This window comes from Parasteatoda tepidariorum, chromosome 11, assembly GCF_982258835.1.
Source record: "Parasteatoda tepidariorum strain Cologne lab strain chromosome 11, Ptep-v5.0, whole genome shotgun sequence".
NCBI lineage: Eukaryota > Metazoa > Arthropoda > Arachnida > Araneae > Theridiidae > Parasteatoda > Parasteatoda tepidariorum.
The window spans coordinates 28,130,271-28,274,062 of NC_141765.1; the positions used below are offsets into that span (position 1 = coordinate 28,130,271).

General features: G+C 28.8%; 3 protein-coding genes and 1 long non-coding RNA gene across 8 annotated transcripts; 2 read left to right on the forward strand and 2 right to left on the reverse strand.

Annotated features, from left to right (window-relative positions):
• Positions 1-7,369: 7,369 nt before the first annotated feature.
• On the forward strand, positions 7,370-12,538 carry LOC147801270 (uncharacterized). Its single transcript, XM_087154467.1, has one exon. It carries the CDS (start codon positions 7,370-7,372, stop codon positions 12,536-12,538), a length of 5,169 nt encoding a protein of 1,722 aa, XP_087010593.1.
• A 5,057-nt stretch (positions 12,539-17,595) lies between these two features.
• LOC107447341 (toll-like receptor Tollo) lies at positions 17,596-52,761 on the reverse strand. Of its 4 annotated transcripts, none has more exons than XM_016062218.4 (3): positions 52,679-52,761; positions 23,134-23,416; positions 17,596-21,345 (listed from the first exon to the last, which is right to left on the reverse strand). In XM_016062218.4, exon 3 carries the CDS (start codon positions 21,309-21,311, stop codon positions 17,811-17,813), a length of 3,501 nt encoding a protein of 1,166 aa, XP_015917704.1. In that variant the 5' UTR covers positions 21,312-21,345; positions 23,134-23,416; positions 52,679-52,761; the 3' UTR covers positions 17,596-17,810. The 4 variants fall into 4 exon arrangements, with proteins under 4 accessions (XP_015917704.1, XP_042894994.1, XP_015917705.1 ...); XM_043039060.3 differs by having other exon boundaries at positions 52,430-52,705; XM_016062219.4 differs by lacking the exon at positions 52,679-52,761 and adding an exon at positions 24,187-24,278.
• A 2,315-nt stretch (positions 52,762-55,076) lies between these two features.
• On the forward strand, positions 55,077-115,166 carry LOC139427069 (uncharacterized). 2 transcript variants are annotated; one of them, XR_011638232.2, is made up of 4 exons: positions 55,077-55,176; positions 55,413-55,529; positions 82,656-82,806; positions 114,826-115,166. It is a non-coding gene; the product is annotated as an uncharacterized LOC139427069 (long non-coding RNA). The 2 variants fall into 2 exon arrangements; XR_011638231.1 differs by lacking the exon at positions 114,826-115,166 and adding an exon at positions 90,064-90,184.
• Positions 70,808-118,584, reverse strand: LOC107447347 (uncharacterized). Its single transcript, XM_016062228.4, has 6 exons — positions 118,424-118,584; positions 99,398-99,469; positions 90,158-90,361; positions 87,466-87,603; positions 82,623-82,798; positions 70,808-72,655 (listed from the first exon to the last, which is right to left on the reverse strand). The coding sequence occupies exons 1-6, from the start codon at positions 118,532-118,534 to the stop codon at positions 72,475-72,477; spliced, it is 882 nt and encodes a 293-aa protein (XP_015917714.1). The 5' UTR covers positions 118,535-118,584; the 3' UTR covers positions 70,808-72,474.
• Positions 118,585-143,792: the final 25,208 nt, after the last annotated feature.

The following is a 143,792-nucleotide window of genomic DNA, read 5'->3' on the forward strand; positions in this document are numbered from 1 at the left end:
CTTTTATTACTGTATAATGTAATCCTAGTATTTGTAATCCTAGTAACTACTAATTCATTGTGCAATTTATATAAATGTTTGTAATAAATAATGGAAAATTATATTTTTATTTATTTAGAAGCTACGGGTTAGTTTCAAAGGAGGACGGGTACATTGTTGGACAAGCCGTCCTCGGGGACGGGTAAAATTTCTGAGGTTTTTCGAGCCCTGTTATAAACAAAATATAAATAAAGTCGAAGCTTTGACTATATAAATAAAGTTCATTTTCAATTGCAAGAATGCATTAATCAAATGTATTATAACTAACTATTTTGAATGGACTACCAATTATTATGAAAATATTTTATCTAAAGAAAGAAATTTTTGCACACTTCAATTAATAATAGTTTTAAAATTAGATATTAAGTCAGATAATAAAAATTTGCAAGACCGGATGTGATTGCTCAATCCAGCAACTTTTAACGACCCGCTCTTCTGGTAGGCATTTTTTTAAATAAAGAAAAACACGTTTTTTTTCTTCTTTATTTCAGGTAACACATTTTAAAATAAATAAAAGCTTGCATTATAATTGCGACCAACTACAGTCAAAAGAAAATTCTCTAAAAAGAGAGAGAGAGTCGTTAAAGGCCGTTGAATTGTAAATTAACAAGCCAGAGCGGCAGTTTGTCTAGTTCTAAATTAGTTTTTCTTTTCTATTGTGTGTGATTGCACTAGCGGAAAATCAATATCAAATCAATAAAATCAAGCTAAATTATAGTTTTTGCTGAAATGAAAGCGAAAAAAAAAAACAGTTATAAACGTTACTGAAGGTTATAAGGAAGGTATATTACTTTATTGTTGAATTTAGTTATTTTATTTTGAATTGAAAAGCTCAATGGGAAACAGTAGTGCATTTTTTTTTCTTCAAATGAATATCTTTTTCATTATTCATTCAACTTAACGTTATAAGCATGATTATAAAAGAATTTTAAATTTTGCAATTTTTTTCACGAGCATTTTATTTAAGTATTTTCTCAAATATAACCTAAGCATTAAAATAATAGATTATTGATTAGATATATTATAATTTCAGGTTTCAAAAATCATAACTCGTTACTTATTTTATTTTACAACCGTCGTTGAATAGCCGATCCAATTTTGAGTTTACGACTACCAATGTTCTACTCCGTAACCTTGTAATTTTGAACCTGATTCAGAAGACAAGTGAACTCCTGGATCAATTGTGGTGAGAAATTTGCCGTTGTGGATGACTTTTTTTGATGGAACTAACCCGCATTTGCGTTATGTGAAAAGGAAAACCACGAAAACCTCTCATGGTCAGTCTGATGACAAGGGGACTATAACTCATGATCCGTCTATCACTGAGGATATTTTACGTCAGCACTATGGTTGGTGAGAGCCGAGTGCGGAATTCGTATCAACCAGCCATCGCTGAGATTGGAAGGTGAACGCTCTATAAATGGTTACTTATGACTTAATTCTCGGAACTCTTGGAACCCTTCTACGGAACCCTAGGATTTCCCGGGACAACTTTTGGGAATCTCTGGCTTATAGTAGCTGTTCTTAATTTTTTTTTACGGCTACAGAACCTTAAATGATCGAGTATCTTTTGACGGAACGCCAAGTTAAACAAAATTAGTAGCTGTGAATATACTAAAGAAATTATGCTTAAAATGTCACAATATGCTTAAAATGTCATAGTTGAATATACAGCACTGGAGTGGCATCTACGCTAGTTATGAATTTGTTTTCGTGAATGCATAAGCTAAAAACGAATAAAGTCTGCTGAATTATAGTTTTTGAAAAAGAACTATTATAAACGTTGAGACTGGTTATCAGAGAAACATAATTCTTTAAATTAAGATTTGATTATTTTATATTTGAAGTGAAAAGTTCGATAAGAAATAAAAAAAAAAAATTTAATTTTTTATAAATGCAATATTGTTATTGGAAGAAATATTTTTTAAAAGAATTTTGCTAATTTTCTATTGTTTACCTAAATGATTTCATAAAAATAACCAAAATGTCAAATAAATGATGACACCTTTTGGGAACCGCTGGCTTATATCAGCTGTTCTTAATTTTTTAAACGAAAATATGCTTAAAATGTTACAATATACCTAAAATGTCGAAGTTGAATACACAATACTTGAGTGGCATCTAGACTAGTTCTGAATTTGTTTTTCGTATATGCATAAGCTGAAAACGAAAAAGGTATGTTGAATTAAAGTTTTCGAAAAAGAACTATTTATTTTATATATGAATTATTTTATATATGAATTGAAAAGTTCGATGGAAAGTAAGAATAAAATTTTTTATAAATGCATATTTCATAATTTATTCAATACATTGTCATTGGATGAAATATTTTTTAAAAAGAATTTTACTTATTCTTTATTGTTTACCTAAATGATTTAATAAAAATAACCAAAATGTCAAATAAATGATGGTTTGTTGTTTCGATATAAACATAATAATTGCTGGTTAAACTCTCGGAACCCCTGTGATGTGAACCTCCCACGGAACCCTATTTTGGAACCACTGGCTAATAGAACTGCCTTTTTGATTGGAATGCTAAACGGAAAACATTTTCCGCTGCAGATTTTCACAGTGAGGAGAAAAGCATTTGAATTTGCGGAAATACTCGCATTAAGAAAATGGGTATTTTCTTTCTTTGCGGGAACTCCCCTCTCCCCTTATGAAAGGAAACGTGTTGGACAGGTGGTTTTTGTTCAGTCGATTCATTGGTTCATATAACTGCGGAGCAGCAGCATCAATAAAAGCAGGTGGTCATCAAGCAAGGAGGACCGAGTTATATATATATATATATATATTTTTTTTCTCCACCTCAGGAATTTTTTCTCACCTCGCAACTTCTCCTTTCAAATGAATGCTTTTCTATCTTTCTTCTTAAATCTTATTGGCCTGCCTCTACAATATATATAAAAAAATCAAAAACAATAATTTTACAGTAAATTTCTTTGTTGAACTTAGGTTGAAAAATTTGCTTGCCTTCTGCATAGATAACAATTATAGATGAATTCTGAATAGATTTTAAATGAATAGAAAACTGTTAAAGTAAAAAGAAATAAAATTAAAATTGTGTAGTATATCTGAAAAACAGTGTTTAGCATAGATTTTCGTTCATTATACTATTACTATCCGTTTTTTAATAACGGCAAAAATGTAAATAAAATAAAAAAATTCTTTTTTTGTTTTTAGATTGACTCTAAAATAATTTTTAACATGCCATCGAGCAAAAATCGTACGTCAGATGACCTGAAATAAAAACACGCTATAAAATCAACTTGGGGAAATTAAAGGAAAGAATGCGAAATAAAAATTTTGCAACAATTTTTTTTATAGGAAATTTTTTTTCTTCTTTTCGTGGATTCACATTGTCACTATTTCCAATGCAACCAGCATCAATACAGTAAAACTTGAAATTAAAAACAAATATTGGGGTGATTTTTTAAAAAAAATTTAAAGCGAATACTGAAGAGTGTAAGTTATAGTTTGCAACGCAGCTTTGGTTTTAGGCTACTGAGATTTGCTTAGTATAGGATGTAACAAAGGTGTTATACGTAGCATGCACGGATCTTCCAGCTTCAACTAGGAACCTATATAATAATCCATCAATAATTTATATACCATTAACCAATTTCCATTTTTTATGCGATGACATCAGATCAAATTTTCGCTTATCGTTGCGTCAGATATTAAGGATAGAACAGAGTTACCTAAATCGTACAACTTTTCCCATTTAATTTTAATCAGTCACTGATCACAGTCATTTGAAATATTTTAATATTAAAATACAGTCATTCAGCTACTTTATTATTTTTTGTGATAATATTTGCGCAATAAGTACTGAAAATTAATTGTTTTCGCATGGTTACGTAATGGTATGGTAAGTGGTACGACTTAGGAGACCGATTGCCTTACGTACCATCTTCTACCTAAATCGTACTAGTACTATCCTCAAAATTAATTAGTATTTATGATTAAGTGAATAAATAGACGATGTACAACCCAAAACAGTTGTTTAATAGCATAATAAGAAATGTGATCAATAAAATGAAATCTATAAAATGTTAAGGGAACGTAATGTTACATGCTACTAGGTTCAAGTGTGACTTCCATATGTGCTGCTTTTTAAGACAGCATCTTTTTGAGATCTATAAATAATTTCCTTAACAAACAAACACATTTTATTTAAATTTCGTAATTTTCTGCAAAAAACGAAATTGTCTTGGTCATTACGAGGCTACAAAGCCAATACTAATAGCAACATATACTAATTTGAAATTGGCGTTTTCGAATATAAGTATAAACGATTTTCTTTTTTTAGTTTTTAGAGCTGGGAAAATTGGTTTGGTTGAAGTCTACTAACCAATAATTACTAGATCTCTACATGACTTATCAGAGATCCTCAATATTTCAGATAAATAAAGAAAATTTTCACGAATCATCTTCAATTTTAACTCCTTAAAAGGTAAAATCAAGAAAGAGATTAATCCTTTTGCAGACGTTAAGGTGACAAGGGACTTTCAAAGAAGCAAAAATTTGTGAAAAAAATCGATATTTTACATTTTATATTTCTGAAATCTTGGCATTTAACTGAACATTTAAAAAAAAAATTTCTGGAATAAGAGCAAAATTGATGAAGTTATGACCATTTCAGTTTTGACCACACCCCTTTGTTTACCTTTTTTTGAATGCAGGTAACTGTTAAAATTAGTTTAGTTTAAAATTAATTTTAAATTAGTTAAATATTTTGTTAATTTTTTTAAAGAAATTTAAAGTATATAATTATTAAACTATTTCATTCGACAATATTTATAGGTATTTATATTAAAAACAAGAAATATTTGTTCAGAAGTAAAATTTGCAATGAAAAAGTAGTAAATGTCATTTTTCTCAAAATGTCTTTTTTGACAAATTTACAAATTTCAAACTGTTCCAGCGTAATGAATTTTCATTCTATTGACCTGAGAATTTAATGCTATATATTGATGAATATTATTAACATTTTGTTGGAAATGTTTTTTGAATTAAGTGAATAGAATTTTTTTTATACATAATATTTATAGAGGTATGATGATTTTTTCCTAAAAATGTAGGTTTTTTACAGTTTTTTTAATGTTATTTGTTTCTATAATAAAAAATAAAAAAAGTACTCCCAACAATTTTTTCAATATTACCTAATATGTAATATTTTAAAAGAATTTTGTCATTTTGACAAAATTTCAGACGCGTGGAGTAATATAAAAAAACATAAAAAATTCAAAAATTTTAATTTCTTAAATTTTGAAATATTTCTTTGAAATTTTGTATAAAAGTTGTTTTTAACAATATAAATGTATTCTGAAAATTTCAAGCAAATCCCTTCATAATTTCAAAAAAAAAAATTTGAAAGCCCCTTGTCGCCTTAAGCAAATTTAAGAATTTATTTCTTTGTTATTTGTGAAATTTGGAGAAATAGTGAGACTGCATTTTTTTAATTTCGACTCCCCCTCAAAATTTAGATACCAGCGACACTCATGCTAATCACTTAGATATTTTTCATCATTTTTTTTCTTTCTAATTTATCTTAAATATTTATGTTTTTAATAAAAACAAAATGAGCGCCATAGAGAAATTAAAATTAATCGGTGCCCAATTTCGCTTTCTCAGAAATGAATAATAATAACGATAAAAATGACGCACGAAAAAGTGATCAGCAAGTACTAATATACATAAATAAAATGCTTATTGTAAGTAAATTGGACATTTTTAAATCAAAGTAATTTATAAAATACGATTTTTAAATAATAGAGCCACTGCTTTTAAATAACTAAATTTTTTGTAGGACTTTTCGCTTTCCTGCACATTTATTATTTGTTTAAAGAAAATCCATCCATTTTACCACTAATGCAACTCTTAACAGAAAAATGCAATCTTGCAAAAAAAAATAAAATAAATAAATAAATAAAAAAAAATAGAGTGCTGTAAATTAATTTTGATTATCCTTATTAATTATTTGTATCGTTTTTTTTTTTTTAGTTTCATAATTAGAATAAGATTATCGGCCATACTAAGGGAGTATAAATTTTAAATTTTTTCTTCAATAGAAAAAATAAATGAGAATCAAAGAAGCACTCAATAAAGAAAATATTTAAATATTTAGGCTGAGCCGCGATGGCTCAGGGGATAGAGCATTCGCCTTCCAATGAGGTGAACCGGGTTCGAATCCCACGATGGCTGGTAGATACAAATCCGCATCCAGCTTGCACCGACCACAGTGCTGACATGAAATATCCTCAGTGGTAGACGGATCATGGGTTAGAGTTCCTTCGCCGTCAAGCTAACCGTGGGATGTTCTCGTAGTTTTCCTCTCCATGTAATGCAAATGCGGGTTAGTTCCATCAAAAAGTCCTCCACGAAGGCCAATTTCTCCCAATACTTGATCCAGGAGTTCCCTAGTCTTCTGGATGGGGTTCAAAATTACAAGGAATTGAATATTAGTAGTTGTAAACCCAAAAATTGGGTCGGCTGTTCAACAATGGTTATAAATTAAAATAAAATATTCAGTCTAAAGTTACACCTGTGTAAGTGACACACATATTTTCTTTTTTAAATATAAGCCTATGCATAATAAAATCTGAAGCAAAATTATTATAATTTTTGACACATAATTTTGACAAATGACTGCATTTACTAACTTCAAAGTAACTAACAACTAAATGTTGTATTCATTGGTAGTTAAATGTAATTGGTGTTTTTCTACGGAGGAAAGGTGAAAAAAAGTTAGCGAAATTCAGACCAGAAGCAAAGCTTTAACTTAATAGTACCAACAAAAGATTTTGCGCATTTAAACAAAATATAGTTCGTAATGGAAAACTATGAAGTACTTAAAAAAATCTTAAGTGAGAGCTAAAAGTAAAAAACTACAAGCATCACAAAAGAAACTCTGTCACCGGTTTTTGACTTATCCTAGGACACTGGAAATCCCATTTGTAATTTTTGTTACTGTTAATTCCCATTAAACATATAGATGGCGCTGTAAGCGTAAATTGAATTTAATTGTAGAACTGAGTGCTGGAAGCAGCAGTGTATGTGTATGTGTATGTGTAATGTGTAACGGGCTCACGAGCGAGTCCGTAATGCTGGTACAAAATAAATGAGTAAAAAATAAATACAGTCCAATTATTGTGTGTGAGCTATTGATCTGACCAAACTGGTCAAGTGGTCCTCCGAGAACGGAGGTGAGTTAAAACCTATGGATTAAAATACGAATTTCATCACTTAAAAGGTATGTACCAGTTTTGAAATTTGATTGAGATAAATTGTGCATTGACTTTATATTGACTATATATAAATATAAACTATGTTTAAAGGAGCGAAAAAAGAGGATTTAAGGCAAATTGCCATTGAGTTAGGTGAAAATGTTACTGAGACTATGACTATTATTGAGCTAACGAACTTAATAAAAAACAACGAAACATTTGTTAAAGAGCCAGAACTTGTTACTGACATAGCAAATACTATAATTAATGATAGAAAAGCAGAAAAGGAATCGTTGTTACAGTTAGAAAAATTTAAGTTTGAGAGAACAAAAGCAGAATTAGAACTAGCTAAACTGCGAAACGAAAACAAATTTGAGAACTCCGAAAGTACTGAATCGCTGGATTCACTCGTCAAAAGTGTCCGGACTCTAACAGTTAAAGTTCCTAGTAGACCTGAAGGTTGGAGTTATTTTTTCTCATCCTTAGAAAGGGCATTTAACTCTAAAAGTGTACCCGAGAAATACAAGGCAGAAATTCTGTTAAATTTATTAGGAGAAAAGGCCACAAACGTGATTACTTATATAAAAGATAACGAGTTAAATGATTATTCTAAAGTAAAATCAATCGTAATAAGAGAATTTGAGCCCACCCCTCAATCGTGTTTAGAACATTTCAAAAATACATTCCGACAACCAAACGAAACACACGTACAATACGCGTCTCGATTGATAACAAATTATGATTATTATTTGAAATTAAGGAAGGTGTCGGATTTCGAAACATTAAAAGAGTTAATCGTATCCGACAAAATCTATCAAACACTTGACAAAGATACCGCATACCATATAAGTATGAAACAGGGAGACGATTGGTTCAAACCCTCTCAATTATCGAAAGAGATCGATCTATACTACACATCGCGTGGGAAAAAATTAGTCAATAGTTTAGAAAACGTAAAAAATCCCCACTCAAAAAATGCTTCGCGAGTATTCTTGTCAGATGCTAAAATTTCTAAATGTGTTTTATCGTGTAGTGAAAATCATCCATTATATAACTGCCCTGCTTATAAAAACTTATCCATAAATGATCGAGTAGAAGTTGTTAAAACTAATAAATTATGCTTTAATTGCTTAGGAAATAACCACAGAGTATCAAATTGCAAATCTAAGTATTCTTGCCAGAATTGTAAAAGGCGTCATCACGTGACTTTGCATTTCTCTCCTGAGAAAAAACCGTATGAGGCATCGGCGACTGCTAGTCGAAGCGTGCTTTCCCCCACCGCTGCTGAATTTATTACCAATCCTTCTAGAAGTGCGGAAGTTAATCAAAACAAAAACGAAGAATATTTTGCGGCTGCGAGTTTCGATTCGAATTCAATACAATCAAAATGTGTTTTGCTTAGTACGATTATTTGTTACATAAAAGATAATGTAAACAATTTAATTCCTTGCCGGGGTTTGCTTGATGTGGGTGCGAATTCGAATTTTATCAGCAAAAGATTATCTGATAGACTTAATTTAAGGAAAGAAAAAATAAATGCCTCAGTGTCAGGATTAAATGAATTGTCATTAGAAATAAAATCACGAGTGAGTACTACCATTACAAATGAGGAGGGAAATTTTAATTTAGATTTAAACTTTTTAGTTGTTCCAAGAATAATGGATTTTACCCCATCTAAACCAATTCAATGCAGTTTCCCAGAATTAAGAGATGTGAAATTGGCGGATTTAAGTTTTAACATGCCAGGTCCTATTGATATACTTATAGGCGCGGAACATTTTTATGAAATTATGAGGATAGGGCAAATACAACCCCCTAATACAAAATTAATTTTACAAAATACGGTATTCGGTTACGTTGTAAGTGGGAGCATACCAACAAAAAATTATGATAGGGTTCACTGCGGATTAATAAAGGATAACACGGAATTAGAAAAGTCCATTAGTAGATTTTGGGAGCTAGAGTCCATTGGCATTAATGACGAGAATGAAAACATTGACGAAAACGAAGCCCTTAAGAACTTTAATGACACTGTGAGCTTTAAAAACAAGCGGTACGAGGTAACCTTACCTTGGAAGAGGAACTGGCAGGAGTTAAATGATAATTTCAACATTGCAAAGAAGAGACTTGACTCCCTGATTAAAAGAATGAATCGTGATAATTCACTATACTTAGAATATTGCGAAACTTTAAAAATTTATTTGAGAGAAGGAATAATTGAGAGAGTATTGGATCATTCAAAACCAAATGATAAGCCTGTGTTTTACCTGCCCCATTTGATTGTCAATAAAAAGGAGAGGTTAACCACCAAAATGAGAATAGTGTTCGATGCTAGTGCACATGGAATCGGACAATTATCTCTGAATGATTGTTTGTTTCAAGGGGTTAATCTGAATCCAAATATCTTTTATCTTCTGATCCATTTTCGTTTAAATAGAATTGCATTTCTGGCTGATATCGAGAAAGCATTCCTCCAGATATCCTTGAGTGATAGAGACAGAGACGCTGTGAGATTTCTTTTTGGAAAGGATCTAAAACATATAGAGATCTACAGATTCAAGCGAGTAATATTTGGAGTGAATTCTAGTCCATTTTTGTTGGCAGCTACCATTAAAAAGCATATAGAAAAATATCGTGAAGAGTTTCCATCCACAGTACAAGTACTTGATGACTGTTTATACGTTGACGATTTGATAGCTGGAGAGGACAGTGAAGAAGCAGCCTTTGAAATTTCTAAAAGAGCGAAACAAATCATGGGAGATGCTGGAATGAACCTAAGAAAGTGGATTTCGAATGATGAAAATCTTATGAAGAAATTAAATGAAGAAGGATTTGATCTACTACACCCAGAGGACCTCGAAGGAAGTCTGCATCGAGTCCTAGGCCTTTCTTGGAATCCACTAAGTGACTTTATCACCGTGGAGATAGATAGCTTGCTTGAATTTCTTCAACAGGATAAAAATACCAAACGATTTTTGCTAATGGCTGCAGGAAGAATATTTGACCCTTTAGGTCTTCTCACTCCCTTCACCATCAGATTTAAATGTTTATTTCAAGAGATCTGGCAGAGGAAAATCACCTGGGATGAAGAGTTGCCACCCGACATTGCTAAAACGTGGAAGAAGTGGTGTACAGAAGTTTCTCAACTAAAAGATCTTAAAATTCCTAGACATGTGATGAGTCCTACAGGTGATGAGAATTTATGTGTCGAAATCCACACATTTTCAGACGCTAGTATCAAGGCCTATGGAGCCGCCGTGTACATAAAAATACGAGTCAAAGATCAAATCATTACCAATCTTGTGTCTTCTAAAACCAGAGTTGCACCCTTGAAGAAGATTACACTACCGAGGATGGAACTCATGGGTGCTGTGCTAGCAGCAAGATTAGCTAAAGAGGTGAAGAAAGTAATCGACCGAAAACATCAATCAACAAGCTTTTTCTGGACTGATGCTAAAATCGTACTCTACTGGATTCAGAGTTCAACCAAACGATGGAAACCTTTTGTGGCGAACCGTGTAAAAGAGATTCAAGCCTTGACAGCCCAGACGTCATGGCACCACTGTCCTAGTAGAGACAATCCCGCTGACATGTTAAGCAGAGGTGTGACTGTTGACGTTCTTCTTGGCAGTGCGAAATGGTGGTCTGGTCCTGACTTCCTTAAAGAGAACATTCCTGTCGCTTATGAGGAGCAAACTGTTCATGAAGAAGAGTACCAAGTTGAACTTAAAAAGAACTGTGATTCCCATTTAGTGACATTAATTTCTATAGATAATGCTTCCCTTTTTGAGAAAATTCTTACCTTATCTAACAATTATACTAAAATTATTCATGTATTGAGTTTTCTTTTCAGATTCATTTACAATTGTAAAAATCCAGATACAAGAAAAATTGGTCCCTTGTTAGTAAGTGAATTAAATGCAGCTGAAATTTGGTTGTTAAAATGTTTACAACGAAGTGAGTTCCCTGAGGAAATCAAAAGCTTGAAAAAAGGTAAGCCTGTTCCGAGGAACAGTAAGTTGTCTTCATTGTGTGTTTTTCTAGATGAAAATAAGCTGATGAGAGTTGGTGGTAGATTATCTCTGTCTGACTTGCCTGTTAATTCTAAGTTCCCCATCATTTTACCGGGTAAGAATTCTTTAACCACCATAATTTTGAGATATTGTCATTTAAAATATTTGCACTTGGGACCACAAGCATTATTATATCAAGTTCGACAAAAGTTCTGGCCTCTTAACGGTAGAAATAATTGTAGGAAAATTGTACATAGTTGTATCACATGTTTTAAAAACAAACCTGTTATGAGTAATCAAATAATGGCTGATCTACCAAAAGAGCGTACAAGACCTAATTATCCATTTAACATCACGGGAATTGATTTTTGTGGCCCATTTTCTATTAAGTTCAAAAACCAGAGAAAAGGGGTCACAAATAAGGTTTATGTTGCTGTTTATATTTGCTTGTGTACCAAGGCAATACACTTAGATTTTGTAACTGATTTAACGTCTCAATCGTTCATTGCCAGTCTAAAACGTTTTTTAGGGAGACGGGGCAAGTGTTCAAAAATTATGACCGATAATGCAAAAACATTTATCGGTGCTAACATTGAGATTAAGAAGTTAAGGAAATTGATAAATTGCCCAGATGAGACGTTAGCCAGTTATTTTACTAATGAAGGGATTGATTGGAAATTCATCCCACCAAGGTCACCAAACTTCGGGGGAATTTGGGAGGCTGGTGTGAAGTCGTTTAAGTTCCACCTAAAAAGAGTAATTGGCAATCAAAATTTAACTTTAGAAGAATTCTTGACAATTTTGACTGAAATCGAAGGTGTTTTGAACTCCAGACCTCTCACTCCACTATCACCGGAGTTTGATGAATTTGAAACTCTATCACCTGGTCATTTCTTGATAGGTAGGCCCATCACCTCACTCGCTGAACCCCAACTAATCGATATAACTGAGAATAGGCTTTCTAACTGGCAAAAGATTAATAAGTATAGTCAGAGAATATGGAAGTTGTGGAAAAGGGATTACCTTAATAATTTACAGGAACGTAATAAATGGAAATTTGAAAAGAATAATGTAGAAATAGGAACCCTGTGTTTGATAGAGGAAGAGAATTTACCATCTACGCAATGGTTAGTAGGACGAATTGTTGAGGTGATGCCTGGCCGTGACACAAAAATAAGAGTAGTGAAGTTAAGTTTACCTAATGGCAAACAACTTCAAAGAAATATTCGTGACATTTGTATTCTTCCTATAGAGTAATTGTGCAAATGAAAAATTAGCTTTAGTTTATATCTCAATGTCTGCTTTATGTCACAATGTTAATTGTATGATTCATATATATATATTTTTCTTCTGTATAACATTATATTGCTAATTGTGTAAAATTTATTGAAATTTGCAATTTCAATCGTGGGGAGTGTTAATTCCCATTAAACATATAGATGGCGCTGTAAGCGTAAATTGAATTTAATTGTAGAACTGAGTGCTGGAAGCAGCAGTGTATGTGTATGTGTATGTGTAATGTGTAACGGGCTCACGAGCGAGTCCGTAATGCTGGTACAAAATAAATGAGTAAAAAATAAATACAGTCCAATTATTGTGTGTGAGCTATTGATCTGACCAAACTGGTCAGTTACTTTTAACATTAAAAAAAAAAAAAGATACTTTAATTTATCATAATCTCAAAATTTAATATTGCAGGGAGTTGGGAAAATTCGAGAATATACTGAAACGAAACAATTTCTAAAATCGAATATTTTCGTTTACTATACATTTTTCTCGATACGATTTTATGAAGCACATACCATAGTATAAGCATAATACGCTCTACAGGGCCCGATTTAAGAAATCCAGGGGCTGTATTCATAGAATTGTCAGGAACCCCAATGATTATAATCTTGAATCAAACGTACAGTGCGCAATATAAAAAAAGAATAATCCTGAATAACTTTTGATGTAATGATTGGATCTATGGATATAGATTGGATCAGGTTCTAGATCTTCAGGTATCTCAACCTCAATGGTTCGATGGAGTGACTCCAAATATGCTAATTAATTAGTGTAGACGATTTCTTAACTTGCGAATTCAGACACAAAAGTGTACTTTCTCTGAATAAACATAACTTTTCTTGACGGACTCGGATTTCTGACCCCTAAAATAGTGGGGGTAGCAGCAATCTGGGAAATATGGTCCCAATAGTTTGGCCAGAAGAGCGGTTCAAAGTTTGGACCACTTAATATTAATTTTACTTTTTTCTTATTTCATTATATCTCGAGAACTTTTTAAGCGTATTGAAAAATTTCTACACACAGTTATAAAATTTGTTTATTTAAAGATAATTCCAAACAAAATATAACTGTTAGTATATATTTATTATTATTTTATTTAATAATAGTCGAAAAACTTTTAAATTGTAAGGTATACAACTTTTTGTATCATTTTAAAGAATGCAAGTTTAAATGGCAAAATATGAAATAAAGTGGTCGAATAGTTTCTGAGAAATCGCATTTTGGAAAAGGTCGTATTTTTAAAATTCGATTTCTCAGGAACTATTCGACCGATTTAGCTGAAATTTTGCATTTTGCCATGTAAAAATACATTCTTTGAAATTATGTAAAAAATTGTATATGTTACAATTCAGCATTTTCTTGATAGATAATAATAATAAATATTCGCTAAAAGTTATTTTCTGCACGGAATAATCTTTGTCTAAACAAATTTTATAAATGGGTCCAAAACTTTTCAATTCGCTTAAAAATTTCTCGCGATATGGCGAAATACGCAAAAAATAAATGTAACATTAAGGGGTCCAAACTTTGAACTTCTCTTCTGACTGAACTATTGGGACCATATTTCCCAGATTGCGGTCACTCTCTATATTTTGTGTGTCATAAATCTGAATCAGTCAAAAACGAGGTATTTTGTTCAGAGAAAGTACATTTTTGTGTCTTATTTCATAACTTTAAATATCGTCTGCACTAATTAATTAGCATATTTCAGGTCACCCCCTCGACCCATTTTAAATTGAGTCCTAGATCCGGTCATTAGATCATCAGGGTAGTTAGTTTACTTATTTTTTTTTTGCGCACTGTACAGATTGTGCATGAAATACGTTTCAATAATTCATAACATAGAAGAATCAAGCTTATATTATATAAGCTTATTTAAATTTTCGTTTATTCATAATTCTAGCCATCTGAACGTTGAGCCCCTGGGCAAAATTGTACTGAAGTTTCACCACTTTTTCAGTGAATAATATGCAAAATTCAGTTTTGCATACATTGCATCTTTGCAAAGATGATAATCTAAATTATGTATAGAGATCAATTTGAAATAATAGTGTTTTAAGGGTAGTTTCGAAATATATTTGTGTACAATATATTAGGAGGACTGGAAAGTAATCCCGTTTTGACGCATTAAATATTTCTTAGTTTTAAAAACCAATTCCTTTTCTTCGATCCATAACGATTCATTTTTGATCTAGCGTTGAAAGGTTGTTGCTAACGAGGGAGAATACATTATTGATTAAAAATAAAAGTTTGATAACAAATATCAAATGCACCGAAAGATTTTCCGGTCCTCCTAATATATATAAAAAATAGGCTAGAAAATATGTATTTCAAAATTTTGACAATGAAATACAATGTTGTATGGCATAATAAATTACTGGAAATATAATTTTAAAATAAATGGTATCTACAATTTTATGCAGGTAAAGATAACTAAACTACTACATTTAAAATTTTATTAAAGTACTTTCAATAAGTATGACATAAGTTCTAAGATACACTAAAAAAATTACCAAAAAACTCATGTACATAAATTAACATGTGATAAACGTAATAAAATGGGCATTGTACTTAATAATGAAAGAAAAGCTCGATAATTAATGCATCTAACACTGTAACAAATTTATTTTAGAACCTGAAAACATTCAACATATGCTATTACTGATTCCGTAACTTAATTACGTATCAGAAATAAATAATTTAACAAAGATAAAAGAAACATGCAAAAAAGTTACATTATGAATAAATTCTTACACTAAGAAAAAATTTTAACGGTTTGAAAAACGTATCTTAAATATGCTAATTAATTAACCCAGATGGTTAAGATGATTCAAGTTAAAGATTTAAAAAAGGCACTGAAAATTCATACATTTCTTATTATTTTTAAATAAAATGATAAAAATGTATCTTAGAAATAGGATAAAAAGAGTTTTATAGTTATAAATAATATTTTGATTTACATAAATAGTCACCTAACCCCCCAAAAAATGGTCTACTATACAACCATTCTTTCGGCCTAAATATTGGGATTATGATTTCCAAACTGTGATGGATTCCCCTCATATTTCCAGGGACAAAAACTTAGATCATTCAGAGAAATAAAGTTTTCAAGAGAAAATTTTTTGTGTCTGATTTCAAAACTGAAAATATCATCTGCACTAATAAATTAGCAAAAAAAAAAAAAAAAAAAAAAAAAAAAAAAAAAAAAGAAGACGTCAATTGTCTTTTTAGAACAACTAAGATTTTAGAATTTCCAAATAATAGATAAGAAGTTATTCATGATGTATTTTTTGTGCACTGCACATGCTTATACATATCATACATTGATCGATTGTTATTTAGTTGGATAAAATATGAGTTTTAAAGAGTCTGTTAACAAAAAAGACATAAACCCATTTTCATTATTTTAAAATGCTAGGAACTCCTACTTGATTTATTACAACAGTGCATTATTTTTTATTACATTTATCACTTAAGTTATTTGAAGATAAATACTGAAGTCCATTACAAATCCTGCCATTTTAAAACCTTTAACAATAAAATAGAGCTACTTTCTCTTTGAGTAAACACCTCACGTATCACAACTAAGAAATATAATTTGCAACTTAACCAATGAAAATATTTTATATTAATTAAATATTTTTTTACATACAAATAATAATAACTATTAATATTTTAAAGGAGAAATTCACAAATCTGAAAATCACAAAAGCACAACATTAATTGTGTTATTCCATAGTACAAGTTTTTTTTTGTTTTTTTTGTTTGACTAGAAATGAGAATATAGCAACACTTTTTGACTTTCAAAAGTGTTTCCTGCAATATATGAAGTACATTTACACATTTAATTTTCCAATGGATCTTAAAAATATTATTATGTAATAAAATCACTGATTTTTATAAATACATTGTGCAAAAGTGAGAAGTTTATTTCTCACTTTTTATGTAATAATAGGCAACAGTTTTAATTACCTGAATAGTATCAAATGTATCTAATTTCACATGGAATTTTCTTAAAATGAAATCATAAAAAATGTACAGTTCTGATTTTTCAAGTTTAGCATTCATTAAGAATTTTTTTTTTCATTTTTTAACTTACTTTTATCTAAAAGTTACTTACTAGTCTTTAACATAGAAATACATAAATAACTTCATTCGACAATTTAAGTAACAATTTATTGGTAAAAAATATTCTTATTTCTAAATATATAAGTGAATATCATAAAAATATTTACAACTAAAAATTCTTTATCAAATAAATCTAATCAATAAATCACATATTAAAACATAAATGTAAAAAAAGTAAACAGCTTAAAAACATAAAAAAAGATCATATATTTACACTGGCATGTAAAACTTATCATTCATCTTTACAAGGTAAAAAATATTTGTACAAGCTTTAGTCCTTATTAATGTAGTATGCATTAATAAAAATAAAAGTGAGTTAAAATTAGATTTTTTATCTAATGATGGAATTTTTATGAATTAAAATGTAATCTTAATGTTTTAAAGTACGAATTTTATGTTTATTACATAGAGCCACCAATTTATAGGTAGCAAAAATTAAATAGCAAATTTAAAACGTGTCTTTCAAATAAGATTAAACTTGATCTTAAGTTATTTGAAGCAGTTTGTTCATGTATGCTGTATACTAATGACATTTAGGAATCAATTTCATAATCTAGTTTGTGAACTAAAAAAAAATGTGTTTGGAAATTTCACTAAGGTCTAAGTATAAAATAAAATAAAACAAAGTAAAAAATGCAGGTTTTTGTAAATGAACATGAAAATTAGAATGCAATTGAAAAAAAAAAAAAGAGTTTTCAAATTTAAAGAGAAAGTTAATTTTGCTTAAGTAAAAAGTGTTTTGATGAACATGATACATGAACAACTTATTGAACCTTTTAAAACAAGCACAGCTCAAAAAGCATGTTAGCAAACTGATAGTCAGTAACATAGTTTAATTTTTATTTTCTTTAATGGAATAAAAATAGTTAATTATAATTGTTATCCAAAAAGAAAACTAGTTTTCTTTCTTTTTCTATACAACATAGTTTATACAATCCTTGAATGGGCACTGGTGAACACAATGAAAATTATGATCTTCCAAAATGTGAAGCATTTCATGCTACTAGAGTAGAGGGAAAGCTGTTTTCATATTAGTGAATTTTTTAAGTTTCTCACACCAGTGTATATAATGAAAGAAATTTCACATGTGGATGGAAATGTTTTTTTAACATAGCTACCTTAACACAGTTCTTGGATTGACATTAGGCATAATAAACTTTACTTTTTGCCAAAATCTTTTATCACCCCAATGTATAATGTGTGCATTGCTAAGACATTGTTTAGCATCAGAATCAAGAGACTTGAATGAAATTTTACCTACAACAACAATGAGAAGTTTATGTTTGTGGTTGCACTGGGATTCACGATAAGCCGTTTTTAATTCGAAACGACAACGTTCGTTTCGTAGAAAGTGTTCTGACAGGACGATAATAGTCCGTTGACTGCATTCAATGGCTTCTGTAACAGCTTCTGCAACATATTCTGAAAGAGGGAGGTCACGATATCGCAGGCAAAGTCTATAGGACGGTTCACCACATTCCAATTCAGGAGTTAAAAACTGTAAAACAAAAGTCTCATCTTTATTACAATAAGACACAAAGGCGTCGAATAGCTTTTCAGATTCAGCAGTATAAGTATTTCGCTTGAAGAGACGAATTCCATATTTCGTGTACAACCAAACTTTGATATTATGCCTACATAAACATATTAATATCATGATGATTAACAGTAAACTGATAATGGGAATGGCAATATAATATAAGTGGAAGGTTAATTCAAAATAATTTCTATAATTCGGTTGTGAACAGGATGACATGTTAAATGCAGTTAAGTACAGTCCAGCTGTTTCATTATATCGACATTGTATTGATTCGACATCTCGTACAAAAGAAGCACCATGTAGCCATTCGTGAAACAACTCCAAGTAATCACAATTGCAAATCCAAGGATTATGGCTTAATCGGACACTCGTTAATCGAGAGTTCCAATTCAAATTCCATACTTGAAATTCTTTGATAAAATTATGATTTAAATGTAATATCGATAACATTTTTAAATTTTGAAAAGTTATATTAGCAACAAATGTAATTTTGTTGCCTGATAAGTATAATTCTTCTAAGTGTATTAAACTTTCAAATTCATAACCATAAAGAGCAGGCAAGTGATTATTTTCGATGTTCAAGATCCGAAGATTTACAAGTCCATTAAACGTTCGATTATCTATTGTGTGAACATTACTATTGTTCAAAAACAATGTTCTCATATTTTTACGACCTATGAAAGCATGACTAGATAAACGACTTATATCATTACCATCCAGATATAAGTCAGTAACATCCATTGGTACAACTGAAGGTATAGATGCATAACCTTGTGAGCTGCAATCTACAATATTAGTATTCCAAGTTTGGTCTGAAAAGCAAGTGCATTCATCAGGACATACCATTTCACAATCACAAGCATCAAATTCACAGCAATGGCACAGAGCAAAACAATGGCTTCCATATTTGCAGAGAAAATCTGACGATTTTGACTTAGATAAATGTATGTATGAATGAGGTCGAGTAAATGATAGTTTGCATACTACCTCATTAAAATCAATTATCCGAGGGAAATTATTACTACCATCTGGCTTGTTTATATGATGAAGCCATTCCATATTGCAATCACAGAAAAATGGGTTTCCTGAAATAGCAAATTGCGGCAATGGTTTCTTAAGAGTATTTTGGTTAAGACGAAAAGTATTAATATCTAAGTTTTGAATTTTATTGTTAGATATATCTACATACGTCAGATTGCTTTTAGCAATAAAGGTAAAAGGATGTATATTACTAATTCGATTATTATTAATTCTTATAACTTTAATTTTGTTGGGAAAGGAAGCCCCATTAACATCAACTAAATAATTATATGAAACATCTATTTGAACTAATTGAAGAGTATTTTCTAATTCATAATAATTTCCTAAAATCTCAATTTCATTACTATGAAGGTCTAATTTTTCTAGTTGAACAGGTATAACAGCATAATCAAACCACTGAACTTTATTCCTTGATACATTTACATGCTTAAGTACCTTTAAGTTCATGAATAATCCATTTATATCAGTCAAGAAATTATCACTTAAATCAACTTTTATTAATGATTCAATATCATCAAAAACACCATGCTGTAAATTATAGATCTGATTTTTTGATAAATCTAACTCTTTTAGAATAGGCAGGAGTTTGAAATTTTTAGAAGTTAAATTACCTATTTTGTTTTGAGAGAGATTAATGTAACGAAGTTGCTTTAATAATAACAAAGAAGAATTATACAGATCAGATATATCATTATTTTCTAAATTAAGGCTTTTCAGAAATTGTAATGCAGCTAATGAATCTGGTATAAAACTTAAATTGTTACTTTGAAGAGACAATTTTTCTAAGGTACTACAGTTCTTAAAAGTATCTGGATGAATCATTAAAATATTATTAAAAGCAAGATTTAAATCACTTAAAACATATAAACCATTTAGAGTAAAGGCATCTAAATATTCTAAATGATTGTGAGAAAGATCGATCGTATGAAGATTATATAAAGATGAAAATGAATTATCTTCAATAAAACTGATTTTGTTATGCGAAAGAAAGAGCATCTGGAGTGAATACTGGGATAATAATAAAGTGCTGTTTATGAATGTTAATTCATTGTTCCTGAGATCTAATAGAACCAAACGAATTAGATCAATAAATGGTTGATGAATTAGATTACTTGAAAGATGATTTGAGCTTAAATTTAAAACAAGCAGTTGCTGTAGGCCACTAAAAAAACCAGATGGAATACTGTAGATAGCATTATCTTGCAAATATATTTCTCTTAAATCAGGGGAATCTTGAAATAATACAGCTGGAATCTTTTTTAACATGTTGTTGGACAAATCAATTATTTGCAGAAACTCAAAATTTGTGAACAAAAATGCATCCACATCTTCAATGTTGTTGTGTGCTAAATTTAAAAGACGCAACTTTCTTAGTTTTTGGAGGTTTTTTGGAGTTATTCTGTTAATTTTGTTAAATGACAGATCCAATTCAGATAAACTACCGGCACAGTTTCTACTTCCTTCATAATCAGAAACATTATCTTTTGACAAGATTGTAGATAGATCATTATGAGTCAAATTTAAAATTTTAAGAGAATTAAGTTCGCATAATAATGCATCAGAAAAATTTTGAAGGTTGTTATAAGCTAAATTAAGAACAGCTAATTGTTGCATTTCATCCAGGCTATTATCATCCATATTAAGCGAAAATATTTTCCAATAGTTATTAGTGGTTTGAATAGACAAATTTCTTAAATTTTCCAATCCTATAAATGCTTCCTTTGACAAATATTTTAACTTGCATTGATAAATATTTAAAGACTTCAAATATCGCAGATGAACAAATGACAGTGGTGCAAGGTGGCTTTCGAAGTACATGGGATCACAAATAATTGTTAAAGAAGAAGTAGATTGACTTTGAATTAAGGAGAAATTAGTTGCAAGAACACCAGAAGCAACAATCCTTTCAAGATGGCAAGTCAAGGATACATCATTATCATTTAAGGCAGTCCACTCACAATCTTCTGGAGCTGTGTAACTAATAATTCTTTTAATAGTGTAGAGGAAAAAAAGCACCATCACCCAGTTGGCCATTTCTTTAGGAAGATGTCCAAAGTGAACTTGACTTCTAGTTTAAAAGAAATAGAAATTACACTAAATTTATAAAGAAAAGTTTCAAAATGAGAATTTAAATCACACACTAAAAAGAAATTTAAAAAAAACATATATTTATAATTTTTATACAAATGAACCATTAAAAATGATTAAAGGTTGACTATGCAATGAATGTTATATTACCTAAATGACAATAAGTATATTTTTTAAAACTGAATGATGTAATTACACGTTCTTTAAAAAAGCAAATTTAAAAATTTCCATTCTAAATTTAAGACTTGTGTATAAGTACAACATAAACTGAAAAGAATATAATATGATTAACTTTTGATACAATGATCGGTTTGACATAAACTGAGGGGTAGTTTTAATAGATTTAAATATAAACCTTAACAATTGGGACCATATTTTTTTAATTGCTCCCTTCCTATATTTGAGGGTCAAAAATCTGAAACTGTCAAAAATATTTGATATTTAAATATTTTAATATTTGAATAATAATATTTGAATTTTAATATTTTAATATTAAAAATATTTAAATATTTGAATCCAATTCTCCCTTACTTAGCATATTTGAGGTCAATTCCCAAATCACAGAAATTGCATCATAGTATGAGAAAATCTGGTCGTTAACATCCAAAAAACCTGAGCTGTTCTTATTTCTTTTTGTTTCAAATTCGCACACTAGATCTTAAGTCATTAGATTTAAATGTGTCACTATGTCATTGAAAGCAATAAAGGACGTCGAAAATTCAAAGCAATTAAAAAGTTTTGAAGAAAATCTAAGTTAATTTATATGAACTTAATACCTGGATTTAAACTACAATATGAGATTGTAATGTCAAAAGAAAGAAGGGATGATAATTTAAATTGTTTTTATTTTAAATAAGGGTATTTCATAATCACCACTCTTTAAAATACATTTTTAAAATCTTTGTCAGAAATGAAGTAAAAAAAGCATATACAAAAGGTATCGCTAACCAATATTTAATCGTGGAATAAACAAAACTGCTATCAAAATCTGGCGAATTACTAGGAAAGAAGGCGAGAGAGAAAGAAACATCAAAATCAGTTTAATTACCAAATGAAATTGTAGGTGTTTTTAATAACTACCTTTCAGACTCTTCTCTGTTTCCTCTGGCAACCAAACAGGCTTTGATATTTCTGTTGCCGCCTTCCACTTAAGTTATTTATCGAATTTCGATAGCACTTCATTGTTTCTTGCTTGAATATGAATTTGCAACACCTAAAGTGTTTTAATATTTTTTCTATTCTAAAATTATACATTAAGGTCTGTGATAACATCCAGTAAAATGATAATAAATAAAAATGCAAGACCTTGATTAATACAAAAGTATAAGACTCGTTCTTAAGTTTTGTTCACTTAAAAGTATAAGACTTGAAAAAAAAAAAGATTTAAAAAACTTAAATAACATAGACTTATTTAAAACTTAGTTTTTATCTTTAAGAGAATGATTAATGAATTTTGAAAACGTGTCTGATTTCAAAATTTGCACCATAAAATTTAAAATTACAGTTGAGAATATTTAAAAAAATAAGTTTTTTTTTAAAACTCTTCTAAGTTTTTTTTTTTTAGTTATTGCACACAAAATTAAAAAAAAAAGTTATAAAATATTAAAAAAAAAAAAAAATTTTTTTTTTTAAAATATGAACAAAAATGGTACGTTTTAATATCCCCCTTTGAATTTATTTCACCATGTTTATAACAAAAACAAACAGTTGAAAAGAACTTGATTAATTTTTAAATGAATAAAAAAAAATATTTAAATATCATACTTACTATAATATACATATTTTGACAATGACTTGGTCATCACATCTGGTTACAAGTTTTACATTTTTGAAGCATTGAATAATGCAATAAGTAACAGCATTATTAAATTACATTCATTCAGGGAAAAATGATTATTGGTATACTTTCAAACTTATAAGACTTCTTGATATATGATGCCATCATCATTATGAATAACTTGGAACATTCATACAAGCATGGCTTAAAGATATTCTCAACTGAATGTAGATACATATTTTTTTGTCCATATAATATTACTTGAACTTCATTGCTAAAAAGTAAAAAAAAAATAAATAAATATCAAAGGAAGTATGAACAAACATGTTTCACTTAATCACTTCACAAATCTACAACAAATTAAATTATAGTCATATATTCTCCGAAAAATCGGTTAAAAGTTCAGCTATAATATCAGTAACTATCTTAAACCGCAATATCGTGCAAATTTATTGCAACCGTAACAAAGTGTTAAACAGAACCATATTTCCCTTCAAGTTGAACCATATCATCATATAATCAAGTTAAAGATGGTTTAATTTGCACGATAATATGGTTCACAGAATTAACCCATTTTCAACCAATTGTAAGCGCACCATTTCAATAAATATTTTTTCTTATTAACATTGTGACATACCATATATTTCACTAACTTTATTTTTCTACTGTTTTCAAGGTTTCTGAGGACATCTATAAATTATTAATTAATTCAATTGGAGTTAACATTTTCTGTTGAAAGATTTTCAATCTACGCTTGTTTTTCATTTATTTATTTATTAAAAAAAAAAGGGTATTGGCACATTTGACTCTTTGAAAATGTATAATTATTCCATTTGAGATTATGATGGATTAAAGTTTCAAGTTCTGTAAATAAAATAAAAATAAAAGAAATGTCATATAAAAATTAGTGTTCAACTAAATGATTTGGGTAATGGTGCATAAATGTACCACTTTATTTCTTCAATAAAATATTACTTTTCATGCGTGAAACATTTTTTGTGTCTTAATGAAAATAATATAAGCATAGTTTAATAAAAATAGTACCATATTTTATAAAATTATGCTTGGCCAAAAATGGATTAAGGTAGCCGCGAAACTGTACGATATTGTAGTTCAATGCATTCCAAAATTTCTAAAAGCAAAAAAAGGACTAATTTTTTTTCTGGAATACAATAATGTAATAAAGTCAAAAATACACAAAAAAGTAAAAATACAGATAGCTGTTTCGGTGCTATAAGCAAGTACCATCATTAGTGTTGAGATACAGAAAGTGCACTTATATGTCTTTGCATTGAGAAAAGTACTTATTTATAATACTGAAACAGCTGCTGACATTTAGTTATGAAAACCACTATTATTTAATTCAATACATTTTATTAGACGGAATCATGATGAAACATGCCTTAATACATGAATATTCAAACCAATTTGTTAACTATTATAATTGAAATAGATTGAATGTGACTGTAAAATGTAATAAAGCTTATAACAAGTATGTATTTAATAAATTAACTACATACTTATTTGCCAAGCATACTTCTGACCTAACTAAAACCTTATGATGGAGGTAAATGGGACTTAATAAATTTAAAAGATTTCAGTTTTTATAAAAATATACATCATGCAACGTAAGCGGAGAAGCACTGTATTCAATGAACGAAAATTTATTCATTTACTATTTAATCCAGCAACTGACTTGGTGAGATCATATATCTTCTGGACAAATAAACGAAACTCTTTTAATTTTCAAGTATAAATGAAGAACTTGGGGCAATAAGTCACACTTTTTTCCAAGTGACATTTTTACACGTAGCTGTTTCTTGGTATTGTTTCCTAACAGATATTTTTCAAGTTGATTCTAGATAACAGCACAGTACATAAAAACATTTTATTGCATTCATGGTAATATGGTGTGTGTGCTTTTTATTTTATTTTCAAAACCAAAAATGCTCTCACGAACAATTTGAAAATGCGTCTTTTCATTATAATGCCTCTAACTCTTCACATTAACGAGCACTCAAATTTAGTACTTGTTCATTTTTTGAGCATAAATTAGTTTTTACATTCTACCTGTGAGCACCACGACAATGAGAACGAACGAATAATGAGGGGATAATGAAAATTGCTGAATTAGTCGCGAACATTAAGATGAAAATACTTGATACATGTGAAGGGCTTTTTTTTTAGTACTTTACTGTATATACTTGAATATACATTTATTCAACTTATGTTACGATCGGCAAGTGGCAAAAAATAATACCCCGAATAAACTTAAATTTCACAGATTTCAGAAGCTATTATCTTTTAGAAAATAAAGTTTAAAGGTATCAAAAAAATGTTAAAATGTGCATTTCCCTTAAGCAGTTTATTTATTTGCTGATTTTCCATTCGGAAATAAATATTGATTTAAAAAAGTTTTTCGTATCGTTTTAAATCTTACTTTTAAACGGCCTATAATATTTTTATTTTTTTTCAACCCTTTATAAATAAGGTATAAAATAAACATATAAATAAAATATTTTTTTATGAATTTATTTGATGATAAAAGGGTTTGGCTTATTTAAGTTGTTTCGATGCATTTCTAATTTAATCTTTGAAAATCTGGGAGAACTTCTGAAAACAAATAGGAAAAAATAAGGGAATAAAATTTTCTTTATTTATAGATTGACGAATTTGAAATTCAGGAAGAAATCTTCTTTAAAAGTCTGTGAAAATTTGCGTATGATCATTCTGTTAAAAAATAATTTATAAAATGATTTTGTAAAAACAATTTATAGATCAGAAATGTAACAAATTGCAAGTCCGGATTTAATGAGATCCTGTGTGTAACGAATAAATTTTTTAAAAATGGTTGGCTGAATGCAAAAACGTCTACATGAAACTCTGCTGCTACGACATTATATGAAAGAATTTTTCATAAACTTCTTGAAAACTATTTTATTGAAGTTGTCAGAAGAGAAAAAAAAACATATCTGACGGGTTCGTGTTCATTCTACACACCTGGAAAGCTTTCTTTATTTTTATTTTTTAAATAGATTTTTTATGCGGATCTTTCAAAAAAAAAATTTATGTAGATATGCAATAAAGAGAAGAATGTGAGGCATGTGTTACGATGAATAACTAAACCAGTTATGTGGGAATTTAGCTACGTTACGAATTAATAAGAAATTGTAATCATTGCATGTTATGCAAACCATGGAATACTTGCGTTTGTTGCTCACGTGTCTGCCTTTATACACTAATCCAATTGTTTGTGAATCGTATGTTCGATTTGCTCCTCATAGCATCGTGTTTTCTTTAGTATTGCATTTATTTTATCGCACATATCTTTATAATGAAAAAAATTGTTCATTGAAAAACTGCCGAAAAAAAGAACAAAGTTAAACCATTTTATTTTATTTTATGACTGGCTTAGAACAGCCGACCCACTACTATCAATGTTCAACTCGGTAGACTTGTAATTTCGAACCCAACCCAGAAGGAACTCCTGGATCAAGCATTGGGACAAAGTAGAGGACTTTTTTATGGAACTAACCCGCATTTGCGTAACATGGAGCGGAAAAACACGAAAACCTTCATCTTTGAGTTATACACCTTTAACAACTAAATAGTGCTAAGTCTTTAAATTACTTATGAAATAATATTTACTTTTTGCGGTTTTCGCAATATCTCTGGAATTAACAAAGCGAATTTGCTCACATTAACAAAACTTTTATGTTTCATGTAAAAATATTTTCTAACATTTATTTATTATTTTTTTTTCTTTAGTTACAAGGAATATGAGTTTTTAAATTAGATTATTAACAACGTAAATTTATAAGACAAATTAATAATAATAATAAAATAAAATATGGGACGAATAATTTCTATCAAATAAAAATTTAAAAACAAGATTTTATGTAACAAAAAATAAGGTTTTAAAATTGAATTTTGTTTGAAAATCAGTCACGATTTATTTGATAAATTTGGACATACAAAATAATGTAGTTCAAAATAATCAGTTCCGCAGTGAACTGATCGTTAAGACATTGTTCCCAGCAGATCACCGAAGTCAAGCATCACTGGCTGCGGTCAGTGAGCGGGTGGGTGACCACTTGGATCAGTCTGAGTAGGGACAGAGGGTGTGCGGCATTGGTCCTCGTTAAACTGTTCTACCGTAAAGTGCTCGACTTCGCGTGCAGGTCGTCGGGCTACCGAAGCGGGGGTGCCATCCCCTCTGCGGAGGATCAAAATTGTGATGGCATGTCTTCGGATCATCCTCAGGGATGTTTCCCAGACCGTCGCCAATAGCCCATTGTGCAGCTCTAGTGCGACGTAAATGAACAAATCAATCAATCAAAATAATCAAAACAATTTCATTCAAAACATATCGATAATTGATGTGGATAAATTACTAACACCCTCAGAAACAGATATTTTATTCGAAGATAGCTCAATTGTCCGTTTCAGAAATTTCCGCATGGAAAAAAATGGAAAACTGAACCGATGCCCAGAGTTAAAAGGCACTAAGAAGTCAATTTGAAGGAATGGGGTTCAATTCTCAGTGGCGGTTCCAGTCCACCCAGCTTCCGATCATTGGGCATCAACCTCACTGGGCAGTAAGGGCAACTTATACGCAATTATGATACAGTACGTTACTTTCATTTACGTCGCACTAGAGTTGCACAATGGGTTATTGCGTGACGGTCTGAGAAACATAGGAAGATCCGGAGACAACATATATACGTCAAATTCCGTTTTACAGGGAGGACACATTAACATATCATCTATCCGCAGATCATAACTTTGACCTGAATTAGAGCACTATCAATCTCCGATCCAGTACCCCCAGAGATATTGATTAGTTATTGAAACTTGGAGGACTTTGCGACCCCGACATATTTAGAGTGTACCAGACACCATTTCGTTTTCGGTCGGCTGGGATCGAACTCACGACCCTTCGGAATATGAACCCAACTAGCCGGGCTATCCCTGCCTGCACAGTGATGACCACAACGTCTTAATAACAAAAGGTTACGAAATTGGGGAGTCTTAACCTCCATAACGGGTTAGTAATAAGGCTTTTTTTAAATGGAAAATTATTAAGAATATTTAAACACCGCAATTGAGGGAAGCGGATTGGTGGTTTAAAAACAATACAGTTCTGAAAAAAAAAAGACTTTCTGTCTTTGTAGGCTACTGTAAAATATTCTCGTGACAATGAAATGAAATGACCACAGATCTTTATATTATTCAAATGGTTGCAGACGTAAATATAACTTAATGAATGACATTTACTCAACGAATGCTAATTCTTGTCGGGAAGGAATTAGAATTTTGATCACGAGTACTAGAATTACTCTTACCACACTGAAAACGTAAAAAGGTAATGTAACAATGCTTGTGATTTGTCCACTTGATATTAATGTCTATGCGTTGTGGAATGAAACGAAATGAGAAACCGAAAATGTCTTACTTTGAATATCAAACAGAAGCCTAAAATCCAAAAAAGAATATTTGTACGGGGAGAGAATATTCTAGATGAATTCAGTAAATAATTATTCAATGAGTGAACAGGAAATTTCGCTAATGAGAGTTTATCGTGCTTTTGTCATAAGAAACATAAAAGAAATTTTGAAAATAAATGTTATTATTTTCTTACAAGAACTAAGGTTGCAGTTAAAACAATAAAATTACACCGACCATTTATATTACAACAGGATCACTATTATCTGCAGAATTTGGACTGAACCTATTGCGGATAATCAAAATATTTGGATGATAGAGGTAACATAGTATTTTAATCTATTTTCATCAAAACTCTGAAAACAGAGTTTTTCTTAAATGTTTATTAATAGTACTATAAGACCCGATGGCTCAGGGAATAGAGGGCTCGCCTCTCAATGAGGTAACCCGGGTTCGAATTCCAGCGATGGCTGGTCGATATCAATTCCGCCCAGGCACGCACTGACCACAGTGTTGACGAAAAATATCCGAAGTGGCAGACGGCTTCCCGTCAGGCTGACCGTGGGAGTTTTTGTGGGTTTTTCTTCATCTAACGCAAATGCAGGTGAGTTCTACGAAAAAAATCATCCACGAAGGCAAATTTCTCTCAATACTTGATCCGGAAGTTCCCTTGTTTTCTGGAGTGGGTTCAAAATTACAAAGCGACAGAAGTAAAGATAAGTAATCGTAAACTCAAAATTGGGTCGGTTGTTCAACGATATAAATAAAATAAAATAATAGTACTATAGATAGTATTTAATTTTATTATTATTCAATAAATATCAACTTTTTTTAGTAGGTATATAAGTTGTCCAAGTAGTATCCATAGTAAATAGGTATTTTATTTCAAAATTCACTTGGACTAATGCCCTAGATGGTACTCCTTTTTTGAATAAGCCATTTGTACAAAAGGTTTTCTCGCTATTCTATTCGCAAATAATTAAAGAAAAAAACTTAAGAAGAGCCGATTTTGGTTAGGAGAGGTGTTCGGATGATAAGAGGTTTCACTATATTTAAAAAAATAAAATGCTAAGCAGAAGTTTATCTCTTTGTAATGAGGCGAAGGAGTATTGATATTAGTAACGATATTAATCTTAATATAAACTTTTTCACATCATTTCTCAAAACATATTTTGAACTAGCTCTTAATTAAGAGAACAGTTTGCTTGTTGAACAATTAAGGCCCTTTTATACTTTATTTGTATTATTCCTATTCGTTTTGGTTACGTGGGAAAAATTATAACAGACATTAAGTCGGCTAAGTTTTGCTCATTGTTGGCATTTTTCAAGATTTGGCACGTCTTAATCAAAATGTCAGTATGAAACTAAAGATGATTGATGAATCATACATATTTGAAGAGCTAGGGGCAAGATAAGCTACTCTTTTTCCAAAGGTGACATTTTTTACATAAAACTGACCTTTTTAGTTGTTTCCAGAAAGACAAGTTACAAAGCTCCCGGAATTTTTCCTAGGTAACAAACAACACAACACAATTCAGAAACATCATATTACCAGTATGGAAATCATAGTGTTACTCACCTAACACGCTCTATCCGACAATTTTAAAAAGTGGCTTATTATTATATTGCCCCTAGCCCTTCATTTGTATACTAAGGTTTTGGGTTTAGTCCAACAGAAATATTTTATTGTCATCTTGAAATTCTATGACGTACCTGTACCCTTAATTTTCTGTTCCCTATTTTTGATCATCTAAGATATAAAAGAAATGATTTCACGGGAGGGAACTTATCTGCACTAATTAGCATTAATCGATATTTTAGGTGGAATTATCGAATCCAGAAACGCTAAAAAAATCTGATCATTGCATCAAAATTTATCTAGCTTACACTGTAAAAAATTTTGGATCAAATTACGGTATTAAGTACTGGAACTTTGAGTGCATCATTCGTAAAATCCATTTTTACAGGAAAACATTATACCGTAATTTTTAAAGTAATATCTATTTAATTATAGTGATTCAGTGACGGTAATTACTATAAAAATTACGGTACATCATATTTTTTGTTCCGTGATATGTTCCGATAAAAAGTACCGGCACCCTAAGTGCCGCTACTTATCGTAATTTGATCCGAAATTTCTTACAGTGTAGTTCGATTTTTGGAAAGAGGAATCGACATATGATTTTTCGTAACGACAGTACGTTACTAGTACGTACTTACCACTACGTACTTATTTTCTTATGACAATACAAAAATTTAATGAAGTGCCCCCTTCAAACGATTCCACATTCAACGATATTTTTTTTCAACGAAGAAAATTTAGACTTTTGTTTCGAACAACGATATAAATGTTTACTGTACTCTTTTAACGAGTAATTTTTTCACATTTTTTCTCAAATTTAAGGAGGCAAATGATTTTAGAAGCATAAAATTATATCATAATAACAAAAAACGAACGACGAAAATATAATGAAACTAAATTTTATAAACCTAAAGAGTCAGCGTTAGATAAATATACTTTCACTTCTCCAGTAAAGATAATTTGCAAGTTTTTATTATTTTCTTTATAAGTATACACGTTTATTTAAAAAAAAAAACATCTGGTATTAATCTTCTATTCCCCGAGATTCTCGTTTAACACGGGCGCTGCAGTATATAAAAAAATATAGCATTAAATAACCCTCAAACACCTATTCCTTTTTCGCATCTTTCATTTTTTGTAAGTTAATAAAAAATGGCTAATAAATACAAAAAACTTAATAAAACCACCTTGTAGCAATTCGATTTTAAAATGGCTTAACCTTTCGTTATACCCTTTATTCTGTCAAAAATAAAAGAAAGGGTTTTATTTATTTCACAGTTGAATGACGTAACTAAAGCGTGAAACAACACAGATTTCCATCTAAAAACAAATTGAAAGAAAAAGCAAGTATAGATCACAATCTTTACTCTCGAAACTCATCAATCGTTAAGAGCAGAGGAGATTGCGCAATGCAGTGAAATATAAATGTTGACAGATATAGAGATGCGATTATTTTGGGATCCTTTTTCCGAGTTTGAAGGGAAATTTCAACAAATATGTCAGGTTGAATCAAAAGAAGAAATGAGTTCCGAGAGGCCATGTTCTCGCTTAAATGCGACGGTTTTTTTTTTTAGTTAGGGGATAGAAAAAAAATGTGACATATACTTTAAGTGACTAGGTTGATAAACGTCATTTAAAAGTTTAGAAAGGTTCAGCAGGTGACAGTTGTTACCGAATTTAAATAAATCTTTCAATAACCTGTGTGACATTTGATGGAATCCAACGTTTTTTACTCCTTAATAATTTGCTCCACAACTTAAAATACCAGACATTGACATTTGATAGAATCTAACGTTTTTTACTCCTAAATAATTTGTTCCACAACTTAAAATAACAGACATTCTTACAAATACATTCAGAAAAAGTTTAAAAATTTTCAATAGAAATCTTTTAGAAAAAATAAGCCAGTTAGCTTATTTTTTCTAAAAATAATTCTAATTCTGCTTAAAATACCAGACATTGACATTTGATAGAATCTAACGATTTTTGCTCCTAAATAATTTGTTCCACAATTTAAAATACTAGACATTCTTACAAATACAATCAGAAAAAGTTTAAAAATTTTCGATAGAAATCTTTTAGAAAAAATAAGCCAGTTAGAGAATAAATTTTTTTTTACTAAAAAAAATTTAATATCCTGCTTTTGCAAAATGCATTCCCAGAAAGATCTCAAATAAATTTGTTCCAGAGCCCAAACATAATCGAACGTTGTAAACATTATTATTCCATTTAAAAATTCTTACAGTAAAAAAGTTGTTTTATAACATCGTTTGAAAATAGTACAGACAGACAAATGAAATTCCTTGAAATTTTACACAGTTAATGTTTAAAATGGTGACGAGGTTCAAAGTTTTGTCGAAATATTATAGTTTTATAATGTAAGTGAGAGATCATAGAGTGATGACACTGACTAAATAAAGCGATTCTTTGTTTGAATGTACGTTACAGTAAGGGGTTGAACGAATGTCATTGATCGAACCGATTTGTTAAGTTCTATACATCGATATTTTATCTATCGCTCCAGCCTAAATGTTACGGAAAATCCGTAAAATGTTTCGATTTAGGGAAAGACAGAAATCCCAGTTTACATTTGGTTTATTAAATAGATCGCACGATTCCCACAATGAGCAAAGGGAAAAATGTCTTACTTTTAATTAATGCATACTTGAGCCAAAAGTAGATTTAAAAAACAGGATATGGATTTAAAAGTGTGAGAAGTGTTTCGATTAGAACAATAAATTAGGAAAAGGATTTACTGAAAAGAAATAACATAAAAAGATTAATTGAACCATGTATATATATATATATATATATATATATATATATATATATATATATATATATATATATATATATATATATATATATATATATATATATATATATATATATGTTACGGTGAAACACCGAAATCTGGAGAATGTCGACAGTCACCGGTGAATGTCCGAAATATTTGTTATATCCAATTTTATATTAATTTATTCGTTAATATTATTATATTTATTTGATATATTTATATTTAGTCTATATTTTAATACTTATTGACGATAGATTAGAAGAAACATCAGTGTTTGGAGTATCGGGCAAATATATACAAAGGCACTTGACCTTAAAAAAACATCAGTGTAGGGTATACCGGGCAGTGGCACTTAACCTTAAAAAACATCAATATAGGGTATACCGGGCAAATGTATACCGGGCAGTGGCACTTAACCTTAAAAAAACCTCAGTGTAGGGTTAAAATATCGAATAAATGTAATTATATCCACGAATAAATTCATATCAAATCGAATGTAATATATATATATATATATATATACTTTTTATAACAAAAATTTATTTGGTGACTCCTCTTCGCTGACTCCGAGCAGATCATAATACCAAATTTAAAAACAACTTTGTTTTTAGCTTAGTCTAAACCAGTATGATATGAAAAAACAGTTCTTGACATCAAATCGTTTTTCCTGATCCTTTCTGGACTGAGATTCTTATGCACTTGTATTCTAAAAGCTATTCAATCAGTGGTATCTGAAATCTCTTAATCAATAATACAGCCATCACTCCTTTTTCAGTTTTGTTCAAAACTTATAGAGTGAGTCATAAGCAATTACTCATCCAAGAGTTTCCCTTAAAATTGATTGTTTTCTCCCGCAACTAGGTTTGTGAATTCTTTTTTTTTAGCCCAGTCTCTACTGATGTTTCTACTCCACCCAAAAGGAGCTTTATTTTCTTCTTGATTTTCTTTTTCGACAGTTCCAAGAACATAAATTAGGCGAGCAATAAACTTTTGAAAGGAAATGGAAAAGAAATGGACACGAAAGAATTTTTTTTTTTTTAATATTGTAAAAGATATTTTCGGGAATTTTTTTTCGGATCTAAAATCAACCCCATGAAATAGTTCTTTTCAGACTTCAGGGACAAATTAAGATACAAAGAATACGTAACGCAAAATTAGGGAGAATATTTCTTCTCAGTCGAAAATATAATGGAATCAAAAAAAGGAAGAAAAGAAATATAAAACATAATAATAGAAATGAAAGGACGGCGTATGAGAAAAAAACATACACTTAGTTTTAGTGTTTTTTTGTTTTTCTTTTCTTTTTCTTTAAAGAGTGCTTAAGACGAAGAATTTTATTTCTATTTTGTTTAATTTTTCAAAAGATACATCTAAACACTTTATCTAAAAATGAAATGAAAAAAACTGCTACAAAAATGAATTTCCTTCATACAGACCAGAGTAAGAAGACTCCGCTTTACCTTTGAAAGTTTTAAATTTACACGGAGAAAAGAAATTGTGGCGAAATTACCGTACTGTATGGTAATGACGTTTCTTGTAAAAAAAATATATAATTCTGGTAATAAAAACCTAAATATACGGCATTTAAAGCATTTGGAAAAATTTCCGTTTATATGGTAACAGTTTACCGGAAATTTTGGTTACAAAATTACAGTTCTTATTACTATACATTTAGTAAAAAGATACAAAACTTAGAAGTTAATTTAACCGATTACATTTACCAAATTTTATCATTTAATATAAAACTATATTTTACCAAACGAATTACAAATTGTACGAAAATCATTACCAAAACGCTTCGTTAAAAAATACCGAGCTTTTTGGTGTTTCCACAGAACTAGAAACGCAGTAAATTTTACCATACTCTGGTAGTAATGACCACACTTTTTATCTCAGTGTAAGACTAAAATATGTTTCCTTAAAAGGGAAAAAACTTTATTATCTATTATTTAAAGACAAAAAACCAATGTAAAAAAATCATAAATATATTCAAATAGTCCCGATACGCTTCTGGTGCATCACCCTCAGTGCAAAAGATGTACCAGTACTGAAGATTTGCACTGAAGATGATGTGACAGTGTAGCATTGAAACTGGTATGCTGTTTTAACTATATAAACACATTTCTGATTTTTACTATATGATTCGCTCTTAATAGTAGTTAAAAAAAATTTTAAATTGTTTCTTTTTCCTTGAATTCGAGCAAAATAACAGAAAATTAATTTACAATAAACACGTAGAGAATTTTAAGGTTTGAATAACTTTTTAGATGCATCTTTTTTATTTCATCATTTTTAACCTAGTTGAGAGACACTGCATGAAAATATCTTTTTTTAAAAATAAACGTTTTTAAAAAGTAAGCGAAGATTCAATAAACAGCAAGTTGTCTAAAAGAATCAACATAGTTTTTCATGTATTTAGACAGGAAACATCTTTCAAATCAATTAATTCCTCATTCTGCAGGAAGTGTTTTACATTAAATTTTCATTCTGTCATTTTGAACTATTCACTGTCAGATCAAAAGTGAAGAGAAGCAATTAAGCATTGAAACAATATTATTAGATGTGACACATATGTCACAAAGTAATATTGATAGAGAAAAGTAACCAAATGTCAATAACATAATGGTGACAAAATGTTTCGGTAAATATATTGATAAGCAAATAATCAAGTGAGTAATTACGGTTATTACTTACGATATATCTTACATCGATAGACCATGACGACTCTTCATACGATGATAAACAAATGAAAAGATAAATATATATTCAAAAACAGAGTAGTGTGATGTTTATTTTCACAATAGATAGGAAATTATAAATTACCATAAGCAAATTCTTTAGTTTCTAAGAATCTATGACGTTGAACTATGCATATTTGGAATAAAACAATGAGAAAGAAAATACATAAAAAATTCATAGTGCGTGACATACAAGTTCCTTAGAGTCTTTGAATAGGGGTAAAGGTCCTGTTTAAATGTTTGCACAGGACACTGGGATATTTATATCTTTCAGTTATATTCTGAAATATATTCTCACAAGCAAAAGATAAAAATATGAGAGAGAAATATACTATCCGTCACTGTTATCAGTTTTATTATTTTTTTTCCTTCAAGATTTTAAGGAAATTTCATGATCTTGACATGCAAATAAAAAGAATCTGAAATCAAGTTTTCTTTTTAAATTGGAAACTTGTGTCATTATCATTATTTTTTCAAAAAAATAATACTTTGTTAGAAATAATTAATTGAAAATGTTTTAAAATCTCGAGTAAAAATACACTCTCAGATACCTTGAATATTATATCATGCTAATTTGCTTCAACCGTAATAAGGTGTTAAATCAAACTATGTTTATATTAAGGTTAAATATTACTATAGTGTAATCAAGTTTTGGATAGTTTAATTTGCACGATACTATGGTTTAACTTAGCAACTTAATATTGTGCAAATTTACTGTAATCTTAATAAAGTGTCAATTTGAACCTAATTTCCGTTAAAGGTAGGAGAAATCATGTTTTTGATAGTTTTATTTTCACGGAAACATGGTTGAAATATTGCCACCATATTACAGATGCAGAAAATTTGTGCGATATAAGGTTGAAAACGCACTAAAATTTTTAACAGTGCAGTAAATAGATTTTGAAAAGTTCAAGTCAACAAAGCGGGGTTTTTTTTTTTTTTTTTTTAAATTGGCAGGCATAGTTTTCCAACATCGGCAATCACTTAACTATAATATATTTTAAACTATTTTTAGTATCAGTAGCGGCAATATTAATTTTTGATAAAACGAAGAAATTTGATAAAATGCATGAAAATGATAAATTGAATAATCAGTTCGCACATTTCGCAAAATCCCAAAGTATTTTCGTAAATACCGGAAAATCATCTTTTATTCATTTGCAGAACTGCAGCTTTTACCTTCAATTAATATAGGTCAACCAACTTTAATTACTTCAATTGCATTATATGTTCATAAACAATTAAGTATTTTTTAATTAATTAAAAAAGAAAGGTAAATTTGCGCTGTACGTGTAATAGTAGTTTATTTCGGGTTTACATAAATTCACTATAGATCATGTCTGTTTTAAAGGTGTGGCCTATTTGAGATACCTAATTGAAGAGAGCGTTGATTAGAAAGTTAAGCCTAATTGAAGGGGAACTTAAGTGTATGACCATGGATAGACGAATGATTGAGTGTACGTAATTTAGAAAGTTGTATACAGGGGTGGCGCTGGGTTTTTCCGGACAGGAGAGCTGAAATTCCCCTAAGAGGAGGCATAACACGAATCAAGTTTTACGTACACTTTTTATAATTTTTTGAATGAATTTATTTTATTTCTCTATAAAAGCATGCAAATTGTTAATTGCAAATTAGAAATTATGTCTAACACAAGAGAACGTATAGCCAGACTAGAGGGCATGCTACGTTACCCTACCAATATCTTAACTTTTGCTTTAATTATCTGTGCTATAAAGCACTTTTGAATTTCTGTACAGCGAAGCATTTAAATTTATTAATGCATTTTAGTAGAAAATAAAAAAAAAATAGTGAATAATTGATTCAGTGAAAACACCTTATTTTTGGATTCGAAAGTTTTTAAAATAAGTATATACCTACCTAATCGTCATATATTTTTTTTTTTTTTAAATATAATAGAAAATGGAGCTCTATTTTAATTTTTAAAATAATAATAATAAATACACTGTAATTTAAAAAAAAACTGTATATATTTTATTCATGAGTAGACCTGTTTTTTCTTTTATTTTAAATAATGCTATTACTATTTTTAGCGTAAAGAAAAGCAATCATTACTATTGATTGATGTTCTCATCACATCAGAAACAATCATTATTTCTAAAAAAAACTGAATTACATCTGATTTTAAAATGTTAACAGTTTATTCCTGATAAGATATGTGGATTTTGATTTTTTTCACTCTAGCAAATATTTATTGAGACGTTTTCTTGACAAATAGTTAATGAGCTCATTTTTGCAATGTTATCAACTACATCGAAAAAATAAAATCTGACCACCAAACTATTTGGAACGCAAACCTAAATAAAAATTAAAAGCCTAAAATTTCCGCTAACATTCCTTTTACTAAACCTCAACTCCTAAAAGATAGTAGTGCTAAAAAGATATTTTTTTAGTGCATTTCTCAAATGTGGGTAACATATCTAACAACAATTAATTTTAAATTTAATTTACAGTAAAAATTTTAAAGTAAAATTTTAAATCTGAATGAATTAACATAAATTAGCGCCTATCAAAAGGGCCAATTTTGGACATTCATGGCGTAAACTAAGCCAATTTAACGCACGAGATGCATCAGAGTCATAAATACGTATCACAAGCCGAAATCATCAGTATGAGTAAGACAAATATATTTTCCTTGGATAACAATTAAAATATTATTGGGGGGAAAAACGAACAAGGATTAGATTTAGTTTGCTTTACCCTGATAAGAATAAAGTTAAAATACGCCAAAAGTTAAAGATAAATCACTCATTTCCAAATCATGGTATTTGCAAATTACCTCCATTTGGAACAAATTTACGACCTTCTCCGAAATCCAAGTGAAAGGAGAATTTATATTACCATAGTATGTATTCACGTGAACTTTCCTCACCATGGCATGAACTGATAAAGTGCTAAAATATTTAATAGTTTAGGTCGAGTATTGAGACTTTTGCACCCGAAGGAAAACAGGTCCACATTTCTCTTGTAAAAGAAGATAATCACAATAACGATTCGCGGTTATTACTGACACGCAGAAGATGTTATTAGGTGCAATTACGTGCTAATAGTTGGATATTTTGAAAGTTCAATCGACGCCATCTTAAAAGGCTTTTAGTAAATCGTTTCACAGCTATTTCTCTTCAGTTCTAATTTAAGAAACACCGACGAAATGTTAAAACTATGTTAAAAAAACTTCTTATATATAAAATAAAACAGATACGCAAAGTGAAATATTCTAATATTTATTGTTAAGTTCAATTTCATTTATTTATTTATTTTTTTTCTTTGAAAATGAAATGAGTTAACAGATACACAATAATTAAACAGATACGCAACGTGAAATATTACAATAATTATTGTTAAGTTCAATTTCATTTATTTATTTTTCTTTGAAAATGAAATGAGTTAAGACAGCGGTTCCCAAATAGTGCTCCGCGGAAACCTAGGGAACTGAGGAAGGGTTCGAAAGTTTAAATTTTTTAAATCAAAAATAATTTGGGAAATTTGTAATTATATTTATATCAAAACAATAAACCATAATTTCTTTGATAGTTAGGTTATTTTCATGAAATCATTTAAGTCATCATTAAGAAATGGCGAAATTTATTAAAAATTGCATCATTTTTTCTCTTCGAACTTTTCAAAATAAGATGACCAAATTCAAGAATAACGAATTATGTTTCTCTGATAACTATTCTCAACGTTTATAAGCGTTCTCTTTCGAAAACCATAATTCAGCTTATTTTATTAATTTTCAGCAAATATATGCACCAAAAACAAATTCAGAACTAGATTAGATGCCCCTCCAGAAAACTATTTCAACTATTTGACATAAAACCTATTATTTTAAAAGTTTCATTAATAAAACGATTATTGAAAAAAATATCATTCTTCACATTTTATTTTATTTCATAACCGTCGTTGAATAGTCGACCCAATTTTTGGGTTTTACGACTGCTAATGCTCAACTCCGTAGCCTTGTAATTTTAAACCCAATCCAGAAGACAAGGTAACACCTGGATCGAGTATTGGGAGAAACATAAGAACTAAGAAAACTTCAAAAACGTATATCCCGAAGGTATATCATTCAAGTTGGTCGAACTCATAATTCGAACTAACCTTCACTGATTAATTTCAAATTTGAATCGGATATTTAAAACTATATTCTTTACGTTAGTGCGTAGGATTATTTTACTTTATTGCATAAATGTTTTGTTATAAATAATTTTCTGGACGTTCTTGGAGGAAATTTTGAGTTTGTTTTTTAAAAAAAACGTGCTATTTGTTAAAAAGTAAAAGCTTTATCAAAGAAAACTCTACAGTCGCCATTTTGTCTTGTTTGTTTGCTTTTTTACAGTTTATAGTCATATAATAAAGAACTATTTCAGAATTTCGATTTATTCATTGTTACGCCACCCCCTCAAAAAAACCCAAATTGCCTTTATTTATTTTTTTTCTACTAGAGTAGCTTACTAATTCCTTAATTAATTAAATTACATCTGATTTTGTTTACGGAAGCTAAAACTACAACAAATAAAAGTGTTACGAAAAGTGATGAATAAAATAAATCATTGCTAATAAATATTCGAAGTACAAAAAATATTTTTCAGCAACAAAATAGAAAGAAAAAAGAGATTTGATTCATAAAAAATAAAAGAAAACATAGTAAAATGTTTAAAAAATTGATTCAAGAATTAATTTACTTTATTTGGTAAGTATTGAAATTTATTACACAGAGAAAAAAAAAACTATGGTCAAAACTACCAGAATATGGTAAAATTTACCATATTCTGGTAGTATTTAGTAATTTTTATCCATGTAAGTTAAAGTAAGTTAAGTAGTTTTTTTTCATATACTATATTTAAAAAAAGAAAAATTTATTTCGTCTTTTAAAAAATGACAATTTCATTTACAAATTTGGAAAATGTAAATATTTTAAACATCTATATTTAGTTTATTGAAGTATAATATCAGAATATCACGCAATAATGTGAGTACATAATACCTTACTATAGATCAATTCATTTGTTTAAAGATTTCGAAAGTCCACTTTCAAAAATTAAATGATTTTGAAGTTATTTTGTTTTCTGATTTTGTTGAAAAGATGGTTTAAGAGCAGTTTTATATATTGGATCGTTTTCAGAAAGCCTCTTTGATTATAAAAATAAAAGTTCACCATACCAACAATTCTATTTTAAAGCCATTTCAATAAAATAAAAAAAAATTTGAAATTGAGTAGGAAGCTATTCTAGAAATTAGATTATAAAACAACAGAAATCAATACATTGATTGATTACAATGGTTCAAAATAAAAATGAATTAAAACTAAACATTAGATAAAAATGAAATAAAAAAAAATACTAATAATACTTAGTTTGATAACGATTCCATAAAACATGAAGTAGTCTCATACAAATTTATTTTAACTTCATAGGATGTATTAAAAATATTTTTTCTTTCAAAATAAAATAATGCAAACGTGTTACAGGACTTTTCAACATAAATGAAATTTAAGTTTTGTTTAATATTATTTTATACAATTTAAAAAAAATAGGTCGGAAATAAACATTACATTTTTGTGTGTTAATTCAATATTCAAAAATTTTAATTATATAGAATACATTCAAAATATTTGACATTTTTTAAATGGTAAAATAATGTCAATGTTAAAGGATTTTTAAACATAAATTAAAATAAAGCTTCCTTCATTATGCCATAAGAGTATTAAAAAAAGAGGTTAGAAATTTTTTTTTTTTTGTACGTTAATCCAATAGTATACAAATTTCTCTTAGGCATTAAAAATATACGAAAAAGAACTGTATGCTAATTTATTATTTTGGGTTTAAAGTGCATAAAAAAAGGCCCACCATAAATATGTTTTGAACTAATGATAGGATCTTCACTTTCTAGGACTCAATCTTAATGGTGACCTCATAATGTTAATTAATTAAAGCAGATAATTTTTTAAGTTACGAAATCAGACACAAAAACGCGGATTACATCATTTTTAAAAATACATTTTTAAATGGCAAAACATAAAATTTGAGGGTAATCAGTCGAATAGTTTCTGAGAAATCGAATTTTAAAAACACGACTTTTCCTAATTTCGTTTACTCAGAAACTATTCGACAGATTTCGCTCAAATTTTGTACTTTGCCATTTAAAATTGCATTCTTTAAAATGATGTAAAAAATGTATACATCACAATTCAAAAAGCTTTTCAATTATTATTAAATGAAATAATAAAAAAATAATAAATATTTACTAAAAGTTACTTTTGGCATGAAATTATTTTTGGATCAACGAATTTTATAATTGTGAGCAAAAATTTTTCGATTCGCTTAAAAAGTTCTCCAGATACGGCGAAATACACAAAAAGAAATTTAACATTAAGGGGCCCAAACTGTGGGCTGCTCTTTTGACCAAAGGATTATATTTCCTAGATTGCGACTACCCCCTATATTTTAGGAGTCAGAAATCTGAATCCGTCTTAAAAAAGTATACTTATTCAGAGAAAGTAAGTACATTAGATTAAAAGTTATTCAGGGTGGTCCTTTTTTTCTTTTGTGTACGGTACAACTGAAGCAAAACATAATATATCCTGTTTTATTTTTAACAATAACAAGTTGTATGAAATGTTTAGGAATATAGAGTACTCCAAAAGATTACTAAATAAAAACTAGCCAAGCCATTCTCTTTTAATACTTGTTTACATGGCATGTTATTCATCTCTTCAATTCCGGTTTATTATTTTAAAAGTACGATGAAAACGTAACAAGTCATAACTATTTCATTCTTTATATCAACAAGTTGGGTAAATTGTTTAATAATGCAAGGATGGTCAAAAAGTTATCAGATTGCCTCTGTAGCCTTGGTTATCTCTTACGACATGAAAAGCGTTAAAAGTTATGCTACATTGTTTCTTTTGAAAAATTCAATTTTTCATTGGAATAAGACACTTCATTTGGATAAATAGAAATAACCCACAGAATGAGAATTTAATTCATTCATTTCTATAGCATGACTCATGATTATGACGCAATAAAGCTCTTAAATTTCAATAAAAAACAGGTTGTCCTTGTGGGAGTGAAGAAAACGCGCTGATGATGTATAATTGAATCTACATCTAGTTGCCATTAAATATGCTTTGACCGGATTTTTTTTTATATAAAACTGTTTTATAACGTTAATATTACAAAAATCTAATACAATAATATACTAGAACTTCGCAATTTGTTACAAAAGTTAAAAGTTTACATTACTAAAAAAGAAAAACAAATTTTTTTAACAATAAAAAAATTTTTTCCTCACTCAAAAAGTTAACGAATTATTTTTAAATAAAATTTGATTTTTTCAATTATTAGTCTTACGCGTAAAATAATAGTCTCTCAGCGCCTAATATACTGCACAATAATTGATACTATTTCATCACTTAAAAAATAATATTTAAACATTTTCTGTTTGTATGCCTTCGCAAATTTTTCACAATACTAATTAATAAAGGCCTTATAATATTATCTTTTCCATTAAATGATTAGCTAAAATTAGTGGACTGCAAACTTTCTATACGTTAAATTGTTCTTATCAAGATACAATATCTGAGATAACAAACTTAGATCTAAATGTAAATGTTTTTAGTACTGCTTCAAAAATATGATGTGAGTTAAAAATTATGAAGTCTTTTTCTACGGTGTCAGCAAAATTACATAGGTCATTGCTTAAATAACACATAAAGTTGTATATAAGTTCTCAAGAGTGTCTGAACTTTTTTGTTAACTCACCAGGTATACACACGAAACTAGAAATTTATTCTTTAGCTGTTATTTTAACCTTTGAAAGGATGTCAGCGCAAACGGGGGAAAAAATCTTTTTTTTTTCTTTGTGTGTTATAGGCAATTTGGTTGGATATTTTGGTACACGTGCGAACATTTTTCTTAATGCGTTTTCAAGAAAAAAACAAATGCTGCAGTTTATCTTAACAATGAAAGAGAAAAAGACAACACAAATAAAACCATAAAACATGGCGAATTTTCTTACAATAATTTGACCCCATTCGAAAAAGACCCCACTTCAAATATTTTAAATAAAGATTAATTCATCGCATTTTTAACTTTGAACATACAATTTTTAAGTTAAATCAGATTCTGAATATTTGAAGAGAAGGTTTTTTTATGGCAATAAAACAAAATTCTTCAGTTTAAGTGTCAAATCTTTACAAACAAATATATCCTGCCAAAAAATTCAAACGAGGAAAATTTACTCAAGGTGTGACATTCAGAATAAGTTCCTGCATTATGTTGGTATTCAAATTTGTGTGTTTAATCACATACAAATTAAAATGTTTACATAAACTAGAAAGTAGTGTTTTTAAAGGAGTAGACGCGGGTCTCTTGAGCAAATCTCAATTTTACAATATTGTTCGAGTTAGGCTTACCAGCATACTGCGAAAACTAAAAACTTGTATAAGTTTCTAAAAGGGTTTTAGAATATCTACCGCTTTAGCTTTTCATTTTTAAAAGAAAAAAAAAATCTTATCTACTCGAAAAGTTTTGCAAGCGATATCTCTTCGAAGAATTTTAGATTGGAAAAATTAGGCAGTGAGTTTTCGAATATGGTTTTAGATACTGAACAAAAAATTTCAGCAAATTTTTAAAGCTTTTTTTTATTATTAACTATTCTATACTAAATCTGAATTCTAAATTGATTAAGCATTTAGAATAATTAGCTTTTAAGTTTAATAGTTAGTCTAATACTTTTATTTCAATTAAAAAAAAGAGAGAAAATATGTTTTCTGGGAAATAAAACAAAATGTAGGATTCGAGCTAAAATTAGGAGGAAAGAGAGAAAAAAGAAGAGCATTATTAAAATACGCGAAACATTGATTTCTTCCCCAGATTAAGGTCTTAACAAACTCTACTTGCACGCAAACATCACATTTTCTGTAAGCTTTAAAGATAAGCTTTAAGATGGTTCTATTATTTTCTACACTCGGTAATTTTCTTTTAAAATTGCAGGATTTTCTGCCAAATTGTGAACTTCAGCTCAATTAAAAGAAATACGTTGTTTCTCATTTGTGCTACTTAGGACGTTAAACTTAAAACAGAAAACAAAAAGTTAATTTTAATGGCTAATTTTAAAAGCTAATTAATTCACACTTTGTCACGTTTAATAAATAAGTTTTTAATTTGTTAAATTATTAATTCATACAACGAAATCTCATATACTTAAATTTAAGAAATATATTTTCTCATACAGGCTTTAGAATCATTCTAATTTAGCAACATTTAATATTTTTCTCAAGAATAAGTTATTAAAAATATGAATTATTTTTAATTTTTTTACATTAGATTACGTTTAAAGCCGTTATTTATCATGAATAAAAAAAGCTAATAATAAGGCAAGAAATAATAAGTCAAGAAATAATAAGCCAAGAAAAAATAAACAACTAAATCTGTAAATAAGCCGATAAAAATGTTTTAATGGGATAAGTGCTAGAAAAAAAACCTTCCGTTTTATTGATTTTGGTATTTTACTTCAAAATCTTTTTATATTGATAGAAAATGAGAAAAAGAGGACTGCCGGCGATCACTTGGTTAATTCTTGATCATCCGCTTGTTAGTAATAAAACTGATAAAATATATTAATAAAATATGTAACATGTAAAGAAATCTTATTTTCTTTCATACAGGTTTGAAAATACAAAAAAATTAATGCAAATGATAAGGAGTAAAATACTTAATATATTGCGAAGAAAATACTTAAAAAAAATTTAACACCTCTTAAAATCGGTGCTGCAATTTTGCTTTTCTTTTTCCTGTTAATGCTTTCTTATAATTGCAGATTAATCTACGCATTTGAAGCTAATGTTAAATTCTTACGAAAATTTTCATTTTTCAAATTACTTGCATGGGGTACCCGTTTACACATCAGTTTTTTTATAATTCTTGATCATCCTTTTTTATTTTAAAAAGTCGAAGTAACAAAGCCTAACATTTGAAGAAAACTATTTACGTACAGTGCACACATACAAAAAAAAAAAAAAAAAAAACACCCTAAATAACTTTTGATTTAATGATCGGATCATCATGTTCTAGGACCCAATATTAATGGCTCGAGGAGGTCACATCAAATATACTAATTAATAAGGGCAGACGATATTTTAAGTAATGAAAACAGACACAAAAACGTACTTCCTCTGAATAAACATACAATTTTTTTCGAAGGATTCGGATTTCCGATCCCCAATATATAGGGGTAGCCGCAATCAGGGAAATATGGTCCCAATAGTTTGGGTCAGGAGAGCGCTCCAAAGTTTACTTTTTTCGTATTTCACATATAATGAAAATTTCTCGAATGTAAAAATTTCTCGAGATATACAGAGAAAATTTTAAGCGAATTGAAAATTTTTTGCACACAATAATAAAATTCGCTTATCCAAAGGTAATTCCAGGCAAAAAAGACTTTTTTTAGTAAATATTTATTATTTTATGGTCGAAACAATTTCGAATTGAAGGTACAGAATTTTTTGCATTATTTTAAAGAGCATAATTTTACATAGCAAAATACAAAATTTGAGCAAAATAGGATGAATGGTTCCTGAGAAATCGAATTTTAAATATCTGACTTTTTTGAAATTTAATTTCTCAGGAACTATTCAACCGATTTTGTTCAAATGTTCTATTTATCATGTAAAGTTACATTCTTTTAAATGATGCATAAATTTGCATACCTTACAATTCACAATTTTTTCGACCTTTATTAAATAAAATAATAAATATTTACTGAAATTTTCTTTCCGTATGGAATTATTTTTTGGATAAACGAATTTCTTAATTGTGTGCAAATTTATTTTAAAAATTAGCTTAAAATTTTTTTGAGATATAGCGAAAGACGCAAAAAGTAAAATTAACATTAAGGGGTTCAAACTTTGAAGCGCTCTTCTGACCGAACTATTGGGATCATATTTCCAGATTGCGGCTACCCCCTATATGTTTAGGGGGTCAAAAATCCGAATCAGTGGAGAAAAAAAAGTAAGTTTATTCAGAGAAAGTACGTTTATGTGTCTGATTTCGTAACTTAAAATACCGTCTGCACTTATTAATCAGCATATTTGAGGTCACCCCCTCGAGCCAATAAGATTGAGTCATAGAGCGTGAAGTTCGATCATTAAATCAAAAGTTATTCAGGGTGGTCCTTTTTTTCTGCGCACTGTACTCTATTTACTATTGCCGAATAAAATAATAAAATAAAGATACTGCACATGAGTTAGAATGATTTGTTAGCTATTAAAAAAAGTTTCTAGGGAACTTCACTTAAATATTTATATTAGTGTAACAGTTTTTTTTTTTTAATTTTAAAAAAAAAAATTTTCTTCTTATTTATTTTACGATGTTTAATAACTACGGATAATTCTCTTGAATTTCATTTAACATTTTTGTTGAATTTTTTCTTTATTTGTATTAGAAACCCATTTACAACTTCATTTTTTAGGGTAATAATTGATTAATACTCTGTGTTTTAATAATTTCGAAGGTTCCGTTTTTCAGATGTAATTTTTTTTTCAAATATAGAGTTACCCAACATAACTCAGTAGTTAATGCCAGCATACTTAACATAGAAAGTTTAATAATTATAATAAGAATAACTTTAAAATTTAAGCTGGCAACAATTCTTAAAAAAAGAAAGAAAAAACAATTTCATGAAGAAAAAAATTTGAAGAAGTACCTCATTCATGCCTATTTGGACTAGCCTATTTAGGGATGATTCTAAAAATACACTGTAAGTTCCTTAATAATTATTTATTGGACAGAAATTATTTTTAAATATTCATTTCTCTATAATTTTATCGAAGGCACTAGGCATAAACGCTCAATTGTAAATGCAACCTCTTTTTTTTTTTTAAGTCTGACTAGAAATTTTTTTTACTATACTTTTTTTATTCCAAGACAAAAGTTTTAAGCTTGTTGATTTATAAATAAGTTTAAATTCTGTAGATATCCTAAGCACATTTTCATACACTGTATGAAAAAAATTACGGTTGAAAGTACTGGCACTCAAGAAACCGGTATGGGAAAAAAAGTCTGATATACCATAATTTTTACAGTAATAATTACCGTATAATCGAGTGATTTTCGGGTGATCGTAATTCGAGTGATTTTACGGTAATTATTACTGTAAAAATTATGGTATAACATTTACGGTAAAATTGATTCTACGGATGATGCACCCAAACTGCCGGTACTTTATACTCTAATTTCATTCGGAATTTCTTTACAGTGTAGTACTTATATAAATTTATATAATATCAAATAGTTTTAGATTTTGATGGTTTTTTAACTGTGTAAAAATATTGTAATACAGCAATTTTTCATCGATCCCAACATAATTTCTCAACCTTCTCAAATAAAACAAAAGCTTTTATACAAGATATTTCAAAATATTTTCCTAGTTGACTTCACGACATTTAATGATAACACAAAATAATATTGGAAAACTGCGATCAAATACTTTTTATATTAGATTAGGATTTTTCACAGAAGAATGGGAAAAAATAGTTCATTTCCACGTTTCTGAAATTATTAGAGAATGAATTAGATGATAGAAAGTTTTAATGTTTTGTCTATTTATGGTGAAAAAATATTTTCTTATAAAATATTTCCTTCGACTAGCCGAACATTCCACCAACTAAAAAAGAGAAGCAAATGTTAAGAACGACAAAAAGCCATTAACTTTAAAGAAAAAAATAGCACTATCTAATAAAAATTTGAAGTATAGAGTAATAGAAACTTTATTTCAATAAAAGTGGATTTTTATTACCCAGACTTCTCATTTTCTTGACAGTTATTTAATTTGATTAGTTGTGTATTTCGCTTCAAAATCGACGAAATGTTTTATTACCCCATTTCAAAGCAAAAGTCGCAAATTATTTTTGAATCTTCTAATGAGTTAGAGTGATAAATATTTTCTTAAAATAGATTTCCATTTATATTTTAAGCTTTAATTTACTTATTTTTTTTTAGTAAAAATGTGATATATTTCTGTCATTCAAATTTAGAAAGTGTTATAAAATAATGAAAATCGCTATATATTATTTAGCTTTACTGCTAATGGAAAGCCTGATTGTTTAACTAGTTTTCTCTATTTTAATTACTTTTTATCATTTTCCACAACAGAGCAAGCTATGTATCCCTAGATTTTTATTGCCTGTTGAATTTTCTCCCCTCTTTTAACTTTTGTTAACAATGCTCTAACACTTAATAAGTTTTTGAAATAAGACTTCTACAATAGAAAAAAGTTCTGGTAAAATTACCGCACTGTCTGGCAATGAAACTTCTGATTAAAAAAAAAGCATACTTTGGTTAATAAAAGCAAAATATACAGTATTTAAACCATTCATTTGGTAATTTTTCCGTTCATATGGTAACGGTTTACCGAAAATTTTGGTTTCAATATTATAGTTCTTATTACCGCAGGTTTAGTAAAAAACACAGAACTGAAAAATAAATTTAACCGAATAAATGTTTTTTTAACTATGTTCTGAAATATGATAAAACTACAAAATTTTACCTCGTTTACCAAATCTTATCACGAATTATAAAACCATACTTTATTGTTAATTTTACCGAAGTAATTACCAAAGCGCTTTTTTAAAAATTATCGAAATTTTAAAAAGGCTACGAATTTGAGCGTTATCAACTACACCCTGACTAAGTAAGCTTTCTCAATTTATACTTTGGCTGGTAATCAAAACACATAATTTGAGAACTCGGGAAGGTTTTATTGATTCTCACTAGGCAATTTTCAACTACAGGATATGATTAGAATGAAAATCGTTGATATTCGGGGCGTTTTGAGCACAAGGGAATTAAACAACATTAACAAAGTGTGAGAAAATAGGCATCAACATTTTATGGAATACTTATTACGAGTTTTGCATTTAATGGGAGATTACCATTCCAACACCATAAAAATAGTTACATATAAATTAATTGTCTAGAAATTTCACAGTTCCTGAAAACAAAGTATTAAGCAAAAAATATCTATAAGTTTACTTTAACTCACATATTTTGCCGACTACATCTTAGGTTGTATTAAGTTCATTTATTGGGAGATTAATTTGCATTTAATGGGAGATTACTATTTCAACACCATAAAAATAGTTACATATGAATTAATTGTTGATTAGAAGTTTCAAAGTTACCATTTCAACACCATAAAAATATTTACATATGAATTATCGATTAGAAGTTTCACTGTTCTTGAAAACAAAATATTAAGCAAAAAATATCCAAAAGTAGACTTTTCCTCACATATACTGAACACCATATTTAACAGACTACATCTTAGATTGTTATTAATAGCAGAAGAGAAGGTGCAATAATAAAGGAATAATATCCTTATTTAAAATCAGAAGGGTCAGAAAATGAAAAGAAAATTAAGGTGAATAGTATTAAAAGGAGGATAAAAAAGAAATAAATAATGCACAATCTTCAAGAAGAAATAAGTAATGCACATCTTCAAGAAGAAAAAAATTTTGGTAAAATTACCGTACTGTATGGTAATGATTATTCTGCTTAAAACAAAAAATAAAAACATAATTTTGGTTTTATAAACCAAAATATAGTATTTAAACAATTCATTTGATATTTTTCTACGCATAATATTTTGTTTTCATCAAAAATTCTATTTCTCAAAATTATAGTTCGCATTACCACACAGTTGGTAAAAAATATTCATTAAAATACTCTCTCATTAAAATGTATAGATTCAAAACTAACTTTAACATTTGCGTTTACAACAAGAAAAGTGAAATATTATACTTTCAGACAAAATTTGGGACCGTTAAAAAAAAAAAAGAAAAAAAAAAAAACTTTTCAAAACCTTAACCGACCTTTACAAAATCGCGAAATCGGATCTTTCCCATTTTTTTTTCTTTTTCATTTTGAAAATGGACACTTCACTCAACTCTTCTTTTGAAAAATGCATACGACGACTCCTTTCTTTCATAATTTTACGATGACGCCTTTTTTTCATAATTTCAAAACAAAAACTCCGTGTAAGACAAAGCTTTTGTGTTTTTTTTCTTCACAAAACCAGGACACACACATATTTACACACATTCGCAATCAAAACAAATTTACACACATTTGCTAAAATAGGGCTAGATAGAATCAAAGAATTTACATAGGAGGAATACAAAAAATTTGTATATGGTAGAATGAATCCCATTTTACAATATTAGATTAAGTAAATTATGAGTAGATTTTTTTCACAAAAACAGGATCTTTCAAAAAAAAATAAATAAATAAGTAATTCAAAAACTTAATTAAATAAAAATTTCAAATGTTTTGGTCACTTCGATTAATTAATTTAATATTGATAAAATTGCGAGTCGCTCATTTCTTTTTCGAAATTTGTTGGAATACAAATACATGGTTAATTTTAACTTTTAACATTCTAAATAAATGAATAAAAATTATTCGATTAAGTACACATTTTCCTTCCAAACAACAATTTTTTAAATAGGTATAAAGAACTTAATGATTAGCATATGCTAAAAATAAATAGAATAAAACAATAATTTATTCAAATAATTAATCTGATAAATAATTATAAAAGCAGTGGTAATGTTTAAAAAGAATAAGCTTCCAATTCAAACTATACTGATAATACGAAATAAAACATTATTCGAGACATGTTTTAAAATGTCTCGATATGTTAAAACATTTTCGCAAGTTTTGTCTAGCATTATTAAACTAGAAAAGAGTTTTCTTGGTCACTAAAATAATATAACTTGAAACAGGAAATACATTAAAAAAAACTTCTTTAAAACAAAATATTAAGCATGATTAGCACTAATCTAATAAAAATTAAGCCCGAGTTGTAAAAATCTAGCCCGGATTTCGTTATTATTCACTTCAATCAGAAAAAACACGTCACAAAGAAAATGTTCGCCTCAGTCGCCAAAATTTTAAAAGAGAATCCCATTCTACATAAAAATAAATAAAAACCGATAGCGACCTTTATTTACAATTCAAACATAGATTAATCAAAAGTTTCAGAATGTTTACTTTTGAAAAATTCTTCTGTTTATATATGAATTTTCAAAGTAAATATTAATTCAATTCATTCATTAGATCAGAAAAAATTGAAAAATGATTCTGTATAAATTTAAATGCCTATTATTATTTAAACTTAGTCATTGAAAATATATTAAATATTTGATAAGTCAACATAAAAATTTACAAAAAATTTTAATGTAGGTGCTACAATATTTTATAATAATTTAAATGTAAGTTTTATTTTTTACTCTAAATGCTTTTTCAATAAAGTTTGAAAAAGAGCAATAACTTAGTATTATATATGTATTGATAAAAAATTATTTTTTTCTGATTGCTGGGAAATTAATTTTTCGAATAACAATTAAATTTTTATCTAAATTAAATACTTCATCATCTTTTATGTTCAACAGAAATCAAAACGGTACAAAATTGACATTCTTAGTTACTGTCAAAATCAATAACTACGAATATCAATTTTAATAAAGGTCCCTATTGTATCTTCTTAGATGTGTGGCGGAATGCGTGAGATGGAGTAACTATGACAAACTCAATAGAATGTCTAACGTTCTTATAAATAACTCACACCATAATAAATAACAAGATCGATCCGACATTCGGAACTAGGATCGGGATCTTTTTACTACAAATTTCACGCAATCTTACTTTTGAAATAGCGATGAAAGAGAAACAATCCTTATGTTTTTCTTTTAAGTTTCCATCGGAGAATGTAAGATGCAATCTCTTTTTTTATTTCCCAGCCTGCAGCTTTGACCATCAAACATTCGAAAAGCCTTCAATAAATTTGTTTTAAACACACTCATATTTTAAAGTTTGACTGAAAAGTCAAATATCATAAAGGTTCAATGATTTATTGTTGGGAAAAAAAATGACAAGAAAAATAATGTGACTCACCGCTTTCAGACGATTCTTCAACATTTTTTGGAATATGCCAATGTTTGATAACTGGGACGCCGTCTGCAGAGATTTGAGAAAGCGCCATCTATTGACGTCGCCGGTACAAATTAAGAAATTACGAAAATTAGGAAAGAGACACTTTAAAATCGCTTTCCCCGTAATTTCATAAACCGAAAAATTAATTGAAAAGTTCAGTTTAATGAGCAAGGGCTTTATAAAATACTCCAATTTTAATGATTCTAGCATCATTATAACTCCGATAAAAAAGTAATTTCAACATAAAGTTACCTTTTACCGAGCGAAATACTTTCTTTTTTTTTTTTTTAAAGAAGCAAAAGAAAATATAAAAGTAAAACAATTTTTAGCGACCAAATTTCAAGAATTTAATTGCATCGTCAAGAGTATCTTTGTAGATTGATTTAATGAAGAGAATATTAAACTTTCCTCCCAATTTTATTAGTAATCAGAGTTGTTGAAACTAGAAATTTTGGAACTAAACTTAATTTATGAAAATTAATTTAATTTGCAAGATAATATATAGTTTTCAACAAAATCGTGCAAAACCTTTATTTGTTTAAAATAAATTTGTTTCGAGTTTAATGAAAATTAATTGTGGCTTTTTTATTTATGTATTTTTTTAGTGAATTTTTGAAATTATTTTTTACTAGAAATACAAAATGTTTTGACTATTTTTACTATTTTTAAGTTTATGTCAATGAAGTGATAGGAAACAGGTTCTCCCATTTGGTTCGAACTGTCGTGAGCAAAAATAGACTTCTTTCAAATCTTTATTTTTTACGTTAGTTATCGAACTGCAATACACTGATCATATTGAAATTTCGCACACTTTCGTAAAAAATCGTTTCGTTTCGATTATTTTATACAGAATTTCTTTATTTATTTTTTCTAAAATTACAATTTATTTTATAAGGCAACACATGGGCCTTATTTTACTGAAAATTGTACATTTTTGCATTCTAATCTGCCAAAATTTTAAAGAAGAAAACAAATAAAAATAATTTTTGAATTTTATTGAGAGAGAGATTTTACGTCGTATAATGCAGAAGAAAAAAAAAACAAAGTGAATGTGGTGCTAAACTGCCAGTAAGAGCATATTAAATACTTTTTTGTTTTAAGAACTGTAATAACAGAGAGTTAAGCACACATATTCATTATTATAAGAAATCGTTTGATGAAATATAAATTTAAAAAAGATATCGTTTTCTATTAACAGACAAAATTAAATTGTATCACATTGAAAAATATCTGTTATACTTAATTTAAATCGCATGCAACAAGTCTGAACTTAATCTGAAACTTGAGGTAAGGAATCATTAGTGATTTTTTAAACTCATTTTCTAATATGAATTCCAAAAAGAGTTAATTAATCCATTTATAGAATATAGTTTTTTAAAAATTACAAAATAAATAAATAAATAATGTAATGGAAAAACTTACAAGGAGCCACACAGTAAATTATTCTTTTTGTCGAGAAAAAAAAATAAACAAGAAATTATGAAGAAAATTAATCGATGCAATATAATTTTTTTTTCGAAACACAAAGAAGAAATACAGGTAACTATTTTAAAAAATAACTATATTTTTAATTGCTCATGCTCATCCAAAGAATCATCTTGTATTTTAAATTATTGTACAAAAAAATTAAAAATAAGGATCATTTAGTTTCGATTTTGTATTAATTTTTCTATTCTAATAAACAAGTTCAGCATGGAAATAAGCAAATGAATATTTAAGCTTCTTTTAATATTTTAAACATTTTTTTATACATAATTAGGTGATAAAAATCGATAACTTTAAAAAAAAAGTAAAATATATTTTTCATACTATTTGCTCATGATTTTTCAAGCTAATCTATTGATATCTATACTATTCATTTATAATGATAATATTTATAATATTCATAGATATTTATAATATTCCTTCAAGATGTCTAGAATATTTATTTATCAAATTTTTTTTGCTATTAAATAAACATTACTTTAAAATGAAGTTATTACTTTTTATCGTTATAAATTAAAGATCTATGCATTTTTACTTGGCGCAATTACAGGGAACACTTTACATTCACAAAACATGATTAAAGAAATAAAATGAAATATGAAATATTAAAGTAACGCTGTTGGACTTCTTCTTTTTTAAACTTGCCTTTAAATAAACAGACGACATCTGAACATGCACTTGAAATATAATTCGAAAATTTAATTGCTCGACACCCGACACGATGATATCCATTGAAGAGTTTGGGGTTCACACTATAAAATTATGTTCAACCAGTTCAATATTTATTATGTTATATCAGCTTTATATCTATTATTGAAGTTTAATGGTCGTAAATAAGTGTGTGATGTAAAACCCAGATTTTATGAGATGACTTATAATGAAAAACAGTATTTGTTTCTGTATTTACTGTGGCAAAAATTTGATAAAAAGTGTAAATTCATTGAACGTCCAAGCATGAAATGGAGTAGAAATCTGTATGTAATTTGATTAAAATCTGTATGTAATTTGATTATAATTTGTATGTAATTATGCGGTATGTAATTTGAGGCTAGATTTAAAGTTTTGGCTTCGCCACTGATGTCTTTTGTTGAAAATGAAACTCCTACATTTTTCATAAACTTATCAGTGGCAATAAAATTTACATTGCAAATCCACTTCATGAATTTTCAAATGGTTATTTCAAAGTCAATAATTGTTTCTGTATTTCCAGCAAGGAAAAAAAAAGTACAAGATGAGATCTTTCTACCATATTTGACAATGGCGTCCACCCTGTAATATACGACATGCTCTACAACGTTCCAAACGTGAACTGTATTACGTAATATGGGTAAGTTAATTAGACGTTGCTGTAAACTAAATTCGAGAAAATACGAAAACCGTAAAGACCCAAAGAAACTAGAATTTCCTAATACGCGGAATTGAGACACAAAATTTTTTTTCCAATTATTTTAAAAAATAAAATTTATATCATGATTGATTCTAGGTTCGAAAATTGAACCTCTGGTATCACTCGAATCAAAAATATGTATTCTAAACGAATTACAAAATCTAATGTCTTATGAGACTTTTTTTTTTTTTTTTTTAATTTTGCATGCCAATTAAGGAGGGCTTTTCTTTTTATCATTATAAGCAAAGTTAAAAGTGGAAAAAAATGCCAAATAGATGTATAATAGAGTTTCTATAGCACTTGCATTTGTTGAGTTAATATAGGTTAATATTTTGGGCAGTTGCAGGTTAAAAAGGGAAGATTTAATTTTGCATGTAAATTATGTGAAAATATAATAAATTTTTTTAATTATTTTCTTTATACAATATTTGTCTAAAGTTTGAACTAAGAAGTTCTTTTGTCTTGCATCGTCAGTGTTTTTTTATTTAAAAGCAAAAACCATGGTACTAAAAAGCCATTAAAAAAAGTCTTAATCCCACCATCAAATGTTTCATACAGTGTGCTTTAAACAAAATAATTTTTTAAATCATGCTCTATAAGTATATTTAGGAGTATATTAGTATTTTTTAAATGAAATGACGCGTGTTTTTCCTTTTATTAAGCAAGTTATGAATTAAATGAATTCTGACAAACAAAAAATGCAACAAAAATTATTAAATGCCCGGTTTACGATATTTTTCACATAATGCATGCATCTTAGGGCCAAGATTAGTTTTCTTTTACTATTTTTTCTTTTAAATGTTATAAAATTATTTTTAGGTATTTTTTGAAAATATGATCCACATTCTTTCGATAAAACCAATTTCAAACGTATCAATTAAGAAATTTATATATCTCCCATATAACATTTTCTATCAAAAGCGTAATATAGCATGTTTTGGAAAAAAATGTTTTTTTTTAAAAAATTTTCTCTGAGTATTTTTAGTCAGGTATGGGTGCTTTTTTTCACGTCCATTGCTTCTTCAATTTTCTTATTTTTTTTTAAAGTTTTTCTCAAAATTTGTAAATGGTGATTTCGATAGCAAATTTGGTTTTTGTTTTGGACATTTTTTTAAAAAATTTACCATAAAAATTTCGTTTCAGGTACAGGTTTGGGAACATTTGGAAAACAGGTTGTCCATTCTTCCATAAGTGAATTCCACAGTGCAAAACTTTATTAAAAAAATTATAAACTGTCCACCATGTGACATTTTCCACTTAAGATTTAATATAGCGTAGTTTGGACAAAAGAATTTTTTTTAAATGTTCTATAAATATTTATAGGCATATATAACCAAGTTTCTAGAAAGTATACATCCACTCTTTCCTATAAGGCCGATTTGAAACTAATCACGCTGTGAATTTTTTTTCAATTCATAAATTATCCCTCACACGTTATTTTTCTCAGGATGCTTCATTTTTGATGCGTTCTCCACATAAAAAATTGCCGAGGTAGTAGAATGTCTGAACGCGTGATTGTGCTGTTTAGAGTTCACGGTTCGTGTTTGGGGTCTTTCAAAGCGTTTTTTTTTTCAATATAAGTGTTATATTATTTTGGACTAAGAAGTGAGATATTTTTTCTGCTTAGCAAAGTATGATACTATACAATAAAAACTCATTTTCGGTTATGCACTCAAAATGCAGAGAAAACATGGAAAAATTACAGAACAATGAAAAAAGGGAAAAATAAAAATAAATATAATGATAAAATAGAAATAAATAAATACACAAGTGGGCGACCTTTGTGCTAAAATACAAACTAGGGTAAACAACGTTTAGGAGCACAAAAATATTTATAAATGCAGACAGCTGTTTCGGATGCTCAAAGTTGCTCCTGTGCACTGATGAAGGTTGCCCTTTGAGCATCCGAGACAGCTGTCCGCATTTAAAAATATTTTTGTGCTCCTAAACGTTGTTTACCTTAGTTTGTAATAATAGAAAGAATAAAAAAAAATCCGGAAAAAAATTTACGAAAGAAGGAAAAAAATGTATAAAAATCCGGAAAATAAAAGATATAATCTTTTCATCAGCTCACGCGATTATATCCGCCAAAAGGAGTGTATTGATAGACTTTGCTTTGGCTATGTTGTAACAATATTAGTAAGCACTCCTTTTTGCGGATATAATCGTGAGAGCTGATGAGAAGATTATATCTTTCATTTTCCAGATTTTTATAATTTTTTTTCCTTTTTCCGGATTTTTTGTATTCTTTCTATTATTTTTATTAATATTTTTCTTTTCCCTTTTTTCATTGCTCTGTAATTTTTCCATGTTTTCTCTACATTTTGAACTTATTTTGTGAGTTCTATTTACTAGCAGCTTATGCGCAGTAATTAAAACTTATTGCTTTTCTTAATTTTCTTCGTTTTGTTCTTTTTGTATTTATTTATTATATTATATGTTATATATATATATATATTATTATGTTATATATATATATATATATATATATATATATATATATATATATATATATATATATATATATATATATATATATATATATATATATATATATATATATATATATATATATATATATATATATATATATATATATATATATATATATATATATATATATATATATACTAGCTGACCCGGCAAACGATGTTTTGCCATATGAATTATTTCTAGAGTTTGAAAATATATCTTATTTATTGTAAATATGTGCGTTTGTGGTATCTGAGTGGAAGAGGCATGGAGCGCTGTGAACGATGACGGAATGTGAAAGTAACAACACACCAAATAATATATTTTTTTAATTTATTGCAACTTTTTCTTACAAATTATATATACAACGAATTCTGAAAATATTAGTCAACAATATTAATCTCTTAGTGCAATGGAGTGTACAATATTTTTTGTCATTCCATCTTTAGCTAACACAAATAAACTGGATGGTTTGCCCACTCGAGAGTATGCCACGTATCTGTGCGAAAAACATGGTGTGTTCAAGTCTAAGATGCAAACAGACATTGTTTGGCCTTATCATTGCGAATGCCAATCTAATGGGGAACTGAATGCGTTTAAATTGAATTGGCACATCTGTGGGGGCATAATAGGCATAATAGGGATTGGCACATAATAGGGATTCGTGGAAGTAATATACTTTCATCCCGGAATTTGTCATTTAAAATAATGACTTCGATGACGTTGTTCATTAATTTTTTAATGACTAATCACGTGCCGTTGCACAGCCAAGGTGGGTTCAAATTACGAAGCAAAATAACCGGAGATCCAACTTTGAGTACTAAATTATGCGGTGATATGCCAGGTAAATCCAATGAGTTTAAAAACTCTGTTGGAAAATTTGCAGCTTCAATGGGATCGCAAACTGCATTAACGGATTTGCATGTCACCAAGTTACCTGGCAATAACTTTTGCATCTACAGACTCAATTCGTTGACGTCCACATTTTTTGCTGCTAAAATCACCCTTTCTGCCAGCCACTCATGATGAATGCATTGCGTGTGTACATCGGGAAATATTAGGCTAATGAGAGCATCTTGTGAATCAATGATTGTGCAGAAATCGTCCGGTAATTTAAGCATCCAGTCTCATCCTTAGTAACCTTTCCATCACCGATATCTAACAATTGTTTTGAGAATGTTTCAGCAGATGGATCTTGAAGCATTTGGACGCGCATATTTACTTTTAGTAGAACTTTTTCAACGCTACGCCAAAGTGGAGGTGATCTCAAGAAAGCATTGATCTCATCAGCGTACTTTAAAAGCGGAATGACGAAGTGTTTGTCTGAAATCACCTGAAAGGAGTAACAGAGTGCCGCCAAATAATTTGTCATTATTTTTTTATATCTTTCAATGTCCTGTTCAACGCCTCAAGCGATTTTAGTGTTCCATAGTGCAATCATCCCAGATGATAATTTTACTGTGTTTTAACACTGTGGCCATAGAAGAAATATTTTTTATGTTGCACACTGCATCTGGGTTGTTTTGAATATTTAGTGGCAGCTTAAATACTGAATGAGCTGTTCTGCCTCCGTCCAATAACATTGCCGCAATGCCAGATGATGCAACGGCCAACGCGATGCCATTATTTGATCGTATTTCACCGAGAATTAGCGACGTAATTAATGTTTTGCCAGTTCCACCTGGTGCATCAGGAAAAAATTTCACATTGTCCTGCTGAAACTGCGAGCATAATGCGGTCATAAATGCTCCTTTGTTTCTCATTCATTAGTGGAACATTGCGAGTAGCAATCACTGCCATTTTTATCGTATTGTATTAAAGTTCACGATTCATGTCAGTGTTTAATAAATCAGATGCACTTCGATTTGGCGAAAGCATACCGAAATGACTGAGAGGCAATTTGGCAATAATAATGCAAAGATCCTCAATAACAATCGGTGCTTCATTGTACATAGCATCGCTGAATACTATCGTTAGATCGTTGCAACGTGCGCGATATTGATACCGTATATCATCAGTCATCGAATCTTTGTGATATTCTCATAACGTTTCTATACGGGCCGGGAAACATGTAGCTAATACTATAGCAAATAGTAGACGATTTTGCTTTGCAGTACAGTTCAATGCTGCTTCAGCAAGCATACATTCCCACTGATTGTCGTCTTCCAGCAAGCCGAGTGCAAAGCATGCATCTTCATACGTTGGATGCTGATTTCCATCGACTTTACATATATCTTGAAATGACAATGAGCCGGTGTAATTAACCAACAACAGTCGAAAATAAAAGTACTGTCTGCCTTGGATTGACTGTAAATATTCTCCCCAAGGCGTTTGATTTGAATAAACCGGGACATGCATCAACCGGTGTGCCTTGCTTGTGGGGTGTCCATTTTTTTGAACCCATGTGAAATAGGGTGGTACTTCTGAGTAGAGTAATGTCCGTGCAAAGACGCCAAAAGCATCCGTACGATTACCCAATTCAAAAAATTTGGCGAGTGTAGTTTTTGGTGGATTTATAGCTCGGTCAATCGCTGTCTCGTTCGTGAAATATACACTCTGACCGTTTTTAAGATGGACGGCTAAATGAATAACGGTTGGATCCCGTTCATTAATTGGGAAACCAAAGATACGCCAAACAGCTTCATTGGAGCTGATTTACCGGCCTATTTGGTACAGCGTTATTTCGTCGTTTTTATTCACTGGAAGAGCAGTCACATTGGTATTTTCAACTCGAAGTACTGCTATATCATTGCCTTTATTCACCTACTTGCAAATATATTTGATGCTCTTCTTTTAAGGGCATGCATAAGTATTAGAGTTTAATATGACTTGTTGCAACGTGCGTGAATATTATATTTGATTTATTATGTTTCTATGTCTAGTTTGGATCCGAATACGATTAAATAAAGATATATTTAAAATATACGTTAAATCTGTCCAAAAAATGAAAAAAAATTAAATACAAACCATTCTCGAATCCTTCTGAAGGTACACAGAAAATTTCATTTAAATCAGTCCAGCCGTTTAGGAGGAGTTCAGTGACATACACACGAACAGACGAAATATATATATATATATATATATATATATATATATATATATATATATATATATATATATATATATATATATATATATATACTGTCCAATACAATTAAAGTGATTACTAAGCGTGACGAGTAACAGGTGACGTTTGTAGACAAGTTGAGCATTCGTAGACTTTTTGATGGCATATAGTAATTATAGAAAGCAACCGCAACTATTGTTTCAGTAACCTTATAGTTATTCTTCATTCAGTTGCGTTTTGATAATTTAAAAACTAGCTAAAAGCAACCTTTGTATTCATATATATATTTTTATCTCAATTAATTTAATTTATACTTTATTTTACCTTATTTAAATATCTGTTAATACCATCTATTTGCATAGTAAAATTTTTATTACTTAATAGTTGAAGAATTATTTTTCTCCTAAAATATATAAGTTTATGCTTTATGAAGAAATGTAAGTTACGCAAGTTAAAAGTAGCTCTAGAAATAATTTGATGCTATCATCCGTAGAAGAATCACAAGGGATCTGAAAATTATAATTTTATATGTTAATAGTTATAATAATGGTTTATATGTTCATAAAGGATATTTCTGTTCACATTTGTGGATGAACTTTATTTATAAATTCGATTTCAACCGAAAGAAGGTCAATCTTTTAGAATTCCATATCTGGGAAAAAAGTGGGAACAGCTGATCTACAAAGATCGAGCTGATCGAGAATTTCTCTTTGTCGATACTGTTTTTTCACAGCACACTGAGAAAAAAGTTAAGTCAAAACTACCAGAATACCATAAAACTTACTGTGTTTCTGGTTCGATGGGAACATTAAAAATCTTGGTAATTTTTACCGAAGTGCTCTGTTAATGATTTTTGTAAAATTATCAATAAAATATGATTTTGTAATATGTGATAAAATTTGGTAAATGTGGAAAAATTTGGTAATTTCATCATGACGCCTTAGAATATGGCATGAAAACCATTTATTCGGTTAAATTTACTTTTTATTTTTTTGTTTTTCTCTAAGAGTGTGCAAATAAGAACTATGATTTTGAAGATCAGAATTTTAGGTGAACCTTTACCATATGAACGAAAAATTACCAAATTAATGGTTTAAATACCGTATATATTTTTTTTATTACCAGAAAAGTCATAACTATGCAGTACGGTAATTTAACCGGGTTTTTTTTCCTCCGTGCATAAAAGCAGCTGAATTATTTTATTGCTATTAAAGCTTCAAATATTTTTTTTCTGTTTTTGATTTCAAAAGTATTTTATAATTTGTGATCAATTATTTTTAAGCTATTTTACAAAAAATAAAATTACAACGTTGTACAAGTGTTTTAAAAGTCACAAGTTATTCAGCCTCATTTGGTTTGTCAAAAGTAGATTTCCTACAATTTTAATTATGTTTACTTTTAAGAATACACTCGTAAATTGATAAACTATAAGAAGAAAAATGAAACTCCTTGTAAAAATAAGTATTTGTTCTGTACACTTTATAAGTTTCTACAAAAGCTTTTTATATATTTTCTGCACTTCTTTCCTGAAAGCATGAAATTTTTATGAGTTCAACGAAATTAGATTTTGTTTTAGGTCAAGAAATATATCGAGCTTCCCATTTTCGTTTTCTTTTCTTTTCCTTTTTTATTAAGTTGTTAGATATGAATTGTCAATAACTGTCTGCAGTTATTTATGAGGTATTTTCTAAATTTGACACATGTTAAGTTGCTATTAGCAAAAACAGGTTAAAAGAGAACTTCAACTTCATTTAAAGATAAAAATTTTAATCAAAACTAAAAATTTTATTTAAAGTATAAAACTTTGGAAATTTTTTTTGTTACAATGCTTTTTAAATGAGATTATTTTATATTCACCACAAATTCACAATTAGCATAACATTATTTAATTCTTCGGTTGTAAAAGTTATACATTTACGCAATCAAAAAATGAGTGCTATTATTTATTTACATAAACGCATATTTTAATTAACTCTTTAAATGTTTTTCCTAAAACTAAGGTATTTCTGAAAACGATTTTCCCAAAACTTTTAATTTCCATATTTTGGGTTTTTGCCTTGCATTTTTCAATTTTTTTTAAAGAAACTTTAATATGAAATAAACTAATACTTAATATGTTGGAATAAGTTTTTCATAGTATAAATTTGAAGTGTTTCTTTTTTAAAATAAATTTAAAAAATTGAGCTTTCAAAATTAATTGTAGAGTTATTGTTAATTATTATTTACAATATCATAATTTATTGCTAAAATTATTTGGGCTTTACAAAATGATTTAATATTTATAGAATAATTTCTGAATCTAATATTTACATATAATGATTTAAGAAATGTTTGTGAATTTTGCTTTAGTATTTATCGAACAATTTATTTCGCGAACTTCAATGCTTTGAAACGTTTTAAAATCAAATCTTCAAAGCATGTATTCAGAATCAATTAGCAGTAAATTTCCCCATAAAAAGTAAAATACTAGTAAATTATCATATAGACCAACCAAACCAAATTTTAAATTATTTGAAATAAATACTCGTTCAATAGAGAAGACAACTAATGCTTCAGTCATGTAGAACTTCTGGGTAACCGAGCTTTAAAATACGGCACAAAATGTAATTTTTACTTAGAAATATGTAACTTAGAAGAAATTAAACTCATAAATGTGATAAAATATTATTTAAAATAAACCAAAATTAATTAACTTTTCTTAGTTATTTTTAATTATTTAATAAAATAATAAATTTAAAATTAAATTTTTTGCATTTTTTTCATATTGTAGAACTTGTTTATCGTAGGGCTTATTCCCACGGTGGTAAAATTTCTGGTAAAATTTCCGTTCTATATAATAAAAATATTTTTGGTAAAAAAATAAATAAAACAAAAAAAACTTCTTTTTTTTGTTAATAAAACAAAAATGGAGTCGGTATTTTAAACCATTCATCAGGTAATTTTTCCATTCAAATGATGATGGTTTACCGGAAATTCTGACTTTTAAAATTATAGTTTTAACTATCACATATGTATTAAAAATACAAAACTGAGATAAATTTAATCGAATAATTGTTTTTATGCCGTGCTCTAAGGTATCATGATAAAATTATCAAAACGCTCTTCAGAACAGTAATTTCTTTAACCATTAATTTGGTAATTTAAACCTTTTGATGTACATGCCTTTTACCAAATTGCACAGTAACTGACTGTTTTCACTTCCATGGTTTATTTAAATTGGCTATTTATTTAAATTGTTGATGGGAGTTAAGTGACAGCTAATTACTCTTTTGAGTGAAAAATACAAAACTGAAAAGCATATTTTACCGAATAAATGATCTTTATGTCATGTTGTAAGGTATCATGATAAAAGTACCAAATCGTACCACATTTACCATAATTTTACACGTGTTATAAGACTATAGCCTATAGTTAATTTTACCAAAATCCTTACTAAAACGCTTCGGTAAAAATTACCGTGCTTTTCGTTCTTCCCATCCGGTATTTTGACTATACTTTTTTTCTCAGTGTGTATTTACACATAATCTCCAACTAGAAAATTCAAAAATGAAATGAAATTTACGCCCATTCCGAAAATTCTCATTATATATATATATATATATATATATATATATATATATATATATATATATATATATATATATATATATATATATATATATATATATATATATATATATATATATATATATATATATATATATATATATATATATATATATATATATGCATATATGTATATATATATATATATATATATATATATATATATATATATATATATATATATATATATATATATATATATATATATATATATATATATATATATATATATATATATATATATATATATATATATGCATATATATATATATATGTTGATCACAGTGAAAATTTTTTAACAGCTTGAAAATCTAAAATGGCTAGGCTAATAAAAACATAATGGCTAGGAAAAATGAAGTTTTTATCAAAGTTAATTTATAAATATGATCTTTCTATGAATATTAAAAGTATTTAACAGAAATATTACGCATTTTGATACGAAGTAAAAATCATTTTTCATAAAAATTTAAATTTCATAATGCTTCTTAATAAATTCCTATTAATAATGAAACGCAGAAATAACTCAAGAAATATCTTATTACTCCATTTTCTCTTATTTGTAATAATGTCTTCATCATTTCCTTGAATACATTTTCTTGTCCTTTTATCTTCCTCGACCACTCAAATTACAATCATTCGGCAAGAATCTTATTTATTGAAAGAAAATTTCGCTATTAGTTATTTAAAAATGAGAAAGCTATTATTTCCTAATTCCTTGCAACAAGCTTTTAACTAGTGATGATTTTTCTGCGAAAAGAGTAGTTCTATAATATAAAAATCAGAGCTTCTACTTATCCCGAAAAGATAACAAAATTGGTACTAAGAACATATAATTCTACTCTTTTATTGTGAAATTCGTGACTACCACGGCTGTTTTTTGATGATAATAACTTTTATGTAATTTATATGATTACCTCGTGCTATTAATTTCATCTTCCCACTAACTCCCAGAATCAAGTAATAGCTTATATACCTACTTGGAAAATGTTTTTGCGAGTACAGGGATCGAACAAAAATATGGAAACACTTCTATACAAATTCTATGTAAATTTCTCTTTAAACAGTAAATGTTTTGGAAGAGTTTACATGCAAAAACTGTTGACATTGACGGTTTTAGGATATGGTGTCTTTTTTACCCATGCAAAGTTTACATCGACCAAAATGAACAAAAGAAATTGAAAGCTCTTTTCCTATTTAAATACTACTATAATTTTAAAAGGATTCTTGGATAAATATTGCAATCCTATAGAATGACTTCAAAATTGCTGGTATTAAAATTATAAATAAGTAATTACCTCCTTGTCCTCATTTTGGTCGATCGGAGCTTTGCTTGAGTATAAAGGAAACTATTTCTTTTCGTGGAAATTTTACTGTATATAGAAAAGATCAATTTTTTAAAATTTATTTTTGATAATAATTGAAAGTAAAAGAGTTTGAGACATCGTTTAAGAAAATAAATAGTTAATAGAAAATAAGTTTAATCATTTTAAAGCAACTATAAGAATAAAATGTTAATTTATTTTACTAAATCATCCGAAAGAAGATGTTGGCTTGTAAATAGGTGTTTCCAATTATTTTAAACCTTATTTTCCCTAATTTCATGAAAATTTAATAAATTAAATAAATTTAAAAATAATAAATTTTACATTTAATAAATTTAAAAATAAATAGTAAAGTAAGAATTTCGTTTTATAATCCTAAAAAAAACAGCAACATATCATGTTTTATCTGACTCAAAACTTATTTTATAATGACGGATTATGAAATGACATTTCGATTTGCTTGTTTTTGACATATTTCTTTTATAAAAATACATAAATTTTGACATATTTCTTTGATAAAAACTTATTTTTTAATGACGGATTATGAAATGTCATTTCGATTTGCTTGTTTTTGACATATTTCTTTTATAAAAATACATAAATTTTGACATATTTCTTTTATAAAAACTTATTTTTTAATGACGGATTATGGAATGACATTTCAATTTACTTGTTTTTGACAAACTTCTTTTATAGAAATACATAAATTTTGACATATTTCTTTTATAAAAACTTATTTTTTAATGACGGATTATGAAATGACATTTCGATTTGCTCGTTTTTGTCATATTTCTTTTACAAAATGCATACATTTCTAAATGTATATCAGCATTTTTGGAATGCATGAGGTTCGTTCACTCATATGAATCCATCACTTCCAAAATTTATTAAATGTTCCCAAATCGTTCCGCCATATTGTATCATACAATCCTTAAACCAAATTACTCGAATGTGGCAAGGAAAGTCGAAACCACAATCCAAGTAATAACCTTAAAAAGAAATAATAATAAAAAAAAATAAATAAAATTTAAAAAAAAACTGCCACATAGTTTTTCTGCTTGTCCAAAACACCTTTTATGCAGATTGTTCTAAACTAGACTGACAATGTTTAGAAATTTATAACTGGAAAAAGGCTAAGAGTAAAAATAAACAAATAAATAATCTCGCAGCAAATTCAAATGAAAAGTCAAGTATTTTCCTTCCAGAATTTCTAGTTATAGTTCAAAAAGTTTTTGACAGTTAGTACAGCAAATTACCGAGTCTTAAATTATTCTTTCTGCTGCGTTCTGTGGATTATTTTTATGTAATATGAAGATATTTTGTAGTGGGTTGAAATTTAAATAATTTGATAGTGGGTACGAGTATTTGGATTTGTGCTTCGCTATTCTTTAGCTAAGTTGTCTGGTTAGCAGAATGTTGTTGGATTTAAAGGCAACTCGACAATTTTTTATATCATTTTCATTAATTAAAAGTTTTCGAACTTTTTAAATTTGTGATTTTCAAGTATTCTTCTTTCATTTAGACGTCAGTTATCTCCAGGGTTATCAGTTGAAAAATCTTACTATGACTTTAACAATTAGCGGCTACAAAGCATTTTCAACCTGATTTGAAGCATGTTTTCTTAATGGCAATATTTCCGAAATCTATACTCTTGATAAATGATTCTAAGCATTGACTTGAACGAATGCAGATCAGTTTATCGTCTAATATGGGTTATAGTTAAATCAATTATTCTGAGAATGTAAAGTTAATATTTTTGTTTCTAAAACCATAATTTTTTTAGTTACTTTTGATTCCTGTTTGGATTATTTTGATCTTAGATATGTTAATATTGCGCAGCATGTAATTTGCTTTGTAAAAAATAAACATCTGCAATGATGAACATAAAAATATTATTTTTAAAGACCTGCCAATTTGTCTGCCTTTGCTAGAATTATCTTCGCCTTGATACCGGTGAATTTAGTGATTAGGAACGTTCAGAAGCTGGATCAAAAATAAAAATTCTTTATTTTAGGCAAGTGTTTTATGATTATTAATTAAGACTTTATCTTCAGATTAATAAGATTTAATGATAGTAACAAAGATCTCGCACAAAATGCTATTTTGAGCAATGTTCCTAGTTTTGTATTTCTGAGTCTGTGTTTAGTAACTACTAAAACAGAAGGTATCATCATTGGGGAACAAAATAATAAGGTAAATTGCCTTTTCAAATATTTCTCACACAAATCATATGTGACTGGGAAACTTTCACAGTCAAAATTACTAAATTACTCGATGACGTGAATTTGATAACCGTGGTTTTGCCAATCTTATTAATGAGTCTCGGAAGGCATGTTGGGGAGCTTGAGTCTAGTATTTACCATAAACTGCGCCCTTGATGCAAGCACGTAATTTTGGAGCTCATAGGCGTAGCTCAAAGTTTCAAGTGGTTCAACTAAAACCCGCAAAATCGATAACAAAATATAACTCTATGAGAATGCCCATTAATCACGGCTGTTTTTCAGTTCTTTTTTTAGATACCCTCTCTTTACTAAAGATAATGAGTAATGATTTTATTCAACCTTATTTATTCGAAAGCATTAAAAATAATTGAAAAAATTTTGAAAAAAAAAAGAAGTAAAAACTAACATTACATGTAAAAAAAAAGAAATCAGTTAATTTGAAATTCCACTCGCTCATTTAATTTAAGCAATTATTCACAATAAACTTGCTTGCCTAGTATTTAAATGTCATGACTGATTACATTTTAACATGTATCAAAATTTAATGGGTGGTTTCCTCATGAGATTGTTGTATTATCAAAAGAAAAAGTTTAATTAGTAAGGAAATTGAGTTTTAACAATGTGCCAAATCAAAAATTCAAAACATTGTGCTAATCAAAACAATGCCCCAATGTAGCTCATTTATTATACTGCATTATGTATATAACAGACCGTGAAATAATAGTTTTATTCTTATCTGAAAGTTCTTTTCATAGTTCAGCAATAATAATTTAAAATGTTCCGAGCTAATCAAGTAATTATAAAGAAGAAAAAAACATGTTGTTATTTTTGTCTTCAGGATCTTTTGACAAAATATAAATTAAACTAGCATATCGAGTAACGCGTTTTACTTTTGGTGTTTGAGCAATGATGGACGTAATTCTTTTATTTTCGTTAAATGGTCTAGACTGGCAGGTTATAATGATCAACTAACGTAAGTATCATCTTCATATACAGCAAACTTTATGTGCAGCAAAGGTATTTCCAAAATATGTCAAAATTTTTGTGAAAAAAGGCTAATAGTTTTCTATGTAGTTAGCAATAATTTAACAGCCTTTTTAAATATTTATTCATAACACTCTTAAGGTCATTGAAAAAAATTGGCACTTAGTAAATTTCTTTAGCATTTCGCATAAATAGCATTGCGCAATAAACATTATTCTGTGATCAACGAAAATAACCATTGTTATTGATTAATCATTACCACCTTTAAAGAAAGGGGAAGTAAAATATTTTTTAGTAGATCTTTTTCAGGCAAAAACTGAAAAAAAAATACTTAGAAGGAATACTAAAAAAGAAAGAAAGCGCAGATGATCAGTACTAATAAAAAATAAATTATTTCTCTCAAAATTTTTGATTTTCGATACAAAGAGTATTTGCATTACGTTTTGTGGTTCAATTAACCATCTTATCAGAAAACGGTGAGGGATTAAAAAAAAGAAAGATTTCTCGTTGAGTAACTTTTGTTCTAATGAGCGGATTTTCCCGTACAGTTAGTGATTCAGAAGGTTGACCTCAAATATGCTATTTTACCAGTTCTAAGGATTAAATAAACCGCGAAATAAGAGATAAAAACATATTATATCTCAATAAACAAATCTTCATTTGGCGGAGTTGGTTTTTGGACGATCAAAATATGGGAGTAGTCGCAATCTTGAAAATATGGTTCAAATAGGTTTAGTCATAGACTGTGAATCTAAAGCTTCAGCCCATTAATGTTTTAGTTTTTTTTTCTTCTCAGTTGTATCATTCTCTGCTAAAACTCAGTAACATTTAAGGATAATCAAAGAGTTTTTGCCCGCAATTATAAAATTCACTAACTCAAAAATACTCGCGTAATAATAATAGCAATAATTTTTAAAAATAATATATTATATTTAATTTTTTTATTTAATAATGGCAGAAAGCATTTGAAATGTAAATTCTGAAAACTTTTATGTCATTTACAGCTATGTAACTTTAAATGTCAAAACTTAAAATTTGAACAAAATCGGTCGAATAATTTATGAAAAATAAAATATAACTTTTTTTTTAACTAAGAGAATATTTTATCATTTTATTGTTAAATTTAAAATTACATAAGAAACATTATGCTTCAAAATTGTTTTGCCCATTATTAAATAAGGAAATCATAAATAAATACCCTCCCCTATTTTGGGGATCAAGAATACAAATCCGGTAAAAAAAAATTTTTGATTATCCGGAAGAAGTAAGTTTCTGTGTCCGACTCCCGTAAACTAAATCGTACAAAACCCTAATTAATCAGCATATTTGAAATCAACCCATTGAATTATTAAGATTTGGCACTTAGTGTATAAAAATCTGATCATTTGAACGCTAGATATTTAGGGTGATATCTTTTTTTAGGCTTACTTACATACATTTATTTTAATTTTCAACACCAAGTCTTAACCATGATACTCACAATAATCATTTAAGAAATCAGTCAGCCTAAAACTCACTTTAGACGAAAAAAAAAGAGACTACAGATACAAATTACAGAATGAATTTATTAAAGAAGTTCCTTATTCTGCATTCAATAAAAAACAGACGTTGACATCGGAAATATTTCCATACATATCAATTTTCTGTTATGAGAAGCAGATGAATTCCTTTCAGCAATTAACATACAGACTGACCAAGGCGAGTTAACTCGTATACTATCCATTAGTTAACTAATGGATAGATGGACCTACACGAGTTAACTCGTATACTGTCCATTAGTTAACCAATGGTTGGCAGCCTATATATTAAATTAAATGATTTGAAAACGTTTGATGCAAAATTTTATAAATGGGAAGAATTTTGCTTCAAAAATTATTTTATGAAACTGTTCTTCCTCAAAATATAAGATTTTGCAAAATAACAAATTTTCAAGAAATGTTATCAAAAGTTTAAATTGGCAGTGGCAAGATACAAGAGCCAAAATTTGTTCATAGTTTTGTAAGATGTATAATTAGAAGCCTTAGTATTTTTTAAAAGGAGCAGTTTGAAAAAGGAGGTAAATCACGAAAAAATGGACAATTTTCGCTAGTCCAAAATTAAATTAAATAGATTTTTATTGCCCGAAATAGTTTATTTTAAGCAATTGTTATGAATAAGAATTAAATTACTCCAAGAAAAGAAAAATAAAACAATTAGTATTAAAGAAAACTAAGAATTCTATTTCGATGTACCCCCTTTAACCCCCGAATTTTTTTTAATTCGTGGCCTTTTGCAAAGAGTTGATTAAATTGTAATATTATCGATGCTTTTTTTTATTATCTTTGTAATATAATGCTTTTTTTTATTATCTTTGTAACTGAAAGGCACTGAGCAATAAATAAGTAAGACTAATTGTTCCCAAATGTTAAAATTTTTCACAAGAACTCTACTTTAGTATTTCAAGATAACTAATTTAACAATGAAACGTTCAATAAATTAAAAAAACGCTTAATAAAAGTTAAGTATTTAAATTGGTATTATAAGCCATAAGGCTCTCTGTAGAACACGCTTTTAATTATGTTATATAAATTTCAAACCTTAATGAGTGTTATAAAAAAGTTCCTTCTTATTTTACTGATATAAATTTAAGCGAATTAAAAAATTTCAAATTCTTTTCTATCATTACTTAGCGTTTAGCAAAAAATACGAAATAATTGTAACAATCATAGTTGTCAAAATTCTTAAATATTAATGTTTATCAATTAAGATAAACAACACTTGTAATAGTTTAGAGGTTTAACCTATTTACTTACACGAGTTTTCTGGGAACGTGACATCTACAAACGTCACTAACTAACACAATAAAAGATATAACTATTTTTTACAAAAGAAGTAAATTCCATAAAGATATACATTTGAATAATATTCACAAATCCAAAATATTTTTATTAATAAAAATATGCTTAGTTTTTCAGATCTTAATGAAAAGTGACTAAACTTCGCCATATGAGCAACAATGAAAGATATATTTTTTTTATAAATGTAATAAATAATTTCACCCAGTCAGGGAGCGTATAAATTTGAAAATCTGGTTACTCTATCAACCATTCATTAAAATCGAAATTAATTATAAATTGCTTTAATCGCGAAATAAAAATACACCTTCCATATCCAGACAGCTCAAAATTACTTCGAAAATAAAGCTCCCATTTACAATCAACAAGTACTTGAAGTTAATTAAAGTCATTAAAATGACTAAGCCATCGACTATAGGAAGTACTATGAGGGGGACCAAATGTTATTTGCCGTTTTCTCGGAACCCCAATGCAGCTATAATCATCGTCATTGTCTTCTTCTTCCTCTTGATAGCCCAGGCGAAGTCTTGTTTCTTGAGCCCTCGATCGACACCGTCTCCTGCAAGAAAAATTGATAAATTCAGCACAATCTTCTATCTTCATGGATTAGAAATACAGGTTACTCTGTAACGATATCTATACGCATTTTTCGATTCCTTATCAGAAATGAGAACAAAAAAGCATACATATTGGGTATCGCAAAGTAAGCGAAGAGAAAACAAAAACCCTATTGAAATCTGACAAATCACAGCGGAGGATGGTTAATGAAATAAACATCAAAACAGGCTTAATTAGAGGTTGAAATGTGGCGATGTTTCTAATAATTGTCTTTCAACTCCTCTCTGTTTCCTCCTGCAGTAAAACCTATATTGTTATTTATTACATACGCTTTCCTGTACTGTGATTTGTCAGATTTAGATAGTTTTTTCCTCGCTTAAATAACTCCAATATGTATGTTTTTTTTCATCATATTTTTGACGATAATTCTAAAAATACTTATTAAAGGCTGTTTTTAAAGAACACCTTGTATATTATCTGTAAGAAAATAAATTTGAATAATGTTTGATATAATAGTCGAATTGCTGCATACCGAACTCCTGTTTAAGTTAAATAATACATGTAAACAGTAAAGTTAGGTGTAACATAGTAAAAGGGGTGTTCTGTAATGGCCACCCCTCCTTGTCAAAATCATTATTAAAAAAACAAAATCGAAACAAATCTATCCTAGGGATCGAAACGAAAGTTTAAAAATTGAAATCCGTTGAATCACTAATGAGGAAAACATGAAAAACAGTTAAATTGACTGAGGAAGCATGAAAATTTTTCTGTGATAATTACCTTTTAACTCATTTTCCATATGAAATCAAACAAGATTTTCGGTTTTTCAATCCCACTTTCCTCTGTTGTGATTCGTTATATTTCTATACATTTTTTTTCTTTGCCTAAGTATTGATTTGCTATGCCCAATCGTGTATACTTATTGTCTTTATTTTCGACAAGGATTCTGAAAACGTATTTTAACCGTAGTCATTACAGAACACCCCGCATTTAAAACAAATAATAAAATATGTTTACTACTTAGAAATGCATTTTTTCATACATTATGTTTTGACTTTCTGACAGGATAACTCAGTGTATATAGCTTCTGATACAAATGACCAAAGTTCAATTTACAACAGTAGTGGTGGGTTTTCTCGGCGCTGACATAAAACATCCCCAGTGAATCAGATCGTGAAGTTTTCAGGAATTTTTTCTCTCTGTAATATTAACCCATTTGTGGTTAGCGTTCTTTTGAAAAAAAAAAACGCGTCGTATCATAAAAACAGTGATTTGCTACTTAAACAACTATTACATCCTTATTGTCATTTCTTGTTACATTTAGAATACTTTGGAATGTTGTAAAAAATTGTTAACATTTTAGAATTTCATAAGTTTAAAACATAACCAAAGCTTCTGTTGAGTTGTTTTAATACCACTTGCCAATCCAGCTAGCCTGTTTGGTGAAACCAAGAGTATTTAAGGCAGAGAGTGCTTTTTCTTGTTTTTAGTGGAGCCATCTATTGCCAAGATATCGACTTCAGCCACATACACGCCAAAACCCATTTATAAAGCGGACCCATTCATTCATCCACGGATCGCAATTCGGATCTGAATCACAGAACAATCAATCTCCAATTCAGTACCTCCCCGAGGTATAATTTATTGTAAGAACATGGGGGATTTTGTGACCCGGCAAATTTAACTTGCACCAGTCACCATTTACTACACTGGGAGTCTTTGGCCAGCGGGGATCAAACTCACGACCTCTTGGACATGGGCCCAACTCCCTACTAGCCAGGCTATCCCAATCACACCAAAGTTTCTAAAATGATACATTCAAGAATGTTTAAAATTTGTTTAATTTAATGGTGTAAAACTAAAGTTAGGACCGTGGTAGCCCAGTGGCTAGAGGATTGGACTGCAGTTCCGAAAGACTGGGGTTCTATCCTTGACTCCGCTAAAACCCACTGAGTATATGTGATATCGTGCTCGTATAATCTGTGCAATCGAAAGACATGTGGTCGGTCGCTGAGCAATACCATGGGTACAGAGCAATACCATGGGTATCCCCATATCTACATCTAAATTGAAGTAGTGGCCACACAAATGAGTGGTGTTGTCTTGGAATTCTAAACCAAGACGCACTTTCACCTTTGCGGTGCTCTCTTGTCAAACGAAAAGGTCACATTCCTGACTTAAAGCGCTAGACCAATGTCTGACGAGCTAGTCTTGCTCACGTGTCTTTGGAAACAACAAACTAAATTTCTGGCGTAAACTTATGTTTGCTGAGGATAAGAATTCTTAATGTAGACGTTATAGATGGTTAAAGATATTGGCTTACTTTGAAACCGAAAACTTCGCAATTATCGCAGCTCGTGAAAATAAAATATGATATGAGCAGATTTCAGTGCTGGAGCGAACTCTGATAAAACCCAAATTCAATGAATTACCAAGATATACGTATATCTCAACAACTTCATTCTGTCAAAAGATGAATTTATGGAAAAAAATCTGACTTTGTTGCTTCATAAATTTGTGTTCATAAATGAATAGCTATCAGAAAACAATAACAAAAGACGTTTTCCGTTTAAAGATAGCTTTTAAATATTGTAGAAAACTTTTGAGGCTTTAGTTAATAATGAATTAGTAATGAATAAAAAGCAATACAAGACGATTTTTGAGGTAATCAAAGAGTTATTTTAAAATTTTTTATTTCTTTTGTAGAACTTTTGTTTTTTCCAAAATTGTCTTTTAGAAGTTATTCAGTCAAAGACAAAATGGCACATTACTAAAACTGTGATTAAAAAACGTTTCAGAAATGTTTTGAATTAATATCATTATTGGCCTCAAACTTTTTCTATGTCTTTGCACTAATTCTTATTTCAGAAATATGAATTTATTATAAATTGAAAAAAAAAGATATTTTATATTAATGGCACTTAAATGTTCTTTAATTTTCATTTCTAATCCAATCAGTTTTAATAAAATCTATTTTAAAAATTATAAACAAGTTTCAAATTTCTTTCCAACGCTGTAGTGCTTTTTTCGATAACTTTATATTTAACAACTCGATTAAAAACATTTCTATCGGAAAGTACAGAATTATCGAATCGGAACACAATTTTAGCAAAAACTAGTTTGAAATACTTAATTTCGTTTTGATTTTACATTTAAATAATGTTCAATAAAATTTGAAACTTAAAAACGTTTCAAATAACGAAAATAAAATTCCTTTATTTCTCCTTTGCCTATCGAATATTATGGAGAATAGGGTTCGAATTCGTCCTTGAAATTGATAAAATAGATCTTTAAAATATCAATTTTAAAATCGATCTTTTGTATTAAAGTGCTCCAGTTGAATAAAGATAAAACTTATATCGATCTTTAACCAAGATAAGATCGCTCGTTGATGAAATGTTATTGTTTTTCAATTTTGCCAATGATGTTTTACCTTATGATAGTCTATAAAGCTATATAACTTTAAATTATAATAGTCTATAAAACTTATCTAAATGCTTAAATTAGAGAAGAGTAAATAGCTGGATTTAACATTAGGTTATTTAGCTTTGTTTACGAAGGCAAGTTACAGAAAGTGAAAAAAAATGAAGAAAAAAAAATCATCAATACTCCAAAATCTATGTTAAACTCAAAGTTTACAATTTTATATATCAAAAAAGCAATGTATCATTAAGAAGTTTGAAGTGATAATACTTTATAAAAGAGAATTTTAATTTTTAAATAAACCAAAGTTTTATAACTCAGCCATTTAAGAACATCTTCCCATGAAATAATGATTATTTTGCATTATTTCTGAATAGTTAAGTAACAATTATTACTCTTTAAACTCTGTTACAAGTTAAGAAAGGACCAATTCGGTATAGGATTTAAGCAATCATCCGTTCTATACTCAGTAAAACATTTCATCAATGTAAAAAATCAATAAAAATTTGCAAATTCTCCTACATTACGTTAATTTTGCATATATGCTCTTAACTTAATATAACCTTAAAAATTTTGAGTACCTATTTCTTACAACATATTCGTATTTTTGATAAAAAATCACTCTCACTTAGAAATTTGAAATAAGTTTTAAATAAGTTCCTCAATGCAAAAAATTTTAAAAAATTGGCAATTTGTCGATCATTATGTCAACTATATTAATACTCTTAACGTAGCATGGTTTGGATTAAGCAAATACTTCTTAAAAATTTTGAGTATTATTTCTTCACAACTATGGGTAGTTTTGAAACAATTTTCGCCCATTTTTTATCTGAAACAAGTTTCAAATGAATTTCTTATTGCAAAAAAGTTAAAAGAAAATCGCAGAGTGTTCTCGATTATGTTTTCGATAAATATGCTCATGCTCATACGGTAAGTAAATAAATCCTTCTTAAAAATTCTGAGCACTTATTTCTTGACACATATGGGAATTTTCTTTAAAAAAAATGACTCTCACTTTATAACCTGAACCAAGTTTAAAATTATTTCTTCAGTGCCAAACATTTATAAGAAATTGCAAATTGTCCTTCATTACGTTAATTATACTTATATTTAATTATAATTATAACCGTCATTGAACTGCCACCCCAATTTCATGGCCTTACGACTACTAATGCTCAACTTTGTAGCCTTGTAGTTTTACGCCCAATCCAGAAGACAAGGAAACTCCTGGATTGAGTATTGGGAGAAATTTGCCTTCGTGGAGGACTTTTTGATAAAGCTAACCCGCATTTGCGTTACATGGATAGGAATATCATGAGAACCTCCCACGGTTAGCTTGACGACAAGGGGACTCTAACCCATGATCCATCTACCACTGAGGATATTTCACGTCAGCACTGTGGTTGGTGCAAGCCGGATGCGGAATTCGTATCGACTGGGATTTGAACCCGGTTCGCCTCATTGGAAGGCGAACACTCTATCCCCTGAGTCATCGCGGCTCAATTATACTTATATGCTGCTAACGTGAGTAAACATGTCCTTCTCAAAAAGTTTCAGTACTTATTTTTTGTAACTTATTGGTATTTTTGAAAAAAAAATGACTCTCACTTTATTAATTGAAATGAGTTTTAAATGAATTTCTCATTGCAAAAAATTATAAAAAATTTACAAAAATATGTTAACCATATATGTCCTCCATTATGTTAACCATATATGTCCTCCATTATGTTAACCATATATGTCCTCCATTATGTTAACCATATATGTCCTCCATTATGTTAACCATATATATGCTCTTAACGTGGCATGGTTTAGATGGTTGCATGGTCAAGAAAGCGTCTAATGTATAAAAAATACCCATAAAAGCTAAGAAATAATTGAGGACATTTTGAGAATTTTTTATAGTTCTTTGCGAAGATGAATTCTTTTTAAACTTGTTTCAGATTCCAAAGTAAGCGTCAAAGATTTTCCAAAATACCGAAATATGTAAAGAAATAAATGCTAAAAATTTTTTTAAGAAGCATTTGTTTAGACTAAACCATGCCACGTTAAGAGCATATATATGGTTAACATGATGGCGGTCTCTTTGTGAATTTTTTATAATTTTTTGCATTGAGTAATTCATTCGAAACTTGTTTCAGATTTAAAAGTGAGCGTCACTTTTTTCAAAAATATCAATATGTTTCAAGAAATACGTACTTAAATCTTTTATGAAGGATTTATTTATTCCCGGTATAAGCATATTTATCGATAACATAATGGAGGACACTTTAGCGAATTTTTTTTTATAATTCTTTGGAATGAGAAATTCATCTGATTATTGTTTCAGATAAAAAGTAAGTATTAAATTTTTCACAAATACCAATAGTAAGGAGGAAATAAATTCTCCATATTTTTAAGAAGCATTTGTTTAGTCCAAACCATGTTATGTGAAGAGCAAAATGGAGTTTACTTTTCGAATTTTTAAAATTTTTTTTTGATATGGGAAAATCAATTGAAACTTATTTGAGATTACAAAGTGATTGTCAATTCCTTCAAAAATATCCATATGTTTCAAGAAAGAAGTACTGAAAATTTTGAAGAAAGATTTGTTAACTCCTAACAATACCCTTAAGAGTATATTTATAGTTAACATATTGGAGGACACTTTGCGAATTTTTTTTATAAATTTTGGAAATGAGGAATTCATTTTAAACTTGTTGCAGATTACAAAGTAAGTGTCAAATTTTTCAAAAATGCACATAGATGCGAAGAAATGATTATCCAAAAGTTTTAAGAAGCATTTGCTTAGTCCAAACCATGCTTCGTTAAGAGCATTAATATAGTTAACATAATGGAGGATAAATTGCGATTTTTTGTAATGAATAACTCATTTTAAGCTTGTTTCACATTACAAAGTAAGCGACATTTTCCGAAAAAATACTAATATTTTTCTAGAAATAAGTACAGAAAATTTTTACGAATGATTTAGTTACTCATGTTAAGAGCATATATGTATACTTATAGCTCAAGGTATAGAGTGTTAGCTATCCAGTGAGGTGAACCGGGTGCGAATCCCAGCCGCGGCTGGTCGATACGAATTCCTCATACGGCTCACACCGACCACAGTGCTGATGTAAAATATCCTCAGTGGTAGACGGATCAGGGGTTAGCGTCCCCTTGCCGTCAGGTTAACCGTGGGAGGTTTTCTTGGTTTTCCTTTATATGTAACGCAAATGCTGGTGAGTTCTATCAAAAAGTCCTTCACGAAGGCAAATTTCAACCAATACTTGATCCAAGAGTTCCCTTGCCTTCTGGATTGAGTTCGAAATTACAAGGCTACGGCGTTGGACATTAGTAGTCGTAAACCCAAAAAATTACGTCAGCCGTTCAACGACGGTTATAAAAGTAAAATAAAATATATGTATACTTAACGTAATAAAGGGTAATTTGTGATTTTTCTTAAAAAAATATTTTGCAGTTAGGAAATAATTTTAAACTTGTTTCAGTTTATAGAGTGAGCTACAATTTTTTGCAAAAATACCTATATATGCTAAGAAATAAGTACTCAAAATTTTTAGTCGAAACAATGCTACGCTATGAGCGTACATATAAAAATAAAGGAAGACATTTTGCAAATTTCTTATAATTTTTTGCAATCAGGACTTAATTTGAAACTTGTTTCCGATTTCAAAGTTAGCTTCAAGTTTACCAGAAAGGCCCATATGTGCCAAGAAAAAAGCAATCAAAAGTTTTAAAAAGGATTTGCTTACTCCAAACAATTATATGTCAAGAGCATACATATGAAAATTAAGGAGAACACTTTGCGAATTTTTTGTAACTTTTTCCAATGAGGAATCAGTTGAAACTTGTTTCAGATTACAAAGTAAGCTTCAAATGTTTCAAAAATACTCATTAATGAGAAGAAATATAAACCTAAAAGTTATAAGAAGCAAATTTCAGTTCAAACAATGCTACGTTAAGAGTATATAAATAATTAACATAATAGAGGATATTTTTCGAATTTTTTGTAATTTTTTCCAATGAGAAATTCATTTCAAACTTGTTTCAGATTACAAAGTAAGCGTCACTGTTTTCAAGAATACCAATATGTTTCAAGAAATAAGTAATCAAACAAGAAAGTTCTACAGTTTCTTTCTATATCTGTTCTATAAAGCAAAAGAATGAAAGATGGAATGCAACTACGGTCAGTAAGATGAATTGGACAGTATTTAAATTTGATGTATGATTTTTTAATATGATTTATTAATATTCTCTAATTAACTAGGTGAATCATTCTCTGAAAAGGCAGGAATTTCTGTCACATAATATTTATAACAAAAATTAAAGTTCATAAAATTTATAAATATGACTATAAACCAAAGAGCTGTAATTGAAATAGAGCGAGCCCGCTGTCATATTTCCCCATTTTTCTTCGTCTTAAACATAAGAGCCTCCATTATTGAATAACAATTGCTTTAAAAAAAACAGGTTTTCATGTAAGATAAAATTGCCGTCTTCTGACTCGAATACGATTACGTAGATTCATATGATTAGGTAAAAATTTATTAAGCAAATCAATTAAAGATTTGTTTACCAATTTTCTGAATTTACTCTTTATTCAAGAATTGTTAGAAAAAGAAACATTCAGAAGTGAAATTTCTGCTTTTTCCTGAAAGGATTCATAAGAATTTCATTAAAATATGAATCAAATCTATGAAGACAATTATGCATTATATGAACCATTCGAAACATAAAGCAATTATTGAATAACAATTGCTTTAAGGGGGAACATCACAGTAAAATTTTCAAAAACTGAAGAAATTTTTTTAATATATTTTTCGATAGTTTTTCTTTTTGAGATTATTACATGAAAATATTGAATTGATTTTCGCAAAAATGTAAAAGTTACAGCATAATGCACCTAAAGCGACATAGCACACGCTGTGGCATGCCTGATCATGTGAACTTGTGCACTCAGTTGATTAATAGATTTACTCACTTCTATCAAAGCATTTTAGTGAAATGCAATTATTTTTACTATTTTATTGAAATAATTTGATTAATTTATGTCTGAGAAAGAATTAATGGTACTTTCAATGTAAATAGTTGAAATTGCAACTTATTTAGATGCAATAATTTTTAATGAAGACTACAAAAAAAAAGTTTATTAACAGTTATGGAGCGATTCGAAATAAATTTAGGCCTAACAGCCAAAGAATATGCTCAAAGCAATGACCGCAGAATTTCGGTTGTTACTCTAAAAACATATGCGGCGTTACATGAGGGTAGGTCGACAAGAAAAATAGCTAGAATTGTTTTTGAGTCTTATAAAAACAATGGATAAGAAGCCTCTTATTGACCTGGTATTGATGCATTATAATTAGTAGCAAATTTTTTCATATACTTAAATGGATTATTGATCATAAAAGATTATACGCAATTTACTCGAAACTATGCTTCTCTTACTTGCTATATCTCTAACTAGCACAATTTTCACCCGATTTACTTCAAAGTTTGACGCAATCTTCAGAATAAATGCAGTTTTCTTTGCGCGCAGGGAGTTTTTAACTGGGTTGAATGGTTTTGTAAAAATGAAACTTATTTTATGCCTTAAACGTTTTTCATAACATAGCGATTTTGCGAATTTTTTTTTTAAATCCTACCTGCAATGAAAGCTACATTTATGTAGCTTAAAAAATCAAAACCAAATTAAATTTCAATTAATTATTTTCAATTTTTCAAATTTTTGTCTTTGTAACATGATCAAAGAAAAATCAAAATGTGTTTTATAAGATAAAAAAAATTGTTAAGTTAATCCCAATCGTTGGAAAATTTATTAAAAAAATCTTTCTTTTTTTGCAGACTTCTACTGTGCTGTTCCTTCTTAAGGGAACAATGGACGCTCAAAACAAGAAAGTGCCATTTTTATTTTATCTCTTTCAAATTTTATTTAATTATTATTAGCAAATTAGTCTGTGTACAAAGTTTTCGAAAGAAGTATTATTTAGTTTTAAAGTTATAGTTGAAAGTACGGTCTTTAATTGTTAATAATTAAAAGGTTCCTTGTAAACCATTCTATTCTTTAAATTAAATTTTTACCTAAATACGTTGTTTATAGGTACTTAAATAAATTTAAGTGGCTATGGTAGCCGTGTAACGTTATGACATTCCTAAGGGAATTTTTTTATTTCTTCACGAAAAATTTCTTCGAAAAGCACATCTCAATTATTTATGTTCATAACAATGAAATTTCATAGCAATAAAACAAAAACTAATGAGCAAGGAGCTTTTTGAATTTGAGAGAATACTGAAATATTCCATTACGAGGAAAAACAACTTAGTCAACGAGAACTGCATACTAATATATAGATCTTTACAATTTCAAACTTTCTTTTAGCTCGATAAGGAAAACTCTGATTTGAACATTATTGGTTGCACATACTCAGTAAAATGTGAATTTTTTAATATCTCAGCCAAATATTGGATTTGTGAAGAATTTTTCTGACTCTGAGCGTCCATTGTCCACTAAAAAAAAATCATATTTTCATGCGATATAAAATTACCTGCTTCTAACTCGAAGATCACTGTCTATATAGTTATCAGCAACTCTCTGCCACCTATAACTCAATGGTCCTGTATAAGTTCCATCCGTTGGTACATTACTCCAAGTTGTATCTATGGGTGGAAGGACTTCAGGCATTCGGGGTCGAGCTGAAGTTACTTTTATCGAACATCTAGACTATAGAGGTAATTAATACTTTAATTTTATATTTTATGTTAATTCATCACAAATTTGTAAAAATGCATCTACCACTACAAAAATACAATTCCAATTCACTAGTATATAAGACATGTTAACTAGATTCTAAGTTGGGGTACCTTTTCATCGATGGCTGTTGACATTGTCGATATCTACTCTCACCCCACATTAGTGACCTTCGGACGAGGTGTGAACACGCCTATCTTGACAGAAACTCCCACTTTGACAACTTCGATGGATGGTCCCCATTGAGCAGTTGACTTGCTACTTGTGACTGCGACATTTGTCCCTTCCTCGCGCTGTTGCTATCCAGTCTCGATTACACACTACATCGGCATCTATACACTCTACTGCTAATGGCAACGCATGAGCGACCAGCACCGTGAACTTAATACAACTCTCACTATCAGCATTTAAAAGTACGGCGATTTTAATTCAGCTCTCCCGTCTTCTCACAAAACAGCAATGAATCAACTAGTGGTATCCGTTCATAGAATTCTATCACAGATAAAATTCTGGTGGGGGAGTACTGTAGCGTATCTACCACTACAAAAATAGAATTCCAATTCACTAGTATATTAGACATGTTAACTCGATTTGATGTTGGGGTATCTTTTCATGGATGACGCTTGACATTGTCGATATCTACTCTCGCCCCACAATGAGATTAATAATCAGAAACGAAGATTTTTTTTAAAATTTTGCTTCAAGTGGTTACCTTAATTTTTCTCTTGTTGATATACTTCACTTCATGATAATTGAGAAAAAAAAAGGGACCCATTTTTTAAGAGTTTAGGGAGCTGAAATTTTTTCTTTCTGTCCAATTTTTTGCCCATATGTATGCAAATTTTTTTCTTACTTTATAGGAATTTACGGAGATTAGGAAACTTTTAATAATGAAATATTATATATTTCAGAATTAAAATGAAAGTAATGTCTTTTAGGGTTGTCTAAAAAAAATTAAAAAAAATTTCTCCCAAAAGTACATTTCAATTTATTTTAAAAGGGCTTTAAATAAATATTGGTATTTTTTAGTGAGATTTGTATATATTGGAATGCTCATTTCCAACATTAATGGCAAAATCTAACAGATACTGTATTATTTTTAAGCAGTAAAAAAGAATTTAGCAGTAGAAAGTTCATATGAATGACACTTTCGGTTAATTAAAAAAAAATGAACAGTAACATCTGATTCTCTAAGCTAAAAATTTAACTATAAAAAAGTAATAACTAGGAATAACATTCATTCATACTCATGTTCTTTTAAACTTAGTTTAAGCAACAAAATAAAATGTTTTTTGAGAAATAAAGAAGAAAAAATGAGATAGAGCATCGATTATTAATTTATAGATAACTGAAATATCGTTCTTCTCAAACAAACTGGTCATAAATAGTTTTAAAACACTTAAAAGTCTTTTTCCCTCATCAAAAATCGTTTTTATTAATGACATTTGAAAGTTGATTTAAATATAATGACATTTGAAAATATAAGTCCAAAATTTTTCGAAGTGAAACTGTCGCTTCAAAAAAGTATGAAGAGAAAGTTGAGAGTATTACTCTATAGAACTCTAAACCCTTTTTTTAATGCGTGAATTCCCGAATATGTAGATGTTTCTTTAAAAAGAAAAATTATTTTTTTCACGCTGTTTAGTCAAAAAAGATAAAGTTATTAAAAAAAATATAACGAAAATTACAGAGTGTTTCAAATTTCCTCTCAACAATGTTATGTAAAAACTTTATAAAAAAAAAATGTATTGAAAATTTTGCAAGATTTGAGTAACTGAAGTAATAGCTCTGAGTGTGCGCAGAAAAACAAAATTTATTTTTCTATAAATTTTTAGTTAATCCACATTAGTCAGCTTATGGAAAAAATCTAATTTAAATATTCTCAAAACTAAAAAAGTCGTTAGTAATTAATAAGATGCCATGTTAGATCCGCGTGGAAATGCATTTCCCCCTGATATGCATCTCGGTCACTGAGATTTTCTGTTTTTCATTTTTTTCCTTCCTCTCTCGGCTTCTGGGGTTTTCTAGTTTTGTTTCTCACCTTTATTTCCCCCTTTTCGCTTACCACTTTTTGTTTTCTATTTCAACTTATTTACTTTCACGTCTGGCAAGTCTTGAAAATGGGAGCCTATTTTTGAAGCGCTTGAAACATGTCAACAGTTATTTCATATTTGCTTATTTTTGAAGCAAAGGAAGTTTGCAATCAGGTAAAGTTTATGTTTGTTAAAAGTAATCACAGCAGCTTTGTAAATGATTAAGTAAAACTAGGGTTGATTAAATAGCAAATTCACTTATCAATAGCTATTATTAATATTCTGAAAATTTTTTATCTGTGATTTTACGGGAATAAAAAAATTACTAAAATGTCTCAATCTATTTATTAAAAAAGGATCCTTCTTTTACAATTCTTTTTAAAAAGCTTGATAACTTTTTTTAAAAAGCTTATAAATTCATTAACAATCTGCAAAAATTGAAATTTATTTAGATTTACAGAAACAAACAAAATCTATAAAAATCACAGTTTATTAATAACGTTTTTTGTAAGGGATCTATAAAATGTTTGAGATTTTATTTTTCAATCCTATATCATATTGATAATATAGATTCATTTCACAAAATTTGACTCTCATTTACATTTTACATACCTGCCAGCATTTACTCTCTTCTAAAAAGTGTTTTCCTAGAGGTAATGAAATACTTATTGAAATTTAACTAATTGAACTTTTAAGCAAACATTCAATGAACATTTAGCAAACACTAGGAACACAATAAAAAAATTAGCAGGTCTGCCATTATTATGTTTGAAACATATAAATGTAATGGTAGTCAAAATCTATTTAAATGAATGTTGTTAAAATAAGAATTAAGTATGAATGTTGAAATTTTACCACTACTTTAAATACAAGAATAAAAACAAGTATGGAAAGTTGGCAGGTATGGAAAAAAAATTGGTCATCGTAAAAAGGTTTTGAGCATTATTGTAAGAAAAATAACGCCAAAACTTTACAAATCATGACTGAGAAAGGCTAGGCTAGGTTAAGAAAATATCAAAACCTGTTTGATTGATTACCAGAGGAAACAGAATATTAATGTGCAACACTTAATCTGTAATTATAAAATTTTTTTTTTAGCAAATTGCATAAATTTAGCAGATTACACAATAGCAAATTGCATAGTCGTTAAAAGTTAACACACATATTTAGTATCAAAATATCAATAAAAAAGACTAAAAGATAAAATGAAGAGCGATAACAGTTTTTGAAGAATTTCTAGCAATTAATGCTGATTTCAATAATGAGTTGTTCAGAAGGGAAATAAAGGGGTTTGTTAGATAGCATTCTTAAGAAATGGGTGGCCGGCTTCTAGAAAGAAAGCTAGATGTTGCTCAAACCTTTACTTTATAAACATGAAGTATTAAAATTGTAACAAGAAAATAAGGTGAAATGATGTTCGTTTTCACTTTATATATATTGATACCAGAAATAAGTATTTGTTTCCCTGATTGCCCCTTTCCGCATAATATTGCATACATAAACAACAAAAAAATGTTTTCCCTTCAGCAAAAAGTTTTCGTAACCAGAGGTTACGGTTACAGGTTAAAAGGTTGGCAATTTTTAAGTTGTTACAAGTGTGCAATTTTTGTATCTTAAATGCTAACGCTTTGATGATGATTTGGAAAATTATCGTAATAGCGGACTTTTACTCAAGCTTTTACTGCAAAACATTCCAGAAAACATTTATTATATTATTGTTATTATTTAAACATAAAACAGGCAGCTTGTCGAATGTTGGAAAATGGAGGGGTTGTTGGAATCAGAAAAAAAAATAACTCATCGAGTTACAAGAAGTGTCGTAAATGGTTATTGATTCATTTTCTAAATTGATAGGACATACAATTAATGAGAGAGTAAATTTTATTAAATAATGATTTTTTTACATTATTTTCGTTGTGATTTAAATAGTTACATTAAACATTAAATTCTTTTCATAAATCTGCCATGAAAATAAATCATACATACTAAGTAAAAAGTTTAAAAAAAAGTGTAGCGGTTTCTAGCAGCTGAAAATTATTTTGCGTATTTTTACTCCTTAATTTTATCTTGTTTAAATTTGACAATAATTTTTTTAATCAACATTTGATGTTTAATGTTTAAAACAAATTTTTTAAATTTTCCATTGGTGGAAAATGAGTTATTTTTCAGTTTTTTTTAGTCAAATGGTATATATTTTACATAATTTAGTCTTCTATTTGTTTAAATTAGCATTTGAATTACAAAAAAAAATGCAACACATGACATTCAAGTTTAAGAACAGATTGCACATTCACACAATTTATAAAACAATTTATCACAATAACAACAGTTTAAGAATCTTTACACAATCATAACACAAAGTAAAAGTCACATTTTACTAAATCCATTACTCTAAATCTAAATTATTTCAATTACATTTTAAGTATAAATGTAACACTTTCAATAAAATAAAAGCAAAATAATTTTCACTTTAAATACATTTTACAGATTTTAGATATTTCATTTGATATATTTATAACAATATATTAATATATTGATGTTTCATATTATAATGTTTTAATTTTTTTTATAAATATTAATATAAAATCACAACTAGCTTCATCTTACTTTGGCCGTTTGAATCCGGCTTGGCATAGCACTACTGTTTCTTGTTAGTCTTTCTGATCTTTTTTCATTTTTAAGACTAGAAAGAGCTCCAGATTCCTGATCTTCTTCATAAATGGCTTCAAGAAAAACTGGTTTTTGCTACAATGATACATTCAGTTATTTATACATAAGTACAAATATTTCTTGAAGTACATCATGTTACTTGCGCATAGAGTATATGGTGTAAAACACAAATTGGGGTAAAAATTGGGGATTTTCATACATGTAGAACAGGGGTTTCCCACTTACATGAGGCCGGAGGCCGCAATTAAAAGCACTAGTGAAATGGAGGACCGCAACTTTATTAAAATTTATATAGGACTCTTTTATGATTGAAGGAACACCAAATATTACTGTCAGACTTTTATCAAGTTGTACAAAGCAAAAGTATTGAATTACAAATTAAAATAAGAAGTAGATTTTTGACTCTTTTATGATTGAAGGAACACTAAATATTACCGTTAGACTTTTATCAAGTTTTACAAAACAAAAGTATTGAATTACAAATTAAAATAAGAAGTAGATTTTTACCTGAGAAATAAATTTTTTGCACCGTTGTTACGTTAAATTTCACAGAAACGAAAAAATTAGTTTTTTTTTTAACGAAAGAGAAGTATTTTTGACCCATAAAGATTTTCTACGAAAATTGTTCGCAAAAAAATTACAACTAATATATTTTAGTTCGTGGGCCACAAAAAGGCTTCGCGGGCTGGATGTGGCCCGTGGGCCGCCACTTGGTAACCACTGTTATAGAACATTGTATGGGAGTACAAGTTGAAATATTTTAGGACGCTGATTAATCTGTTTAAATTCTGCATGGGATGTCCAAAATTTACTCAAAAAGTGATTTTGATAGAAAACACTGTGATTTTTATTATTATTAAAAAAATGAGAATTTCTTACTGATATGTAAGACATGCAGTAGATATATGCATGGAGCATGATATCAGATAATAATGGGATTACTGTCTCATTAGCTCTCTTTTGTCGAAATTTTCCTTGACCTTTTTACATAAATGTGACTTAATATCATTGATACGACATTCAATTTCATCTTTCAAAGTATAGGTGGTCATAGGCTTGTTGGAATAAACCTTAAGCTTCAGAAAACCATCAAAGAAAAGAAAATGAGACGGAGAATTCTGACCAAGAAGGACGATAATTTTTTTATTTCTAGATTTGAATTGTATTTCTCGATGGATGCTGATGTTCTCAGTCCTTATTTATACCTTGTCTATAATCTCGTAAATTTTTTTAAAAAGATATATTCAATTCAGATAAGGATTCCAATAATAATTGAATAATTATAGTTTTAAATTTAAAAATGGTCATTTTAAACTAGTTTTACCTTACAGCTAGAAAAGATGTTAAAGATGAAAATATTTGACTTAAATAGTTTGGATTAATTCAGTTTTTAAATTTAAGTGTTCTACACAAATCTTACAAAAAATGGGCTTCAAAGAATCTCGATAAAAGTTTGTAAAGCATGCCAACTTAATTAAAAATATTAATGAGCAAAATATAAGAACAATGCAGAAGAAGAGGCCATAGACTCTAAGCAAATAATGAATTTCGCGCATTTTGCCCATATAGGATTTTAATCAAGTTGACACTTAGACAAGATTTACACATATGCAATACACATTTACAAGTTATTATCGAATTATACTAACGGAAGTCTCCGAAATGTTTGCACAAACTTTCAAAATTAATTACGAAGTTCGTCAACAGATGGCGCTGACAATTATTAATTATTTCGGGTCTATGGCCATACAATTTCTTCTAACAATCTTTTAAAGTCTAGGATCTGACTTTTGATAACTTAGATATAACTTTGTTATTCATTTCAATAAATTTGCAAAAAAAAAAAAAAAAAAAAAAAAAAAAAAAAAATATTTTAGTGTACTAGATGTTAAAATGTGCGCTTTTTACAAGATTAGTAAATTAATACTTGCTTTTTAGATTTGTTTGACGCACACATCACCCTGCCATGGCCAAGCACGTAGTCCCATTTTTTAGGGCTCTATCTTTTAATGGCCATGTTAGGAATGCAACATAATTTTAACTCTGGCTAGACAACGTGGACAGCGCCTAAACTGATACCCCTCTCTCCAAAGTTTTGTATGACATAATGAAATTTAGTCAATTCTGATAAAGGTAGTAAAACCCAGCCCTCCATAAATGTCCTGGGTATGAACTTGCTTACGTTGTACCCTCTAATACTAAGCGGATGTTTTGATTACAGTTCTTATAAATTTGACTCTTATAAATCAGAAATACCTGATCTATATAAATAAGCAAATAAACCATATGATTGCAAAATACAAGCACTATACAAGAAGAACTATTACAAAATACAAAAAGATAACAGAGATATGGTTGAAAAGAAAGACCTCAAGCTCTGATTGCAATGTTAGCAAATATTAGTTCAAAATTAAAATTATATTTCTTTTTCAATAATGTTTTTAAAGAACTTATAACTGGATAACGTTGAAACAAAGTATCGTTTAAGAGTAGTAAATATAATTTTGTTATTTTTCTCAATTTCTTTTGTCTTAGATGGAAGTTTCTTTGAAAATTGAAATAAAATGTTACCACTTTGATGTTTATCTATCGGAACTTCTTAAGAACTTTCTTTTCAACCTAATATTACCTGGATTTTCACGGGAAGATTAAAGACTGGAGTATAACTACTGGACACTCTGTTATTCCGATTAATGGTGCTTTTAGAAAAATCCATGCTGAATGCTGCTCGGAACGACTCTTTAATGGGCTCTTCCTTCATCAATTTTCTGTGAACTTCTTCCACTTCCTTTTTCTTTAAATGCATTTGTTCATCCACAGCTTGAAGGGCAGACTATCAACAAATGTTTTTAAAATGAGTACATTGAACTTTAATTTATTTTCTAGAACAGTTTGCTACAAATCAGAAATAAATATATAGGGTGTTTCGCAATAACAACTCTTAACATGTATTCCTTAGAATTCTCTAATAATGCCAAAATCAAGTTATAACAAAACTTAGGTCAAAAAAACATACACATTAGGCGCCACAACGCAATATTAAAACAAGGAAATATAAAAAAAATATATTAAAATTTTATTAATCATTAAAGAGGAATTTGCGATTAAAAACTTTAAAATTTCTTGCCTGGAGAAAATAAAATGATGATCATTAAAGGTGATTATTTAAAACATCATTATATTTCACCCGTTAAATACAATAGCTGTGTTGTTTTTAACCCCATCTTCCTCAATATAGCTATAGTGATTTTGAAAAACGTGTATATTATACTATGGTTTTTATTTAAAAAAGGAAATACGGGGTAATTCTTTAAATATGATTATTAAATTTTTAAATTCTCCCTTAAAAAGAATTCACTTCATTCATAAGTAACGCTAAGAACAATGTTTAGTGCTCTTTGGAATGTCACAACTAAGTTTAAGTTTCAATACTTAAATTTTTCATTTGAATAGTTATTACAGAATTTCACGAACCAAAAAATTTAATTAAATAATTATAATTTTGGTTATTTTAGTTGGTGTAAGAAAAATAAAACTATTATTTATTTTTTTGAAATGGCAAGATTAAAGGATGTCAATTATTATAAATGCAAATTTTACGTGCATTTAAAAATATACGTTATAAAAATATCGATATTTATTTTCACAAAAAAGGGTGATTTTGCATTTTAAGGCTCCATAATTTAAGTAGAGGCTAAAATTAGCCCGGGATAATCAGGTTGGCAGGGCGCTGATGGACACACGTTTGTGAGAACGATCGATTACAGCCGAAGACTCCTCTTAATGGTGACAGGTGCATGCTAAATCTTTCGGGTCACAACGTCCTCCATGTTTTTGTAACAAATCAAAACCTTTGGGGGTACTGAATTGGAGATTTATAGTTCTCTGGTTCAGGTCAAAATTACGATCTGTGTACAAATGAATGGATGTATGAATGAGTCCACCCTATAAACGGGTGTGATGTATGGGTGTGGCAGAAATCGAATTCTTGCCATAGATGGCTCCACTGGAAAACAAGAAGAGTCGCACACCCTCTGCCTTAACCCCTTGGGGACGGGTGATTCAGAAAAGCATTCGTACAAAATCAGAATCAAGTTGCAATTAAATAAAAAATCATATATATAATCAATGTTAATTCAAAGTATAACTAAATAGTTTTATTTTGAACAAAGTAATGGCGAATTAAATAAATCAAACAATTATAACTCCACCCACAAATAAACTGCTAAAGAATTACTTTGATTTCCAGTTTTATCTTTTTACCCTGATTGATACGGTTTTATGCTGGCACGTATTTGTGACAGTCGTCGCGAAAGGGTTAATGGCAGCCGACAACAACAGGCAAAAATTACCAGCATAAAATCCTAAAAAGATGTATCTTGTGCGTTAAAGCATGAAATTTGCTATTAGAAGGTTACGAAATTCAAGTTTCAGAATAACGAAGCATGATTATCAGATTGATGCCAAATAATCAAAATAATATGGGGATTATATGAATACTATGAAACTAGGGTGTATTTACCATGGCCGTCAAATTATGAAATTCACGGTCAGAGGGTTATGAAATTTAGGTTTCAGAATAACGAAATGCGATTATCAGGATTAATTCAAAACAATAAAAATAATATATGGACTAATATGTTTATTTTGCCCAGTCAATACAATAAAACGACCCAGATTCGAATCCCGGTGATTGGTATACTGCACCTGGCAGCTAATTTAGAAATCAACGGCCTTCAACGACTTTTTGGAGATTTTTCTGTCGCCTGTAGTTGGTCCCAATTATAATGCAAACTTTTCTTTCTTTGAACGTTTGTTAGCTAAACTAAAAAAAAAAAATCAAAAATAATTTTTCTTTCATTTAAGAAAATGCTAAACAGAAGAGCATGTCGTTACGCTCATCACAGCGCTAATGTAAATATCATCAATCGTAGACGGATATTATGAGCTAAACTCCCCTTGCCATCGGCTAACCATAAGTAGTTTTCTCTCCATTTAACGTAAATAATTATTAGTTTTAAGAAAATTGATCTAAGTGTCTTCTTGTCTTCTGGGCTGGGTTCAAAATTCCAAAACTATAGAGCTGAACATTGATTGACCCCCCTTTTTTTTCCGAGAGTAAGGCTAACTTTGGCGTTGTTTCGGTGTTGAACATCCCATCTAATACATGGATGGGCTGTTCAACTCCGATCATAAAATAAAGTATAATTATAAAATACTTTATTCATCTTAAACACAAATCGAATCAGCACCGCTCTAACTTATGACGTCAAAAAGCAAAGATGCAATTTTGCTAAAAATAGATTTCCTTGAAAAATATTATCGGGCATAATAGCTTCTTCTAAATCGTGTAAATGTTTCATTTGAAGCCTGAGAAATGATAAATAAAAAATTAATTGAGGGGGGGGCTAAATAAATCAGATGGCACAGGTGAGAGTCATTACCGTGGCCAGTGATCCAGTTTCATGTATCCATTAGAAAATGAAATCCATTTGAAAAAGAGTTCCGGGTAGGGGCTTATTAGATGCTTTCCTTTATCGATTGGTCAGGGAGTTTCTACACTGATGGACAGTCTTGTTATATCTATTTTCCATTATTTTGACAATTAAGTATCATTTTCCTTCTTGCGCAATTGTTTCAGAAGGTTTAAAATGATTTAGTTACATAAAATATTTAATATATTGGGCGGGCCAAACATCCTGACCTCATTTTTGCTTAGTCATTAATAATAATAAAAATAAAAGCTATTGCTTTTGACGTAGCGGTATTAGATCGAATGTTTTGTTCTTGTCAGATAACTCTATTGGGCAAGAATTATTTTTGTCTTAGCTTAAAATTAAAATTTTAAGGAGTTGTCATGCAATTTTATTAAAAAAATATTTCATTTTAAAACTGGCGTTGAACGGCCAACCCATTTTTCAGTTAACTACTATTAGTGTTTAACTCCATTGCCTTGTAATTTTGAACCCAAACCAAAAGACAGGGGAACTTCTGAATTAAGCATTGGGACAAACTAGCCATCGTTGATTACTTTTTGATGGAACTAACCCACACATGGAGAGGTCAGCACAGCGGCAAAAGAACACTAACCGATTATCCATATACTCGTACCACTGAGAATATTTTACGTCAGCATTGTGGTCAGTGTGAGAGGGGAGCAGAAAGACACCTTATTGGGAGGCCAGCGCTCTATCCTTTAAGCTGAAATAGAATTACAGTTGAGAACAAATTTTTTGTTGCAATTATACAAATATTTGATTTTATCGAATTTCAGTGAGGGGATTTCGAATTTGAAATTAGCTTTGCTTTTAAATGTTTAAAAATGGAACTAACCCACACATGGTTCTTATGAAACTTTATATATAACAGTTAATATATAACAGGGGTCGTCTAAATGTTGCGACAAACTTCTAGTGAAATTAAGGCACATCATCATGATTATGCATGTAAACCCATGCCTGGAGAAATAGTCGTAGGCAGCTTGAAACGCTTCCCTATTACGATCTGTTCAGAAGCACATGAAAAAACAGTTTATAATAAGGGAAGCGTCCGAAGCGGCGTATGACGACATTTCCGCGGATGAGTTCCTAAGCAATTTTAATCCTAATGATGTGCCCTAGCTCTTCTCAGTACAACATTTAGGTGACTCCTGTTCTATATAAACCATTTTTAAACTTGTACATTTCGACAAAAAGATGAACTAAAAATGTCATTAAAAACCCTGTAGCTTGGAGATGAAAACCGATTGCAGATTTGAAATCACAGACGCGAAAATATCTAAGATCCGTTAAAAAAACAGCAGAAAAAAAATTGTTCACCGGAGTTATTAATGTTAAAATATTTGAAAACGAAGATTTATTTGTCGTAAATGCATCGCGCTCTATGAACTATACATAGTGTTCTGCATTGAGATCCTTTACTACATCGTTTAAAAATTCCAAAGAAAAGTATTTACATTAGCAATTACTGCAATTATTATTTCAGTGACGAAAAGGAATTGTTTCGAAATCTAACGAATCATTACTAAGTGGAAGTGGAAACGTTAAAATCTGTTTAACAGCCAGAAAAAACAGAATTTGAAGAAAATGATTAATAACCACAAATCCAAGCTTTTTCAGGCAATTAAACTTGTTTTGAAATTTCTCTCCCCCTCCCCCTTCCAAAGTATTGATTCGACAGATTTCGAAAGCGTTTTTCTTTTTTCCTCGCTTGACCACTAACTCTTAATGTGTATACTTTTTGTAACTTCATTTTTGACAAAGATTATAAAAATTTATTTTAAGAGAGGTGTTTACAGAACACCCCTTGCACGAAATGTACGCAGAGTGCAAAGTATGGATACACTAAACTTAACATTTGAATGATGACAGTGATAGTTTTAAAAATTTTATCTGAACAAGCCTTATGTAATTTATTCTCCTCATTTTTGTGCACAAAATACTATTTCAAACTAAATATGGTTGTTGTAGTTGTTGTAGCTCATTTACTTTGCACTAGAGCTGCACAATGGACAATTGGTGATGGTCTGGGATGATCTGGGCGCGCGAAGTCGAGCACTTTACGATAGAACAGTTTAACTAGGACCAATACCGCACACCCTCGGTCCCTACGTAGACTGGTCCAAGTGGTCACCCACCCTCACACTGACCGCAGCCAGTCATGCTTGACTTCAGTGATCTGCTGGGAACCGTGTCTTAACTATCAGTTCACTGCGAGACAAATTAAGCATGGTAAAGTACATTTTATATTTATGTTTTTCTATCTTGCTAGGAATACTAAAACAGAACTTTACATTCAAACACACACTTTGAATGTTTAGAGCAGTGTTTCTCAAAATTTTCGATCCTGTGACATTCCCTAATAAGTAAAAAAAAAAAGGTAAAAGAAAACTTGGCGACCCTCTGCCCAAAGCTGTTTAAAAAACTAAACCAAAACAAAAACCCCCCCCCCAAAAAATGAGGAAATATTTTTTTCGAGATTAATTAATAACGTTCTTCAATGACCAGTGACTTTTTTATGTGGATTTTTACAAGAAAATGAGTGAGTCTTCTGTTATTTTTAGCTTAAGTAGCTGTTATACACACTAAATATATAAAGAAAAATGAGAAATGAATATTTTGCGACACATGCTTAGAAAAAAAAAAGAAAAAAAGAATGGGAAGATTATTTTTTCGAGATGATTCATAATATTCTTCAATAATCATCAGAATTCTTTTGCAGATTTTTTACAAGATAGTGAGTCTTATATATCATATTTTCTTAGACATCCCAATAAATAATGAGAGATGAATACTTTGCGACTCCTGCTCAAAACTGCTGAAGGAAAAAGAACAGGGAGAATTCTTTTCGAGATGAATTAATAATGTTCTTCAATGATCATCAACTTTTTTTTGTAGATTTTTTAGAAGATAATGAGTCATATGTTACTGATTTGCATAGGTAGCCTTAATAAATAATGAGAAATGAATACTTTACGACTTCTGCTCAATACAGCTAAAAGAAAAAGAATGAGGATAATTGTTTTCGAGATGAATTAATAATATTTTTCAATGATCATCAACTTTCTGTTGCAGATTTTTTACGAGATAATTAGTTTTATGTAACTGATTCGCTTAGTTAGTTTTAATAAATAAAACAAAAAATGAGAAATGAATGCTATGCGATCCCTGCCCGGAACTGCTTCGAAAAAAAGAGTAGGAAGATTATTTTTTCGAGATGATTCGTAATATTTTTCAATGATCATCAACTTTCTTTTGCAGTTTTGTTACAAGAAAATGAGTCTCATGTAGTTGATTTGCTTTGGTAGCTTTAATAGATAGAGAAAAATAAGAAATGATAGTTTGCGACTTCAACTCAAAACTAAGAGAAAAAGAATAGGGAGATTTTTTTTCGAGATGAATTAATAATTTTCTTCAAGGAACAACAACCTTCTTTGCTGATTTAGTACAAGATAATGAGTGAATCTTATGCTACTTTTGGCTTACGTAGCTGACATACTCCGTTAATAAATAAAGAAAAATGATAAATTAATACTTTACGACCCCTGCGCAAAACTGCTTTGAGAAAAAGATTGGGGAGATTTCTTTTCTCCATAAGAATTAATAATATTCTTCAATGATCAGCAACATTTTTTTGCAGATTTTTTGCAAGAAAAAATAGCGTATTACATGCATATATATCAATAAAACAGTATTACATTTTTATACAAGCTTTATAACATATACTGAATACTAAAACACAAATTCAGACTTTTTTAAAGCAATCTAAAAGCGATAAATATATGCAGTGAAAGTTAGAGATAAAAAATATGCAGGTGACAGATAAATATAAAGTAAGAATAAAAAGTGCCATTATTACACCGTTTTTTTTTGTTTGTTTCTTTCTTTTTTTTAAAAAAAAATAGAACTATCAAGCAGTTTTTGAGAATAAAGAAGTAAAAATAGATTTTGAGCTTTCAAACATTTATATTACTAGTTTATTTGTAATAATTATTGCCTGATTAATTTCAATTACTTAATTTTGTCATGACAAAATGCATAATTTAACAAAACAATTTCTATTTCTTTAATAATTTTAACAAAATTGCAAGTAATTTTATTGAAATTAAGAATATATGCTGATTTCCGAATTGCAAAATTGTAAACGTAGCATAAAGAAAATAACTTTTGACTTAATGAACTGAATGTAATCTACTCAGATCCAATCGTTGTTGCCTGAAAGGCCTTTTAACAAACTCAAATTAATTAGTGCTGTCGTCAATATAAGTTAAAAAATCACCATTTTATAAATAAATATAATTTGAAGTGGGTGGGTTTGGAATTTTGATACTCAAAATATGGAAACCTCCAGCACAATTTAGAAAATATGGCCCTAATAGTTCATTCAAGACACCAATCGAAGGTTAGTTATTTTGTTATTTAATTTTTGCGTATATCCTTACATAACTAACATCAGTTGCAAGAATTAAAAAAAAATCTCCAACCATTCAATTAAATTTCATGCAAAAAACAAAAACAGCATTTTTCATAATTTATTCATAATGTCCCGCAAATTGATCAATTTTAAGATATGTAAATTTTTATACCTCTCAAATATTTTAAATAACTATAACTAAAATAAAGAAGTTAGAATTGGAACTCACTAGACCCAGCCCCCCCCCCCCCCTCATGAGTATCAGTTGTTACAAAACTTTGATAGCTTTTTAATAGAAAAATTGGAAGATAGATACTCACTATACCTAGTCCCCCTGACTAACAGGTCTTTTAAAATTTTTATAACTTTTTAATAGGAAAACAATTTCATTCCGATAATACTGTAAACTTTTCTATCCAAGATTTTATTGAGTCTCGTCCACAAGGTTATTATTTCCCTTGTCTGAAATGTCCCTTACATGGCATATAGAGAAAATACATATTTCATATTGTTTGATTTTTTCATATAATTTCATTTTATATATTTTCATATTTCATATTCCTACAAATTTCATATTTTTTGACACAATTACATAAAATTGTGATTTGTGCTTGTTCTTTTTAAAAAATTAGAAAGAGATACAATATTTTTTTAAAAAAATAAATCTTTTCATTATCTACGAGTTAATCATTTTTGTTAAATTTAAAAATTTCTATTGCTTTATCCGGTAAAAATGTTTTGAGTCATTAAAAGTTGGACTATGTTTAAAGCATTAAATTGAACACTATCCAACACAAGGGGAAGAAGTTATATGATAAATGTTTTTTTGGTAAATTATATATTGCTTCATTTTAAAGGCAATCAATTATCCTAATACAAACAAACTGACAAAATAAAAGCACAGCATTTTTACTATTTCATCTTCAGACAAAGATTTTGATTTGTTAAGTTATGCATTTTTACAAAACAAAATTAAGTATTTTAAATAAATATGTTGAATTGCTTCCAAGCAAAAACAAATACTATTTAATTATTTAATACGTATTTTAAAAACAAATTAAAAGCTAATATAATTTCTTTATAATAGAAAACTGTAGAAAGTTAGAACTATAATGCCTAATAAATAAAAATTTAAAAATAAAACTTTGTTCAAATTTTACTTATTATAAATTATTGAAATAATTGTCTAATATTAGTCGCCATTTAAAAGTGCATTATAGTTGAATATTAAAAAAATTAACTTTTCTTAGCATCGTTTAAATTGCATTGCGTGTAAAAATGTTAAAAACTTGAGACCCCGAAATTCCTTAAATAAAAAATAAATACCATTATTAAATATAAATATTAAATTTGTTCAGTTTTAAGATTCAATGAACTACTATTTCTAACCAGTGAAATAACATAAAATATTAGATCACGGTTTGTATTAATTAAATTAAACAAGAAATAACCTATCAAAATTAATAGTTATTGCTACTTATTCAAAAAAAAATAGATGTGGCTGTTTAAAAATAAAAAGTATCAATTGAAGCTCACAAAAAAGAATCTTAAAATCAGACTTACCCCAATTTCATTTACTACAAGAATCGTAGACAAAAGAGCATAGAAATCAATATAGAACTACATTCTAAAAATTAATAAAAATCATAAAAACATTTTGCTCCGATGAATCCTCGAATTTCCTTTCGTTGCTAAGCTTTAACCAGTTATTAATGAAAAAAATTTAGATTATAACTTACCATACTCATCAGTAGGCAGCACTCAGTGTACTTGCTAATCGCTCACAGAATATATCACCCATTGTGAAAGATACTATTAAACCATGTAAGATATTACTCAAAACAAATCATACCTTTACTTCAGCATAGTCCAAGTGAGATGTAAATATTTGAAAATTTAATAAAGCTGAATAAAGTTAATTTTAAGCTTTTTAAAACTACATAAATTTTAAAAGTACCTTCACGGCTTCTCTCTCCTCCTCCAGAAGTTTCTGCACCATCGAAGGCGTGTCTCTCATGGTGGGAAGGGACTGAAAAATATAATCAAATGTCAATAAAATATTAAAACGAATCTTTATTTGATAATGAATTGGAACCTAAACTATTACAATTTTTATTCTGAAATTAGGATAAAATAACCGGAAGTAGTCTGTCCATCCATTAACAGTAACGCTTACAGTTAGGAACCTAGTTAAGTTTTTCTGAGCAGCGGCTATTGCTATCGAACAAGTTTCTAAATTTTTGTATTAAAATGTCCAAGACATTGAATCTTAAAATGGTTTACTTCTTTAGACAGAGACTTCGCAAGACACATAATCCAATAAATTGTTTCTCTAAATATATTTTAATGATTTCAAATTTGTGTAGTAACCATTATCTTGTTTCGAAATGTAATATTACTCAATAAAGCATTATCTCAATTAATGAAAAGTAAAAAGGTTTTTAATCATGCTGTGATAATTACCGTATCGTTGCTACGAAAATAATCAAAACTTATGGGGTTATTAAGATATGTTAAAGCAGTAAAATAAATTCCTATATATATATATATATATATATATATATATATATATATATATATATATATATATATATATATATATATATATATATATATATATATATATATATATAGAACTTCCCAGTATTTTTGTCTGTAATAAATATGGTAAGGCGGAGGGTGGAGGGTAAGTGGCAGAAATACAGTGGGGCATATAATAATAAGATAACATATAATAATTTGAGTACTTAATACAAAAGTCAATATTTACAAGAAATACTCGTAGTGTTGCAAAATGGCAATGGAATTCTAAAACATCTGATATGTATTGTGTTTTATTGTTCAGAGGGAACTTCTTATGAATTAAATTATGCGTAGTTTACTTAATATTGAAATAAAATCTTTAGCAATTTGTTTTGCCTTTTTAATGAAAAGAGTTTAATCAAAAATTCATATTTTGACAATTCTGTATTAATACTACTACATATTTTGTTTAAAATTTGATAATTTCATTTGTTATGTTTTGTACTGCTAGGTCAATTGTCGGTATTCAAAGTTTTCAGATTAAGATGTATTAGCGCAGTTACAATAATTTTAGTCAGTAGTTTATGTTAAATCATGTTCTTAAATGTCCATCACCTACTTTGTTTAATTTTAGAAAAATTGAGTAATGATCCAAAAAGAAGAGAAGAAAAAAAACAGTGGTGATTTATTTGTGTTTACATGTATATAATTTAAATTCCGGGAAATTTCTCTTTTTAACGCCAAGAAATGAAAGATAGAGCTTTAAAAATTTTTTTAAAATTATGATTTATTTAAAATTTGCATAGAACAAGCATTTTAATTAATTATTCAAAGTTTTAGCATGTTTTTTCTACATGACCGATATTTTATAAAGAAATTGTTTTAATTTTGTATGCAACTAACCATAAAAAAATATTCTTATTGTAATATAAGTGAATTAATGCACTGATTTGCTGTGGTGTTCATTTCAATTAACCATTGAACGTAAAATTTCGAAAAGAATTAAAAAATAAGAAAGATTTAAATTATTTATTTTTGAAATAATATTTAAGTTTGAAAATAAATTATAGATCGCTAATCAAATGTACATGTAAAATATTCAAAATATTATTTTATTTCTTTAGATATTAGATATTTTCTTTAGACACTGAGATTTCTTTAGATACCATTAGACACTGGATAGAGGCTGGGATAGTCTGGTCGGTAGGGCGCTGGGCCCATGTCCAAGATAATTATAGATTAATTATAGATCGCTAATCAAATGTACATGTAAAATATTCAAAATATTATTTTATTTCTTTAGATATTAGATATTTTCTTTAGACACTGAGATTTCTTTAGATACCATTAGACACTGGATAGAGGCTGGGATAGTCTGGTCGGTAGGGCGCTGAGCCCATGTCCAAGAGTTCGTGGGTTCGAAACCATGCGGCCGAGGTGTGTGGAGTCTAATCTGTGGAGTCATAAAAGTCCTCCATGTTCCCATAACAAATCAATACCTCTGGGGGTACTGGATTGGAGAGCGATCGTTCTCTGATTCAGATCAAAATTACGATCTGTGGATGAATGAATGGATGTATGAATGGATCCTCTCTATAAACGGATGTGACGTATGGTGTGGCAGAAGTCGAATTCTTGGCCATAGATTTCGCCACTGGAAAACAAGAACAATCGCACCCCCTCTGCCTAAACAGGCATACGTCAACAACGACAGACACTGGATACTTCTCCGAAATTTAAACCATGGCTTCCCATTAACTAATTTCTGGGAGTGGTTTAAACTTTTTTGGCTCTTGCTTAAAAAACAAAAACAAACTAACCCTAGGACACCTTTTTCTTTTAAAAATACAACCAATGTGCTTATTTTTTTGATTTTAAACAATGATCTCTGCTGAACCAACTGAGTTAAAAATAAGAGGAAGATTTAGACAAATATTTTAATGAATTTTAGAAATATCCGAGAAAATCATAGAACGATTTTAATTATATTTAAAAAATAACATCTTTAAACATTTTAAATTTATTTAAGCAGTTAAAAAATTGAAATAACGTATCTCAGATATCTTCAATGGTTTCTTTATTCTTATTTATACTTCACATAATGTCTTTATCCTAATAAAACCTTTACTACAATAATTTACTATCTAAACCTCGATTCAGATTGAGAAAATTGACTGCAATCAGTGTATTTCAGTGTAATAAATCGTAGTAAGAGCAACATAAATATTAACCACGTATTTCTTCTCATTGCTCTGCATTCGACTTGTTAATATTTAAAGTTACTGTTGCCAGGGTAAACATTACGCATAGGTGATTCTTCGCATTATCGTCTGCAACCAAGCAACTATTTGCGGAAGAATCCACGTTTCCAGAAAGAAATTTCAGTTAGTAGAACTATTACCTCTGTTATTGTATTTTTTCGGGCAGCATTTCTTTTTGATTTGGTAACAGGAAGTATGGCATGCATTTTTGTACGTGCATATATCCTTACTCATTTAATAGGAAAGGCTTAATCAATAAATAGAAATGGATTGTAGAGAAGTAGTTCATGATGTGATTTCACGGTATCTTTATGATAATAAACAATAGGTATGTTACTGCTAAAGTGCATGCGCACATTACCTAGTAAATCAAGAGATTAACTAAGATGATCTGTTTAAGTACATAATAAGGGGTTTTCCTCATTTTACTAGAGTAATGTAAAGTTTGTTTTCAGACTATTTCTTTGAATGTTTGATTGTATCAACTTGATTCTTTGGATATAAAAAAAATAATATTATGATAATTTTCTTTACTGTAATAATATTTTAAACCCTTTAACTTTCCGTATTATAGTTTTTAATTGATTAGTGATAGATTCGATCTGCTAATTTGTGGAGTGTTTGATTGTATTAACTTGATTCTTTAGTTATCGAAAAATATGAAGAAATAACGTAACGTTAATTCAAGCGTACAGTTACCTAGCTGTTGTATCAGCAAAAAATCTAATTTTCATTCTTACGTGTGCCAACTGGGTAATTTGCAGATTAATAAAATAGCTAGGCAATCTGCAAATTACCTAGCTATTTTACGCGTTAGGTAATTTAGGAAATGAAACAATTTTCGGCACTTAAATAGCTCTTAGTGACTTTGAAAATTTCCTAGATAGACTAAATAACTGATTTCTGCACTTTTATAGTCTTCCTAGCCATCAAATTAAGAAAGAAAAATGAACAAAAAATAAGAAAATTGTGTCAATATGTAGTTTAAGTAGCTTTAAATATTCATTTAAGTATAGCCTTTTTGAAACTGCTAATCCAAAATTTCCCCCGATTGCAAATAAAATCCACATTTCCATTCAATAAGATATTTTCTTCATAAAATTTAGAAAATTAAAGATAATGATTTCATTAAACAGGAGAATGAAAACATTAACAAAATTAAAGGTACAAAACAAATTAACAAAATTAAGTTACGAAATCAGACATAGAAACGTACTATCTCCGAATAAGCACACCTTTTATTAACGTGCTTGAATTTTTGACCCCAGAAAGGGGTCAGGGTTGGCCGTAATCTGGCCGTCTCCATAGTTTTATCAGAAGAACTGTCCAAAGTTAGATCTCTTGAAGTTAATTTTATTTTTTACGTATTTTGTCATATCTCATAAACTTCTTAAGAAAATTGGAAAATTTTTTTACAAACATAACATAACAATCATAAAATTCCTTTATCCACAGATAATTACATGGAAAAAATAACTTATAGAAAATATTTATTATTTTTCTTATTATATTTAAAAATAGACGAAAAATTAATTGATTTATTGTTAAGTATCCAGTTTTGACATCATTTTAAAGAGTGAAATTTTAGATGGCAAAATACAAAATTTGAGCGAAATCAAACGATTAGTTCTGACAAGTTGAATTTTAAAAACGCGATTATTTTTAAAAATTCGATTTCTCACGAACTATTCGACCCATTTCACTCAAATTTTGTATTTTGCTACATAAAGTTACATTTTTTAAAATGATGCAAAATATTGTATAACTTATAATTCAAAATTTTGTCGACTATCATTAAATAAAATGATAAAAAAAATATTTATTTACAAAAAGTTATTTTTTGCATGGAATTATATATTATATTACGTATTACATTTTTATTATGAATATTCAAAGTAATATATATTTCATTTCGATTAATGTTTCTATTTTGCGCTTTATATTAAAGCAATAATTTTCATTTATTTCATAATAAATACAACCAATTGCTTTAAAAAAAAGTTATAAAGAAAGAAAATAATATTATTGTTCAGATGAAATTCTAAAAGTGTGCGTAATTTCGGTGCTCTATTTTTTCAATTCCGTGGAAGGAAATAAAAAATTTAAGAAAATTAACTACATAGGAGTAAAATGATTTATTGCACAAATTAAAAAGGATATAATTGGTAATAGTAGAGAGGATTGGACTGTTTGGATTCTTATTCACAAATTATTTCCCAAAGTCTTCCAACTTATCAACCGCATCTAAAAAAATTATTTGATTGCTTATTAAACATCCATCAAAGGAAAGTAAACCTAAGTTTTCGCTAGTGAAATTTAAGAAAATTTTAGCTTCACACGAACATGTCCCAAACTCACATTTGGGTGGTTTGTGTGATTCAATGGCTGCCTGACAGATTTTAAATTATTATTAAAATCCAATGCATGAAGAATTTGGATAATATCGCGCACATGTCCTGAAAACATGTGCACCTGTAGAAATGTAATTCAGTAATATTAATTTCTTATAACTGCCTATGAGAGTGTGGGAGAAATCGCTATCCATATTAAACTAAGGATCAATATAGGTGGTCATTTCTCAGGAAAACATGCTTCATTACCTTCAATTTCATGCACTCCCATGAGGTAAAACAAAACTATTTAAATTGAAGTACAAAAGGGCTCATTTATTTCCTGTGGACAGTTATAATTCCCCACCGACAGTTATAACTCATACAATTCCTTTATTTGACTACTGTAATTTTAGAATTATCAACACTGTTACAAAGTATTAAAAAAACCTACACTTAGAGATGGTCAGTTTTCTTACCTGTCAGAGGGGAAATAAATTTTTTGTTCACACTAAAAGTAAATTTTGTTTACGGGTTGTTCACTTTAAAAGATAATTTACAGAAATCGTGTTCACGTTAAAAGAACTTCCCGTTAAGCTTGCTCACGTTAACGAGTTCGACTGTATAAGAGGTTATTTAATTTCTCGAAATAACTGTTCTGTAATCAATCGTGCTCATGTTAACTGTATTTTAAGTTATTATATCAGTGGACTATTCGAAATCAAAAATTAGTTCACGTTTAAATAATTTCACGTTAACGAGATTCGACTGTATAAGCTTCTAATAAGAGGTAATTTAAATTCTCGAAATAACTGTTCTGTAGTAAAGAATAACATGTTTTGTAATATTCTATATGAAAAATTTAGCTCCTCAAAAGGCAGTAATTAATGTTAAGTAAGGCGTGAAATTCATAGTCACATGAAATAATTTCTAGTTAAAATTTATGAAAAATTAAGGATACTCTTTTTGATAAGTAAATTCTCATCTTAACAAATCATAGCTCTAAATCCTGATTTTAATTAATGATTTTACATGAGATGCAGTTAAAATCTGTGAAACGAAAATAATCAGGAATTTTCATGTTTCAAGTAGCCTGATAGAGTTATAAAATATTAAATAAAATATTAGCAATATAAAAAAATCCGATCAAATTAATTTCATTTGATTTAATTTGAAAATCTTAAAGTTATATCAAATTGATCTGTCTTCAAAGGTAGTACTAAACTCGGTTGCGCATATTTCGAGAAGCCTTTTATAATTTGCTGAAATTGATTTGAGTCCGTTTTAAGAATAACTATCACTAGGACTCGGATCTTATTTCAATTCCTAATTTTAATCTCTTTGAAAAAGTTATCAACTAGATAGTTTTTTTTTTTTCGTTTTAAACATTTTTGTGTAATTCGCATCAAAAAGTAAGTTTTCAATCTAAGATTATCGAAACAGTCGTTTTGTTATGAAGACTAAACGTCTGTGTAATATTTTATTCTAAAAATTGCACAAGTGAGAAACAGACATTTAATGTTAACTAATGGTATAATGTACAAAGATACGAGAAATAATAATTTCTAATTGAAATTTATAAAGATTAAGTTTATACTGTATAAAAAATTCCCTCTTTAAAAAGTTATACATTTAAATTACAATCTCTATTTGTTAAATATCTCCCTAGTAAATATATAAGTAATTTTAAGTTATATTAAGTATTGTTAAGTAATTTTTAAATAATTCAGAATAACTTTTACTAGTGGTCTATCTAATTGCAATCTTTAATTTTTTAATCTCTTTAAAAATATTTATCAACTAGATAATTTTTTTTTTAAAGTTTTGAACAGTTTTATATGATTCCCGTCAAAAAATTAGTTTCAAATTAAAGATTAACGGAACAACCGGTTTGTTACAAAAACTAAACTTTTATATAATATTTTATTCTATAAATTGAACTAGTGAAAAAAAACAGACAGTTAATGTTAACTAAGACATAAAGTAAAACGATACGAGAAACAATAATTCTAAGTTGAAATTTATGAAGATAAGTTCACACTGTATAAAAAATTCCTATTTTAAAAAGGTAATTATAATCCCTAATTTTTAAATATTTCTCTAGAAAATGTCCTCATTTCGATTCTTTTCATTCGGCGAGCATTTTTATCAGTAATTTAAAGTAATGTTTAGTAATGTTAAGTATTGTTAAATTATGTATAAGTAATGTATAAGCAATATATAAGTAATGTTAAGTAAGGCTAAATAATGTTAAGTAATTTTTAATTAATCTTCAGTACTTTTTATTAGTAATGTATGAAATTAAGCAAATTACAAAGATATTATTTAAAGTTGAAATGAATCAAAATTCAGAATACTCTGTAACAGAAAAATGTCCCATCATAGCAAGAAATAAATTTAAAGTACAATTTCATTTTATAGAATTGTATGGTAGATAAAAATGTATGGTGTGTGAGTATGGAATATAACAAATAAAAAAGTATCATTCTTCTTGTCTCAAGTAATCTAATTAATTCATACGAATATTAAAACTAAATAAAAAAATTATTAGCTAGTTTTTTCATCTGATTTAATATAAGAAAATTAGTGATAAGTAATTAAATTTTATTCATATTAGTCTAATTAAAAGTAGATAATTTCTATTTTAAACCTGCTACTTAATACATACGACGCAAATTGATCTTGTGTACTTTTATTTTGATATTGAAAAACCTTTCTTTTATAAGTAAAAGTCATGAAGAAGTTCACTTTCGATGTAACTAATTTAAACAGATTTGGTTAGTTTAAAATATACATATCGCGGGATGATTGCAGTTTTTTATTCTCACAAAAATAATTAAAATAAATTAATAAACTAGGTAGACTTCGATAAATTTTGTAAATGGAACATTTTTATTATAATAAGTAACATCAATTTTTAAATTTTTAATATGTTATCTGCTGGTGCTATAGTATTTGATATTAATTAATTTGTTTTGCCAAAAATATGCTCCTATCAAACATGCTACTGGATATATTATATTTATGTGCAATAATTAGTTGATTTTATTTCAATACTTGTCACGGCTAAAATACTTTAATTAATTTCGAGTGAGATAGATATAGATGTAGAATTGATAATTACTGTTTGTTTAAGTACCACAAAAACATAATAATATATGTAATCAATTTTAGCTAGACCTTTACTGTTTGCATAAGCATAGAAAAGCTTTATTACCATATACTAAAGTCAACTATTAAAGTTACTTTTACTATTAAAGTTACTTTTAAAAGTTGCATTGCCCAAAATTTAAAAATATAAAAATTTAATAGCATTTCTTCTTTTTTTTATCTCATAATATGTGTTAAAAATATATTTATTAAAGCAATATTTCAATTTAGTTAATACATAATTGAAGAACAGTTTATTTAAGAAATGAAATTGATTCAATAAATCTTGACAGCCATATCCTTATAATTTTGAAGTCAACTAGTAGCGTCTCTAACAAAAATATTAGTTATTCATTTCCAACTATTTATAATTATTGAATCCTAGATTGATATTTAGGAAACAAAATTGCAATTATTTTAAGATATCGCCGCAGTGGTTTAGAGGATGGAGCGGTCTCTTTTTAATGAGGCGAACAAGGGTCAAATCATAACATTGGTTGGTGATACAAATTCTGCTCCAGGCTCGCACCAAACACATTGCTGACATGAAATATCCTCAATGGTAGATGGATCATGGGTTAGATTCCCTTAACATAGAGCTGTCCATGGAAAGTTTTGTGGTTTCTCTCTCCATGTTGCAAAAATATTAATTATGCATTTCCAACTATTTATAATTTATTGAATTCTAGATTGATCTTTAGGAAACAAAATTGCAATTATATTAAGATAGCGCTGCAGTGGATTAGAGGATGGAGCGGTCACTTTTTAATGAGGTGAACAAGAGACGAATCGTAACATGGTTGGCGATACAAATTCTGCTCCAGGCTCGCACCAAACACATTGCTGACATAAAATATCCACAGTGGTAGATGGATCATGGGTTAGATTCCCTTAACCATAGAGCTGTCCATGGGAAGTTTTGTGGTTTTTCTCTCTATGTTACGCAAATACGGGTTAGTTATATCAAAAAGTCCTCCACAAAGGCTGGTTTTACCCAATGCTTGATCCAGGTGTTCTTTTGTATTCTGAATTTGGTTCAAAATCACAAGGCTACGGAGTTGAACATTGGTAGTCGTGAACTCAGAACTAGGTCGGCTGCTCAATGCTGGTTATAAAATAAAATTATATTATAACAGCAGCGATGTTTCTGGTGATAGAGCGCTTGCCACTCAATTAGTCGCCAACCAATGAGGGGACTTAGCTTTGAATTCTGCCTCTAACTCGCACCAACCACAGTGTTGACGTAAAACATCCTCAGTGATCATGGGTTAAAATACCCTTAACATCGCGGTAGGGTTAACCGACGGGGGGTTTTCACGGTTTTCTTCCACGTGCAATGCAAATGTTTGTAATTTAGTAAAACTTCTTCCCCGAAGTTTAGTTCCCACCCCCCTGTTTGACCCAAGAGTTCCTTTGTCTTCTGGGTTGGGTTCAAAATTATAACGCTGCAGAGTTGAACGTTGATAGTCACACACCTAAACATTGGGCCTGCTGTTCAACGCCAGTTATGAAATAGAAATTCTATTAAAAGTGCTGAAATTTATATCCCAAAAATATTTTACTTCCCCATGTTAACTTATTGCGAATTATACGAATGCAGTTTCCTTACTCAACTAATTAATTTTACCTTATTAGTTGCTTTATAATTGAATATTTTAAATAATTATTAAAACATTGAATATATATATATATATATTAACAAAATATTAAAGAATTGAAATTTTTTGTTTTACCTTATTCAATAAAGCGTGTTCTAGTAACTTATTATTGTTCTTTTTTTGGGGGAGGGGGAGAAAAACAATACTTATTGAAAAGTTTTCTTTAATAAAAAAAATTCACTTACGAAATCAAAAAAAATTTATGAATAGATAAAATTAAGTTTATTTAATTTAACTTTCTTATTTTTTTATTTATTAAACATAATTTATAGATAATTTTCGGTGGTTCCTTACTTGGTTCGGTTATAAATCCATTGCTCTCCAATTTTAAGCAGTTTTATCTCTAAATAAGTGATCTCTTAAAAAGTTTTCCTTTCGAGTACTTGATCAGGATGATATATTAAATTATACCAACTTTTCATCTTATTTTACCACACGGAGAAAACATTCTGCTAAAATTACCGTACTGTATGGTAACGACAATTTCCGGTAACTCTGGTAATAAATCTCACAATCTTTGGTATTTAAACCATTCATTTTGGTAATTTTTCCTTTCGCATGGTAACGTCTTAGCTGAAAGCCTGGTTTTCAAAATTTTAGTTCTTATTCTACACATTTAGTAAAAAAAATATCTAAAACTGAAATGTGAACTTAACTGAATAAATGGTTTTCTTGCCATGCTCTAAGGTATCATAATAAAATTTCCAAATTTTACCACATCTACCAAATTTTTTCACCCATTATAAAATAATATTTCATTGTTAATTTTACCAAAATCCTTAACAAGTCGGTTCGGTAAAAATTACCGAGCCTTCTGATATTCCCATAGAGCCAGAAACACTGTAAATTTTGCTATATTCTAGAAATTTTGACCATACTTTTTTTTTCTCAGGGCAAAATTTTAATGAGATTTGAACAGTATCTTATTGACTGGAATGATTATAACAGAATTGGCCAAAACATAATTGATTACAAGTAATCAATTATTTTTAATGATTACAAGAATTATAATATAGGATTACAATCATATCAATAATTATATGCAGTCATAATTTACCATTACAATTGTAATCATAATAGCTGGGGATAAAGATCTACGATTAAAAGTAATAATGATTTGCGATTGATGAAATTTATGACACGTCAAGATGGAATAATGAATGCAATTAATTGATTGCTTTTAATCAATCACATTTTGCTTAACTTTGAATTATAGTATCAACAAATACTCAGTCAAGACGAATACAGTGATCTTATTCAATATATCTTAACCGTTTATGAAGCCGTGGGAAAAAAGCTAGCTTCCCAAGAATTATTTGCGCTTCTTTTTTGCTGGTAACTTAAGAGACTATGTTTACATGAATTAGAGCAACAGTGAAGGCTTGCGTGGGATCAAGACGAAAGTTTAACATTAAAGTTTAACATTAACTATTTTTTCTTAAACGTAGGCTGCACTTTCTTTTAATCATTTCTTATGAAATATATTTGTAGTTATAAACGCAGAATTTATAAATTCGGTTCGGACGGAAGTTCAAGTTTATAGTCAATTTCTTAAAAAGAAAAAGTTTGAAAATCCCCTCTACTTTCCTACAAAAAATAGTTTTGTAAATCAAATTAATTTTAGCAGTTTTCATTAAATGAATTTCTCTTTATAAATCAATCTGAACCACAAAAATATTTTAGCATAATGTCATTAGTAAAAAATGGTTGCAAGGGTAAACGAAAAGAAATCTGTAAACAATTCATTAACATTAGAAAGTTCTTTCACAAATTCAATTTAGATTTTATTGTGTTTTGCAACAATGATTTATGTTTTGTTTCTAAACAAAATTAAACCTGTAATTTTCTTTTCCCCCATGACCTCTTAACGCGCTGTTTTCACGTATACTGTTTATTAGTAACAAAAAAGTTTTTTTTTAGTAACGTAAATTTCTATACGTTTTCTGACAATGATTTAAAATTTATTCATAAATCAAATTAGTTGAAGTAAAGAACTCGTAGATACTGTTGCACTATTATTTTTCTTTCTCTGAGGTATAACATTTTTATGAAAGACTAGTATCTCCGAAAACTTTGTAATTTTAAATTCAATAAGGCTTAAAGTAATTCTCTTTCACAAATTTTATACCCATCAAATCTTGTTTATACTGTCCTCTAAACATTTTTCGTCTCATCAAATTGATTTTCCAGTTGCTACTACATCTGACAAACTAGCAATATCATCAAAAACTAAAAGCTTTACATAAGAGTATGAAAAATTTTCTAAAATTTTTTCTCTGTTAACGTTTAAAAAAATACAACATTTCAAAAGCTTAACATGCATTTTAAGTTTACATCTTTGAAATGTAAGTTAAATTCGGATCGCTTTCTCTTATTTGATTTAATTTCTAAGTAACATGATTTTGTTAATATCATCCACATTATAGCCTGAGATTCACTGTTCGAAAAAGACATACAATGAAAAGAGAATTAACGAAAGACATACACTGTTAATATTCACCAAAATTTTCTTAATTACGAAATTATTGAAACCAATTAAACTATCAAGACTATTAAAAACCATTATTTTTACACAAGAATACGAAAAAAATTAGCAAACTTTTTTCTTTCTTTAAAATAAAACTAAATAATATACAAAAAAACATACAAACTTCGAAAATTTTAACGTACATTAAAATTTTAAACTGCATAAACTTAGATTAAATTTGATCTATTTCATTAATTCATTTTCATTTCTAAACATTATTGTTATTTAACTAGTATCAACCACATAACAGTGTGAGGTTCGTTGTTCGAAAGAGACATAAAATAAAAAGCGAATTAATGAAAGACATGCACTAGTTAACGTGAGATTTATTGACTTTAACTCCGACAATGATGTACAATATTAATATCATTGATTTTTTGATTTGAAGCTGTATATTAAACCTTTTACTTCAACATTTTGCCCCAAAAAAGTGGACACAAAAGACTTTATTTTTAGGTGTGGCAATTACAATGTTATGACGAAGATAATTTTGGAAACACTTGGAGACTTGACTGCGAGGAAATTATTTTCAATTGCTTAGTATGAAATGTACATAAAAAATCTTTTTATTTAAGTGTACTAGCTACTTAAAGTCATTTTTTAAGTTTGAAGATTTAATCTGTAAAACATGCAATTTACCTTTAAAACCATTTCAAAACAATGGCACTTTCTAATTTTCTTTATATGAAAAACAACAATATTAATAACGAGCAACAAAACGTGTAATTAATGGACATTTCTCCAAAAATATCTTCCTGGTATGTTAAACACTTTTGATTAAAAACAAACGTGCTGAAAACTAATGAAGCATATCCTTTCCTTAATTGGTTCATGCTCTATAGATTAATATGTCCTATCGATAATTTATTTTCATAGTGGTTCCCTAATTATTTTTTTTGCGCCATACATAGTATTCTAGCATTATTTGGTACTAATGTTATCTTGAATATTTTTACCCCAAGTTGAACGCAGTATATTCATAGCATAAGGTTACTGTACCATTAAACTCTACATTCAGTCAAATCCTCTCAGCTGAAACAATGTTTAAGAAATAAATCTCAACAATGAATTTAAAATGGTACATTGTTTTCATAATTATATTTACATGGAATCACAGGGCAAAATAAATAATAAACTCATTTCTGAAAAAAAATATTTTTTCGAGAATACATGAAAGTTTTTTAAAGAATTAATTTATAAAAAAAACCATTAAAAATTACAGTTTAAATCTCATATGAAATTAATCCAGCTGTTATTTTTTTGAAAAAGAGCACACATTTTGGGGACTAACTGATCTGAATTTTTAAAACAATTGTTTTCTCAAATGTCTTTTTAATTTTTAGTAAAGAAAGAATATTTTTTTAATAATAAATATATATAAGAAAGATAATTTGTAAACAAAATAAACCCCGAATGTTGATACTAGTTAGTAAAATATTGGAAGAGGGAGGTTAGCTAACTATTTTTAAAAAAGTAACAAAATATAAACAACAATTGAACTTGCCAAAAATATAGTATGAGCCTTTATTTCGAATGGATACAAATAAAAATTAAATTAGCTACCGACAAGAGATATTAATAATTTTTGAAGGTCTATGATATGCTCATCTTTTCTACACTTGAAGAAAATGAGCCTGATGCGTGGGAAAATGGAATCACATAAATCACAAGTACTTGTGACATTGAGCTCTGCCACACTATTCATAGAACCAGTACCGAGTATTAAGAAGTTTATCACTTGATTCCTTTTTTTTCTTCTGTTATTTGAAAAGAAGCAGGAATTTCCTTCTGTGTTCTTATCAAGACGAAGATTAAGCAGCACTTAATTTGCGTCCTCATAGCTTTGGTTTGGTGGGAAGTCATGGTAATCAAATTTTCATCTTTCATAGCTTGCTAATAGCAACAATAGCTGCTTGTCCAGATTAAGGAATCAAGATCTTTGCTGGGACATTTAATTTTTTTAATATTAAGATGATAGTGGCAAAGAAACGAAGCAACACAGTTGTAACCTGATATATTTTTTTTCATCTTAGGTGACCTGGTGGATGGTATTATTGCTTTTAGAAAATTAAAAGCTGATTTTAGAGGATCTTATTTCATTTAAGCAAATCTCATCTTTCGAGCAACACTTTTATGTGTATTGCATCATACACAGCAATCTCAAACAAATGATTGCTGACACGAATGTAGAATCTCCGATGCCTTAGATCTCAAAAAGAATGCCTTTGAGTCCCTTATAATTTAATTCCTACGTAACATTGTGAGCCTTGCCATCTATACCATACCGAAGATCATTACAATTTAATTAAAAGAATAAAGTTTTTTTTTTTGTTTTCTTTGCAATTTTGAGTCAGCTAGAGTGCTTTGTTGTTTTTTCTTACTAGTTTCTTCCGTTTTTAAATGCATAGATAACAAGTCTTTTTCAACCACTGCATTGCCACAATCGCTAAATTTGTCAGATAGTAATTGAGGAAATGTAATTTTCCTCTTGGTTCGATTACAATAAGTGGGTAATGCATTGTTGCATAGCATGTTTTTGCATAAAATGCAATTAAATATTCAAGTTACTACGCTGAGCATTTTAGCCATTACAGCAGAACAAAGTTTCTCACTTTCAAATCTATTTTAGATGTTTGAAACTAAAAAGTTTGTTGGGGGGAATAACTTTTTTTTCATTCGAAAGTTCAATAGGATGAAAATTTTAAATTTTATAGCAATGAAATATTTAACTTTATGATACGTAGATAGGAGCTAGATGAGATTTATAAAAACCTTTACAAATAATAAACAACTTCTCCGTGCCTAGAAAAAAGTTTCAAAATTACTAAAGAACGTCAGTATTTAAAGTGACAAAATTTAAATATTTATCTTAGAATGAAAGACCACGGCTCCTCTTAACGTCTTTTTATCAATCTTTTTTCTTTTTCTTTTTGCAGCTTGTAAATGTTAAAAAGATGCGGAACGACGAAATTACGCAATTGAATTATGCCGCAAAAAACTTTCACTCGAACTTTGTTGACTTGATAAATTAACAAGACCTATACACAGAAAAGATTATAGAATAACAAAAAAAAAAAGATTGTCATTTTGAATTAACATAGGTATTATAAGTTTAGTAAAAATTTTATGCATTGTTAGTAATTGGGTGATTTTTCATAATAAATTTCATTTTAAATATTTATCATTTGTTGCTTATTTTTACGTTCAGCTAGCTTATTAAACCATTTTTTCAACTTTCATGTCATTAGAAAATTTTATTAACTTTTATGAATAAATAATAAATAATTTTTGAAAATTTGTATTTTTTTATTGACCAGCGTTGAATAGTGAATCTATATTGGATTTTCGACTACCACTATAAAACTCCTTAGCCGTGGTGAGGTAAACCACAACACCCCTTACGTTTTGCCCGACCGTAAGGAGCCCCAACTCAAGATTCATTGTATGACAAGAAATATTTTATATCAACAATGTGTTCTGTACTAGCGGAAAGCCGTATGCGAATAAGTATACACCTACACGTGGCATGCATTAGGAAACGAGTCCTTCTATCTTCTCGACTAGTTGTACAGTAAATAATATTTTCTCCTTTAGATATAGGTCGGGGTAGCCTAATGGTCAGAGAATCGGAGGGACCGGGGTTCGATCCTCGACTCCATTAAGATCCACCGAGTACATGCGATATTCGATCTCGTAAAATCTGTGAAATCGAAAGTTCTGTGGTCTGTCTCTGAGCAATACCGTTTGTACAGGGGTCTGGAGAAATTTGCTTCCCCTTCAGATCTATGTCTAAATTGAGGAAGTGGCTTCGCGAATGAGTGGGGAAACCATCTATCCGTGGGGTTCTGAGCCAAGACGTACTTTCCCCTTTGTGGTGCTTTCTAGTCAAATGAAAACAGCACATTACTGATTTAATTCGCAAAGCCATTGGTTGACGAACTTGGAAGTGTCATTAGAGCCATACATATGTATTTTAAATGTAAACAAAAATTCTTTAAATAATGAGGATTCAAAATATTCCATCGCAACGGACAAATAAAATTTAACTTGTTTTTATATCTAAGATTATCACTTACAAAATAATGCATTGTAAACATAATGTACGGTAATTGAGAAATAATGCTGGCTTAATTTTTTTTATTGAATCTTACATCTAATGTAGTATCATTTTTTTATATTGGTTACTCGAGTAATAAAATTTGTAGTTCAAGATTAATTTTTTTACGGAAATCGAACGACCACCAAGCATCCGAATGGTGTTTTTATTAAATGTAAAATAACAAAAAAGATGAAATTAACGAGGCCCTACTCTTCACTTGCTTGAAAACTCAATAACGTTCTTTATTTTTAACACAATAGTAAACTAAAAAAACAGCCTGCTCTAGTACCAGATAGAAGGCTATTATTAGCTTATCGGCTACTCCTAGTTATAGATACAAATATGCAAATGAACTCAAATTCGATGTGGTTCATGAGATTTAATACAAATTATTTGTTGCTCTAGTAAATCATAAATTTTTCAATTAGTTTACGATTTGCTATTTTCTGACAACCGCTAGCTAAACTCTTGGCCTGTTGTCAATAGTTAGTTAGTTCAGAAATTCTTATAACAGGCAAAGAAACAAGAGCTCTTTCTAAACACGTAAGCAAAAATTTTTACGATACATTTTCCTCCCTAACAAAAGTTTAACACCTATCGGTTTGCTTTAGAAGAATTTTTTTAATATCATTTATGGTGTCACTCACACTAAATGTACCAAAGGGATATAGAACCGTTATAACTCCTCCCTAATCAATAAGACCATTTGAAAATTGACTCTTTACAAGTTTATATCAACTGGAGAAAAAAATTTATACTTTAATATTCTTTGAATCTGAAAAATGATCTACGATTCCAAATTATTTTTTTTTCGAATGTTTCCCATAACCTATTTTATTATTTTCAATTTTAAAAAAAGCGTTTAGTGCGTACTTACTAAATTTTATGAGCTGAATTCAGTAGAAAAATCAAATTTCGTCGCTTCTAGTAAGGGGAAGAGTAAGTAAACGCATTGAGTTTCTGAAATTTTTTACAGTATAGTCGTATGACTCATATTTTCAGCTCTCGAAATTGGTTACTGGATTTGAAATAAAATTGGATCAGCCTTAAAAATAATGCTTAACAGCGTTTTTTCTTATTAGCCTAACAATGAAAGGCAACAAAATTCGGTTTGCCATCATTTCAAAATGTTTTTTAACATTAAGGTTCCATTGCAATAGCCTGTATAAAATATGCTTAGCCCCTCATTTCAGTATATTTACTGATTCATGGGAGGTTAACCTCTTATTAATTCTGTATTCTTATCACATTTTAGGTAAAAGTGTGATAGCTTTTTTTTATCCTTATCATCCAAAAGATATCATGACCATTTTACTTAGCAGAATTACCTTGTATTCCTGAACTATATTTATTTGTCATTTTGCTATGGGTCTATTTTCGTATGTGTTTTATCAACAGTACATTATCAATTTTATAACTTTGAAAAAGTACTAATTGTTGATAAAAACCAAGTAATAAATTAAAAAAATATAAAGCAAATTTTTTAAAGAAATCTCGAGCAAAACCGTGGCCTTTTGAAAGTTTCGTGGACATTCGCACCGTGACAAATTTACGACCCTAGTTATGGTCGAGCTTCCAACAGTGGTGAACTATGAAAAATGTGTTAATTTCTCAATAAGACACGTACAGTGTTCTCACTAAGTGTTTTTAGAAAGGTGGCCCATGCTGCAAGCCTTTTTACAGAGGTAAATGAACTCTTCTTGCACTTTTCGTAAAAATGTTATCCCTTTTTTTTTCAGAAAAAAAATCTATTTTCTTATGTTAAAAAAAAGAAATTGCTTCAACAGAAAACAAAGAGTTTACATTATCAATTTTACTGCAATTTATTTTTAAGCTAAATTAAAAAAAATATTATTTTAGTTTGTTAGTTTGAATATTTCGAATTCCGTTTTGAGGAACACTAATCTATCTTGATATAATTGATATAATTTCATTGCCCTTATTCTTAAAAAGCACCCTACTGCATATCTGTCATATTCTCTGATTTGATATTACAGGTGGATTTTTTATACAAAGATGTAATCAAATTCTGCTCTTTAAAAAGTGCTGCAACCAGAAAGAGACGTTTAGTGAAATTTTTATAAATGGAAAAAGAAAGTCTTTAGTATATCTGATCAAGATATTATAACAAAACAAAAATGTAACAGATAATTTGCTTAAATTATTTACATATCTATTTTCTTAGAATATCAGACAAATTTTCGCATGATACTAAGTAACATTTCGCTGACAAAACGATCTTTTTGCTAATTTTATTTGATGTTATCAATAATACATTCGAAATAATATATGTATGTAAAATGTCAGTTAATTAAAAGACTAATTAACCATTATTAGGATTAATTAACTCACTTTTCATGCATTTTGACGCAATTCTAATGCAAATTACATAATAAAAAAGTGATTTGAAAGATGGATGCAAAGAGTTAACTTACTTGAACGTCTCTAAACTTGTTGCAACCAAAACCTTGCCATTTCGGAGACCCGGAAACGGCTTGAAATGCCATTGGATAGGCAGGTTCCAGAGGGAGTTGGAAGTGTTTCATTCAGAGATGTACTGTCTATTTCATAACTGGATGGTTAATGCCGATGGAAAAGCTGCGATCATTCATAGCACGTGTATCACTATGGCTACCAACAGAACTACAATCAGATGTTCTGCTCTGATGCCGCTCGGATTAGACGCGCCAAATATGCAAAAGGGTCGCCTCTAATGTTTATTAATTGTTCTTTCAAATTGATGAATACATTTGAAATTGATATGTATTGATACATTGCTCTAAATATTTGGCGATTAATTTTTTTTATTGGTGATTTCGTGCTACGATGTAGTAGTTTAGATGTCTGGAAAAGTTTAGAATTATATTTATAGAGTTATTGTTTATATTAATGTTATTTTTTCTTTCTTTATCAACTTTTTTCTTTTTTTGTAGTGATTTGATATTGAAAACATTTGCTCTTAATATGCGTAAAAATAATCTTTGTTACCCTATTTGTATAAGGATAAATATAAGGCAAATAATTTTAAATAAACATAATTTTGTCAGAATTTAAAACATAAAATATTTGTACCGATTAAAATGTGTGCTTAATGTAAATGCGTAGTGTGTGCTTGTAAATGAGAACAGATAAATGTGTAAAAATGCAAACTATGAATGTGTATCTATGAAATATGCATCATTTGCAACGTGTATTAACATTATTTTTCGAAATCAGAAAATAATTGTGAGAAAATAATTTCCGTAAAATACCATAAGAAATATACTTCAAATTCCAATCTAAGAAAGTCACCTGTATATGTTCTTTAAAACTCTATATCAGTTTTTACATTTCTAGGGTAAGGTATAGTAGAATATTCTAGTACAGAGAATAATACATTATTTAAACACATACACCCAGCTATTATAAAGATTGAGAACTTTTTTGTTGTACGATCTTTCAAATACAACGGTAAAAATTTAATAATTTTGATAACATAATTTCAATTTTATATTTTTTTATAATGAAAAAGGAAGTTTGAACTGGCATGCCCCTTCCTAACTTCCCCGCAACAATAGGAAAATAATTACATCCGAAATATTTGACTTTTTTCTAGTTAAATACATTAAGAATCTTTGATAGGACTCAATCAAACAAAGCCACGATCGTAACATATTTTATGAAATCATAACTTTAGGGAAATGCATGTATAACTGGGTTAGGTGCAAAGTTAAGCAATAATTTGTATATGCTAAGTTTTACAGAAATCAAATAAGTATAAACCTTGTAAAATGTTCATAATTAGTAAAACAAATTATATACAGATGGAATTAATGTAATTAAGGCGTTGCAAAGTTCCAGTGGCAAAACTTTGTTATTATAAGGAATCGAAGTCGTTTTATATACCATATTGTGTAATTTCTTTAATGAAAAGTAAATAAAATAACTCGATATGTAAATGAAACAATACATAGAGGCAGGTATGGCTGAGGGATGAAGTCCTCGAACTCCGGTAACTGTTGGTCAATTCGTATACCTTGCAAGCTCACACCAGCCTCAGTGTTGGCGTAAATAATTTCAGTGGTAGACGTATCAAAAGTTAGAATCTTCTAACTGCCGGACTAACCGAGGGCGGGTTTCGTGATATTCCTCTCCGCGAAACGTTTATTCGGATAGTCCCGTCGTTCTATGAAGGTGAATTTGTCCTAATGGTTGATGCATGAGTTCTCTTGTCTTTCAGATTGGAATCAAATTTGCAGAGTGGTTGGAGCAATCAATTAGCACTCAGAATAATAAATGTTTAAAAATTGCAAACAAGGTTTCGACGAAATACAGTTAAATATCGATTAATGAATCAGGTGAGGAATACCAAAGTTGTGTCAAAGTTTTAGTTCTACGAATAAAACTAAAGTCCTGCCAATTATGCATTCTTAAGGACTTTACTGTACCTAAAAAAAATTAATAATGTAAGAAATTATTCCCTATTCTTCAAGTGATCTGTCTCAATTTCTTTAAAAGAAGAAAAAATGATATTTTTATGTAGATACTTTAAAAACTTATTTGTGTGAAATTTATTGATCTAAGTGCCTTTTTTTAGTTAACATGCCTTATTTACAAATATTTACCTAGAATTACTATAGTGGGTTACGTCATGATAAAAAACATACTCATATTCGTTTTTGTTGTTATACAAAAGTTAAAAGCCCTTCAAATAGTTAACAACTCAGAGCGTAAGGAACACTCACTATATGAATAGCATGTAGACAACAACGGTTTTAACTAACACATACAAAAAATATGGTCAAAGCTACCAAAATATGGTAAAATTTACCATGCTTCTGGCTCTGGGGAGCACCAAAAAGCACGGTAATTTCAACTGAAGCGCTTTGGTTTGGACTTTAGGTAAAATTAACATTAAAATCTGTTTTTATTACCTTGCTGTTTGGTAGAAAATGTGGTAAAATTTGGTAATTTTATCATGATACCTTAGAGCATTGTACAAAAATCACTTATTCTGTTAAATTTACTTTTCAGTTTTGTATTTTTACTAAATGTGGGATAATAAGAACTATAATTTTGAAAATCAGAATTTTCTATAAACCGTTATCATATAAAAGGGAACTGTTACCGTATAACAGGCTTAAATATCGCATATTTTGGTTTATTACCTGAATTATGGTTGTTGTTTTTTTACCATAAATTTTGTTACCATGCAAGTATGTTGATTTTACCAAAATTTTTCTTCAGTGAAGAAATCTTGGTACTCCTAGTAATCTTCAGTCCTAATTTTAAAATAATGACTATAAAGATTTTCTTAAAAAATGTGTTTAAAAGTTGTCGTCTTATTCTTATTATCTGCCAACACATGGGATGATTCCTTTCTAAAAAATAACATTGAAAGTTATTATTTTTAAATAAGAAAATGGAAATGTCTGTCCAGGAAATGAATTCAATAGTTAATTTTAAAAAAATGAACCTAAGCGTAATTAAAATTGCTTAGTCTAACAGGGTATAGATATTTTTATCGTATAATTTAAGAATTCAGCTTATTATTAAATTTATAATAATAAAAGAATCAAATTGACATAAAAAATTTCTTTGCGTTAATTTATTTTTGCCTAAACTAGTTATAACTGTGCGTAAAAAGTTTCCTCGTCACGTAATTAGTTCTAGACACATGGTATATCGGAATAACCACCCCGATTATATATTTTAAAAATCCGTGTCAAAAATGAAGTGAAAAAATATACTTATATGGTGTCGCAAATTAATATTCAATCAAAGGAAAAACAAAAAATGTATCAAAAATTAGCGAATTACTGTTGAGAAAGGTGGGATTAAAATATCAAAACAAGTTTGATTGTCGGATGAAATTAGGTGGTGTCTTCTTAACAATCTCATTTCACTTCTTCTCAATGTCCTCAAGCAATTTCAACAACCTTTGATAGCTATTTAAACAGCTTGTTTAATTATATTTTGCCAGGTTTTGGCAATGTTTTCGTTTGCCTAAATATAAATCTGTGACCCTTAATGTGCAGTTGTTTTGACTTATTTTTTGACAAGAATTTAAAAATGCAAAATAAGGGCAGTAATTGCAGAACACCCTTCATATGTTGAGTACTCAGTTTCGTAAATTCTCTAGATTCTCTATTGCTTAAAATTTGAATTTCTCGAAAGACTTGCAGCATATTATATGCAAATAACACAATATATAATATACATTCGAATATAATGAATTATATTTAAATCACTCTATGCAGAAAAGGTTTCATTCTTACAAGTTACTTTTTGAGAAAGCTAAAAAAAAAAAAAAAAAAAAACTATTTTTTTGCTTTTTTTATCAGTGCAATTCCTATTTTCCCATCAGAAAAAAAAATTATGTTTATGATTTAGACATTACATCATAAACATAATTTTTCACAGATTTTTTGTTCAGATCAATAAGCAGAATTTTTCTTAAGTAGTTAGAAGAATTGAAGCCATTTCTGCAAATAGTGATTCATTTACTCAAAGAATCAGAGATAGTTCGTTCTTGTATATAAAGTCCCAAATCATGATTTTTTTAACAGTTAACTAAAATTACTTACACATTTTAGATAGAAATCAAACAGTTAATTTGGATCAAAAAACAGGAAAGTCAATTAGTTATGCGGAAGGATCATACTTTTCATTTTGAGCTCTTTACTAAATTAAATATTTACAAACATGCAAAAATATAACTATGTTTTAACTATAACTAGATAAATAATTATAACTTATTTACAGTAAAATATAAGTGTATTTTATGTTACATCGTATTCTAATATGTTTCGATTAGTATAATTTTAACACTAAAAATATCATTTGCAGAATCAGAAAAACCTGATTAACCTACCAAATTAGATTTTGTGAGAAACATAGCAACCTGAAAAGAACAACAAGTGATATGCTTTTCTAATAATAAAATAATCGTAACATACTGCCAGCTAGGCATTTAAGGTAAATTATATCATTTTTGAAATTTGTTTAAACCAATTGGTTATTCAATATTCGATACTTTTAATGCTTCACATTTAAATAGTAAATATATATTTCTGTATAAAATTGAATTTTAAAATCGTATGAAATCGTTAAATTATCGTATCAGCTTCACTGAATTTGAGTTTTATTTCTTTACTAAAATTTATTTTAATTGTAGCAACGCAGTTTATGTTTAATCATGTATTTTAAACTGCTTAATCTACTTGATGTGTAGTAGCTGGAATCTTATACATTCGTTATGTGGTAAATTTTGAGTTTACTATTTTCCAAATATTTATTAGATTTTAATATGTGCAACACAAATAGAATATTTGCCTTAAAATTTGAAATTTGACAATCTTTTCAATCTTATTTATTTTTCTATTTAAAACTTTAAAAATAAACTAATAGGGGAGAGTCGGGTAGCCCCGCTCACTTAAGGAGTATTGCTTATATTTCTGCATAATACTGAGTAATAATCATCATTTTTGTATGTTTCTATTGTTTTATCATCTAATTAAATAATGCAAAAAGAATAAACCAGAAAAAGAATAGTTAAACTTAAAAAAATAGAAATTTAAAAGACATGTTTTTCGGCTCTTTTCAAAATGTGTGGGGGTAGCCCCGCCCAGTTACAAAAATTGTGTTTTTTGGCTATTTTTTCAGGTGTAAATGAGAATGACCAATGTATTAACAATAGATAAACCTCATTTATCATTTTTATCACAAAATTATTTTATTTATTACATATTTATATACTTTTGTGAATTCTATCATTTAATAAAAACAAATGTCATACTTTTTATCATTATTAATGTATATTAATATATTATAATATTAATATATATTTATATTAAATATTTAACGAAAATAATTTAATTTAAGTAACAATAATTAATAACAATAGTTGTTTTTCAATATAAACTTATTTGGTTGATCTCTTCTTATAAACTTAATATAAAATACTTCTTATAAAATTACAAATTCACTTTGTATTTTGATTGCATTCAAATGCTTCTGTAGATTGATTCGTTCACAAATAAGTGAAAATAAATAAGTAAGCAAATAGCTTGTCATAATATTTATGATTTCCTGATATTAAATTTAATTTGGATATATCAATTGCATTTTAAAAATATTTAATTTTTCATTTTTAAATATATAAATTTATGTTTCATATAGTATTAAAACATATATTTGTTGTTAAAAATGCATATAACATTCAAATTTGAAGCAATAAAATAATAATCTTTGCAACCGTGCATTTATCGACGAAATAAAATTGGGTGGTGATACCCGACATTCATGTGAGCGGGGCTACCCGAAATACTATTTTTTTGTAAATTTGTAATTACTCGAACAATTTTTTACATACAAACTTCTTTTTTTGTGCAAATTAAACTTAAGACTACATACTTTAATGCTGTATGTATAGAAAAAATTATTTTTTTAGTATTAAAATGAAGTTTAATCGAAACATTCAACCAATTTTTCTTAATTTCATGACTACTGTATTCAATATATTTTCAAAACTATTGTTTACCATGTTACCAGTTGCATAAATACTTGAAACTTTGAAAATAATATTTCTCTAATATAACAATTAATGTCCGATGGCCCATTGACTTGAAAAAATATTCTATAAATATGAAATTGACAGCGGGCGGGGGTACCCGACTCTCCCCTACTTGAATTTAACATAATACGTCACTTCTGACTTTCTAATTGTGGTTCGTGAGTGTTTTCAAGCTATTACGTTCTTTGCTAATATTTAAAATTCTTATTTATTTTCAAACTTTTATTGAATTATTATTATTTTTTTATTTTACCGAATACAAATTAGCAACATAGCTAAATAAGCTAACTTTAAAACGCTTTGAAAACTTGATGTGATTTATGTGGTTAATATTTCATACAGTACGACCGACTTCTGCTATTTTTATTAACTCTGCATCTAATTACTTTAACGCAGCTTTTAAAGTAGCATTTATTTATTTATTTTTTACCTTACTTATGTGCGAAAATTCACACATTTTAAATTTTTCTTAACACAGTGCTTAACACAAAAGGGTGACAGGACTCTTAAAATAAGTTTCATTTTAACAGCAATAACTTTGACTTGTAATAATTAATTCATTATACAAATACAGATTGTTTAAGCATTATTAGTAATTGTATGTTTGTAATTGTGAATGAACCTAAACAAAATAAGTTGCAATTTTTTTTAAAAGTGTGTTGAATTTTATTTTGTACTTAAACATAAGGGTTTATCAATTTTTAAAATTTATCAAATTCAGGTAAACATATTATAGAAAATATATTTATTCAACAGAAATTAATGATGAAATTTCAGATAAATAGCTTGCAACTATTAAATCTTTCGTTTTAATATAAATAAGTGCATTGCCTTATTTTTATTTAAATCATATGCTTATGGTAGCAAAATAATTAATATTGTCCATTATATTTGTATCGAACTATCATATATAAATTATTTTATTTCCAGAAAATATAATTTAATTTAAACTAAGACACGATGCACTTATATCAAGATTTATGATTTTCTTAACTTCGAAATTTCTTTTTTACTTATTCCAAATTATGATTCAACCTAAAACGAAAATAACGCTTTTTACTAATACGATATTATGGTTCAATCTGAAACCGAAAAAAAAAGCTTCCTGCTGTTAGAAGATTATGGTTCAATCTAACATCAAAAGATAGTTTTCTACTTATTCAATATGTATCGGCATAAAACCATAAAAATGTTTTCTTGATCAATTGAGATAGTAACTGAGCCTAGAATTATATAGTAAGGCTACAAGAAATTTTCCCGATATTAAGGCACAGTGCGAACTAGTTTCAGTTTTCAACAGTATATCTAATAATCCGGCCTGAATTTTTTCCTTTTCACTTTTACATATTTACATATTTTAGTTAAATTAATCAGCTTTTCTTGTTACATTAATCAACTATTTTTTATTAATCCGTTATTTATTTCCTTCTTGATTTTAGTTTTTCTTTTTTACTAAGAAAGAGTTTTTCTTTATAATTTTAATTTTATTGAATATTTTAACGCGATAGTTAATTTAATCTTTAGGTAAATCATAACTTATTTCCTATTTGCAATTCAATTAGTGTCCGCGAAGATGCTGATATACCTGCTTTTCGAGAATTAGAATCTTAAAAAGTGATGGAAAATCATAACTAATTTCCCAACTTTACTAATCTTACTTAAAAATCTAGAAATTAAGAAATATCGATCGCTATTTCAGAATTTCTTGTTTGGCGTAAAATTGATTTTGGCGCTGAATAGCCATTTCGAATTCTTATGCTAATTTTTAAAGCATAATTTATTTATTATCAAATACGAGCAGAACATATTTTTGTCCTGATAAGCTTATATCAAAAGAAAGTTAGTTTAATATATGTAAATATTTCAATTTCATGTATTATTTGTTTAAGAAAAATGAAAAACTTTTCATATGATAAAAAGTTTTTCAGTTTGTACTGAAAAAATTTAAAAAATTTAATTTTCATACGCAGCGTCCATTCCTCGCCGAAAAACTACATTTCTTGCTTGGTTTTTAGAGAAAAACTTGTGTTTTGAAAACTTCTATATAAACTTACTAGAATGCTAAATGCCCGTTTGATTTAAAATTGTGAACTTTATTTTTTACACTCATATTTAGAGGATTGACTTATAAAACAGCATAATTTTTTAAAAACTTAATTTTCAAATTATTAAAATAAATCAAGGAATCTATTTTTTGTTTTTTATTTATTGAACTAAGTATGTAAGATTTTCGTAATTTTTAGCATTTTAAGTGTTTATTTCAAACGTCTAATAGTTGGTTAGATCCTCGGTAATGAAAAATGATCCATCCATTATTCAATTGAAATTACATTATTTTTCTTTGAAAGATCGATGCATTACAAAATATTTACAATACTTAGTTTTTATTTTAATCCCTAGGTGACGTTAATGCCGTATAGAAGAGTAAAATTAGTAGTTCTAACTTCTCTTACTAGATGGCATAAGAGCGATGATAGTACTTTAATTGCTGGTGAAAAGATTCAAGAGAAAAATTAGATGCGGCTGGGAACTTTTTTTTAAAATGGTATCTGTTCGGGTAAAAAAAAAAGAGTATAGAAAAAAATTCATTTACAAAATAAATTGAAAAATAGATCTGCATTTGTTGTAAAGGGGCGCAATGTATTTTGTGTTTATAGTAAGTAGAAAAAAAGCAATTGATTAGTATAGTATGCAAAATACTTTTTACTTACATTAAACACATTTTTTTTAACTTTTTTAAAATTTTATTTATTTACTTATTTTTACGATATTTGGATTCTTGACCCTTAAAATATGGGAGGGTAGTAATAATTTGGATATATATATCCGGTTAGTTTGGTCTAGAAAGCTGTAGGAAATTTGGTCCTCTGAATATTGATTCACTTATTGCGTATTAAGCCATATCTCTAGAATTCTCTTGATGAATCTAAAATTTTTGCACACATTGGTGAAACTCATTCACCAAAACAAATTCGAATTGATAAATCATTTTTTTTTAATGATTTATTATTTTTCAAAACTGGTGGAAAATTTTTTGAATTGTTCGGTATGCATATTTTTATACCTATTTAATACGCGTAATTTCATATGAGAAAGTCAAAAAATTAAAGGAAATAGGTGAAATAGTTTTTGAGAAATAAGAACTTAAGAATACAATCTCTTTGAGATGGTGAAATGCGCAAATAGGGAAATTAATATTAAGGGGTCAAATTTTTCGACCGCTGTCCTGATCTGATCAAGCAATTGGGAACCTATTATTCAGATTACCACCACGACTTTCTCCCACATAATATTCAGAAAGTCCAAAATTACCATCCGTCAAAAATGAAGTATGTTTATTCAAAGAAAATACAGTGCACCAAAAAACGGACCACCTCACCTTTAATAACTTTTGATCTAGATACATATATATATATATATATATATATATATATATATATATATATATATATATATATATATATGTATATATGTATATATATATATATGTATATATATATTATATGTATATATATATTATATATATATATATATGTATATATATATTATATGTATATATATATTATATATATATATATATATATATATATATATATATATATATATATATATATATATATATATATATATATATATATATATATATATATATATATATATATATATATATATATATATACTTTTTGTAATTTTTCCACGCTTTAACCGCGTGAACATCTTTGTCGGCGATTGTCTTGTCTCTGACAATCTTAAAATAACATGGAAGTGTTTAAATTGTATATAACACACAATTTTGAAAAAAAGTTTTGAGAGCTAATCATTAAAGTAAGCTATGCAATTAATAAACAAATTAGCAAAGAATAACAAACAAAACAAATACATAAAAAGAAAATTAATGAAAGATAACTAACAAAAATTAAGCTAACAAATAATAATTAGCAAAAAAATTAGTTAACAAGAAATTATAAAAAAATAACAGTTAATGTAAAAAAAAAGTAACAGTTAATAACTATAGAAAAAAGGCTAACAATTAATAAATAACTGTTACTAACTAATAAAAAATTGGACGAAAGAAATAATTAATCCCTTAATAAATGTGCTTTTGTAGTACATATTATTTCATTTCACATTCAAAATTATTATCACAAACTATTTAACACAGTGTTAAATAGGTAATTAAACAACTTTTAATCTAATTTTTTTCATTGTGTGCCGTCAAATTTCGAAATCGTTAAAAGTGTGTCGCACCAAAAAAAAAGGTTGAGAATCTCTGCTCTAGAGTATCACCCGACACTTTTCCTAAAATCTTACAATGCGTCTAATAATTTGGCCAGAGACAGTATAACAGTACTTTATTTTTCCCTACAATTCAGAGAGTGCACGATCTTTTGTAATCGCCTAATATATATATATTTTTTTTGCTGTAGTTATTAATTATTACTTTCTATTCTTTAAGGGGGTCCAAGACACGAAGAGTTCAGGGATTTGATTTGTTACTTAAAAATTCATGATATCAATTATCTTTAAAATTGTGAAAAAATCATGTTTCTATCTGATTTGGAGTACAAGATAAGACTTAGTTTCGATTTTTTTTCTCTCATTGAACTTCAAGCAGTAATAAATCTTTAACTGTTTTTGCTCGACCTGATCAGTTTGCTCCAATTTTTGAAATTTTCAAAATGATTTTTCTCAAGAACTGAAAACAACCAAGCAGAAATTTTATTTATTTATATACAATCTTTGTTTTAAGAAAATGATAGTTATGTTTCGTTAGTTTTGATAAACTTGAAACTTGAAAAGCAAATAATATATAATATAAAATAAACTTGAAATAATAAAAAAGAAAAATAATATGTAATATAAAATAAACTTGAAATAATAAAAGAAAATAAACAACTTTAAAATTAAAAATTTCAAATCCTAATGGATAAAATACTAAGGAAAAGTTGAAGGTAAGATAATTCCTATAAAAATAAAATTTTTAAGATTTAATACTTTTATTTACATCAAAATATTTACATTTTTTTTAAGCGAAACTATCTCACAGAAAATTTCTGAAAAAATTTTGTAAGCTTATTAAAAGGTACAGTACTCAAAAAATAAAAGGACATAAAAAACTTTTGATTTTATGATCGGATCTTCATTTTCGAGGACTCAACCATAATGGTTCGAAGGAGTAACCACAAATATTAATTAATGCAGACGATAATATCAAACTACGAAATCAGACAAAGAAAAGGTACTTTCTCTGAATAAACACGCCTTTTTTTTTCAACGGATTCGGGGTAGCCGCAATTTGGGAAATACATCAAAACAAAATTTTACATTATTTTAAGGAATGTAATTTTAAATTACAAATTACGAAATTTGAGCGAAATTGATCAAATAGTTTTGATCGATAGAATAGACCAAATTTTGTATTTTTCCATTCAAAATTGCCTTCTTTAAAATGATGTCAAAATTTTTATATCTTAAAATTCAAAATTCTTTCAACTATTATTAAAAAAAGTTATAAAATAATAAAAATAATTACTATTTACTAAAAGTTATATTTTGCATAAAATTATCTTTGTATAAACGAATTTTATAAAAGTGTAAAAGTTTTTCAATTCGTTAAAAAGTTCTGGGTATATGGTAAAATACGCAAAAAGTACAATCAACATTAAGGGGTCCAAGTTTTTGACCGCTCTCTTGACCAAACCATTTAGGATCCTATTTTCCAGATTGCGGCTACCCCCTATATTTTGAGGGTCAGAAATCGAACTTTATCGAAAAAAAGGTATGTTTATTCAGAAAAAGTGTCTGATTTCGTAACTTAAAATATCGTTTGCACTAATTAGCATATTTGAGATAGCCAAAGTCAACAATTATTCCGGGTGGTCTGTTTTTTATTTTGAGCACTGTCTCAAAAGAATTTTCTACCTTATCAAAAGAATATTCTTAAAAAAATTCATTCTAAGCAAAAAAAAAAATATTTTTTTTTTTTAAGTTGAAAAAGCCATGACTATAATAGAGGAAAGAAACTTATCAAATTAGGTTTCGTGCTTTATTTTAAAAATAAGACTTCATTTCCGATGCTCAATTTTAAGTGCTTCGCCTTTGATGTTAATGTAAACACATCTGGTTTCAATCATTCGGTTTCCAAAAATTCCGTTTCTATATTTAAGTTAGCATTTATGAATTCATCATGAGTCTCCCCGATGTAGTGATGAACATTTTTAGTGGTTTTTCTTTCTCTTTAAAGTAAAGGAAGAGGATGGTAAAATGTCTATTTTACAATTTGGTTAATTTGATTGCATTCTGTAATAGAATTAACATGATTACGAAACTGTAATTGTTACTGATTAGGTTCTAATTCAATGTAAGTTTCAATTCCTAAGTAAATAAATATTTAATTTATCTAATGCATATGTTATCAAAAATAAGGAAATGCTGAAAATTTGCCTCTTAGATCAGATTGTTGGACCACAAGTGTACTGACCAATTAGCAAATCGTACTGAATTTAGTAAAACAGTCTTTTAAACCAACACAATGATAAACTGCAACACAACGTAATGCAACAATTTTGGACGCGAAAAATGCCTTTTAAGCTTATTTATTGTTTATATAATGTAATCTTTCTACAATAAAGTAAATAATGATTATTTGCAAACAATATGTTTTTTAATGTTTATGAAATAATCTTTAATGTTATGAAATAATGTTTTTTTTTGCAAAATTTATACTGAAAATCTTATTTTTGTCATTGTCACTGGGGCATAACCCCTTACGTCCTTTGTAAGGGGCACCCCTTGTGCCATGGGCCAGGGACAGAAATTATGTCAGTATTTATATTGAAATAAGAAAAATAATTTGTTATTACACTTTTAAGTTTTATAGAAAGTGTGGTAGCGTGCATTTCGCAGTTGCAATTTTATCTACTGTTTTCTTAGCCAATCACTGACCCTCTATCTCTGTTCATTTTGCACACACGACATGAATTTTGACATGACATTGATTACTTTATTTTTTTTTCTAATTTATTTAAGAAAAAAAAAGGATTTTTAACATTTTATAATGTTAGTTTATTCTAACCACCTTGTTTTATAACTATCAATTAAGATACATAATTATTCGGAAAAACTTTCGTAACATAAACAAATTTAGTAGTTAAAAACTGCTAAACCTATGCTGTACTTGTAAATACTTTTTGTGTAATGCAGTTTTTATAATATTTCGTAAACTAGTTGTGAAGTGAAGAAATGAAACTTCCTTTGATCGAAAAGTGAGTGATAATGTCGGTTGATTTATATGTGGATGAAAAGATCACGTGTAAAAGTATATTTATTATTTTTAAGCAATAAATTCTTGATACTGACTATATTGATGCAGTCATTGGAGCTGCAAAATCTGTGCAGATTTTATATTAAACCAATTATATTTCAGTCGTAGAACAGTGAAGTAGAGATTGAAATCTTTAAAAAATAATTTATAGTTTCCATTAATTATATTTTATTAAATTAAGGGTGGGATCGCAAATAATCTAAACAATGTTCACAAATTATATTTCTACTAAAATGATTTTTCTTTGTCATGTTGTCTAGCATTTTTAATGATCAGTTATTTTTCCCACAAAAATATAAAAATATCATAGAATAATAAAGCCAGCATGTGCAATTAGTATAGACATGGTTCTTTTTCATTTATTTATTCTTTTTTTTGGAATATGTATAAAGTCGATAAAAACACTGTAAGTATGTCTTAGTGAACTAAATGAATGAAGCAAAAATAAAAATAAAAATTTTATTTTCAAGAAATTTCACTATTAATATTATAATTGTTCTTATGTTCAAAAGTGACGATTAAAGAACACAGACTTTTCTAGATTTCTTTAATGGCTGTTTCGGGGCATGACATTGATTACTGGTTGGTAGGGTGTTGGGCTCATGATCAAGAGGTCGTGAGTTCGATCGTGAGTTCGTTCAACTCGAAGACAATGAGTGTAGTAAATGTTGACTGGTGCACATTAAATCTGTTGGGTCACAAAGTCCTCCATGCTCCAATAACAAAATATACCTCAAGAGGAACTGAATTGGAGATTGATCGTGCTCTGGTTCTGGTCACAATAATGATCTGTGGATAAATGGATAGATGTATGAATGGGTCCACCCTATAAATGGGGTGTGCCATGTGTGTGGCTGAAGTAGTATTATGGATCGTAGATGGCACCTCTGAAAAACAAATGCACCCTCTGCTTTAAATTCGCTTGGTTTCACAAAGCAGGAGTGCTGGTATTGGCAAGTGGCATTATAAACAACAGCAACAGTGGCTGTTTCTTTAAATAGCTCTTTTCTCTTCTTAGGTTTGTTTCTGTAAATCTAAATTTTCATAAAGCAAATCTACTAAGCAAAATTGTAATTTCAAAAAGCGTCAAATATTTAAGGTTTGAATTTAATTTTTTTCTGGAAATGGCAGTCACGTTTCAAGTTTTTAAAATGCAATGATGCTTCAAGTGGTACAAATTTCAAACGCACAAGTGACAGGTTTTACAATTTTGAAAAGCGAAAGTCTTCAGTTTTAACGTATAAGGTACCATTTTACTGAACGACATTACCCGAAATTATTAATATACACAACTTACGGCAATATTTTGCTTAACGACTTTTGTAAAATACCAACATAAAGAAATGTACGATTCGCAAAGTTAATTTGAGATATTAATTTTAAACGGCCCTTTGTGAGATTAAACGTGTAGCTACATTTTTGTAAAAAAAAAAATTATTGATTTGATTGTTATGTTAAAAAAAATGTTAAAGTACCAATTCAGTGTGTAGAGGTTAAAGTTCGTGTTGTGAGTTCAAATTAAAAACGGTGAATATGTAGGGTTATTTTTAGCCTGTTTTAACCCTTGCCGACCCTAGTAGGGGTATACGGAAAGATGTCGCCGCGATAGGCCCCTCAAGAGTGGTGTGCAGGTTCGGAAGGCACCCCAAGACCGAGGGACCCGTGGCGTTTATTAAAATCAATCAATTTCTCACAAAATTACCGTTAAACGGTTAACAAAATACTAACTCAATTACATTAAAATTCAACTATACACCAATTAAAATTTTGACATGATGTGTGTTTAATAATTGAATATAAGATGGCAAACAATATAAGGCTTCAACTATCAATCCGACTAGATCTTAAAGTAAATTCAATGTAGAATAAAACAGGTCGCCAAAGCAGATGTTTTTCCCCCCTCTTTTTTTAGCAAAGAAATATAAAATACTAAATAAAAAGAAATGAATAAAATAAATGATGAATATAAATAAAATATTTTAAATATTGAAGTCCCAAAGTTTTAAAACAATATTAAAATCAGTTAAAAATTATGAAGTTTCTTAAATACTTAAGGCTCATAATAGTTCGTACAAGTTCAAAATTGATGAAAGTTTTAAAGTTCATAAAATCGTAGAAGATCGTAAAAGTATCAAGCTCCAGTTCAAGTACCAGAAGAAAGCGATGCGTCCTAATCGCCGCAAAGGTCAAAATGGTCCATACAGATTATGAGTGAGTCTTAATTCCAGAAAGCACGTCATGATAAAGTTGGGAACAATACTCAGATGTCACAGTAGAAAAGAATACTGCACCATTACTTTTCTGAATCATCTGCAAAGGTATTTTAAATGATGGTTTTAACGAGACCTATGCAGTTGAGATTTGCATACCAGGAATTGTGGGTCTGGTATTTCTCCATTAAGTTTCCATGAAGTGCCCGGCCGGCCGCCGGCCACCTGGCCGACGTCAAAGAAAATATTAAAACTCCAATCAAGTGTGTGGTCGTTAAAGCTTGCAATGTGAGTAAAAGTGAAAATACTGGGTTCGATGAATAGGTAGGATAAAGGGCCGGGATAGCCTGGTCGATAGGGCGCTGGGACCATATCCAAGAGGTCATGGGTTCGATCCTCGAACTCCCCGAAGACTCCCCGTGTAGTAAATGGTGGCTGATGCACGTTAAATCTGTCGAGTCTCAAAGTCCTCCATGTTCCCACAACAAATCAATACCTCTGGGGGTACTGATTCAGGAGTTTCCTTGTCTTCTGGATTGGTTCAAAATTACAAGGCTACGGAGTTGAACGTTAGTAGTCGTAAACCCATGAAATTGGGTCGGCTGTTCAACGACGGTTATAAAATAAAATAAAATAGGTAGGATAAGGAGCCGCGATGGCTCAGGGGATAGAGCGTTCGCCTTCCAATGCGGCGAACCGGGTTCGAATCCCAGTCGATACGAATTCCGCATCCAGCTTGCACCGACCACAGTACTGACGTGAAATATCCTCAGTGGTGGACGGATCATGGGTTAGAGTCCTCTTGCCGTCAGGCTAACTATGGGATGTTCTCGTGATCTTCCGCTCCATGTAACGCAAATGCGGGTTAGTTCCATCAAAAAGTCCTCCACGAAGGCAAATTTCCCCCCATACTCGATATCCTTGACTTCTGGGTTTGGTTTAAAATTACAAGGCTACGGAGTTGAACATTAGTAATCGTAAACCCGTAAAATTGGGTCGGCTGTTCAACGACGTTATAAAATTATAAAATAAACTAGTTAGGATAAGGGCCGGGATTGTTTAGTTGGTCAGGCACTGGGCTCATGTCCAAGAGGTCTTGGGTTTGATCCCTTCCCATCGAAGATTCCCCGTGTAGTAAATGGTGACTGATGCACGTTAAATCTGTCGAATCTCAAAGTCCTCCATGTTCCCATAACAAATCATACCTCTGGGGATACTGATTCAGGAGTTTCTTTGTCTTCTGGATTGTTTCAAAATTACATGACTACGGAGTTGAACATTAGTAGTCCTGAATCCAAAATTAGGTGGGCTGTTCAATGATGATTATAAAATGTAAAATAGGTTGGATAATTTTAAGGAAAAGTATAAGGAACTGTTTTTGAACACAACCTTCCTAGATGGTAAAAAAATAGACATAAAACAAACCCAAAGACGATACTTTCAACAAATAAAGTATATTAAGAGTTTTGGGAACCAAACCTCGTACATGAGCCGCAAATAATAAAAAAGTTTAATTTTGAATTTTTTACTAAATTTCTTATATGGGAAAAAAAACGCGAGTGTTTATCCTAAAACCAAATATTTCATCGCTATCATCAATAGAATATATTTTTCTTTTTAAGCTCAAAGAAGAAGGCAATCCTAAACAGTTCTTCGTCTACAAAAAAATGAAGAGCCTAGTTATTTTTACTCCTTTCGGATTAGAAATAAAAACATCGGTTGCGCTTCAAGGGTGGTGAGTCAAATTTTTCTCGGCGTTGATTAATCACTTGCAAGACTTGAAACGGTTTACTAGAGTTTCTGTCTCCTTACAAAAAGGTGGCGGGCGAGTATCCTAATAAATCAGTTGTTTTGATCCTTCATCTCAAAGTTCAAAGAAGCTGTAAAACATAATCAGTTATGAATCGGTTTATTTACACGCAATAATTGTAATGTGAGATTTTGAAATCATTTTTTAACAATTAATCACTTTGAGGAAATATATAAAGAAGGTTTCAAGTAAATTATAAACCTCTTATCTGTTCTGTCTCAAATTTAATTTAACAAGTCATCCTAACTAAAACGTAAAGCATTCTCGTAGTTCACTGTGGATCAGAGGGGTCGCGGAGGTTGAGATTCCACATTCTAATCTTAACCATCATAATTATCATTTGTTTATATTATTATTTTTTACTTAAATTTAAGTTCCCTTTTAATAAGTAAAGAGTACAAAAGGGGAGAAACCTCCCTACTTGAGGTAGCAATGAGGGACGTTTTATACTTTGGAATTAAAATAACTAGTAAAACTGACACAGTAATAATAAACTGTCTGAAAGATAGTTAATTATTTCTGAGTCCAAACAATGGCTTTGTCTAAAAATTATCAAACATTCATAAATTATCAAACATTATCGATTCAAAATAACAAATCAGAGCTGAAATTTCTAAATGAATTTATTTTGGAATCAATAAGTTGGATTGTTTAAAAACAATTAGCTTTTTTGTTACTTGGTCTTCCTAATATTTTGGAAAATTTTCTTTGCAACCCTCTTTTTACATTTAAACCGATTCGGTTTATGCGATCTATATGTTAAACTCACGGCGAAGTTTTTTTTTTAATTTCAGACAATGTTTTTTGCTATTATTTATTATTATTGCAATGTTTGTAGCAATTAAAATCGCAAGTACAAAAAGTTACTTGAATTATAGTTCACCCTTTATAACTCTACCTCTCTAAAAAAAATAACAAAATATTTCTTTTTGAATTGATAACTTTTAACTAAGAAAACATGTTGTTTTGTTTTTTTAAATTTATGAAATAGTAAAATTACAATGACATGATTATTCTCTATTTATGCCGAAATCGCTGTATATTTTATGTGTTTAAGTAAGTGGTTATTCCTTACAATAAGCGTAACTATGTAAAATTACTTTTTTATCCTAAAATTTACACACAACTATTTTTATCAGTGTAACAGCAAGTAATTTCAAATCGAGTTACTTATCACTTGTGCGTTACTAGTGGTAAGAAGCAAATGCATTTTTAAACGGTTTGCTAGTCATGTTTATTTAGATTTAAAATGAACTGAGGTGTTAATTCTGGAAGTGATTTGAAATAGAAGTGTAATAAGATGCTCTAAAAAGTTGTTAATTTTTGTATAAATTTTAAGCATTAAATATTTAGATTTAATTATAAACATGACTGGGTTAGGATATAGATACACAAAATATGGACAAAAATATGGAAAAATATAGAAGCGCAAATATATGGTTGGACAAAAATATAGAAACACTTCCATAATAACTGATTTTTTCATATTTCTCAAGAAATACAAAGAGAATTATTTTTAACTTCAAAAGTGTTTGTAATTATGCGATTTCTTATAAATATCAAGAAGTTCAAAGCTTTTAGAGGTTTGAGGAACATATAATAAATTACGATAGAAAAATATTGTTTTTGAACACTCCATGTCAAAAGTTATAACAATAAGCTTGTAACTTGTATAAATTATTATGGTTATGCTATGCAATAACTGAAAATTTCAGAAGCCTAATTAAAGATATAAAGAAACCTAAGAAGATAAGAAACCTAAAATATAGACATTTTTATAAAAAATTTAAAAAAAACTTTTTTTTTCTTTTCGTTTTCCTACTATAACAGCAGAAATATTAATTAAAATTAAACAAGATTCTTATAGTAGTTTTCAGTTAATAATAAAATATTATTTCGAAATTTAAAAAAAATTTCGTTAATAATTGAGCATGAGTCTTTAAACTAATCGTTTCATACTGTGCATGCACGAGAAACATTCAAAAAAATTTTTTAATTTTTTTTTGTTTTGTTTTTTTAATTGTTTTTGGTAACCTATGAAAAAAAATTCAATTTAAAATATCTTGGAAATTAAAAATTTTTTTAGTGATTTTCTAAGTAGCTTTTATACTATTTTATTGAAAGCTCTAACTGATGAGGAGTTTTCCATAAATTTCATTTTGTGTGATGTAACAAAATTTAATAACAAATGATAATACCCAACAAAGATGGCCCGGTCAGCAAAATATAACAGTATAAGGAAAGAAAACATTTGAAATCAAACATATTTTAATAGGGAAAGGTTATATTTAATTCTAATGTCATTTTTAATAAATCTCAGTTAATAGTACAAAATATAATTTGTGGCAAACCCCTTAACATTTAAGCTTTTTTTTTTAAAGTTTACAAAGAGTACTTGGAAAATTGATAAAAGCTTTTTGAATTTTCAAAATATTCAAATTGGACCTTTTTTTCATATGTTGCCAATTACGATTCAAAACAAAATTATGAAAAATATTTTTTAAATATTTTCCGCTCTTGCGTAGTATAAAAGGATTACATTAAAATGCTCATATCTGGGGTAATTTTTCCCCCAAATATTTTCAAATATAATATCAAAATACTTTTGTTATTAATTAAAAAAAATTTCTGAATTTTTTTTTTAATTTCATTAAATATTTCTACAGTTATAGAACGAAAACCTAAGTCAAAAAATTAGTTTTTTTTTTTATAAATATTTAAGCAAGGTTTAGGAAATTTTGTGCAGATATTCATATGATATATTCAGATTTTGTGCAGATTTAATATTTATTGTATGTCCCCGACTCGCCCATCTATGGGCATACGGGAGAGGCATTAAAAACACAAAATTTACATCAAGTGGATAGATGGCAACGGGCCATCAGATACAAAATTTACAATACACAAAAATTTACATCAAGTGGATGGATAGCAACAGGCCATCAGATACAAAATTTACAATACACAAGAAATTCAAAGAACAATACATAGCGATAAAGTAAGTAAAACCTGGTTGTGTTTTGAGCAAGAGACAGCCGAATCAAAAGATCCTTATATTAGGTCTACAGACCCTTATTATGGCCGTGCCTCGCCGCTATAAGAAGCCAGGGCTAATAAGAAGCACCCAAAACATTCACAAGAAATGAAACATTGGCAATACACAGCCACAAAGGGAAAGTTAAAAATATATATGTGCAGATTTAATATGATAATCAACATTATTGACATGAATTTCAAGCTTATAAGGCTGTATTTTTTGACTTAGAGTGTTCAAAAACATTCTTTTTGGTTCGTAATTTATTACCGGTCCCTCAAACCTCAAAAAGCTTTGAACTTTATGGATGAGAAATCGCATGACTTAAACACTTTTTAAGTTTCAAAATAATTCTCTAAATATTTCTTAAAAAATATGAAAAAATGAGTAAACATAAAAGTGTTTCCAAGTTTTTGTCCAACACCTGCATACACACTTGAATCAGCAGTAAGGGGGAAATGGAATTCTTGGCGTTCTTTTTACAAAAATATTTTTAAGCATAATAAAATTTCCAAATTAACAGTATTTATCAGCTTGTAATGTTAGTCATCTGTTCACATTATTATTTTTTACTTTAACTATGAAGCTCTCTCTTAATTGTTTCACGAGATTACAAAATAAATTACACTTCTCAATTTGAGGGTGATTTAGCCCACTTTAAGGAAGGTTGGATAATTTGAAGTCAAACGAATTAGAAAATCAGGTGCAGCAACAATTAAATGTCTAAAGAAATGTTACAGACTATGACTTTGTTGTAAAGAGATTTTTTTATATACTGATGCAAAATAACAAATCGGAACTAAAATTGCTAAATGAATTTAGTTGAATTATACTAAATTATTTGAAGACAATTCTAATATTCGCTTTTTTAATTGCTTGATCATTATCTTATTATTAATTTATATATTTTTTCATATTTTGCGTCTGTTTGATTTTCTTTTTGGCAGGAATATCTGTTGTCAAAATTCATGATTTGGTTCAATTGGTCAAACTTCCCGTAATAGCCAAAAAGAATTTAAAAATATACACTAAAATCGAATATAAAAGTACGCAATACTTATACAGGCTCTTAGCATAGTACTTTAAGTATAAAAAATACTAGCTTTTAATGGATATGCTAATGACAGGTAACACAGAAAAAGATTGGCAAAAGAAAATTGCTTTTCTGAATGAAAATATCACGTGATTTTACTTGCAAATAGCAAACGGACAGAGATACTAAGCAGCAGACTTGGTTCTTCAACTTCCTTAAGTAATAATACAGATTTATTTGCCCTCAAGCAGACTTGGCAAGATAAAACTTTGTCAGGATAAAAAACAATCAACTTAAAGGGATTTTTTCTTTTACCTGGCTGAGCAGTACATAGTACATGCTAAAAATGTAAAGGCTTAAGTTTGATGCAATCCAAAAATTCTTAAATTTAAAAATATTCTTATACACATGATAATTCAAGGACATCCAATACAAGAGCATTAAGAAAATGTTTTATTTCAAAAAACAGCAAAATTTAAAAAAAAAATCGCTTAAAGAGCCAATGATTGTGAATCATGAATAATTCTTTACCCTCATTTCTTGACACAATTTTTACAATGCAGAGTTTGACTATTAATAGATACATAGATTTTCCCCTAGAAATAGATCTTACTTCATTTTTTACTGCCAACATTCTAAAATATCCTTGGCACAAAACTTAAATAAGATGAAAGGAAAATGGACAGCCAGTTGATGAGAATCTACTTATTCGCCTCCGCTTGTTAGCCATCTGACTTGTTATTCTATGAGATTTTTTTTTTTCTTTTTTGAATTTCAAAGGTGTTTTTATCTTGAAATTCCGAAAAAAATGTATTCGCACACAATGGTTCTGTTTCATAAAGAAATATGTAATTGAAGTTGGGAAATTGGAGAAACTTAATACTATATTTATTTCAATTTAATTACTAGGTTATCTTAAACATGTCTTGCAGTAATTTTTTCAAAACAAATTGCTATAAAGTTATTTCATAATGATGTTTAGCTTAAAAATAAGTTTGGAATAAAAGCTAGGCAGAGTCCATTTTTTAATCACGAAATATGTGTCATTTTTAATACCTATATTGCTGAATGTTTGAAATTTTAGCTTTGAAACAAACGCATTTTAACTGTTTAGACTTCTGTTACAAAACGAATAATTGAAGGTTTTGAGGTAATACGATAGGCCATCTTTTCAAATTGATCAGGAGAGTGTTTCTGGTATAAAATCACCATGATTTTCATGTAGAAATATGTTTTTATTTTTAAAATTTTTTTTAGTCTGAGATGTTTTCCAGTGGAACTTTGAGTAACTTATAGATTACCTATCTGGAAGTAACACGAAGAAAGAGTTTGATGCAAAAACACCACATTATCACAATATTGTCCCAACCCTTTTAATTCAAATATAAAATAATAGCTCTTCCATCATACAATTTTTAAAATAGTTTAAAGCTTTAATTTTCGTCAAAATTATCTAAACTAACTTCCAGATAAATTTTTAATTGAAAGATTTCTTTTTATTAATTTTTGTAGCTATTGTTTTTGCTTCAAATCTATAAAATTCATATTGAATTGGAATTTTTTTTTCTGTTTTATTTTAAAAACTGTAATATAGTTATAATATAATTTTTAATATATTATTAGTATTCAATGTATTTTTAATATATTTGATTTTTCGTATATTACAGGCATTACTGACTACATGATATTTCAGGATAATTTTTAATATATTATGGGGTCATTAGTTTCTCATGTGGCACATATGTTCAAAAACACAGTATACTTCCTCATCTATTGGTAGGATAAGGAAGTGTGCTTTTCAGAAAATTCATATTCTTTAGAGAGGTTATTATGCGGGTTCCATAACTCCGAGTTACTCAGGTGATTTTCCTTCATATTACTTTGATCTTCGTTATATTTATTTTTTTGCGTCACACCTTGTTTTGAACACCATTTGAATTTTTTATGGTTTCATTGTTTTGCACCTCAAAAATAAAGAGCCTACCGCAATTTTCTTCGATAGTTTTCTTGGCTATATCCATTCTACATTATAACGGGGAAAAAACCGTAGAACGTTTGCGCCAAAGAATTGGTCACTTCTAAACAATTGGTTATAGAAAAATTATCTGCCGATAAACGTATGCCTGCAGATAATTTTATATAACAATTGAAGATGAGTCCGAGAACAAGTAATCTCTATTCACCATAAATGACCTGTTCTTAGACTCATCGATTCAATTGTTAATTGTTCACCGATGAGTTCGAGAACAAATAATCTCTATTCACCATAAATGACCTGTTCTCAGACTCATCGATTCAATTGTTAATTGTTCACCGATGAGTTAGAGAACAAGTAATCTCTGTTCACCATAAATGACCTGTTCTCCGACTCATCGATTCAATTGTTCACCGATGAGTTCGAGAACAAGTAATCTCTATTCACCATAAATGACCTGTTCTCAGACTCATCGATTCAATTGTTAATTGTTCACCGATGAGTTTGAGAACAAGTAATCTCTATTCACCATAAATGACCTGTTCTCAGACTCATCGATTCAATTGTTCGCCGATGAGTTCGAGAACAAGTAATCTCTATTCACCATAAAGGACCTGTTCTCAGACTCATCGATTCAATTGTTCATCGATGAGTTCGAGCACAAGTAATCTCTATTCGCCATAAATGACTTGTTCTCAGACTCATCGATTCAATTGTTAATTGTTCACCGATGAGTTCGAGAACAAGTAATCTCTATTCACCATAAATGTCCTGTTCTCAGCCTCATCGATTCAATTGTTCACCGATGAGTTCGAGAACAAGCAATCTCTATTCGCCATAAATGACCTGTTCTCAGACTCATCGATTCAATTGTTCACCGATGAGTTCGAGAACAAGTAATCTCTTTTCACCATAAATGACCTGTTCTCAGACTCATCGATTCAATTGTTCACCGATGAGTTCGAGAACAAGTAATCTCTATTCACCATAAATGACCTGTTATTAGACTCATCGATTCAATTGTTAATTGTTCACCGATGAGTTCGAGAACAAGTAATCTCTATTCACCATAAACGATCTGTTCTCAGACTCATCGATTTAATTGTTTAAAACCTATTTACTAAATCAATTTGTTCTAGCCAAAAAAATTAACTACCTTCCTTAACTTCATTCTTTTAAGAGAAGCATAATCAAATCGTCAATTGTTGAAAGGCAAAACGTGTTCAAAAATATTGACATTGACTTGTGGAATTATTTTTTTTTAGTAGTAAAACCCATTGTTACTCATCCACAAGAGAATGAAAAATTCAGTGAATAAATACGGTGCAAAGGTTAAAAACTCGTTACCCATAGAAAGGGATAATTTTATTTTACTGTCATCGAAATTGATGTTCTGTAAAGAAAACTTCCCCATCTCAAATATGTATCGTAAACAAGAAAGAAAACAATAATATTTATATTATTTTGGAAAAACTGATATTTTGGAGCAATAACGTCTTCAATCTTTAACAATGGGCAGAAATACTAAGTATTAATAAACTAATCTGATATTCGTAACTCCTTAGAACCACTTTCTAGGGAACTGTACAAATTACTGTCGCGTTTAAGGGCTTATAAAAACTATGAAAAAATTTTAAAAATCACGAGTTGTTTTTTTAATAATGCAATTATCTTTCAAATGGAGAAGCTGGGATTGTATACTTCTAAGAAGGTGAAATAAAATTGTTTTTTATTTATTTCTTTTCAATATACTTCAAGTGAGACAAAACTTAGAATGCTTTTATTCTAGCGACTCTCGGATCATACTTGCCGGGAATCGCTTTCTTTCTCCTGAAGGGGGTTAGGATTTTTTTTTTCTTTTTAT

Excerpts from the sequence above, each read along its gene's own strand:
- LOC147801270 (XM_087154467.1), top strand. The coding sequence starts at position 7,370 with ATGTTTAAAGGAGCGAAAAAAGAGGATTTAAGGCAAATTGCCATTGAG.
- LOC107447341 (XM_016062218.4), bottom strand. The coding sequence starts at position 21,311 with ATGGCCAACTGGGTGATGGTGCTTTTTTTCCTCTACACTATTAAAAGA.
- LOC107447347 (XM_016062228.4), bottom strand. The coding sequence starts at position 118,534 with ATGAAACACTTCCAACTCCCTCTGGAACCTGCCTATCCAATGGCATTT. Across the intron at positions 90,362-99,397 it reads AGGAGAGAGAAGCCGTGAAG|TCTGCCCTTCAAGCTGTGGA; the intron begins GTACTTTTAAAA and ends ATTTGTTGATAG. Across the intron at positions 87,604-90,157 it reads ATCTTCCCGTGAAAATCCAG|CAAAAACCAGTTTTTCTTGA; the intron begins GTAATATTAGGT and ends GTATCATTGTAG.